Source organism: Meriones unguiculatus, chromosome 17, assembly GCF_030254825.1.
Source record: "Meriones unguiculatus strain TT.TT164.6M chromosome 17, Bangor_MerUng_6.1, whole genome shotgun sequence".
In the NCBI taxonomy this organism is placed as follows: Eukaryota; Metazoa; Chordata; class Mammalia; order Rodentia; family Muridae; genus Meriones; species Meriones unguiculatus.
Window position 1 is genome coordinate 14852591 of NC_083364.1, and position 141299 is coordinate 14993889.

The window sequence follows — 141299 nt, forward strand, 5'->3', positions numbered from 1 at the left end:
TGAATGAGTTAAAAATAAAATAAAATAAACTCACCGGCTTTAGGTTGGGCAGTGTGAGAATATACGCCTGCGTATATATACGTCTCAGAACATGGTGACTGAGCCAGAGTTGTGAGTGTGGGTCAGGCTGGGCTACGGAACTATCCCTGGTCCCAGATAACGATCTTGGGCATTGCTCAGTGCTACAGCGCTCACTTAGCCTGCACAAGTTCTTGAGCTCTACACCCAACACTAGAAAAATAAAAGAATAAGAAAAAATAAACAGCTGAAGAGGATGTACAATTGCTGCTACAATGTAAACTTGTACAGCCACTCTGGAAATCAATCTGGCACTTTCTCAGGCAATTGGGAATAGTGCTACCTCAAGATCCAGCCATACCACTCCTAGGCCTATATCCAAAAGATGCTCAACCATACGACAAGGACATTTGCTCAACCATGTTTGTAGCAGCTTTATTCGTAATAGCCAGAATCTGGAAACAACCCAGAAGTCCCTCAGTTGAGGAATGGATACAGAAATTGTGGTGCATATACAAAATGGAATACTTCTCAGCTATTAAAAATAAGGAAATCATGAAATTTGCAGGCAAATGGTGGGAACTAGAAAAGATCATCGTAAGTGAGGTAACCCAGATGCAGAAAGACACTCATGGTATATATAAGTGATTATTAGACATATAACATAGAATAAACATACTAAAATCTATCGTCCTAAAGAAGCTAAAAAAGAAGGAAGACCCTAGGGAAGATGCTCAGTCTTCATTCAGAAGGGCAAATGTGATAGACATCAGAAGCAGAAGACAGGGAACAGGACAGGAGCCTACCACAGACGGCCTCTGAAAGACTGTATTGAAGCAGAGGCTGAGACTCATAGCCAAACTTTGCACAGAGTGCAGGGAATCTTATGAAAGAAGGGGGAGATAGAAAGACCTGGAGGGAAAAGGAACTCCAAAAGGAGACCCAACAGACCTCTCCCTCCCCCCCACCCCAAAAAATGGGCCCTGAGGTCCAACCAAGGACCATGCATGGAGAGGACCTAAAACCCCTGCTCAGATGTAGCTTATAGACTCAGTCTCCAAGTGAGTTCCCTAGTAAGGCGATTAATGGCAAGCTCTCTGATCACCTCCCCCTGGGGGGGGGGGGTGCAGCCTTGCCAGGCCATAGAGGAAAACTAGGCAGCCAGTCCTGATGAGACCTAATAGGCTAGGGTCAGATGGAAGGGAGGAGATCCTCCCCTATCAGTGGACTAAGGGAGGAGCATAGGAGGGAAAAAAAAAAAAAAGGAAGGGATGGAGGGTAGGATTGGGAAGAGACGAGGGAGGGGGCCACAGCCAGGATACAAACTGCATAAATTGTCATAAACAATAAATAATTTTTTAAAAAAGAAAAATAAATCAAATAGAAAAACTAGTTTACACCCTTGCTGGGCCAGCTGGACCCTTTATTGTCCCTTTCCTTCCTTGATGGGAGTCTGGGTTTTGTAGTAAGAATTATAGTGCTCTGAGAAGGAAGAGGCAGAACATTTAGTATCTCTCCAAGCTTAGCTTCAGAATTAGCATACCATAATTTTTACAAGACTCCTCAGGCCAGAGCAAGTAGGTTCCCAGTTCCATTCAGGTCCACAACATGGAGAAACAGCTCCATCTCCAAATGAAAAAGAGGTGCAAAGACTCATTGCAAAGGCTAACAGTGGAGGTGGTGTGAAAAACTGATGTTTTTATATAGTCACCTACCACTATATTAATGAAGACGGTAGTAAACACTTATTGAGCACCTACTGTATAACAGAAACAATATAACAATTGTCCGATATAATTTTTACCCTATTCTGAGGTAGGGCCACCTTATAACTATTACCTTATGAATAGTGTATCTTAGGGTCAGAGGGGTCTCAGGGAACTTCTCCAAATTCACCAGCAATATGAGAATATGAGTAGTAGAGCAGGTATTCAAGAAGTGTTTGATGGACACAAATCAGGCCAACTTAATGCTGAGAGCTTGATGAGTGGGACTTAGGTCCCAGTTGCTGTGTGATAGAATGTTGTCTTGAACTCAAGGCTCCTGTCCTGACTCCTCCACTTGTATATTTGTCTCCTATTGTCATACCTTCTGCTACCTCAGTCAGGTGCCTGTGGCAGAAGGTCAGAAGTATGGTTCTGGGGCAGGGATCTGTCCTAATATCTAGGATTGGTGAGGGATTCGAAGAGCTAAGGAACAACCTTGTTTACTTCTCTGGCCAGAACAAGTGGTAGCACCTGGCCTCCGAGGGATGAGACCATCTGGACATGTTTGAACACATCAGCCTTGAACAGTCTGCAGAAACGTGTCTTCAGCTTCTATAACAACTGTCAGATGCTGGAGGATGGTTTCATACACGTGTATTCAAGTGCTGCTTTCTGTACCCAGAGAGCTGGTTGCAGTCCAAACGTTGGTGTTGTCGTTAGTATGAGGAATCTCCTTCCAGGCAGGTGGAACTGTCTGGATAAAGGCAGGAGTTGTGGATGAGCAGTGCATATACCAAGCAGTTGAAAACAAGACATCTTGGAATGAGGTTGGAGGGTGTATTAAAATTTTTGCCACAGTGAAAAAATACCTGGGCAAAATAATTTATGCAAAGAAAGATTTGTTTTGGCTCCTGGTTTCAGTTTTTCCTTGTAGTGAAGGGTGTGACATAGCAGCTTCCATCATGATAGCTAAGGAGCAAAGAGAGCCCTTGCTTGCAACCTTTCTCTTTATTCCTGTTATCCACATGGCCCCAGCTAATGGGCTGAGACAATCCTCATGCAGAACAGGCTTTTATTCACTGTTTATCCCCTCTGGAAACACACAGCTACACACAGAAATGTCCTCTGCTAATCTCCGCATGTCTGCCTCTAATAAAGACTGTTGAGGTTAACCACCTGAGAGCTAAACTAGGGCTTGGGGCCATCCTGGACTAAAGAGATTCTTATACAAAAATAATGAAACCTTTAATTTTGAGACAAGTCACACTATGTAGTCCAGGTTAATCTGTGACTTTCTGGGTGGTTTGGCCTTGTCTTGAACTTATGATCCTTCTGATTCTTTCTCATGAGTGTGGAGATTGTAGACTTGAGCCACTGTGTCCGGAATGGTCAGATTTAAGGAGCTTTCATACTCCACCCAGGGTTGCTCAGGGAGCCGCAGAAGGTGTTTGGACTGATAGATTGCAGCTGCAGCTGATTGTGGACAATCAAGTTTTTAGAGGATGGATACTCAGGAGGTAGAGAATGCAAGGGGACCTTGGAGAAGAAAGCAGCCAAGCTTAGTGGTAAAAAATGGGACATGTTTCAGAAAGCTAAAAAAAGAACAGTTGGAGCAGATGTTGAGTGAAAGAGCTAAAAATAGTTTCAATGTCTGCCTTGGAATCCTGAATTTTACCTGTGGAGAATGCTCTATCACAATCATGCGTTTGGTTTTGTATAAGTGAGTTTACCTAATGTTCGGTAAGCAAAGGTAAAAGAGTAAAGTAACAAGAAGCAGATTAAATAGCATTAGATTCAATCCATCTCTCTGCAAGAATGACTGGACAAGCCCCATAAAAACAAGCAGCCGGAGACCTTGGTCAATAAAGAGGGTTCTGAGTGGAACAACTTCCTCTTGGATGAGACTTCTAGTTGGCAGTTTTCATCACAGGCATTTTCAGATTATAGGAGGAAAGGAAAGAGAGTGGCTGGCAAGAAAGTTCAGTCTCTTGCCATCCAGCCTGCATACCTCCTTGGGTCCCCCATGGTAGTCTAACGTCCACACACTCACTATGGCATGAACACACACACACACACACACACACACACACACACACACCTCCACACACTCACTATGGCATGAACACACACACACACACACACACACACACACACACACTAAAAGTCAAGCACTACCTTTGTAAAACTTAAGTGAATCTTAAGATTTGGGAAGGTGCCCAGCCTGTCTGGAGAATGGAGAATAGAGAACGATTTGCCTTCCAGCTTTTCTCAAGGACACAGTATCAGATGTGAGGGTGATCTGGTTCTGAAATGTGTGCTGAATTGGCTGACCTGGCTGGTCCCCTTCCTCCCTCCGTCCTACATGTGGATCCTTCCCAAAGATGCATACATAATTAAGTAGAACAACTTTCTCTGATAGATGGGAGTCCTTTCTTCAGTCAAGGGTATGTAAGTAGTCCCCTGCTAGTGAGAGACCAAAAAGTTTTTTTTTAAAGTACCAATTTCTTTTTTATTATTATTTTTTTTATCAGTTACATTTTATTAACTCTGTATCCCAGCCGTGTCCCGATCCCTCATTCCCTCCCAGTCCCTCCCTCCCTCCCTCATCTCCACCGTGCCCCTTTCCAAATCCACTGATGGGGGGGACCTCCTCCCCATTCATCTGATCCTGTTTTATCAGGTATCTTCAGGACTGGCTGCAAAGCCCTCCTCTGTGGCCTAACAGGACTGCTCCTCCCTTGGGGGTGGGGAGACCAAAGAGCCAGTCATTGAGTTCCTGTTAGGAATAGTCCTTGTTCCCCTCACTTTGGGAAACCAATTGGTTACTGAGCTACCACAGGCTACATCTGAGTGGAGGTTCTAGGTTATATCCATACATGGTCCTTGGTTGAATGTCAGTCTCAGAAAAGACCCTGTGCCCAGATATATTTGGTCCTTGTGGAGCTCCTATCCTTTCCCCAACAGACTAACTCCCCTTCTTTCTTATGATTCCCTGTACTCTGCCAAAGGTTTGAGACCAAAAAGTTTAAAGCCCCAGCCACCTGGGAAAAGAAACTAGCTTAATGTAATCTTTCCCTGCCCACTAGTTATACAGTTGCTAGGAAACCAGCCCACCCCCCTAGGGAGGGCCACCAGGTCATTAATGGTTCGGGGACCTTCCTATAGCCAATCAATTCAAAATGCAACATCCCTTTTGTGTTTTGACCAAGAGATGCTTGCCAGGCAGGAATCCCCCTGCTTTGGGCATGCTGGGAGGGACCGGAATTTTTAAATCACCCAACTAACCTGAGCAGGAGGCTCTCACTGCTTTGGCAGTTGGGGTGCGAGCCCAAGCTAGAGCTTGTAATAAAAAGATTCTCATGTGTTTTGCAATGGACTCGACTCCTGGAGATGGTCTTTTGGGGCCTTGTGATTCAGGCATAACACTAGACCTCCAAACAAGTTCCCAAGGGCATGATCGTTTTCCTTTAGTCTATGGCCCTTCTCACCTTTCTCTTTGTCACACTGAGAGACAAACACGTCTGAAATGGGGAAGCCACACTACTTCCAGAGTCCATCCTTCAGAAACTCTAACCAGCACATGACAGCTTACTACGATACCATATTATAGCAGGACATGAATGACCATAAAAAGTGAGAGGCATCATGAAGTACACTTGGAGGGCAGCTCCGGGGAGGCAGGTGTACCAGTCCTGGGTCTCTTGCTTGCGGGTGTTTTGGGTTTTGTGGTTCTGGGTTTTGCTTTCTCTCTGGCCTGCTCTGCAATGATTCCTGCAGTCCTGGATGTCAGCTCCCTCACAGTGAAACGGCACTGCTAACACTTCTACACGTGGACTTCCTGTATCACCTCACTGCTGATGGGCGGCACTTCCGCAAGGCCTGTGACCTGCACAGCTTCACAGATGCTGTCATCAGGGAGAGACGCCGTACCCTCTCCAGCCAAAGCGTTGATGAGTTCCTGAAGCCTAAGCTAAGAGTAAATATTTAGACTTCACTGATGTTCTCTTGCTGACCAAGGTGGGCTTCATTGGTATCTGAATTAAAGAGGTAACCAGGGACTTTGATATTCAGTGTTACAGAAGGAGGAGTATACTTGGTGAGTGGGGTACTGAGGAGCCATGGATGGTACTCGTAAAAGAGAGAGGGATGTTAGAGATAAGTTTTAGAGGTGATTTTATTGAATGCTGTGCGGGAAAAGCAAATAACAAGGTGGGAGGGAGTTCTGTGTTCACTATGGGTAGCAGAGCTGTGTCAGGTCAGGCTCAGGAGCCCTCTGAGTGGCATGAATTGAGGGTCTCGTGTTGTCTCCAGGATGAACACAGAAAGGAGCTGTCAGATGGGGACAACCAAGCAGAGGACACAGGTCCCATGAAGCCACAGGGAGGGTTGGGATCAGTTAGTCCTGAGGACATGGGTATTTGGGGGAAAGGTCCTGGATCCATCTATTCCTTCCATCTTTTTGGTTCATTATTTTTCCTGGGTGCTCTCTTTATGGCACTGAAGCAACCCAGAGGCACAGCCTTCCTCTCTGGCCTGCAGGCCAGGACACCACAGCCAGTGGGCTCTCCTGGATCCTGTACAGCCTGGCGAGGCACCCGGAATACCAGGAGCGCTGCTGGCAGGAGGTGCGGGAGCTCCTGAGGGACCGAGAGCCTGAGGAGATTGAATGGTGAGTGCAGGTCCTTATGGTCTTTAGCCCTTCTCTTTGTCTCATATATATACATATCTATCTATCTATCTATCTATCTATCTATCTATCTATCTATCTATCTATCTATCTATCTATCTATCTATCTTTTTTTTCTGTAAGAATATCTTTATGTAGCCTAAGCCGGTCTCAAACTTCTTTTCTCATGCCTACCCGTCCTGAGTGCTGGGATTATAGGAGAATGTCACCATACCCATATTTAGCTCATTTTTCAGTTGATTAGTTTGTGGTCTTAACCTTTGAGCCATCTCTCCAGCCCCCATGATACTTTTTAAGTTTAGGCATATGGGCATTCTGCCTGTACATACGTGTGTGCCACGTGGCACCCACAATGGCCAGAAGAAAGCATCATCTCTCCTGGAAATGGCTATATAGACTGCTGTAAGCCGCTCTATGGGTGCTGGGAATTACCCCGAGGTCCTGTGAAGGAGCAGCACTGAGGCATCTCTCCAGCCCCTCATGCATGATCTTCCATCCAGAGCCAGCCCAGAAGTTCAAGTCTGTAATCTCAACACTTGGGAAGTGGGGGCAGGAGGGGCAGGAGTTGAAGGCAGCCTTGATTGCATGAGACCAAATCTCAAAAGCAATATTTTATTCAGTTAGTTAGTTAGTTTGTTGAGGAGGGGGGAGGACTGCTGCTGATTGATTCACTATGTATCCCTGGCTGTCTGTGTAGACCAGGCTGGCTTCAGAATCACAGAGTTCTTTCTTCTATCTCCCCTATGCTGGGTGGGATTAAAGGTACGGACCACTCTGCCTGACCCATTTGGAATTCATCTTACATGACCAAGGATCAGAGAGAGGTGCTAAGTCTTACCCAATAGCGAGGTTGGGTAGGGCTTTGTTTTTGCTCCTGGATAATCGTGTGGTGTGCTCCTTAGGGACGACCTGGCTGGGCTGCCCTTCCTGACCATGTGCAGTCTGCGGCTGCACCCCCCAGTCACCATCATCTCCCGCGGTGGCTGCTCCCAGGATATTCTCGGTCCGGAAGGTGAGTCATCCCCAAAGGTGCCCTTCAGAGTGTGTGGGAGAAGGGTATGGGTAGAACGATGGTCACTAGTGGCAGAAATGACCTTGGACTGACTGTGACGCCTGCCAACAGGGAATGGCTGCTATCAGAAGCTTCAGGAGACATAACCCTTCAGGCTGGCCAGACCCTGAGGTGTGGTCCCTCACCGCTGGGATTTGTGACAAGGCCAGGACTAGAGTGGAGGCGTGGCCCTGAAACTTGACTCCAGTCCCTCCGCCTGTTGGGGACTTGCTTGGTGTACTGAGGAACCCCCCCCCCCCCATCCATCCATCTAGTCTTGACTCTCTTCCTTTCTCTTTGACCCAGAAAACCTGGAGAAGGGGCTACCTCTGGCTTTTAATCCCTTCTCATCAGGGCAAGGGTGAAGCCTGGGATGTTAGGATGTTGTCCGGGGCTGCCATGAGGACAGGAGGTGGTTGGAATGGTCAGCATTCCGGACTTCCTTCCTGCTCTCCACTTCGGTTCCGCGTAAAAGTTTAGAGACTGGAAGGCCAAGGGTGGACGGATCAGAGTTCTGCCCTCCTTCTGCTAAGCATTGTGGGCTGCAGTCTGGGCTAGGTATAGCAAATGCCAAAATGGGGTTTCAGGTAGCCTGCGGGGAGGATCGATCAGGTAGGAGCCCACCGCACCTGGCTGGGTCCGGGCTTAGTCAGAGTCCCCATCTATTCCTCCCGCAGGAACTGCATAGGACAGACTTTCGCCATGAACGAGATGAAGGTGGCGCTGGCGCTGACGCTGCTGTGCTTCCGCGTCCTGCCGGGTGACAAGGAGCCGCGCCGGAAGCCGGAGCTGATCCTGCGCGCAGAGGGCAGGCTGTGGCTGCGGGTGGAGCCGCTGAGCGCGCAGTGACCCCACGCCTGCCCTGGGACGACCCCAACCACCCACCTACCTCTACGGGATCCCAGAATCAACAAAGCTGTTGCCCATACTCACCAAGTACCAGCGGGGGTCGCTTCACAACAAAAGCAGTCTTTTATTGCTGGATGAGAAGAGGCGGGGCTGGTGTCCAGTCCAAGAGCTTCCCTGCCACCTAGGTGACCGCATGACTTCCTCCCTGAGCTCAAACATAGACTGCTCTCTACGAGCCACAGTAGATGTCTAAGCAAAAAAGGGAACAAATTTGAGATTCTGTCACCGAAGCAAACACTGCATTTTTTTTTTCTTTCATTTTTGAAACAAGGTCTTGCTTATGTAGGTCTTAGTGGCCTAGAACCGACTGTGTGGACGACGCTGGCCTCAAACTTGCAGCAAACCTGCTGAGAACTCTGGCCTCACTACCCAAGTGCTGCAATTAGAGTAGTGGGCCACTGTACCTGGCCTCTCATATCTGAAGGAATATTTGCAGAAGTGAAAGGCAGTTTCTCAGGAGAGAAGTCTGGGAGCCGTTGACAATGATGTTAAGTGACGCTGAAGGCTTGTGACGTCCAAGGCCACTCAAACAGCTTACATTTAAAACGGCGTCACGCTTGCAGGCTCCCTGGGAGGTGGAGTTCTCTCAGGCTCCCACCTGTTTCTCCTGGGGCTGGAGAGGTGGCTCAGTTGAGGAGACAGGAGGATCCCAGGGCCCCCCTGGCCAGTCGGTCTAGCTGAATCAGAAAGCTCCGGGTTCAGCTGGGCTCTGGTGGTGTACCTTTAATCCAGGCACTTATTGAGACCAGCCTGGTCTACAGAGCAAATTCTAGGATAGTCAGGCCCACACAGAGAAATCCTGTCTCAAAAACCCAGAAGAAAGAAAGAAAAAAAAAAAGTTCCAAGTTCAGTGAGAGATTCTTTCCGAGGAAATCAGTAGACAGTGATAGATGAGGCTACCTCATGTCAGTCTCTGCCCTCCTCATGAGCAAGCCTGTGCACACATGTGCATGCAAAATTTTCCTCATTGAATCACTTCTGGGATTTGATTTTCTCCCTCCCATTAGGAAGTAAAAGAGTTTCAGCTGGGCACACATGGTGGCACACGTCTCTAAGCCCAGTATTTGGAGGATGGAGACTGGGAAACATGAGTTAAAAACCAGCCTGGGCTACATGGGAAGTTTAAGGAGTATCTGGGGCACATAGTGAGATCCTAGCTCTGAAACCTAAAAGTAAATAAAATCCAGCTTTACATTTTCCTAACTGCAGAACAGTACTGCGCTCCGTGTTCTTTGTAGCTCTGGTGTTCTGTCCTTATTCTATAATGTCTTTATAAGCCTTTTTGGCAGTGCTGTCGTTTGAACCCAGGTCTTGTACACCCTAGGCAAATCCTCTATCACTCCAATGTACTCCTCCCTCCCCAGCTGACTGTAATTGTTTTTTTTTTTTTTGAGTGGGTTGTATGGTATTTGCATAGGCGCGCGCGCGCGCGCGCGCGTGTGTGTGTGTGTGTGTGTGTGTGTGTGTGTATGCTGGCAGAGGACAGTTTTGGGCACTGATGCTCAGGAATGCTGTCCACAAGATCGCTCACTAGCCTAGCGCTAACCAGAGAGCTCCAAGGATCTGCCTGTGTCCACCTCCCCAATGCTGGAATTACACATACCCCCCATCCTGCCCAGTTCTGGGGTGCCATGAATGTAAGGAAAGCACACACTTCATTAACTCCATTCTCCCCGGCCCCTTAGGTGTGATTTTTAAGTGAGAATTATTTACTTGTGGATATGTTGAGGTGGTATCTACCTTTGATTTTATTGTTTTGAGACCACGGTCACTCACATCAAAACACGAGGGGAGCATTACACATCACCCAGAGGGGCAGGTGAACTTTGAATGCTGTAAATGCAGCTCTTGTATGGGAGGTGAGGGTATACAGTTGGCATTTTGGTAGACTTTCAGTGAATTCCATTTCAGCACACTGTCATAATTTCCATAGTTCTAGGTAACAGAAATCCTTTAACCATATTTTAATTTTTGAATAGTTTGGCTTTCTTTACCTTTTTATGTTCATATGAATTTCATAATCAATGTCTCTATTCAGACAGTGAGATCCTGGTAGGATTTTTGATTGAATTCTTTTCAAGTCAAAAGATCAATTTTTGAGGCCTAGAAAGATGGATCTGTGGTTACGTCCTCTTTCAAAATCTGGGCATGATAGTGCATGCCTTTAACCCCAGGACTTGAAAAGCTAACACAGGTGGGTCTGAAGGAGTTCAAGGCCAGCCTGGTCTACAGAGCAAGTTCCAAGCCAACCAGAGATACACAGTGAAACCCCATCTCAAAAACAAAACAAAAGAGTGCAACAAAAACAAACAAAACCCTCCTTCAGAGAACCAAGATTGATTCCCAGGATCCATACTGGGTGGTTCACAACCTGATCTTGAGATCTAGTGCTCTCTTTCAGTCTTCATTGGCACCTGCACACATGTGCACTTACCCTCACACATATATAGATAAGTATATTTTTTAAAGGTCAATTGAAGAATCATCTTAACCATTATTGAGCCATCCTATCCATGAACATTGTCTTGTCTCTCTATTTGGATCTTCCTAGACTTTTTCATCAGTGTCTTGAAGTTTTCATCACAGATATACTGCACATATTTTGTTACACTTAAGCCTGAGAACATTTTATGGTGTATATTACTTCAAGAATGATTTTTAGGAGAGCAACAGAACCAGAAAATTTGAACACAGGGAACTTCCCAGAGACTGATACTCCAACCAAGGACTATTCATGGAGATAACCTAGGACCCCTGCACAAATGTAGCCCATGGCAGTTCAGTGTCCAAGTGGGTTACATAGTAATGGGAACAGGGACGGTCTCTGACATGAACTGATTGGCCTGCTCTTTGATCACCAACCCCTGAGGGGGGAGCAGCCTTACCAGGCCACAGAAGATGACAATGCAGCCAATCCTGATGAGATCTGATAGACTAAGATCAGAAGGAAGGAGAGGAGGACCTCCCCTATCAGTGGACTTGGGGAGGGACATGCATGAAGAAGGGAGAGGGAGGGTGGGGTTGGGAGGGAAGGAGGGGCTTATGGGGGATACAAAGTGAATAAAGTGTAATTAATAAAAATAAAAAAGAATGATTTTTAGAAACATTTGCTACTTGTCTATTGTTAGACATAGTTGAAATGTTTTTATCTTTAAAAGCATATAATAAATATATTAGAACTAAATGTGTCAATCTTCTGATTCATACCCTTTCTCTTACTCTTTTTATTTTAAAATTACTTTAATTATTTTATTTTTCTTGCATGTATGTGAGTGACCATGTGTGTATAGTGCCCGTGGATCAGAAGAGGATGTCAGATCCCAGAGGACTGGAGTTGCAGGAGGCTGTGGGCTACCATGTAGGTTCTGGGAATTTAATCCAGGTCCTCTGCAAGAGCAGCCAGTGCTCTCAACCCTGAGCAGCCACTCCAACCCCATCTTATCTTCAGATCTCATTACACACTACATTTATGTATCTCACTGTACGTTTACCTACGCAGGCGTGCCCTGTGGCATGTATGTGCAAGTCACAAGACAGCATTTGGGAATCAGGTCTCTCCTACCATGTGAGGCCCAAAGCTCAAACTCAGGCCATCGGGCTCCAGTTCCATCCATTTTTCTGCAAATAGCATGATGTCATTCTTCTTTATGACCCAATAATACAGCATTGCACACATATGCTACATCTGTATCCATTTATTTATCCACTGACACACTCCTAGGTTGATTTTGTCCCGTGGCTGTTGTGAACATTACTGAAATAAACATAGTGTGCAAATATCTCTATTGTACACTGAATTTTTTTCCTTAAGGGAATATGCACAGGAGGTTATAGCTGAATTATATACTGATTTGATTTTTAACTTCTTCTTCTTCTTTTTTTTTTAGAGATGGTCTCATGTATTCCTGGCTGACCTCAAACTCACTATGTAGCTAAAGATGACCTTGAACTAATTTTCTCTCTGTCTTGAACATTATGGTTTTATTACAATTTGTGTGTGTGTGTGTGTGTGCGCGCCTATCTTCCTGTACAAGGACATTCCAGGGCACACGACTGATGGTCTGAAGACAATCGGTAGGCATTCTCTCCTTCAGTAATATGGGTCCTGGAGATCAAACGCTAGTTGTCAGGTTTGGTGATGTGTACTCTCGCCATCTAGCTGGCCCTTAACCTTGGAGTTCTCATCCTCCTATGTCCATCTCCTGAATGTTGTCATTGCAGTCGGGCGTGTCTTAGGATTTTTATTACTGTCAAAACACACCATGACCGATAACAACACGAGGAGGAAAGGCTTTCCTTGAGTTTATAGCGCTCAGTTTACACGCCATCACTGAGGGAAGTCGGGACAGGAACTGAGGAGTCCATGGAAGAGTGCTGCTTACTGTGGGGCCTGAAGACCTTGCCTCCAGGGGAGCTGGCGTGGAACTGCCAAGATGGAGCATGTTCCAACCCTGGCAGTCTCAAACCTGAGAATAGAGGGTGTGGGACAAAGCTCTCTCTATTTCTGTGCCTGCCTCGGGAGCACGTGACACAACCCCAGGTGGCCACATAAGCTTGTCACCTGTTCTTTCCCCGTGTAAACAGAGCATTGCCAGTGTCCTAAGTCCCAGCCAATGAGGCACATTCATCCTCAAAAACTCCCCTCTCTGCCCAAGGTTTATAAGGCCCTGTTTCACATGAAATAAAGCAGTGAGCACCGTCCATTTCGCCAAGAAAAAAACCAATAACAACTCATCGGCCATGTGTCATTAGATGGCTGCCGGCCTCTCAAATCTGCGGGCAGGCTTGTGGTTGGTGGGCAGTACCAATCCCCTTGAAAATTAAAGTTGCCCCAGGAAAGTTGACAATCACAAGCATCATTTCCTGTTTTTATCTATCATGGGGAACAATTCAGCACCCAGAAAAAACCCTCAGGTAAGGGAGACACGTATCTTCTTAATGACTCCTGGCATAAAACTCGCGAAAACCCAAATCTCCTCGTTTTGGGAGTCCGTGCTTCAGATAGCAACACGCACAGCCACGGGTAATAAATACAGCCCTGACTCGTGGGCCCAAGGTGCTTCTCTCACCTGGAATAAAAACAGCCAGGAAGGAAAAGCAGGCTCTCCTCGTTCTCTCCCCATCGTAGCTGCGGCCCACCAACGTTAGGACTGATTAAAACAGGCCCCACCAAAAATGCTGCTTCCTTTCAGCCGGGAAGACACGGTCTGCTTCAGCGAAGAGACCCCTGGGCCTGGCTGTTCCGCTGAGCTGTAGCACTGGGGAGAGAAGGGGCTCTCTTCCTCCTGCAGAATTCATCACTGGCTTGACTGCTGGCCAGGCAGTTGCCACAGAGCCACCCAAGTCACCGCTGGAGCTCTGTGAGCTTGCGTGCTGCCGCGCCCACCGCGGTGCCCGTCTGTGGGAGGAAGCTGTCAGCTGTTCTTGAAGCCGTTCACTCGGGTCAGGTCAGGACGCCGTTGCTACCGGACTTGGTTTGGGAACCCTGAGCTCCCCGATGCCACCTGGCCTGGTGCCAGCAGCCCAGCTAGAACACAGCACCACTTTAGGATAGAAAATCCCCACCCCCGCCCGGCACCCGTAGCTGGACTGGGGGTCTGTGGCACAGACCTCGTTCAGCCGTCACTCAAGTCACCACGGTGCATCCTCTCCTTCCCAGAGACCAACAGTGCCCAGACCTTCTTGGGAGGCGTGGAACCTCCCAGGATGCAGCAGTGTGGGGTGAGGTGACAGGATCTCCGGTTCCAGCAGAAAAAGGGTGAGCGGTCCCTGGCCCAGAGGCCCAAGCTTCCACACTCTGCAGGAGGCAGTCCTACTTCTCTACTTTGTTTCTGATTTGCACCTTTTCATCAGGGACCAGGTACAGTCTGCAGAGCAACTGAAGCCTCTGGGTTGGGGCACTCTCTGATCAACAGCCCAACCTGGGTGTAGGAAATGACCTTTTAACCTCTTAGAAAAAAACAAAACGAAACTGGTAATGCAGGGACCATGTAAGTGTCAAGGTGGCAGCCAGCTCCTTAAATCTTGTGGCCGTCTGTGGTTGGTGGGGCATGCCAATCCCCCAAGACAATTGCAGTTGTCACCACACACTAGCTTGATCCTCATTGCTTGTTCAGTCTGCTTTCTTGAACCTCCAGGACCCACCTGCCCAGTAGGCTGGGCACTGCCACAACAGTCATTGACCAAAACAATGGCCTACAGACCTGCCTAAAGGCAATCTGATGGGAGCATGTTCTCAGTTCAGACCTCTCCTCCAAGCCTAGCTTGTGTCAGGTAGATGTCTGGCTTCGTGTGCTGCTGGAGCTTGACCCTCAAGACCTTGTGCAGGCTTGCACAAGTAACCTACCAACTGAACTGGATTATGAGCCCTGTGTTTTAGTTTTTGATTTGGCTCTTAAGTGTGTGCTGTTCTACTTACTTTGATAAAACACTGTCCAGAACCAAACCGTGGTGAGGAAAGGATTTATTTGAATTATATATCCCAATCACAGTCCATCATTTGCTAAAGTCAGGACAGAAACTCAAACAGGAACAGAGCCGGGAACCAGGAGCAAAAGCTGCTGCTGGATTGGTCTCCAGGTTTGCAGTCAGCTCCCTTTTTTGTATGTCCCAGACAACCACCTCACAATGGGCTGGGCCTGCCTAGGTCAATCAACAGTCAAGAAAGTGTCACACAGACACTGCCTAACTCGATGAGGCATTTCCTCAGCGCAGGTTCCCTCCTACCAGGTGATGCTGGTTTGTGTCAGGTTGACAAGCGCTAGTCAGCACGTTCCCCAAAGGTCCCTGTGTCGCAGGCAGGCGTGGTCCTGAGCTGGGGGCATCATGTGGAGGTAGGAGCTGTAAGAGATGAGGCTGAGGTGCAGGTGGTGGAAATTGGATTTCAGTGGCATGCCCCTGAGGAGATGACAGAGTCCCCAGCTCCTCTTCTCCTTGCTCTCAGCCACCATGAGATGTTTCCTACATCGTGGGTTCCCTACTCTTATGGTCTGCTTCACCAGATACCTAGATCGATCAAAGCAGCTCACTATGGCATAAGCTTCTGAAAGCATGAGCAGAAATAAATATTCCTTTAAGTTTGTTTTGGTACACAGAAATTGACCTGCTTTTGTACAACAATTTTAAAAGCTTCCAGGAAGCTGTCAGGTCTGGTCCCACACAGGCTGCTCTCCCTGCCACTAGGAAGTACTGCAATTGCTCTCTTTCTTCAATCAACCCAATGAAATCCACCAACACCAGTGCAAACTACAAAACCCTCCCACAGCCATGCCCAGATGTCCTTTTTATTAAATAGCTGGGTGATATCATCCAACCAAGCGGACACAGAAAACGCTCAGTGGGGAAGGAAGCATGGTTTGCTGCCAGGTGGGAAGGGTCTGATTTTCACAAGGCCTCGTTTCCCAAGGGACCCTTCCTTTTAAATGATCATTTTATTATGTATCCGGGGGTTAATGTCCGCACGTACACCTGCACACCAGAAGGGGGCGTCAGACCCCACAGGCCATCAGATCCTGTAGTGTTTGTGAGCCGCCACATGAATTCTGGGAATCGAACCCCTGGAAGAGTAGCCAGTGCTCTGAGCCACTGAGCCATCTATCTCTCAGATCACCAAAGGACTCTTCTTTAAGTCTTTTTTGTTTTCCTTTAGTTCATGATGATTAATGCTTGTCAAGTTTTTTTGTTTTTTCCTAAGTTATCATCAACCAACCTAGAAGAAAGAAGGGATGGAGGGAGCTTCGAAAGAAGGACAGGAAGAGGAGAGTAGAAGACTCAAGAAGAGAGAAACTGGGTGATGAATTTCCCAATTTAAATTGCCCTCGATGTGCCCTCAGGGCTCTGTGTGAAGTTCCCTGTCCCCAACCTCCTCCCTACCCCCCTGATGCTCCCACCTACAAACTGTGTGTGTGTGTGTGTGTGTGTGTGTGAAATAAGTTCTCTCACAAACCCCAGGCTGGTCTTGAAACTGTGATCTTCCTCATGGCTACAAAAGTTGTCTGACCCCTGAGTGAGGTAACCCAGAGCCAGAAAGGCAACCGTAGTATGTACTCACTTATAAGTTGATATTAGCTGCAAAGGATAATTATGCTACAGTCTTCAGACCCAGAGATGCTAAAGAAGGCTCAAGAGGGACACACATGGATCTTCCTTGGAAGGGGAAATAGGATAGATTCCAAGGGTAGACTGGGGGCAGGCAGAGAGAGGAACAGGTGGGAGGGGGAGGGAGAAATTACTGGAACGGGGGCATTGGAGGGGGCAAGAGGATACCTAGTGTTGGGGAGACTCCCAGTAATCTACAAGGCTGGCCCTAGAGAAAACTCCTAGTAATGGAACATAGAGAGCCTGACTTGCCATCTTCTACAACCAGGCGAGGCTTCCACTATCGTGACTGGGACACCAAGCCAGCCAAGAAACCTTCAACCCACAGGTTGTCTTGCTTGTAAGATGTGTTGGTACAAAGGTGGCAAAAAACCTGAGGGAGTGGTCCAATGTGGGACCAATGCCATAAGACAGAGCCCATGCCTAACACGGCCTGGAGGACCAGGAACCAGAGCCTGGATAGCCCAGACACATGGCCAGAACCAAACATGACCAACAAAATAAAATAAACATAAAATAGAAGTTGTCTGACCCTCGATATTTAATGAGCATCTATGACATCAGGCTATGCCCAGCTAGCCCTCCACTGCCTGCACCTCCTCTGCCCACAGCCGCTCTTAGCCTGACCTCTCTCCCCATTCTTCTCCTCTGACCTCTGATGCCTCAGCCTCTGGGTGAGCTTGATCTTTAGACTCTGACCCAGAAGGTTCCACAGGCCTGCATGATTTGTTCCTGCTCAGGAAGTCGTCTGTTCACCCAGGAGCTGGGACGAGAAGGAAGAAATTGATCTCTGCCAGGCTGTGCAGCTGGTGGGCGGGGGCATTTCAGAGTCATCCCCCACACCTCTGTGCCGAGGAGCTAGGGGTCTTTATCTGCCACCCCTTAGCCTTCGAGGACAGGTACGTTCAGAAGGAAGTTGTTAAATCCTGAGGCTCCCATACCTGACTGAGCCTGTGACTCTCAGTCTGATCCTGCAGTTTAAGGTTGGACCTTCGCCCACACTCTTGGCTGCCTGCCCAGACACTGAGGGAAATTGCAGCAGGGCCCGGATGGACTGGCAGCTTCAGCCCAGCCCTGCTTCCGGCAGGTCAGAAGCCAGGGACAAAAACAGTTCAGGGAAGACAGGGGGTCCTGGAGACTCGCAGCTCCTAAGAAAAGGTGCCAGGATGGGAGGCAGCAAGGAGAATTCTGGCTAGGGACAGGGAGGTGGGCCGGGTTGGATAAAGGGAGTCAGCAGGCCTTGGAGACTTTCGGTCTCCTGGTAATTGCTCCCAGGCCCTTTGCTTCAGGCTGAGGCATTCTAGAATGCAAACAGTTCCTGTCTGCTGTCCCTTCCTCTCCAGTTCTTCCTCTTCTCTCTGTGTCTATTCCTTGCACTTCCTGCTCTGCTGCCATGTCCTCCCAGTCTCTCTATATATATCTAGGAATATATTGCTATCCAGTTCCTATCCAGTACACCTGCCAGGCTCCAGCCCTCTCCTGAGCCTCAGAGCCTCACCTACTGTCTGTCTGTCCTGCAGGATGCTACAGCTGAGCCTGCCCTGGCTTGGCCTGGGGCCCGTGGCTGCCTCCCTATGGCATCTCCTGCTGCTGGGTGGGGCCTCCTGGATTCTAGCCCGAATTCTGGCCCGAATCTATGCCTTCCACGACTACTGCTGCCGCCTTCGCTGCTTCCCGCAGCCCCCTAAACCAAACTGGTTTTGGGGTCATTTGGCCATGGTGAGTGTGGCAGTAGGTGGGTCTCAGGGTGTCAGGGTAGATGTGTTTCCACTGACGGATTTGAGGCCTCAGGGTGCATGTCCAAGGTCTGGCCCCTGCCTGGCCATTCTTGCTGTCCTTGGGCTAGTATCTGTACCTCCCTAGACTGCCATTTTTTGCCCTTTAGCAATGAGTTATGATCCTCCTATGTCCAGTTTCAGGGACACTGAAGGTCAGGAGAGGTGTGAGTAATATCTCCTCCTTTAAACTCAAGCCCTATTCCTTTTTATCTTGCTCTTTACCCTCAAGACACATCCATGGATTCCATTGTCTATTGAGCAATAGCTGGGCCATTTGTTCTTATTTGCGGTAATGGGATGAAGTAAACTCTCGGCCGCTGAGCTGCATCCCAGCCTGACACTTTTCACTGGGAACAAATCTGACCTCTCCTATAATGGCTACATTTCCTAAGAGGTGCTCCTTTCTTGCCATTCTCACCTCATTCCCAGCACCCCTTGCTCCATGCCGAACTGGTTCCTTGTCAGAGTGACACTTTACATTTCCAAGCCACCTATACGGGTACCACCTCCAGTGCCGCTGATTCAAGCCCTTTCCTTGCAAAATCTTTATCCACTTTTGTCATTCCAAGTCCTCGCAGGGCCCCCTTCCTGCCTACATCGAAGTCCAGCTGCTTCCTTCCAATCCTCCTGGTCAGGTAGACTTCTACAGATCAAAGCCAATAATATGTGCGCGCACACACACAATTTGTTGGAGTAGTTTACAATCAACAGGGCCTGGAAAGTTCAACAGTGGCCGTCTGCGCACTGGAGAGAACACAAGTAACTTCACCGTCTATGAAACTGTACGCCTCAGCAGTCCCAGAACTTTCTCAGGACAGACCAATTTAAACACAATTGCCTGGCATGCACTAGAAATTATATGTGAGAAAGCATAAACGCAAGGCAGATGCCATATTCAGATTCAGGGCACAGTGAGGACAACATTCCATCCTTTCATCAGACTGGCTTCTCAGTTCCGACATCCAACAAGAACAAACACATCATCCAGGCATGGTGGCTCACACTTTTAACCCCAGCACTTGGGAGGCAGAGGCAGGTGGATCTCCGTGAGCTCGAGGCCAGCATGGTCCGGGAACTCTGAATTCCAGGACAGTCCAGGAAACAGAATGCACCTGAAGTGAGAGGCCTCTGTCTTTTTCCTGGAGCCCTTCTCATAGTTCTTCAAGGCACTGTTCACCACGCATCATTCTTCTGACCATATGCCGACAACCTTCTGTGTAAGACTTCTCTCTGCCATCTCCCTGTGGACAGAAACACCTTCGTCGATGGCCTCCCATTTCCTCCCTGCTTCTCATCACAATCACCGTGCGATTTCCAGGCAGCTGAGTGGCATCCCCGTGTTACCTGTCTTCCCCACAGACCTCCGCGGCATTGACTTCTCCACCCTTCCAGGAGTCTCCTTCCTTGGTGCCAAGATGTCACCCACAGTGCTCTTCCCTGAGCTCTCTGTGCACCGGTGCCTCCTTCCCATAACCTCTTCCTACAGAGTTCACCGAAGCCCCAATCTCTCCTCCCTCTTCTCGCTTTCCCAAGATGGCCTCCTTGCCCAGGGGTTCAGCTGCTAAGCTAGCCACCAATTGCCTTTTGAGGTCTAAGTTCACATCTCTCCTGAGTTAGGGATCAGGACTGGAGCTGCCTCTTTACCTCAGTACAGGGAGGCACCTGGTGGCAGAAGGGTGTGCCGGGGTTGAAGTCAAATCAGCTCTGATAGCGCTCTGAGTGGGAGTGAGTGGTAAGCTGTTGGATGGGGGTGGAGAGAATGAATACTGGAGTTGGGAAGAAGTCTGTGAGAAGAATCCAACAGAAACAAAAAGAGAGGGAAGGAGAGAAGGATAAGTAGGAGGGCAATACATGACTCCTCTGGGTGTATCCCCAGGAGTGATACAGCTTTGCAATGTAGGGTACTTCTATTTTTAGTTTCTTTGAGAGGCCTCCACCCTGATTTACACAGTAGACACATTAGATTGTACTTTTTACCAGGAGTGGATAAGAGTTCATTTCCCCCACATTCTCATCAGCATTTGTTGTCACACTTCTTTTTAATGTGCATTGTGTCTTGTCTGTGCACTACCTCCAGAGGTCAGAACAGGGCATTGGGTCCTTCTGGAAGGACAGTGACACACAGCTGTGAGCCGCCATTAGATCCCAGATCCTCTGGGAGATCATCCAGTGCTCTAAATTACTGAGCCATCTATCTCTCCAGCCCTGGTCATTTGTTTTCTTGATGGTGGCCATCCTGACAAGGTTGAGGCAGAATCTCAAAGTAGATTTAATTAGGTTTTCTTTGATGGATAAAAATATTTGAGAATACTTTAACATATCTACTGGCAATTTTCATTTGCATCTTATTTTGAGAACTATCCAGTTTGTTGGTACATTTATTTATTGGCAGGTATGTGTTTAATTTTTTTCAGTTTATATATTTTAGATATTAATCCCTTGTCTTATATATAGCTGGCAAATATTTTCTCAAGTTCTGTGCAGCATCTGTCCACTATGTAGGTTTTTTTTTTTTTTTTTTTTTTTTTTTTTTTTTTTTTTGGTCTATGGAGCTTTTGAACTCAAATTGGCAAGAGCGCTTGCCAATTTTTCAGTTCTTGGGGATGTTTATTAACTTCTGTGGTTCCAGTCAGAAATTTCCCACACGTACATTATCTAAAGTTCAGTTCTAGCTAATATATATATAGATATATATATATTAGCTAGAATAGATAGAATATAGAGTATATATATATATTAGCTTTTTATAATTTACTGTTATTGTAAAATAATGAAAGGTGTTTGGCTATATAATGTTTATTATTATCACTAAGATTATCACGGTGGTATAACTTAACCTGCTATCAGAAATAACAAGACACGGACAACTGTGAGATTTATAACTGCCTTATATACCTTGGGCCTGGAAGCTATTTCCCTTCACTGTCTCAGTATCCTCACCATCCGTTTCCCAGCCCCCATCCAGTGCCATCCACCTTAATCCTCCTCAACTGGACTACCTTTGATCCGTAACCCCATGGTACTTGATTATATTCTCCACCTGGGCCTTTTCACGCCATGATTGGAGTCCTTCCTCGGTTGACACGGCATTTTTTTCCGGGCTAACCCATCCCGGTGTCCTCTTCTTTCCTCTTTTGCCATCCCTCTGTCCTCCTGGTGACTCCTCTTGGGATTCTCCAAGGCTGCGAAATCTTAGCCACGCCCACCCCACTCTGCCCTGCCCAGGTATAGGCTGTTCAGTTAACCAATCAGGTATAACGACTCAGGCAGGTTTACACAGAGGGCCAGTAATTAGCGTCAGCGAAGCTCCAAGAATTTACCTATCCTGTGTCCTTGTATAATCAGTCTATATTATCCATCTATATTATCCGTGGTTGCCTTATAAACCACGTGTGTATATTTTCCTATTTATTCTTCAAACCACTATTAAAGGTAAGAAACATAAAAATAAAGAGAGTCAGACTTGGAAGAGAGGCATGCGGATAGAAATATGAATGTAAGAGTCACATACGCATGAACCTGCGGTGGCCCAGCAGGAACCATAGATTAATGACCAAAGAGAAGGGTGAGAGAGGTGGGGAGGGAACGGGAGAGAGTGGTAGGACACGCTTCCAGCCTCAGATCTCTCCCTTTCTAGATGACGAACAGTGAGGAAAGCATGCAGTTCATTGCACGCTTGGGCCACTACTTCCGGGATACCCACCTCTTTTGGATTGGACCTGTCTACCCTGTCCTGCGGCTCATCCACCCTAAGTTCATTGCTCCCCTGCTTCAAGCCTCAGGTATCTCGCACTTGTCTCTTTCCTGCTTCTTCTCCCAGTCCTTCTCACCTCCTCAGACCAAGCCGCACAGGGGATAAAGCCATATGGGACAGATGTCATGACTCTGTCACCAATCTTCTGGATGACACTGGACAAGGGCCTGAGCCTCCCGTGCTGTTGATTTCTGTTTGGGTTGTGAGTTACAGAGTTATCAAAAAAAGGGAATTTGTTGTCTGGGGGTGTAGCTCAGAGCTAGAGCACAAGGCCTCAGGTTGCATGTGATGCACATGAAAAAGTACGTAAAGACTATTGTTATTGAGGTCAGGGAAAGAGGTCTTCAAACACAAGTGGATAAATGTTGTAAATAATGGCAGGAACCATTTCTTAGTTCTGGTTTTCGCTATGGTGGCTTCACTTTCTTGCAATAAAAGATTACTCTTAGAAGCTCAGAATCCTCAGGGAAAAAAAATCCATGTAGCCTTGGGAAATACTCTAGGATTTCTTTCAATTTGATTTTGGTAAGAGGACTGGGTTCTTCCTCTGATCACTGTGACTTGATCTCACTGAGGTTACAAATACTGGGACTGAGATTGGGGGAAGGTGTGAGGTGCTTGGCCCAGGAGAATAGAAATGCAGAAGCAGACACCACGGTCATTCATGTTACCAGGATACTGACGCTAATTCTGTCAGGCGGAGGTTGCATTGTTAAGCTGCACTTTATTCAAGCACTTGTGACCTGAGAAGGTACTAGTTGAACCCGCTTGACCAGTTGCTGTGATAAAACCAAGACAACTTACAGAAAACAAAACAAACAAACAAACAAAAAAAGGTTTCTGTGGGGCTTACTTTCCTGGGGAACGGGTTTGTCGCTGCTGTAGTGCCTAAGTACAGCGGTAGGCAGCAGGGCGACTAAAGCTGAAAGCGAGCTCGCATCGCACACCAGTAAGAGAAAGCAGAGAGAGAAACGGGGTCGGGGGAGGGGGGCTGCGGGAGGCTTTTAACCCTCAGCACCTACCTCCAGTGACTCACTATGAGGGAAATCTCAGTTAAACTACTGCAAACCTGAAGCGCTGCCTTAACTAAGGAGCTGAGAGTTGCGCAGTACGCACTTGAAGTCCGGGACTGGGGAGGTGGGGACAGGCGGATCTGGGAGCTCTCTTGCGAGCTAGCCTTGCCAAATTGCTGAGCCCTGAGTTCCAGCGAGAGACCTTGCTGAAAACAGAAATAAAAACAAGGTAGATGCCTGCCAAAGAACAACTCCTGAGCTTGACCTTTGGCCTACACATGCGCATGCATAGCTCTGGCAAGCATGTTATACAGGGAAGGAGAGAAATAAAAGTCAGTCAGTATTTCCAGAGCTCATTTGCTCATTTGGTCAGGTGGTTAGGCTGGGATGACAGCATTAAACTCTGTGGAGCCTGGAGTTTTGTTAGTGCCTGTGGTCTGTCTCGCGTTCTTCTTAATTGCCTAGGCATCAGTTACCTCAGAATAAACAAACCACTAATTGTGTGTATATATATAGATCTATTTACAATGTATAGCTTTCTTTCCTCAACATGGAGTGAAAATATTTCCTTAGACTATAGACTATAAAGTCCCCCTAACCATCTCTCTCATCCCTATTTTCTACTGTTGTTAAAAAGTGTTATATCTTGCCAGGCCCACGCCTTTAATCCCAGGACTTGGGAGGCAGAGGCAGGTGAATTCAAGGCCATCTTGGTCTATGGAGCTAGTTCCAGGACATCCAGGGCTACACAGAGAAACCCTGTCTTGAAAAACAAAACTTTTTTGTAAAAGTTTTTTTTTTAAAGTGTTAAGTTTATATGTTATAAGACCCATTTGACATACAAGCTGGGGTTCTGTTTCTGAATATCCAGTTGGTTGCCAGAATGGTTCTTTACCAGGAAGTGAATTGTTCACCTGTGTACTCCCAAGCACATTATATAATATAGTAAGCCATTGTCCCCAAAAGAAGAAAGAGTAGAAAGTTTGGAAAGGCTTTTCCATGACCTATAAGATTCAGGAGCCAGGAGGTAAGAAAAGACAGATCAGCAAAAAGATGGACAGATCTCCATCTTTTGTACAGCAGCAAAGACAACTTTATGAACTGTTTTAACTTTTTTATTACATTTAAATAATTTTAGCACAGCCTTTGGAAACAACATATTTTTGGCTGTCGAAATATTTGTTATATTTTGCTTCAATACTAATGATATTTTTCCGTTTTCAGTTTTTGACATTAAGGAATTTGGGGTGAAATGCTGGACTGGGTATGAAAAGTCTTAAAATATATCTTGTTTGAAAGAAATATAACCAAAATAGAACAAGGACTCAAGAATAGAAGATGTTTAGTTGGTGTGTACCCCTGCGTAATAACCACTCTGTTTATTTTATTTTTTAGTTTAGAGCTTTTTTCTTGTTTTTTTTCCCCTTTTCATTTGTTATTTGAGAACTTTGTACAATATATTTGAATCATATCCACCTTCTTCCCCCAACTACCCCCAGATCTAACCCCTTTCCCTACCCACCTAATATTGTGTCCTCTCTCTCCAAAAAAAAAAAAGAAAAAAGAAAAAAAAAAAAACCATCAAGCAGTTTGTGCTCTCCATCTCTCCATATACATATATTCTTTTATTATTTTTTTATCTTTGTTTTTTTTTTTTTTTTTTGAGACAGGGTTTCTTTGTGTAGCCTTGGCTGTCCTGGACTTCCTCTGTAGAGTAGGCTGGCCTCGAACTCACAATGACCTGCCTGCCTCTGCCTCCCTAAGTGCTGGGATTGCAGGCACATGCCTTAAATAACCTCCCAACCAATTAATTTTGAAAGAACTGGCACAAGGGACCCCATTTTTCCTGTTGAGTTTGAAACATGGTCTTACTGTGAAGCCTTGAATTCATGATCCTCCTTTTTATCCTCTTGAGTGTCTGGATTACAAACAAGAACCATCATGCCCGGCACAAATTTATTTTGATTCTGGCAACCTTTTGCCTTTGGCCACAGTTTTTTGTTTGTTTTTGTTTCCGGAACCCGCTTTCTGATTAACCATCTGGTGGTTTGGTCTCAGCTATCTCTCATCACTGGGAAGGGATCTGTCCCATTGGCTTGATCTGATCTCATCATTTTTGAGGAGAGTAAGTGACAGGTATCAAGGAGTTAGTGTTAACGAATTACAGATGGCCACATGTAATCAACTAAAGATATACAACAGTCGTTCTCAGCCTGTGGGGATGCTACCCTTTTGGGGGCCGAATGACCCCTTTCACAGAGGTCATCTAAGGCCATCCGCATATCAGATATTTACAATGCAATTGTTAACAGCAGAAAAATTACAGCTGTGAAGTAACTTTACAGCTGGGGGTCACCACAACATGAGCAACTGTATTAAAGGGCTGAAGCATTAGGAAGGTTGAGCACTCCACCTGGAGCCTATTTTTAAATTTATTCTTTTTACTTTTAAATACTTTATTTTATTTTATGTGCATCAGTGTGAAGGTGGCAGATCCCTTGGAACAGGAGTTACAAACAGTTGTGAGCTGCCATGTGGGTGCTGGGAATTGAACCCAGATCCTTTGGGAAGAACAGACAGTGCCCTTAACCACTGAGCTATCTCTCCAGCCCTTAACTTTACTGTTGGTTACTGCAGGTGATATCATGTCCTTTCCTCTTCTAAAGAAATGCGCAGTTTCTTTTGTTAGGAATTTTACTTATGCAAAATGTCAACAGACAGCAGTGTTTAATGAGAATTAAGAACACAACCCAATAGCAACAAATATTTTAAGAAGACTGGTTTAGTAAATAAGTACGTGTTATAACCATTTGCTGAAAGTGGTTGTAAATCTTTATTTAGACAGCTTCTCACACATCCTAGCTGGCTTCAAATTTGTGAGGTAGCAGAAATAACTTTGGATTCCTGATGCTCCTCGCTTCACCTCCTGAAGGCTGGGGTTACAGGCATACCCAACCACACTTGCTTGACGTAACTGTAGGGGTGGACCTTGGGCTCCAGGATTGCTAGGCAAACTGTCTCTCACCTGAATTATACCCCAGCCCCTGATTATAAATTTTATAGAGACAGGCTAGAACGGTGGGAAGCAAAAGAATTAGAATAGTTCTGCAATAAGCTTAGCAAAAAAAAAAAAAAAAAATCAGCAACTAAAGCCATCTTAAAATAAACTTGCGTATAAATTTGAAAACAGGGGTTTGGAGATATATATTATATATACATTATATAATAGATAATATATCATCTCAGTGGGAGAACTGACTCAGTGATGAAGAACACTTACTGCTCTTGCAGAGGACCTAAGTTCAATTCCCAGCACCCATGCCAGGCAGCTCACAGCCACGTGTAACTCCAGACCCAGCTCATGCCTTCTTCTGGCCTCTGTGAGCACTAGCACACACATGACACACAAACTCACACAAGCAAAAATAACAGCAAATGATCTCTTTTAAAAAGTTGTAATTAGATATTTAAATAAACCTTGAGTTTGTTAAAACTCAGTTTTCTTTAAAAAAAAATTTTTTTTTTGGAGACAGAATTTCTCTGTGTGTAGTCCTGACTGTTCTGGAATTCACTCTGTAGACCAGGCTGGCTTCAGAGATAGCTGCCTGCCTCTGCCTATCACGTGCTAGGGTTAAATGTGTGTGCCACCACACCTGGCTAAGACCCAGTGTTCTAAGTAGTTAAAATCCTGACAAATTTAACAGAAAAAATACCTTGATTAAACATAAATTTTTATTTTTTTAGTTGGTTTTGTAAATATTACCAAGAACAAATCAATATCTTAAGAGAACCTCATTGATTTAACCAGAGAACTAGGTTATAGTTGTATATTACTATACTGAATTTTGACCTCAGAGATTTTAATAAGATTCAAGCACCATAATTATTATCATTAAAGAAGATTCTTTTCAGCCTGGCAGTGGTGACACATGCCTTTACTAAGGAAGCAGAGGCAGGCGGATCTCTGAGTGTTAGGCCAGCCTGGGCAACAGAGTGAGTTCCAGGACAGCCAAGGCTACACAGAGAAACCATGTTTTGAAAAAGAACAAGGCAGCTGGGCATGGTGGCACATACCTGTAACCCTAGCACTTAGGGAGGCAGAGGCAGGAGGATCACTGTGACCCTCGTGTCCTTGTGACACTGTGTGTGCCAGCTGGTCTACAAAGCAAGTCCAGGACAGCCAAGGCTATACAGAGAAACCCTGTCTCAAAAGAGAGACAGAGAGACAGAAAGGAAGAAAAAAGGAAAAAGAAAAAGAAAAGCAAAATAATAAGAAAAGATTTTTTTCTACAACCCTATGTGACTTGTGTGGATTGTATATTTCTTTCTCTGCCACTAAACTGTTTTTCTTTTTGAGTTTGTTGTTTTTGGTGTGTGTGTGTGTGTTTTGCTTTATTATTTTAAATTTATCAGCTTCTCTATTAAAAGAGTATTGCATCAAAATTACATTTCTGACGGAGTGTAGCAGATAAAGATTACTCACCCACATTTTACTGGGCTATAAAATTCCTGCCTGTGCAAGACCTAAGCAGACCTCATTGCTGCTTGGATTTTTTTTTAAATTGTTTTACACATTTTTTTCTTTGTCTCACTTATGTCTGAGGGTTACAGAATCACACATTACAGCAAAGATTGGCAAGATAACAAAGCCTTCACTGTATAAATGAAAAGGCATGAGGGAAGGGGCCAAAATCCTATATGCCAACCCTGTAGTTACAGTACGAGTTTTGTTCCCCTGAAAACTGTGCAAGAGAGCCAATGCCTAGCAAATACCAAATAAAAGGCAGAGACTGTAACTCTGCCAACTGGTTCACAGTCAGGATCTCTAAGGCCAGATTAAACTTGGTTGCAAACTGCTATAGATACAAAATGATACATTACAACAGTTAGGATTGCTGAGACGACCAGTGACTGAAAGCACTTGTTGGACAAGCCCAATGACCTAGCTCAATCTCTGGAACCCACTAAGAGTAAAATGATAGAACTGATGCCAAAAATTTGACCTCTGACTTCCACATGTCTGCCACACACCCACACATCACACATGCTCATAATAAAGAAAAGAAAATTAAAACAATTCCATTAACTCACAGTACGCTCTTAAATGGAAACAAGATAGGATACTTAAGGTAGTATCTTCCCCTAGTTTTCAGATCATTAGCCAAAAACCGTAATTGTAAAATAATATGATAATTAGAGAAACATCTAATGGCATCCACCCCACCCCAGAATATAATACATACAGTGGCCAAAGTTTTTACAATAATATGCCATTTTTTTTTTCTTATCAGATAGTAAATGTAATGAGGCCAATTGACTGGGTGCTTCTTCCTAAGTGCTTGTCATCAGGAGTGGAGTCTATGACATCCATTATAGTGAAATTGTGAAGTAAACCAAACAGAACAGAGCAGACCATATGCTTCATGTGCCATAACCCAGGAGAAGTAAAAATTGCACTAAAACACACCAGAAGCCAAGCTGGGTGCTAGTGGCCCAGGCCTTTAATCCCAGCACTCAAGAGTCAGAGGCAGGCAAATCTCTGAGTTCAAGGCCAGCCTGGTTTACAGAGTGAGTGCCAGAATGACCAAGGTTACACAGAGAAACCTTATCTCGAAAAACCAAAAAAGAAACAAACAAAAAAACCAAAACAACAACAACAAAACAGAAGCCAGACAAGCTGCAACCCAATGACAAGGAGTGTCAGGAGCTGGGACAGGAAAAGTCTTCAAGTGATTGTAGGATCCCCAGAATAGACAGTCTTTGAGACTCTTTAGTAGGTCAGGGACTAACTGGACAGCCCTAAAGCCATTTAGGAAGAGGTACCAGAGAGGTAACCAGAATACTAAGATCATACTGCCTTCTTAATGTGAATGCCAATGATTGGAAATTATAATTTAATCTTTAAACTGTGAGTTATTCAGGGCATGTATAATCCAAGAAGGCAGAGAGTTTTAACATTCTAAAACAACAACAAAGCAACAAAAAACTGCCTTATATCTCGTCTCCAACCTGCACGTTTGTAGTGGATGTGGGTAGGGGAAGCTGGGGCAGGGGAGACAGGGGAGGAACAAAAGAAATCGTCATTTCAGAGTTCAGGCTTTCGCCTCTGGCCACGTAGTCAGCCTTGTCCCTGAGGTTTATGTTGTACAGCTGGGCTCAGACATTTCCTAGGATGTATCAAGTGCTTAGGGCCAAGGAATCCCCTATCCTCTTAGATAACACAGGGTGTGGCCCCCATGTGCTCACCAGGGTCAGAGACACACAGGCTATAGTGAAGCTTCTCCTGTGATACTCCGCGTACCACCTATCTCCAAAATCACCCTCTTGCTTGGGGTACCAACATTTCAACTCTTTGGGACAAGGAGGAGTCACTGGATAGTGGGGAGCCCTTCACGTGCCATGTGCTTGTCTCGGCCCGCAGCTACTCACTCAAGAACGGTCCATCTTGCCAGAACGCTGGTGAATGTGATGGCAGATAGGGAATGCCTGGATACATCTGCGTCACATTTGGGACATTTGTATCTTTTCTGAGATGTATCGGAAGCACACAACCTGATCGTGCCAGATTGCTGAATGTGCATGTCAGACTATTTTGTGCCATGTCAAGGAACGCCATGTGTGTTGTGTCCATGACAGATCACGATAACACATGCCATATGTCCCGGGATATGTCAGGTGAGATCAGAGAGTTGCAACAGACACCGTTCTGTAGGCGCCTCTGGGAAGGCCTGTAGAGTGCTGTGCGGTGCTCAGGTGTGGAAGACAGACAAAGTAGAGCCACAAGAGTGCATGATGGGGGCATTTGTGTCACGTTAATCTGACCTTTGCTGCTGCAGCCTGGTCTGGTCTTCTCTCGTCTCCCCACCCCTATCCCTGCTTTCTTTGTCCTTGTCCTCTTCTTGTCATGCTGAGCTTGGGGAGGAAGTGCACAGCCCTGCCCGGGGGTCCCCACCCCTCCTAAAGGCCTTCTCCACGGCCCCTGACTGTCCTTCTTTGTGTCAGCTGCTGTCGCACCCAAGGAAATGACTTTCTATGGCTTCCTGAAGCCCTGGCTAGGTGAGTGTCTGAAAGTGAGGGTCGGGGGAGCCCCTTGAGGATTAGGGGATGGCACTGCCCTTGCCTACTGTCGCGGCCGCCACACCAGGGGACGGGCTCCTGCTGAGCGCTGGTAAGAAGTGGAGCCACCACCGGCGCCTGCTGACACCCGCCTTTCACTTCGACATCCTGAAGCCCTACGTGAAGATTTTCAACAAGAGTGTGAACACCATGCACGTGAGTTTCTGGAGCCTTGGGAAAAGGGGTATGACTTCAGGTGTGATCTGTAGGCACATCTGCTAGATGCCTTTGGGACGAGTTTCTCTCAAAGTCTCTTTCTGTTCGTTAACTTTTTTGTTTTGTTTTGTTTTGTTTTTAGGCAGGGTTTCTCTGTGTAACCCTGGCTATCCTGGAACTTGCTTTGTAGCCCAGGCAGGCCTGGAATACAGAGATCTGCCTGCCTCAGCCTCCGCAGAGCTGGGGTTAAATGATTGCACCACCACCGTTCAGCAATTTTCTGTCTATAAAGCAGGAATAATAATCTATACCTAAAGAGTAGTCAAAGTGATACCATGGAGTCATGCTCCTAGCATACAAAGGGGTTTGAAAAGGACCTGTCTCTTGGTCACAGAAGCTTTGGAAAGTCGAACATTAATGTTGACTGTTGCACAGTAGCTCTTTCTATATACCATGCCACTTTAAACTCACTGGCCTTAAGCTCTGCATGGTAAGACATACCTTTGATCCCAGCACGTGGGGGTCTGAGGCAGAAGTGTAGTTCATGTCTACATAGCCAGAAGCTGTCTCAAGAAAAACAAAGTCTTGGGTGTTGCTCTGTGCCAGAGAGCTTGCTTAGCATGCACGAAACTCTGGTTTCTATCCTAGCATTAAAAACAAAAGAGAGGAGGGCTGGTTCTGTTTGTTTGTGTGCTTTGGTTTTTGTATTTTTGCTTTTTGTCCTGAAACTCAGTATCATACACTGTGTGGACCAGGCTGGCCTCCAACTCACCGAGCTCTGACTGCCCTCTCTGGGATCAAAGGTGTGCACCACCACGGCTGGCTAAGAAAAGTTTTAAAAAAGAGAGAGAGGGAGAAAAAAAAGAATAACAACTTCGCTGGCCTTGGTGGGCCAACTAGATTCATCCTTGCTTTTTATCTTCCTTGAGTGAGTGTGGGTTTCCTAGTTTGGAGAGACTGGAGAAAGACAGAGAGAGAGACAGAGACAGAGAGAGAGAAACAGAAAGAGAGATAAATTTAGTATCTTTCCAAGCTTGGCTTCAGAAACAGCACACCAACATTTTTACAACAGTCCTTAGGTCAGAACAAATAAGTCTTTACTTCAGCTCAGATTCAAAACATGGAGAAGCAGGCCTACCTCACAATGGCAAGAGCTGCAAGGCCTCAGTGAAAAGGCTGAAGATGGAGGAATTATTAAAAAAAAAAAAAAGGGGGGAGCCATTTCCGAAGCTGCTATCAAGGATGGCAAAAATAACAGACATTTTTTGATCCCTTACTATATGCAGAAATATTATGACAGTTCCAAGATATAAGTTGTCTGATATAATTTTCCTGTTGGACTAAGAGAGAGATGACTAGAAGATTGTGGATTGTGAAACTGAGGGCCAGAGAGATCAGGGAAAGTGTCAAACTTCACCAGTAGTAAGAGAGCATAAATAGTGAAACAAATATTTAAGTCTGATTTATGGGGCAAAAAAATCAGGTCGACTTGATCATTACTAGAGGTTTAAGAGGTGGGACTGAGGAAGGGGACAATGAGCTGAAAAAATGTGTGCAGAAGGTGGACTTGAACCCAGGGCTTTTGGCTCCCAGCCTTGCATGTCAGACTCCTACATTAACACCTCTGTACTCACCCAAATCTGCCCGACCCTGGTGGAGTGCTTGGGGCAGAGCACCTATAAGGATGGCTCCGAGCAGGGTGGGGGACTCTATCCCAGTGTTTGGAGTTGTGCGGTGGTGCAAGAAGGCAAGATTCTGCCTTATCCAAACCACTTCTGTGGCCAGGCTAAGTGGCAGCGCCTGGCCTCCGAGGGCAGCGCCCGTCTGGACATGTTTGAACACATCAGCCTCATGACTTTGGACAGTCTGCAGAAATGCATCTTCAGCTTCGACAGCAACTGTCAGGAGTGAGTCTCTCTGTCTTTGCCTGGGAACTTGAGCCATGGACCAAGGGAGGAGGTTGGGGAGAGAGGGACTGGACAGAGGGAGAAAAAGGTGGGCTATAACTAACATTTAAGGACAGTGAAAGAAGAAACTGTGGTTCTTCCTGGGAGGGGGAATTGTGGTAATTGTAGATGAGCAGTGTCATTAACAGGCAGTTTGAAGAAGACATCTTGGAAATGAGGTTGAGGTGGGTATTAGAATTTTTTTTTCTGTTGTGAGAAAATACCTAAGCAAAACAACTTTAGGAAGAAGAGATTTGTTTGAGCTACTTGGGTTGGAAGTTTCCATTCTTCCTCGTAGGAAAAGGTGTGACAGGGCATCTCCCATCATAATGTCAAAGAAATAAAGAGTAAAGATTGCAAGTGCTTGCAACCAACCTTTCTCCTCCTTCCTGTTGTCTGTATGAGTCCTCAGCCAATAGACTATGGCTGTCCACATGCTCAGTAGGCCTTTATCCAGTCTGAAATACTGCTACAGACACACAGATGTAAGCTTCAGTAAACTCCTAGGTATATATTAAACCGATCAAGATGATAATCAAGAGTAACTGTTACTAATCCCAGTAAGAAGAAGGGGGCATGGTCACAAAGTCCCACCCATAGCCAAGAAGCTATTTCAATTGCTACCTTCTGGGAAAGGGAAAAATCAAGTTTCTTCAATGGAGTGACACTTTAAGGCAGGCCTCATGCTCAGGAGAAGTTGGTCAGCACATATCAAACTCTGTTTGTGCATGTGCATGTACTTTTGTTTCTTTTTGATTTTTTTGTAAGAAAGAAAAAACAAAGTTGGGTGGGTGATGGGTTCAAGAAAAACTAAAAAAAGGGAAAGAATATGATCAAAGAGAAAATAATTAGCTGGGCTCAGTGGCACACGCCAGTTACCCCAGCACTCAGGGAGGCAGAGGCAGTCATTTTGCTGTTAGTTTGAGGTCAGCCTGGTCGGCAAAGTGAGCTCAGGACAGTCAAGACAACACAGAGAAGCCCTGCCAAAACAAAAATAAAAATAACAATAATAAAACAAAAATAAAAATAACAAAAATAAAAAACTAAACAAACTGTCACTGAAGATGAGACATGTTAATTTTTTTCTTTCATTTTTTTTTCTTCTAATTTTTATGAGTTTGAGATCAAGCTGGGCAACATAGAGAAACTCTTAAAAAAAAAATCAGCCAGCTGTGGTGGCTCATGCCTTTAATCACAGCACTTGCTAGGCAGAAGCAGGAAGATCTTTGAGTTTGAGGTCAGCCTGGTCTCCAAAGCAAATTCCAGGACAGCTGGGGCTATACAGAGAAACCCTGCCTCAAGAAATGGAAGGAAAAAAAAAATGGAACTTTTCATTTTTAGAATGGATCTTAGTCTGTAGCCCAGGTTTCCCTGGAGCTCAGAGTCCTCCTGCCCCTTTCCTAAGTGTTGAGTTTGCGGCTCGAATACCATGTTAGCTAGCTCCTAGATGTTAAGGATATTGAACAATCAGCTAGAAGGATGTCAACTTTCTTTTGAGTTTCCTAGGCAGCCATAGGTATTTAAGAAGATGAGAGTTCAATCACAGTTGAATTTGGATACCAACTCTTTAGAGGACTGACATTCAGGTAGATACACAATGTAGGATCTGAAGAGAGAAAAATCTGAGCGTGGTGCCAAAAATAGGGAGGATCTACACCAAGTCAAGGAACAGCAGAAGCAGACACTGAAGGGAAGAAAAGATGAGGACAATAGCCATGTCTGCCTGAAATTCGGGGACACGGGCTTATAATGAGAGGCAGAGACAAGTACGCCCTCCAAAGAGCACTCTGGGGGCGGGGGTTGTCTTAGTGCTGGGTCTCTGCGTGGGTGTGTTCTGGGGTTTCGTGTGTCCTAGACTTTGCTTTCTCTCCGGCCTGCTCTGCAGGTCCCCCAGTGAATACATTGCAGCTATCTTGGAGCTCAGCGCCCTCGTAGTAAAAAGGTCCCAGCGGCTCCTCCTGTATGCGGACTTCCTGTACTACCTCACTGCTGATGGGCGGCGCTTCCGCAAGGCCTGTGACCTGGTGCACAACTTCACAGATGCTGTCATCAGGGAGAGACGCCGCACCCTCAATACCCAGGGTGTTGATGCATTCCTCAAGGCCAAGGCTAAGACTAAAACTTTAGACTTCATTGATGTGCTCTTGTTAGCCAAGGTGGGTTTTTTCTGGGGTCAAAGATGCAGGGTTCTCGATGTTCGACGTCATTGAGTACTAGTGAGGCGTAGAGAGCGATTGGAAAAGAAGAGGGCCAGGTTAGAGATAAGATTTAGAGGTGGCTCTGCTGAATGCCGTGCAGAAACAAAGAGCAGCAAGCAGCGAAGGAGAGAATTGTGAGGCGGGAGCTGAGGCTAACACAGGAGGAGTCTGTGTGCGCAGTGAATGTCAGAGCTTGTCTGAGTCTCAAGTTGGACTCAGGAGTGCTCAGACACTGTATGAGTTGTGGTCTTGCTTTGTCTCCAGGATGAACATGGAAAGGAGCTGTCAGATGAGGACATCCGAGCAGAGGCTGACACCTTCATGTTTGGAGGTGGGGGTCCCCGTGTAGGGCAGAAAGGGAAGGGATCTGTTAGTCCCAGGCTCACCTGTGGGGGACCCCCCCCCCCCCGGGATCTGTCCATTCCTTCCATCCATCCCTTCCCCATCCTTCCTGGGGAATCTCACTGTCTAGACACTGTCTAGCCTGCAATGCTGAAACAGCCCTGAAACACAGCTTTCCTGCTTATCCCTCAGGCCATGACACCACAGCCAGTGGGCTCTCCTGGATCCTGTACAACCTGGCGAGGCACCCAGAATACCAGGAGCGCTGCCGGCAGGAGGTGCGGGAGCTCCTGAGGGACCGAGAGCCTGAGGAGATTGAATGGTGAGTGCAGGTCCTTATGGTCTGTTCTTTAGCCCTTCTCTTTGTCTCTTCTCCCCGGGTCGGGAAGAAGAACTCTTCCTGTTGATTCTTTCATTATTTCCTGGTGCACACAGGAGCTGAGCTCAGAGATAGCCAGCCTGGCCAGCAAGAGAAAGGTGTATGCTCAGGGACAGAGAGATCTCAAAGGCCACCTTTATCACCTCACTAGCTGGCTAGTCAGCATTAGCAAACTTTTATAAACCATCTATATTGACCGGGGAAAGCTGCCTTACAGGGCTGCTTGAAAAATTAGTGGCAATATAGAGAGAGCAGATGCCACCAACACAAATTCAAAACTGCCCTCCCTCCTTTGCTTTTCTGCTTAAACTTGTGTTTTCTCCCTGAGACTGTAACTCCCCTTTATTTTTGTCCTTCTGTTTAAAAGTTATCTATCTCTTCATTGACATAGCAAGTCCCAGTGCCTGTCCTGTCCCAACTCTAAGTTCAAGGCCAGCCTGAGCAACATGGTGAAACACCTGTCTTAAAATGAAAAGTGTTACCATTTTCTGTTTGTTTTGGTTTTGCCAGACATGGTTTCTCTGTGTAGCCTTGGCTGTTCTGGACTGGCTTTGTAGATCAGGCTGGGCTGGAATTCACAGCGATCCACCTGCCTCTGCCTCCCTGAGTGCTGGGATTACAGGCACGTGCCACAGTATCCGGATACGTTACCATTTTTTGAAATAAGAATATTTTTATGTAGCGTAGGCTGGTCTCAAAGCAATCCTTGTTGAGCGCCAGCATTATAAAACCATGTCGCCATGCCAGTTCCTAGATCCATTTTTAAGTTGGTTAGTTTGTGATGAAATATTTGCTATACTGCCTGGGCTGGTACCAAACTGATAGACTCAAGTGATCATCCTGCTTCAGTCTACAGAACAGTTGACCTTAGCTGATGAAAATAGAGAAAAAGAAAAAGAAAAAAAAAGCCAAGCTGCTTAATGGCACAGTGAATGAACAAGGCAGTGAGAAGGAGACATCTCTTCTCTACCAGCAGGAACCCATGCATGAGGCAGTTTGACATGCTTAGAGGTGAGGGGGAGTAATGTGCCTGGGTGTTTAGGAAATACACGCATGAGGACCAGGGAAGCCCTTCGTGAGACTAGGGCTGCAAATACAATCTTTTGAATCTGTTAAGAATCTGAGCTTTCACCAAAGGCAGGTCCACTAAAGACCTTTGGAAGCCAGTGTAGGAGCAAAGGTAAACAGGAGGGGGAAAGCCAGGTGTGATGATTCAGGCTGTAATCTCAGCATCAGGGAGCCTGCTACAGGTTAGATTGGCTGGGCAGCCTGGGCTAGAAGGTGATACCTGTCTCAAAAGGAACAAAGGGAAGATGTGTGCTGTCAGGCCAGTCAGATGCCGGGCAGCGTGCTTCCCTGTGGCCAGGGCTCCCTGGGGAGCATGGCTGAGGCTTACATGCTGCATAGAGCCTGGAGACACCCTAGCTGGAGGCTAGCGGAATACTGCTTGCCTCCCAGCTGCACAGCTTCGCCGTGTTTGAGTTCCTCTCCGTCTGCTGGAAGGTCTCTAGGGCCCTCAGTCAGATGCTCAGTCAAATACTCCTCCGCAGTATCTCCCATACACTCATGTATGTAGTGATTCATTCTTTTCACTCAGCATCATGCCTGGCTGCTCCTTCTTTTGTGTTCTGTGTGACATTCCACAGTTGCTCAGCTCAGAATTCCACTGAGGACATGTATGGAAATATTTTCAATGAGAACAGATATTTCTGAATTGCTGTTTAGCATCTCTGTGCTGATTTACTGTCCAAGGTACAATGGAACTAGTGATTCGTTTTCTACCTTTTGACTAACTGTATAGTAGTTTGTTAAATGGATGTATCATGATGTGTGTAGGGGGTGGGCATGTGTGTGTGTGTGTGTGTGTATGTGTATGTATGCAGACAAACGTGCACATGTGTGTGGAAGCCAGTTGTGTCTTCGTTGACTTCTCCTCTTCCTTTACTGAGTCAGGGTCTGACACTGTCAGGAGCTTGTCCGATCTGCTTCTGGGTCTGCTCTGATCACGTGGTTGGAGATCTGAACTCCGCTCTTCATGCTTGTATGGCAAGCATTTTATCTGTGGAGCCATTTTCCCAGCCCCAAGAACTCATTCCATACTAAAACTCTCACCCTGCTTCTTCTTTTTCTGGAATATAAAAATTATTCCGGGTTTAGTAAGGATCTCTGATTTTAAGAGCATTTAACTTACCGCTTTTTCTTTCAGTGCTAGGGATGGAACCTCAGGCCCCTGTCACAGTAGGAACTACTGTTTGAGCTCCATTCCTTTTCAAGTAGAGTGTTGGGTCCCTGGGCTGTCATCTCTCCACTGCAGGTAGCCTCTGTGCAAGTCTACATCCTAGGGAGCAGTGCACCCACCTCAGTTGCTCTCCAACAGTCCTTACCTTCTTAATTCTTGCCTGGAACACAAGTGATGTAACGTCCCTCTCATTACCCAGGAACTGTTCATGTTTATCATAACTCAGGATCTGGTGTGTTTCCCCTACTCCTCCTCCTCTCCTCTCCTCCTCCTCCTCCTCTCTCTCTCTCTCTCTCCTTTCTACTCTCCTTCCTTCTTCTTCTCTCTGTTTGTTTTGGTTTTTTAAGGTAGGGTTTCTCTTGTGTAGCCCTGGCTGTCCTAGAACTTGCTCTGTAGACCAGGCTGGCTTCAAACACCCAAGTGCTGGGATTAAAGGTGTGTGCCTCCACTGTGGGCATGTGCCCTCTTTATTTTACCAGATACTAGCTTCTCATGTATTCATTAGCATATTTGGAGTCTACTAATATCCCTTTCATCCCAGCACTTAGAAAGCAGAAGCAAGATGATCAAGGTTAAAGGTCATCCTTGATTACATAGCTAGCTCAGGGCCAACATGAGAGCTCAAAAAAAACAAGGTGCTAGCAAGATGGCCCAACAGTTAAGGGAACTTACTGTTTTTCCAGACAGCTGTTTAGACCCCAGCACCAACACGGGGCAGCTCACAACCACCTCCACCTCTGGGAAATCTGACGCCCTCCTCTGGCCTCCACAGACACATAGCACACACAGAGAGAGACGCTTGCCCACTTATAACTTTAAAAAAGTAATATTTTTTAAACAAACAGTATTTTTGGCGCAGAGCTATAGATCAGTCTCACTGAGGGGCAGAGAGATGAGTAGGGCTTTGTTTTTGCTCCTGGATAATCGTGTGGTGTGCTCCTTAGGGACGACCTGGCCCGGCTGCCCTTCCTGACCATGTGCATCAAGGAGAGTCTGCGGCTGCACCCCCCAGTCTCAATAATCTCCCGCCGCTGCACCCACGACGTTGAGCTGCCAGATGGCAGGGTCATCCCCAAAGGTGCCCTCAGTGGCCTGGGTAGGGTGATGGCTCCCAGAAACAACATGGACCTGTCCTGACTTTCTCCTTACTTAACAGGGACCGTCTGTGTCGTCAGCATTTTTGGGGCTCACCACAACCCTTCAGTCTGGCCAGACCCTGAGGTGGGACACTTTTCTTTCCCCAACTCTAGGACCTGGGGAGGAGGCACAGTACTACCTGGGAAATCAAAGCTATCATCCTCCTGTCGCTGTCTTTTCTTGGGGCAGCTGGACGTGGGGAGAGAGCAGACCTATTACCCTAGTTTTTCCTCTCTTGCAGGTCTATGACCCCTTTAGATTTGACCCAGAAAACTCACAGAAGAGGTCACCTCTGGCATTCATTCCCTTCTCAGCGGGCTCCAGGTAAGGAATGGTCTTGGGGGAAAGAGTCTGGGTGTGACCCGTGGGGACAGGGTACAATTGAGTGGGTGAGGAATCTGGGCCTTCTCCCCTACTTTTGCTTGAGTTATGTGCAAAGGTCTGCAAAGCATGGGGTTAAAGGTCAAAGGTTGCTGCTAAGTACTCAGTGCCCCCTGGTCTGAGTTGGGCGCTGAAGCTAGGACAGTCCCCAGGACTGGGGACACCCATGCAGTGTCCCAGGCACATCAGCGCCCTCCTGTCCCTCACGCTGACCAGGCCCGGTGGGGACCCTCTCAGGTTGGGTCCGAGGACGCCTGTCTGGGTCCGGGCACAGTCAGAGTCCCCACCCCGTCCTCCCGCAGGAACTGCATAGGACAGACTTTCGCCATGAGCGAGATGAAGGTGGGGCTGGCGCTGACGCTGCTGCGCTTCCGCGTCCTGCCGGGTGACAAGGAGCCGCGCCGGAAGCCGGAGCTGATCCTGCGCGCAGAGGGCGGGCTGTGGCTGCGGGTGGAGCCGCTGAGCGCACAGTGACCCCACGCCTGCCCTGGGACCTCCTCGCCTACCCTCACAGCTCCTTGGATCTTTACATAAACGGAGCTGCCTCCTGTGCCAGAAATGGCAAGGAGCGCCAGCCCAGAATAGGGGCTCCATGAGGATGGGCATACCCCTGGAGCTCACGCCTAGATTTTTATCTTGTGAGAGCCACTGCAGGTGTTTGAACGGGAGAAGGTTTTCCTGCGGATTCATGGCTCTGTGGTCATTGAGGCAAATCCTTAAATTCACCTTTATTTTATTTTCGTCATACTTAGAGCTATCCTCCTTGCTTTTGTCCTTCAGGTGCTGCACTAAAGGAGTGGAACACTATGAAGGGGTAATGGTAGAATCTGAAGAGTGTTCCTTAAGCAGGGGGAACCTTGGAACGCCTGAGGATGCTTTTATATAACTTTCAGGGCTTGTGATGGACAGAGCAGCTAAAATTTACGTGAAATCACAGTAACACTCCCCAACTTCCTTTCGCCTTTTCTGCAACAGTGTTCTTATCCCTTGCGCTTTCCTCTTCCTGCCGGAGGCTGTCACATAATTTCCTTATTGAATAAGTTCTGGGCTTTGATTTTCCCTCTCCCATCATGAGACCATTAAAACTGAGTTTCAGACTAAGAAGCCAGCCTGGTTTACAAAGCGAGTTCCAGGATGACCAAGGCTATACAGAAAAACCCTGTTGTTGTAGAATATTAATATTTACTATTGATATATCTTTTAGTTAAGCAGCAGTTATTCCTAAACAGCTGTATAACCAAATCACGGCACAGAGACTAGGATTTATTTAATTAATCTAGAGCACAATGCGGGGCAATAGTTACTCCATCCTAAACTTCCAAGCCCGCATAGTTTCCTACCATTCAGATTCACCCATTATACTTGATTTAGTGATATCTTATGTCCGGTTCATTTCTCCACATGGTTCTAAGACCTCTCCTACTGATTTTCCTTTCCTCTTCTCTCCTGCTTCCTTCCTTCTCTTCCCACTCAGGACCAGGATGTCCCACCCTATTCTCAGCATTGCTCAGCATTGTGGCTGGCTGTTTTAATAGACAATATAGAGAACAAATGGTGACATGTTTACAAAAACTTGAGACAGGTGATGCTTAGAATAGGCATTACAATGCAATGTCCAGATTGAAACCAGACAGTGGGGAAGAGAAATCAGCATTTGAATGAACAAGGGTAAATTGTAAACATTCCAAAAGAACATTATACCAACACCCTATCTCAAACAAACAAACAAAAAAACTTATTTTTAACTGGGCATGGTTCCACATCTCTACTCCCAGTATTGGGAGGCTGAAGCAGACAGATGTTGGAGACCGAAGGCTGAAGTCAGTCTATGCTACACAGTGAAACAGTGTCTCAAAGTGTGGTGCAGGGATGTTGGCAGAATGCTTGCCTATCCTGCAGGAAGGGTAGGCATCCCCGTGATCTGGGCATGGTGGTACAAGCCTAAAATCTATCACTTGGGAGTTGGAAGGAGGAGGGTCAGAAATCCAAGGTCATCCTTATCTACACAACAAGTTACAAGCCCTCCTGGTATGCATGAGGCACTGCCTCAAAAACATTACTTATTATTATCTCATGTGGGGGTGGTATACATGCCTCAGTGTGTGTGTGAAGGTCAGAGGACAACTTGTGGGAATGGGTTCTCTTTTATTGTACTGCAGAGACTCCTGGATTGAATGCAGGCCCGCAGGTTTGGCCTTCACTATTCAGCTGTCTCACAGCCCCTCAAGGAAGATTTTACACGCCCCTAGTATACTGGTGTCTCCATTCTTTGATGTGTTGGGATAATAATTACCTTTGATTTTATGGTTTTCAGACCACAGTTACCCATATCACTACCCATATCAGATATTACATAGCATAAAAGATCATAGACTTTGAGCAAATAAAGGGGACAGGTGTACTTTGGGACAGATTCCCTTGGTAATGTTGTTTGTCCTTTGTTTGGGAGAAGAATAAAGAATGGGTATCTTGGTAGTCACTGGGTGGGCTGTTTCAGGGACTGCAACTGTTAGTTTCTGGCCACCATACTCATTATTGCCTTTATTTATTTACTTGTTTGTTTGAATTTATAATGTAGTTATAACATTTATCTTTTTCCTTTCCTCTTTTCAAACCCTGCCATATCCTTTCCTACTCTCCTTTATATTCATGGCCTCTTATTTCATTGTTACTGTATGATTTCCTAAATAGGAATATGAATTCCTAAGTAGGAATATAGGTATATTCCTAAATATACTTGTGTGTTTTCAAGGCTGACCATTTATTTATGCCAGATTTAGTGATGTAAACCTTTAATCTTAGCACTCAGGAAACTGAGGCAAGTGGATCTTTGTGAATTCAAGGCTAGCCTTGTCTAGCCTGGTCTACACAGCAAGTTCCAGGACAGCCAGGACCATGCAGTGGGACCCTGTCTCAAAAAATAATGTTTTAAAATCTTATGTGTTGAGTGTTTCCTTGTATGAGTGCGCTCCGTACATAAGTATAGGCATGCACAGAGTCCAGAAGAGGGTATTAGTCCTGAGAACAGAATGCTGATCCTCTGCCATAGCAGCAAGTGCTCTTAACTGCTAAGCTGTCTCTCCAGCCCCATGATTCCCATAACTTCGAAGTCTGTTTTGAAGGGGGAAATAGGGATTCTTCAATTATATTTTTATTTTCAAATGATTTTTGGCTATTCTATGCCTTCGGGGTCTTCACATACATTTCACAATCGGGTGAACATGGCAATGGACATCTTTCATCCTAGCACCCAGGAAGCAGAGCCAGGTGGATCTGCCAAGTTCCATGCCACTTTGACCAAATGGTGAGACCCCGTCTCAAAATTAATTACTTTCATAATCAGTGTGTCTATTTCTACAAAGAATGCTGCTCCAATTTTGTTAAAACTCCTTTAAATCAAGCCAGGCGTGGTGGTGCACTCCTGTAATCCCACACCAGGGAGGCAGACACAGGTGGATCGCTGTGAGTTTGAGGCCAGTCTGGTCTACAAAGTGAGTTTAGAATAGCCAAGGATACACAGAGAGACCCTGTCTCAAAGGAAAAAAATATTTAAATCAATAGGCCAATTTGAAGAGAATGCATTTTAATATTGTTGAGTCATCCTTTCCATGAACATTGTATGTCTCTCCATGTATTTGGATCTCATTGAATTCTCTCATCAGTGCCTTAAGGTTTTCATTGTAGATATCTTGCACATATTTAGTAAAACATTTTGTAAACACATTTTATGGTGTCCATCATTTTTTAAAATATAATTCTTTTTTTCACCAGGAAATACTCCATTCTTTGCTTTTGATAGAGGAAACTGTTTCTTGGAGTAACCTATACCTTGTTTGTTACGCTGTTTCATTTCCTGCTCTGAACAGACTTTGAAGATTCTGCTGAGCACTGCAGTGCGCATGGAAAGTTGGGGGATGGGTGCCTGTGGGTCCCTGAAACACTGTTACAAATGCCAGGATAGTTCTTCCAATACTCTTGTGCCGGCTTCTGTTTGTCTCCTGACTGTGGAGAATGATCCCTGTTTAGGACAGTTTGATAACAGCTGGCTGGAAAAAGTCTTCATGGACTCAATGCGTGTGTACATGAGGGGCTGCAGTGAGGATTCTGGAGAGGGCACCTATCACCCTTCGGAGGGCTCTAGAGATAGACTCCTGACCGTCTTGCTGACTGAACTGAAGTGGCAATGAGGCAGGTAGAGGCAAGTGTTCCTAACATCCTACCAGTGTCAGGAGCCCTGATGCCCCCCCTCCCCACTCCCTTTCTGTCATACCAGCTCAGCTAGGAGTTTGAGCCCTGGCTCTCTGGGACCAAGCACAGAGTAAGTCTGGGCAGGTTCCAGGCTGTTTTAGAGGGTTCATATGATCTGGGCTGGGGGCTTGCCCTCCTTGAATGGCAGTTAGTTCTTCTGTTAAATGGGCATCTTCTCTCCTCTGGATGCCATCACTGTGTCTCCCATGTGGCACCCAGGACTCTGGCCCAAACTGCTGAGGATAGCAGCACGCTGATGGGAGACGCTGAGATCACCTATATTCAGGAAGTTGACATGCTCTGTGTAGACCACAGTGGTTGTCATGGTCCTCCAAAGGGGCAGAAACAATACAATGAAAATACATCACTCGGGATTTGTTAGCATGTCTCACACTATCCCGGCTGAGTCGTTACGGTGAAGAAGTTGAGAACCTTATAGTTTCTCAGTTCGTGAAGGCGGATATCTCAGCAGTTCAAAACCTGGAGGGTACCTGAAGAAGCACTGGTCCTCAGCCCTCGTTGGAAGAACGACAAATCTGGATTCTGCAAAGAGTGGCAGAGTCAGATAGAGCCACTCAAATGCAAGGAGCAAAGGTGGGCAGAAAAAAGCAACCCTGTTTTTCCTTCTGACCTCTTTCTATCTAGGCAGCACTTAGAAGGTGGCCTCCTAATGGAGGGCCTTCCTCTCCAGTTCGTTTTCCAGGAAATATCCTCATAAGCCCACACAGAGGAGTGTCTCTTAGCTGATTCCAGATCCAGTCAAGCTGACAACCAAGATTAAGCACCACAGCCCCAAAGTATACAGTAAGCATATTTTATGGAGAGGACTGCACAGCATAGTACTTTCCATACACGCCCTACACTCTCCGCATACGGTACTTGCTCACAGCAGCTCTGGTAGTAATGGCCAGGCCCTTCCTTTACTCCCTCTTTTTGACCCTCCTTTCTCCTCCTCAGAGACTCAATGGACAGCTCATTTCCTAGCTGTGACCACTGCAAGAGAGCTGGCCACCCCCACAGTCAGAAAGATGGGCTGGAAAGAGGACTCGCTCTGTGTCTCCTGGTTCTGCCCTCCCCTGCCTGGACACCCCAGCTCCTCAGTACCCCTTTCATGTGCCCTCATCCCTCTACTCCTCGCCCAGCAGCTCAGCACAGCCTCAGCTGTGTTCTGGCAGCTGACCCGGGCAGTCTCCCTCGGGCTGGAGTCTTCATTCCTGCTTGTTGTCACCTGTGCCCTGGTCCGCTTAGACTCTAAGCCTTGCAGAAGAGCGTGAATTCTCCCAGGCTGTGAGGAGCATCACAGACCCTTGGTTCCATACCAAGAAGAGTTGCGCAGCATCCTCCCACCTTGCAAGCTGCTCTGGGGCCAGGCTTACCCCGGTCTTCTGGCCTCTGAAATCCAAGTTCTTTTACCAGATTTATCCAAGCTCTTAGAAGGGCATGCGTGCTGGACATGTGGGGACTCAGAATAAACATTGCCCACATCCCCACTCTTGCCCCCTCATCCCAGAAAGAACTGCCCAAGTTCTAAGGATCAAGTGCTTTACAACCCTGAGTTGACTTATCATTAAATAAGGCCATCCCCACCCCCCACGTGTTGGCCACCTTCCCAGGCCAGGAGAAGGCAGCTAGGTCAGGAAGTGATTGGCTGGTCCACTCCAACCCAGCTCTGCATAACCCTTTCCAGGTCAGGAGTCAGGAGCAGATATCCCTAAAGGGGAGAGACAGGGCTGTGGGGAACACACGAAGGGTAATGCAGCTGTGGGGAGCGGGTGGTCCAGGAGATGGGGATTTCTAGACAACTGAGTCACTGGTCATGCCCAATATGATTTAGACAGCTTTGAACTTTAAGTCAGTCTCCATGTCTTCCCAGATCAGCCTCCCTCTGCAAAAGGAACTTCTGTTCTCCTGGTTCAGTTGTCTGAGAGGCTTACCGCCTCCTTCCGGTAATCTAGGCCTTGTCCTAGAAACATCTAGCTTCCATACAATCTAACCTAGCCCTAGAATGCTTTCAGCCTCAGAGACTTACTGTTTAATAAGCTCACTTTCTTGTTCTTTCTGAGCTCCGGGCTGGCTGGTTCAACTCAGCTGTTCTGGCTCAAACTCCTCTCCTAGCTAACTTATTCAATCTGGGTTTTCTCTCAGCCTTTGAATTGTTCTGCTTGGCCTCAAACTAACTCAAGCAATCTGCTCTAATCTCCTGGCTCCTTCTCATTCAGTCTTCACCTGAGTTCTCTATCTATTACTGTCCCGGTAAAACTGCCTCCTCTCCCTCTCTGCATTGCCCTCTAAGGGCTTCCCTTTCCTCTCTCTTCTCCTGAGAGTTGGGCATATCCTATTCTGTCAAATCTTCTCTGATTTGTCACTTTCTCTGCCATGCAATTAAACATCCCTTTCAAACATGGGCTCTTCCTTTTATAGACTAACTTTCCTTTCATTGCTTGGAATTAAAGGCATGTACCACAATGTCTAGACCTAAGCTTTTCTTAACCTGAAACTTGCTCTATAGCAGGCTGGCCTTTAACTCAGATCTGCTTGCCTCCGTCTCCTGAATTAAAGATGTGTTTGTATTCTAGCCAGATCAAACAGACCTAGAACATCTTTGGATGTGATCTCTTGCCAGCGGGATCACACAGACCTAGAGGGCCTTTGGATGTGATCTCTTGCCAGAACAGCCATGTTCCTAATTAAAATTCCTCTACATCCCTCTTTTCCTCTTCATTTTTCTCCTCCTCACTATCTTCTGTTCCCCTCCCTTCATCCCTTCCTATGCATTTCCTTGAGTCTCTCTTCCCCTTGTTGCTCTGTCCAAGCCCAAGCAGCCCCTGTTCCTGTCCACTATCCCTGGAGGGCCTTGTTCCTCTTTTGAGCTTTTGTAAAATATAAATTAGAAGGCTGAGGTTGTAGCCCAGTTTGTACAGTGCTTGCCGAGCATATCGACACAGCATTAGACACTGTCTCCAAACAACAAAATACATAAATTATGATTATACAGAAGAGTAAATATTAAGTAAGTCGCTATTTGGGAAAGTGCTCTTTCCTATTTAAGAAAGGAAAGGGGGTGGGCTGGGTGTGGGGGTGCACTTCTTTAATCTCAGAATTCAGAAAGCAGCGGCATGCAGATCTCTGTGAGCTCAGGGCCATTCTGCTCTATGGAAAAAGTTCCAGGACAGCCAAAGCCACACAGCAAAACTCTTGTCTAAAATAAATAAATAAACAATCAATCAAACAAACAAATAAATAAATAAAGATCAGAAAGAAAGAAAGGGGATGAAGGAAGGAAAGAAAGAAAAAAGAAAAAGAAGAAAAGAAGGAGAGGAGAGGAGAAGAAGGAGGGAAGGAAAGAAGGGAACTAGAGAGATAGCCAAGCAGTTACGCTGCCCTTCTAGAGGACCAGTTCAAGCACTGATATCATAGGACTCTGCTATAGGGGAGCAGATGTCTTCTTCTGGCTTCAACTGGCATATATAGAGAGAGGGAGGAGGGGAGAAACAGCTTTATCTTTCTCCTGGATCTCATCTGTTCAGGATCTCTTTCACTCCTCTCCCCCATAACTCCCCTTTTTGTACACTTTCCAGGTCCAACCATCCCTATCTCAGCTGTATTTTGTTGTTGTTTCAAGGCAGTGTTTCTCTGTGTAGCCTTGGCTGTCTTGAACTCACAGAGATCCACCTGCCTCTGCCTCTCTGAGTGCTGGGATTATAAGCATGCATCACCACACCCAGCTTTTTTTTTTAATTTATTTAATTTTATTTTAGATGCGTTAACATGAAAGTGTCAGATCTCTTGGAACTGGTGTTGCAGACAGTTGTGATCTGCCATGTGGGTGCTGGGAATCTTTGGAAGAGCAGACAGTGCTCTTAACCACTGAGCCATCTCTCCAGACAGGGTTGCTTTTGTTGTTGCCTGCTTAAACCCTATAAACCCTGACGCCTACTTTAGTTCTTAGCATAGCTGTGGCTCCTCTGTGAACAACTGCTGTCGCCTTTAGCACATCAGAAGCCATTTTGCCTCTACATCTCCATTTTAATCATAAGATGAAATTAAGTTCAAGTTCTCAGGCCTACGTGCCTGAGACCAGGGTACAATTCAATAGTTCAATACTTGCTGCTTAGAATAAACAATAGATGATAAATGCATGCTTGAGTTAAAGATCGCAACATCCTGTTATGTTCCCTGCTCCCAGAAATCTTTAGTGCCCCCAACAGCTCCCCTACCCTAAATCCCAGCCAGTCACCTTGAAGTGCTTTGTCTGGCTACCTAGATACAATACAATATTCTTAGACAAAATCAATTATGTTTAGCTAGTCAAAATGATGTAATGCTGCCTCCCTGCTTCACTTCCTACATATACCTGGTTACCCAGTTACCCTGGTTACTGTTTATATATATATATATAAAAAAAAACCTTCCTCAGAAACAGAACAGCATCATAGTCTGGTTCCCAAGTTCAGATTATGTCCCTGATGAGTCAGTTTTTGTTCAACATTCAATAAACTTCCATCAATCTCAGTCTGGTGTCTGAGTGGTCAGTGTGCAGCTATCCCATAACACTCTGTGTGGCTTTTGCTGCCCTTTACTCAATTTGTGGACAGGCTGGCCTCAAACTCACAACAATCCATCTGCCTCTACCTCGCCGAGTGCTGGGATTAAAGGCATGAGCCACCACACCTAGCTTCAGCTATATTCTAGATTTCTAACGTTGGACCTGGAAACCCCAATTGGGGGTCACTTTTCGTTTCTGCTCCTGACAGTATTGTCTCTGCTGAGAAGACAGCACTTAATCTCCAGCAGGCTGAGCAGCTGGTGGGCAGGCTCTCCAATCCCATAGCCTTCTAATATTGCACTGAAAAAACAGTGCCGGCTGTCCTCCCAGCCCAAGAGTTCAAGACACAGTCAGGGACTGGGGTGGCCGGATTCTGCTCTGCTAGCTTGTAGAGTCCCAAGTTCACCCTTCGACCACGTCCCTGGTATGAGCAGGAATTCTGGAAATGCATAACTCAGGGTCAGCCTTGCCCCACGATGGTCCTGAGATCCAGGTGTTCATGTTCTGCAAGCCTATGATCACCCTCCTGCACCACGCTCATTCTACTCTATCTTGGTCACTTGCCCAGGCAAGGCAGAGGCATGCAGGCTTGGCAGGGACTGGCTGGCTTAGAATAGCCCACTCCCAGCATCCAGAAGCCGGGGACGGAAGAGTCCCAGGAGAGGGAAGGTGTGGTAGATTGCTGTTTCTGAGAGGAGGTGCCAGGCTGGGATAGATACTGTAGGGACATAGTCTGGAATAGGGAGGGGACAACCAAGGCCAGGCCAGGGCAGACAGCCAGCTGGCAAAGCAAGAATGCCACAAGGAGCCAGCTGGCCTTGTGGATGGTGGTTTCTGAATAACTGAACCGCTGGTTAGTTTTGCATAATTTAGGGAGGTCTTAATGCCAGTCAATTCCTCTCCTCCTTCATGTTTTGCTAGTCCTGGTCCTCCTCATTACCATGCTTCTCCTCCCCTTTCTCACCTCTGCACTCTTGTAGCCTCTTCCTCTGCGTTTCCCTGACTCTCACCCCTCCTTCTTGCTCTGCCCTCTTTCCAGGGTCTCTGGAGATTCCTGTTCCTTTCCTGGACCTCAATTACTCACGGTACATCTATCCACCAGCAGGATGTCACAGCTGAGCCTGTCCTGGCTGGGGCCTGAGGTGGCCTCTCCATGGCAACTCCTGCTCCTGGTTGGAGCCTCCTGGATCCTGGCCCGAATTCTGACCCAGATCTATGCTGCCTATGGGAACTATCGTCGCCTCCGTGGCTTCCCTCAGCCCCCCAAACGGAACTGGCTTATGGGTCACGTGGGCATGGTAAGTGTGGCATCAGGGTGGGTGTGGGTGTCAAAGTGAAAAGATTGAGACACCTGGAATGGGGCTTAGAGTGATGGAGTGGGTTAGCTGATGATGACCTTTGGTGGATCTTTCTGTCACCTCCCTGTACTCCCACCCAGCTCTGCTCTGGTATTCCCAACTGTGTTCCTCATGCTGAATGAATGACACTGATGGATTCTCAGGGTGGGATGTCAGAGTGAGAACTCCTGACATTTCCTCGTGCCTGCTATGGGAATTGCGGGTCCGGAAGGGCTGTGACTGTTTCTTTGTGAGCCCAGCTCTGTCCTCCAGTTTCCTAGCTTTGACCTTTGATCTTTCTCCCTAACTGCACACAGTGGGGCACAGCTGGGGTTCAGCAGAGCTGCCGGCTCACTCCCCACTGCCCCTCCCTGGGCCACTTCCTCCTTACCATGCTCTTCTCCCCTAAGATAGAGCACAGTGAGCCCTGTTGTGCTACCTGGATAAATGCTGTCCACCTCCCTCCCGTGAACCTTCCTGAACCCCAACCTTTACCCTGACACTTTGGCCTTTGACTTACACCTGCTCTCTCATTTAGGTGGCTTAGCCCCAGTTGTTTCACTTGCAAATGGCTCAGTGTGGGCTGTGTACAGAGGTTGGGGAATACTCTGAGGCTGGTGGGCAGCCAGTGCTGATGGGTGGGAGCTGCCACCCTAATGGAGGCTTAAATGTCACTTCTGTTTCCCTGGAACCTGCCAAGGCTAAAATGTCCCTGGTGTGTGGCCTTTGTCCAGGGGAGGCTCTGGAGACTTTATGGACCAGACAGGACATGAAAGGTCAAAGGTAGATGATATAACTTGTCCACTGGGTATGGAATGGACACTTGGGACTTGGGCATGTCTTGAAAGGAACAAAACAGGAAGAAGCACCCCTGCAAAACTGGGACACAGGTTCACTCATGACAGAGGATGCGTCACTTCCAAAGGCTGCAGGTGGGACTTTCTGATGATCCTGGGAAAGTGACTGGAGAAGTAGAACCAAAAGTACACACACACACACACACACACACACACACACACACACACACAGTGAGCTAGACATCAAGGAGTGATGAGGACATTCTGAGAAGTGCATCCAGAAGTGGCTTTGTCATTGTGCTGACATCAGAGTCTCCTGACACAACCCCACTAGCTGTAGTCTCCTGTGCACCTAGGCTATAGGGTACCAACTCTTCTGATACACACGTCTGTGCATCATGGTGCTACCCTGGACATGGTAGGCAATTTGTGATATGGTATTTATGCATCTGAATGTGTCTAAACATAGAAATGTATAGAAAAACAACAGGCAGCCGAAATTCTTCACATGATCTTAGCCAAAAGGCCAAGAAGCAATAGCCACAGAAATTCTGTAGTTCACTGCAGTCTTAAGAGATCAAAGTCATCTGTGCAGTCTGTCTTGAACAAAAAAACACTGTTATGCAGTACATTGTCACGTATGCACAGTCACTTACACATAAATGCATATAAGTAAAGTAAGGTAGAGGAGAGAGGGGTTCCTTGAGTCATGGTAATTGGCTTATGTCTTTATGGTGACTGAGGGGTACCTCAGTATTTTATCTGCAAACTAGAATACCAGGAGCGTGGGCTGTTATTTACTCAGTCTTGGAACAACAGTATGAGAACCCAGGGGTGAGGATGGGGACTTGGGTGTAAATATGGAGTTCAGTGTTTCAAGGACCTGAATTTTCCTACGTGATAGCAGGAGAAGATGGGTGCCCCAGCTCTGGAAAAGAGACTAAATTTCCCCTTCCCTGCCTATTCTCTCTAGAGTTTCAGTGGATTAGACGGTGCTGTCCACATTGTTGCCAGATGTGAATGATAACTCTTTTTGAAACATCGTCACAGAATATACCCAGGGGTTGTGGGCACCCCTCCCTGGGCTTGACCCGGAAAACTTGGTCCCATCTAGGAACTACCTCAGGAAGTACTGATCCCTGTGTTGTTTGCAGGTGCCTCCTACAGAGCAGGGCATGAAGGAATTGACTGAGTTGGTGGGAACCTACCCCCAAGGCTTTATGCTGTGGATGGGCCCCGTTACCCCCATTATCAGCCTGTGTCACTGTGACAATGTCCGATCTATCCTCAACGCTTCAGGTACTCATGGAAGCTGAACCTGGGGATCTGAGGGTTTCCAGTCCCTTCTGTTTGCCTCCTGCAGTGGTCCAGTCCATCCTTTTCCCCCTGTCAGGCTCTCTCCATGTTTTCACCAGCTCCCACACGACACCCTCCTCCTTCTCCTCCTCCTCCTCCTCTTCCTCCTCCTCCTCCTCCTCCTCCTCCTCCTCTTCTTCCTCCTCCTCCTCCTCCTTCCTATACTATTACTATATCTTGGTGTTCTGGACTTTTCTGGAGCCCAGATATCTTAAACCCAAGGTCCTCTCCTAGAGGAAGTCAGTTCTTGAGCTAGAACTTGACAGGAACTTCTCTAGCCTTGTGAGATCAGGAATGGCTCAGAGGGAGAGGGCCCCTGACAGCTGAGTGGAGGATGAGTTGCTCAAGCAATGTCTGCGGGCATGAGTAGGAATGGTGAAGGCAGGGCTAGGTATGCCACGGCATACCTGTGAAGGTCAGAGGGCATCTTGGGCATTAACCCTTGCCTTCCACCTTGTTTGAAGCAGAGTCCCTTGTTGTTTGCTTTTGTATGTGGATACTAGCTGAACCTCAAGCTTCAGAAGCAGGCCGAGAACTCTCGGTGTCTGGTTCCTATCTTACATGTGTGGCTACATCCGGTGTTGGGGATTTATGCTTTGATCCTCAGCCTCATATGCAGCAAGTGCTTTTGTCCAGAGTCATCTCCCCGGTCCAGACCATGCCACTTTCCTGAAGCCCATGCTCTTACCCCAGGTGGATGCTCCTACATCTTTCTCATGTGGACATCCCCTGCTTCATATCTGATCATGTTGCTTGTGTTGTAAGCATAATTATGTGATGTTATCTGTAGGGTCACAGCTGTTGCAACTTCACCTTTACATTTTTATCTGTGTGTGTGTGTGGGGGGGGGGTTGTGTTTGTTTTACCTGGGATTGCCTGAAGATGGGCATGCCCTTACTTAGCATGGCAGGTTCTATCTGAGAAGCTATTGGAGATGGCCTTGCTTTTTATATCTGGGATCTCTTTGGGACTATATGAGGCCTGGGACCTAGGGTTCTTCTGAGAAATGACAGATATGTGGGTTGTATCCAAGACAAGACTTAAGAACATCCAGGTGAGATCAGTGGGTCACAATCTGGACCATATCTGGTATATTACTAGAGCTTTTGCTTTTTTGGAGACACTGTTTGGCTACTCAGTCTAGGCTAGCCCCAAAGTCTGGATTCTCTTGCTTTAATCCATTGAGTGTTGGAAATCACAAGAATCACCATGCCTTAGTTATATATATGTTGCTGTGATAAAATACCGTGATCAAGGGATCTCATAAGGAAGAGTTTATGTTGGGGTATGGTTTCCACATGGTGAGGGAGGCATGGTGACAAGAGTAGAAAGCTGAGAGATCACATACTTTACCATAAACACGCAACAGAAAGAGCAGTCTACCAGTAGGGAGAGTCTATGACCTCTCAAAACCTGCTCCAAGGGAGGTACTTCCTTTAGCAAAGCAGTGCCTACTAACCCTTGCCAAACAGTGCCACCAGCTGGGCAACAAGGGTTCAGAGACATCAGCCTATAGGAGACACTCTCATTCAGACCACCACACAGGACCCTTCTCAAATCTTGTCAGAGGCTAGTCTGAGGCATCCACAGAGGCCTGTCAGAAAATCTCTGGCCCGTGTTACAGCATGAGGTGTCATGTCACGTGTGCTAAGGCCATGCCATGTCATGTTAACCCTTATGTGTTCATATGATGTCCCACACCTGTTCAGGAGATGCCAGATACCTAGGATGCCTAGACAATGGACATAGGTTCCAACAAATGTCACAGAGTATTGTAATGGGCTCAGATACAGCAGAGACTGCACGCTAGACTATGTAGAAGCCACGTGAAGTGGTGCTGCAGCAGAATGTAGCAGGTTAAGCCACGCCTTTACCTGCTGCTGCTGCCGCTGCTGAGTCTGACCTTCTCTCACTTTCTACTTCATTTTGCTTCATCTGTCCTTGGGTCTTTTCTTGGCATGTGGACTTTGGAGGGAGAAATGCAGACTCCTGGGAGGGATTCCCGCCCACCTTCCATGGTCTGTCCTCACTCATACCATGACCCCTGGCTGTCCTTGTTCATGCCAGCTGCCATTGCACTCAAGGATGTGATATTCTACAGCATCCTGAAACCTTGGCTAGGTGAGTACTTACAGGTGATGGGCAAGCGGACACCCTTAGGGGTCAGGGAATGGTTCTATTCTTACCTGGCACTATGGCTGCTCTATCAGGGGACGGGCTCCTGGTGAGTGCTGGTGACAAGTGGAGCCGTCACCGTCGCATGCTGACACCTGCCTTCCACTTCAACATCCTGAAGCCCTACGTGAAGATTTTCAATGACAGCACCAACATCATGCACGTGAGTCCCTGAAACCCTGGGTCACAACTCCTCATTCCCAAACCCTGACTCTTCCTGAGGTTGGGTGGAGAATAAGATGAGGAAACTGCTTCTGGATCAGGAACTGAGATTAGGTAGGGTCTCAAGGAGCCACAGTCCAATACCAGCCTCTCTCCTTCTGCCAGGCCAAGTGGCAGCGCTTGATCTCAGGAGGCAGCACCCGTCTGGACATGTTTGAACATGTCAGCCTCATGACTCTGGACAGTCTGCAGAAATGTGTCTTCAGCTTTGACAGCAACTGTCAGGAGTGAGTCCCTTACTCTGGGCCTCAGAGCCTGGGCTACGAACCAAAAGGAGGGAGCAGAGCAGCCTCCCTAGAGGAGATGGTTCAGAACCAACACTGAAAGTCCTGGGAAAGAAAGTGATCCATCCTTCTGGGGGGTAGAATTCTTTCAATAAAGCCACAAAGATGGTGACAAGAGGAACTTGTGGGACAGGCAGTGGGAAGGCACGTTGGAAATAAAACTCAAGAGATCAGCAGTGGCTAGCTCATAAGGCCAGCATAAGGCCAGAATAAGGCCAGGTAAAGGTACACTTCCAGGGAAACTATCAAGGTGCTTGTGCTTGTGTTAGTTATATTTTCAACAATGTGACAAAGAACTTGAGAGAGCTTGAAATGAGGGAAGGCAGCTGCACATCTGTAATCCCAGCACTCTGGGAGGCAGAGGGAGGTGGATTTCTGTGAGTTCTGTGAGCCCGATCTACAGAGTAAGTCTAGGACAGCCAAGGGTATAGGGAGAAACCCTATCTCAAAAAAGACAAAAAGAAAGGAAGAAAGAAAAAAGGAAGGGAGGAAGAAAGGAAGAAAAAAAGGAAGGAAGGAAGAAAGGAAGAAAAGCAAGGAAGGAAAGGAAAGAAGGAAGAAAGAAACATGGAAAATGTTCTGGCTCAAGGCTTCGGAAACTTTAGTCGATGGTCAGTTGGCTTCATTTTCTTGAGCCTGTTATAAAAGCACAGCACAGCTAGAAACACCTGTTAAAAGAGTCAAATGTGTCACCCAAGCACAGTGGTGCACGCCTGTAATCCCAGAACTTAGGCAGAGGAAGGAGGATCACTGTGAGTTCAAGGCCAGCCTGGTCTACAAAGTGAGTCCAGGATAGCCAAGGCTACCCAGAGAAACCTTGTCTTGAAACACCAGAAAGAAAAAAAAAAAGAGTCTGATGCCTTATGGCATCCAGAGACAGAGAGACAAAGAGGCAGACAGATACTATTGCTATCAAGAGCATATCCTAAATTTCTCCCTAGACCAAACATCTTGAAATTCTACAGCCTTCTACATCCTATAGGGAACTAAAGAGATGGCACTTGTCAAAGACCAGGGCTTGATTGCTAGCACCCTCATGGAAATTTACAACTATCTGTAACTAGTCACAGGAGACCCGCCATACCCTTTTGCCCTGCGGGGGTACTGGGCACACATGTACTATACATACACCAGCAGGCAAAATGCATACAATACAAATTAATTTTTAAAAATTGAGAAAGGTTTCACTATGTAGCCTTGGCTGCCCTAAAACTCACAGAGATCTACCTGCCTCTGCCTCCAGGGTCCTGGGATCAAAAGTATGTACCACCATGCCCATCAAAACAAACAAACAAACAAATAAAGCTTAAGAATACATACAGACATAGTCACACAAACGCTGGGCAGTCATGGTGCACACCTTTGATCCCAGCACTTGGGAGGCAGAGGCCGGCAGATCTCTATGAGTTTGAAGCCATTCTCATTTACAAAGCAAGTTCCAGGCCGGCCAAGGATGCACAAAGAGACGCCCTGCCCCCTCTTTTGGGAGATAGTTCTACATTATAGCAGAGCTGGTGGTAGACACGGGACATGATCAAAGCTGAGCTCCTGTGAGGGTCCAGACTGCCTTACCTCCTTGTTAAACTGCCCCTCCAGCCTGAACCTCATTCTTTTCCAAAGGTTCCAGGGTTCAGCTCACCTACCAGTGTCACCGTTTCCACTGTCAAACTTACCTGGTGTCTTCATGGCAAGTCAGTATTGAGAGGTGTCCACACTGTGGGTTGGGGACATAGGATGTGGTCACAGAGATGTGATGAGTTTGGTGAGATCAAGTTGACTCTCAGGGCTCACTCCGCTCTGCCTCTGTGGCCAACCGTTTCCATTGCCAATGGCCCCCGGCTGGTGATAAGAGGCCCAAGACGTACACCTGTTAAATTGCTGCCTCCTTTACCTAAATCCTGCAGGAAGCTCAGTGAATATATTTCTGCCATCTTGGAGCTCAGTGCCCTAGTGGCCAAAAGGCACCAGCAGCCTCTGCTGCATGCAGACCTGCTGTACAATCTCACCCCCGATGGAGTGCGCTTCCGTAAGGCCTGCAAGCTGGTACATGAATTCACTGACGCCATCATACAGGAGCGGCGCTGCACCCTCCCAGATCAGGGTTTGGACGCCTTCCTTACGTCCAAGGCCAAGTCCAAGACGCTGGATTTCATTGATGTGCTGCTGCTGACCAAGGTGGGCTTCTCAAGAAGCGGGATGGACATTGATGCCAAATACCAAGTCGAATAACGTGAGTTTGGTGCAGACGGCACATGTAGAGTGCGTAGGATTGGGAGAGACATGGCAGAATTTAGAGATGATTCTGAAATGCAGACTTCAATAGACTGCCAACCCTGAAACCTTGACGAGCCTGAGCATTTTACAGGTTAAAACATCATCGCATGGCATTTATATCTGTCCTCTCTAAAGTGTGTGCGTGTACAGGCGTGCACAAGCACACACAAGCAGACACACACATTCTAGCAACTGCCCCCAAGTCAATGATCATAGCAGCCCCTTTATCAGTCATGGCAGCAGACACAAGCAGAAAAGGATGTAGCAATGGCTCCCGTTCCCAGTGCCCTCTCTTCCAGGAGATGAAGTGTTTACCTGTTTGTGCAGTGAGGTATACACCACGGAGAAAGCACAATGCATCAGAGGCTTGTGGTTTGTATAGAACAACAAGTATGCTTGAGTCTAATTCCCCCCATGCTGGTAAATATTGAAAAAGAGAGGAGGTGGGAGAAAGGAGAAAAAAAAGGAAGAAGGGAAAAGAGGAGAGATAGGAAACTTCGTTCTGGAGTTAAACAGGGTCTTTTGAGGTTTGCAAATAAATGTTTCCACATGACATAAGATAAGATTCCCTGGATCTAGCACTTTCGGATGTGGGTAAAAGTCTTTGGAGTAAAACTTTGCTTCTAATTTCCAAGGCAAGTTGCCATATCTTCCATATCAAGCCATTGTCAGTTTCTCAGACTCGCTCATTGGGCAGAAGCATGGTGACATTTTTGTGTGGGTTGCTGACTCCTCCAATTGTGGACAACACAGGAGACAAGGATAGCCAGAAGAAAGCCAGGGAAATTCAGACTGTACCAATAGCCAAGAGATGGGGATGGCCTTTGATCTCTGAACAGATAAGCTTCTGAGAATGTCACAGTTTAAGCACAAGAATTTTCACAACTGCTGTGATTTGAGGGTCTTGCTTTGTCTGCAGGATGAAGATGGAAACAAGCTGTCAGATGAGGACATCAGAGCGGAGGCTGACACCTTCATGTTTGAGGGTGAGGGTCTCACTGAGGGACCAGAAAGGGGGCAGGAGTTTCTCTATCTTTAAACTCACTGGGAGGACCTGGAATCTTTCTGTTCTATCCTTTGTTCCCTTTCCTGGATTTCACTACCTGGGCGCTCTCTGCTGTGCTGAAGCAGTGCAGAGACCCATGCCTGTCTGCCCCTCCCTCAGGCCATGACACCACAGCCAGTGGGCTCTCCTGGATCCTGTACAACTTGGCGAGGCACCCGGAATACCAGGAGCGCTGCCGGCAGGAGGTGCGGGAGCTCCTGGGGGACCGCAAGCCTGAGGAGGTTGAATGGTGAGTGTAGGTCTTCCTGGACCATCCCTCTGTTTGGATTTTCTCAAGTAGGGAAGAGTCTTTTTTTTTTTTTTTTTTTTAACTATTCTCCTATATATGCTCATGGATACAGAGTCTGAGCCCTAGAGGAGAGATTTGATACCAAGCCTGGCTAGCAAAGCAAGGGTTGTTGGCTTTGGAACAGACCAGTTTGTATTGCTGAGAGAACAGAGGTAATTATAAGGGAAAGATAGCAACATTTTACATGTGCTCAGTGTAAGCGCTTCCCTCCAATAGATGTTTTCTTCCATGATGGTTTGTTGTTCTCCCGTACCCTAGATCTTACTGTGGTGAGATGTTCAGGGGCTCACTGGTGCTATTTGGGCGTTACAGTGTGCTGGAGCTAGAGAGATGGCTCAGCTGTTAGGGGCACCTCCTGCTCTTGCACAGTTTTGTTCTCAGCATCCATACCTGTTAGCTCACAACTGTCAGTAACTCAGATCTGGTGGATCTGACGCCCCTGACCTCATATCCACATATCCACACACATGCGCATAAACCTAATTAAAAATAAAATAAAATGTCTGGGTGTAGGGGCACATTTCTTTAACCCCAGCCCTTGGGAGGCAGAGGCAGGAGGACCTCTGAGTTTGAGACTGGCCTGGTCTACATAGCAAGCTCCAAGACAGCCAGGGCTTCATGAAGAGTCTCTGTCTCATAAAATGAAATGAAATAAATAAAATAAAATATAAAGTAAATAGCAGTTTACGTGGTGCCCAGAGCCCCGGGTCTTTCATCCATCGAGCTTTCCCTCAGAAAACCCTCCTACAATGGCCTTCGTACCCCAGTTTTGTGTCCAGCTCCACTGTGATTGCAGAGACCTGGGAGGGGCCAGGCCAAGGACTAATCAGAAGTCCCATCTTGACAGGAGATCAGTCCTAACTTAGAATACTTTCTAATTTTCTACTGTTCCAGGTCCCACACATTTCATCTACCTAGGGCTTATTTTATCACTGTTAGAAAGCATTTCACTCATCCACATAGACTGCCAGCCTCTTTTTTGCTTCCTGGGTAATAGTTCAAGGGGTTTCCTTAGGGACGACCTGGCCCAGCTACCCTTCCTTACCATGTGCATCAAGGAGAGTCTGCGGCTGCACCCCCCAGTCACCGTCATCGCCCGTGTCTGCACCGAAGACATTCTGCTCCCACATGACCGTGTCATCCCCAAAGGTGCTATAGGACCAGGGGAAGAGGGTCTGGGGTAGGCAGCAGAGTCTTGTGGTGAAAACCCCCTTTTCTCCCACAGGTGTCATCTGCCTCATCAGCATCTTTGGAATTCATCACAACCCATCTGTGTGGCCGGATCCTGAGGTGCTGACTGCCTTACCCCCTAGAGTGGCATAGGGGTCCAAAGGGAGGAGGTGGGGCTTTGAGCTAGGAAACCAGACCCCACCTTCCCCACAACACGCAGGACTCTGTCCCCTGTTGTCCTGGGAAGTCACTCCTCGGCCTTGGTTCAATGTCTCCTGCAGGTCTATGACCCCTTTCGCTTTGACCCTGAAAACATCAAAGACAGGTCACCTCTGGCATTTATTCCCTTCTCAGCGGGGCCCAGGTGAGGCCAGCGGGTTTGGGTGAATAGCGTGGGCTTTGGGGCTGACCGTGGGAATAGCGGGGAGTTAGGATGGTTGGGTTCTGGGTTTCCTTCAGGTTCTTTGCAAAGGTCTGTAGGATAGCGGTTAAAAGGAGAAGGGCTGCTGGTCTGTGCTCAGAGTCCCGCCCTGGTCTACAAGACCTGCGGTGATGCAGATAGATGTCCAAGCGGGGTCCCAGGAGCGTTAAGGTTCCTCCTGCTCCTCATGCTGACCAGACACGGCAGGGACCTTATCAGGTTGGGTCCCTACCTGGCTGGGTTCTTGCGCAGTCAGAATCCTTATCTTGTCCTCCCGCAGGAACTGCATAGGACAGACTTTCGCCATGAGCGAGATGAAGGTGGCGCTGGCGCTGACGCTGCTGCGCTTTCGCATCCTCCCGGATGACAAGGAGCCTCGGAGACAGCCGGAGCTGATCCTGCGCGCAGAGGGCGGGCTGTGGCTGCGGGTGGAGCCGCTGAGCGTGCAGTGACCCCACGCCTGGCCTGGGACCTCCTCACCCACCTACCTCTGTGGATCCCAGAATAAACAGAGCTGTCACCAACACCCGAACGTTTCCGAGAGCCAAGTAGGGGGGCGCTGTGGATTTGTAGCGTGGGTGAGGGAGGCCGGGTAGTGTCTGGCCAAATACACTTGACTTCCTTTAACTGACCGTGGTCACGGTGCGTTCTCCTCCAGCCAAGCTGTACTGCTCTCTGGACAATAGGAAGCAAAAGTGAGCAAAAGAAAGACCAGGATGAAGGGCAAGTCTGCGCTCCGGTTCTCACAGCAAACCTCTTATTTCAGCCCTACTTCCACTACTTTGATCATTCTAATAACCCAGTAGACTCTCTTCTCTCACCTCGGAATTATTTTTCTGTGGGTGCTAACTTACTGTGCTTATTACACCTTAAGCCTGGCATTTTATCGTTTTTTTTTTTTTTTTGAAGTTAGGGTCTCATTATATCACCAAAAGTAGTCTCAAGCTCCTGGCCTTAAAGTAAGCTCTGCCTCGGGGGGGGGGGGGGGGGGGGGGGAGGGGCACTGTGCTGGGCTCATCCAGGGTGTTATGATTTTTTTTTTTTTTTTTTTTTTTTTTTTTTTTTTTTTTAGTGATAACTTATAGGTTTCCCTAGTAAGAAAGAGAGGAAGGGACTGAGGGAGGTGGGGACTGGGTTGTTGGAAGGCACTCCTTTGCGCTGTGGAGGGGCTTAGTGCCAGGGCTAGAGATGTAGCTGAAAGCCCTTCCTGAGCACCTGGGAACCCTGTGTTCCACGCTGTCACCCCAATGCCCCTGAATTTAAAAATAAAACGATGCCAACAGAGGAATGAAGGTGAGATGCCATGCCTGGGAAGACGGTGCTACAGAGCACTTGACGCACTTTAACTCCAGCTCCAGGGGATCTGAGACCCTCTTCTGGCTTCGGTGAGCAACTGTGCTCTCATGCACACGCCCGCGCGCGCGCACACGCGCCCCTCCCCCACAGATACACACATGCTCATAATTTAAAATATAAGTACATCTTAAATGAGATGCATACGGTCTCCTTGAGTGCAAAGGAGTCTGCGCTTGGTGTTGGTGCCAAGTGGTGAACAATCAACACTCACCAGGCTAATCTGTAAACAAAGGAGTCCCAAGAGTAAGTTGTCTGGATCCTGCTTAGCTGTTTTAAAAGAATGTGGGAAAGGGAGGCTGACTTTAGGGGATGTGGCCAGGAGTTTCCTATCAGCACCCATTGTTCGCTTAGCGAAAGGGAGGAGGGACTCTGGGAAAGAGCCCTGAACTACCAACAGCAACTGATCGCCTCTGCGGGTTTCTAAGAATCAGCTGGTGGGCAGGGGGTTGTTAATGAAAGAAGCCTCCAGGGCTGGGAGCCCACCCTGATGGCTTGATAGGGTCTAACTACTGGACTCAAAAGGAGAAGTGCCCAGTGGTGGCTCTCACCTTTAATCCCAGCACTCAGGAGGCAGAGGCAGGTGGATCTCTGAGTTTGAGGCCAGCCTGGTTCTACAGAGAGAGTTCCAGGAGAGCCAGGGCTACACAGAGAAATCCTGGAAAAACCAAACAGAGAGGAGGAGGAGGGAGGCTGTTTTTCTTTTCTGAAAGTCACATTTGTTGTTTTGCCTCTGGTCTTATCGAATACTTTCTTATACAAATACACTCCATAAAAGAAGGAAGACACGAAACAGAAATGCAGCACATACGGATCCAATATGGGAAAGTAATCAGTGTTAATATTCTCTCAGATACAGCTCGATTGTTTTTTATTATAACAATATTTTAAAATGTTCTGTTACTGTTTTGTATGGGAGTTTTCCTGCATGTATGTCTGTACACATGTGTGCAGTGTCCGCAGAGGCCAGGTGTCAGGAGTACTGGAACTTGGGTGCTGGGAATTGAACCTGGGTCCTTGGAAGAACAGTTAGTGTTCTTATCTGTTCAGCCATCTGTCCAGCCCCTATAATAATAGTTTTGTGTGTAGTTTTATTCACCTCTAATAATGTGACATGCATATAATATACCATCTAAAGAAGTTATTTTGGGGTTGAGAAATGGCTCAATGGTTAAGAGCCCTGGATGCTCTTCCTTAGGACCCAGGTTCAATTCTCCCTTCACAACTGTCACTCCAGCTCCAGAGAATATGACATGCTCATATAGACATACATAGAGGTAAAACACTGTTGCACAATAAATATACATCTTAAAAAAACAAAGACATTATTTCATTGGTTACAGAGCACCTGGAAAGATGTTCAGTAGTATTAAGAATTGGGAGAATACAGAGTAAACCATGATGGAAGGCCAGTTTATACCCAGCAGGAAGTTCAGCATCCAGAAAGAAAGCAACCAGTGTTGATTGGGTAAATGTTGAATAAACAGGACCCTCTTACCTTTTAGAGAGATTGCAGATTTTTGCAGCTGATGTAGAAATCAGCTTGTCAGTTCTTGGAGAGTGAAACAAATTTCTCACTTTATTCTGAAGATCTACTGGGTATAAACACAACACAATGAAAACGGGTACTTGACCACAAATATGGGTAGGAATGTTCAAGGCCACCCCATGGCTAGATATGTGACTGAAACCATCTAAGGCAGGGAGGTTTCTTTTTTAGCTCGTAATCTCAGATTTCAGTCTATCACTGACACTGGGCTCCCCTCTCAGGGTTCTTAGTCTCACGAAGAAAAGAATATAAAGAATGGATGCAAACTGGAACTGAAGAATAATTTGATTAAAGTTTAACAGAAGAACCCCAGGGTAGGCAAGCTCTGAATTTCAGCAGATAGTTGAATGGGGATAATGAAGAAGAAGAGAAGCAGGGTGTGGTAGTTTGAATCCCCTTGGGCCTGGCTGTGATGGAACCTGAATTCCCAGGGGCAGGTAGATCTCTGTGAGTTTAAGGCCATCCTGATCTACACAGTGAGTTCCAGGAAAGATAGGACTGTGTACAAACCATTTCAACCACCATCTTACTCCCTGGCCCCCAGCACCAGGCTTAAAAAGAGAGGGAGAGAGAGAGAGGACCTAAAAGTCTCAGATAGACTGAGAAATTTTAAAGTTGGCTTGACTGATAACTCCTACAGAGCCCTCTGCCACCCTTGCTGGTATCTACCACTTTGAGGCATGAAGGTAAGTGACCTGAAGATGGAATCTTCCATCTCACCCCTTTCTACTCCATGAAACTTCAAGACGAGAAGCAAGGTGTGGTGGTTTGAATAAGAATTACTCTTGGCCCAGGCTGTGGTGACTCCTGAATTCCCAGGGGCATGTGGATGTTGGGGTGCACCATATTGCTGGAGCCTGCCGGCAGAGTGGAACAGTACCTGAGTGGGGAGTGAGGACAAATCACACTTCACACGGGATCGGCTTGAGAGGGCTGTCAGTCTGACTGAAGCCGTGCAGGTTAATTCCAGGGTTCATTATTTATAGGCAAAGTGAAAACAAGTCACACCAATACAGAAAGAAAAAGGTGTGGAAACACCTAACTTCTTTTCAAAAGCTACTTCCCCAGGTGAAAACATAACAAAGCAGCTTAACAAGCAGCTCTCCACACAACAGTGTGAGTCCTAGTGACCCAACTCAGCTCGTCACACTTGGCCACAGGTGTGTTGCTTTAGCAAGACCATTTGTGTCCAGTGCGAGAGGCTTCCGGGTTACCTAGAGCATCTGGGTCTGTCTCTCAGGCTGGCTGCGTCTGTAGCTTCGTGCCACGGCTCGCTCTCCACACCGTATGCACAGTCTCCACACCCAAGGGGAGAAGGGTGTCTTTCAGTTGTCTGATTAATGAACAGTCTGGAGGTGCCTGCCTGCCTTCTTATATGTCCCATCAATCCTGGTCTAACTTCATACACACGTCACATACAAACATCATAAATAGAAGATAGAGTTCAAGCAGTAAAGATCAGACTGACTTCTTGTTATGCAGTTTCTGTCCCCTGGGAAACCAATTATAATTAAAGGATTTATTGATTAGATGCTAGTGAAGAGCTTAAGATAGCCCGAATATAACTCCATTTTGAAATAAAGATCTTGACTGGGAGCTGAATTCAGGTACCAGGAAATATCACAGAGTGTACACCTGGCAGAAAACAAAGTTAACTCTCCTAGCAACAGCCTCCAGGAAATATAACAGAATAAATGCTTCATAGAAAATAGAGACAAACTCCCTGGCAATAATCAATGGGAATCGGTTGAGAATCGGGTGGGAAAATTCTCCCCAATGTTTCAGATGTGGTTTAGAAAAATAGCCATTGTGATTATATGCCTTAGCCACTGTGATTATGTGCCTCAGAAAAGGTCACCCCGCCCTGCTAAACTTCACGTAATTCTGTAACGCCAAGGCTTGTGCCCCCCTGCTTGCTGCCATGGAAACCCCCTGCTCACAGACTTTCCATTTAAAAATCCTGTTCACTCAGAGCTCGGGGTCCCACTTCTCTACTGCTGTGCCAGTGAGACTTGGGTCCCAAGTTCGATCGCTCTCATAATAAAGCTCTCTTGCAATTGCATCGAGTCATCTCCTGGTGGTCTCTGAGGGTCCTGTGAACCTGGCATAACATTTGGGGGCTCGACCATCCGGGATGCCTCGGGACCTCCAGGACTCCTGACCCAGAGAGCTTAGTCCCGCGGGTAAGTGTAACGTCTTCTATGTTGTCTGTCTGCTTTAAATGTTTGTTTGCCTTTATTCTTTGTTTCTTTTCCTGAAAAGCCTCGAGGTGCTTACGGGAGCAGCCAGATTAGATATGTCGGGGCCTAGGCTGTGGGGGCTTCAAAAGACGTTTTGATGTCCTGGAATTTCTGCCTCCTCGGGACCCCTGGGATAGGGAGACTGGAGTGAGGATCTGTTTCTGCCTCCGGAGTGAGGATCGGTTTCCTGGAATTTCTGTGGCAGAGAAGTCCAGGTTTTGTCTGTTTCTGCCTCCTCAGAACCCCTGGGATAGGGGGACTGGAGTGAGGATCTCTCTTTACCTCCTCAGAACCCCTGGGATAGGGGAACCAGAGTGAGGATCGGTTTTCTGGAACTTCTGTGGCAGAGAAGTCCAGGTTTTCAGTGTTACTTAGTTTCTATGTGTGATTAATTGTTTTTTTTTCCCCTTGGTGTTGTGCCTGGAGTTACTGTTTAATTTTTGTGATTAATTGTTTGTGGTTTTGCGTCTACTTGAGAGTGCTTGATTTTACTTTTGTTTAAAACTGTAGCTGTTTTCATTTCTGATTTCAGTTTTGTCCTGTGATGTTAGCCTGGGTATAGGCTGTAAGTTGTTGCCTTTGGTTTTGTTTTTGTCTGAGACAACCAGTTCTTTTTTTGTGTATGAGTGATTTACTATTTGTTGAAATTGTTTTCCTTATTTCTTTTGAGTTCTCCTGAATTCTTTTGACGAATAGACTGACTGACGATATGGGACGGAATACCTCCAAACCTCTTGACTTGGTTCTGACTCATTTTGGAGAAGTTAAAACTAGAGCTCACGGTCTTTCAGTTGATGTGAGAAAAAAAAAAACAAAACTTTTTTTGCAGCTCAGAATGGCCCACCTTCAATGTGGGCTGGCCACCAGAAGGAACCTTCCACCTTCCCACTGTCTTAGCAGTGGAAGATAAAGTTTTTCAAAAAGCATGTGGGCACCCAGATCAGGTGCCATATATTGTAGTTTGGAAGAACCTGGTGACTCATCCACCTCCATGGATTAAGCCCTTTCTGATTCCCACTAACAATTCTCCTTCCATAGAATCTCCGGAACCAGAGGCCACTGCCCTGGCTCCATAGACCCCCCTTCATCTGTTTTGCAGGATGGGACTCCCATGAAAATAATTTTTTCCACCTCCTCCTCCTCCCACTCCTCAACCAACTCCTGCTCCTTTATCCAGGCTGGAACCACCATCTGGCCAAGTGCCAAGGACCCAGAGCCTCCATGCAGCTTCTCCCTCTGGGGAACCAGAGGCAGATTCTACAGTCCTTCCCTTATGGGCCACGGGGCCCTCCATCTGCTAATGGCAATCAGTCTCATCATTACTGGCCTTTTGCCACATCACAGGTTTAACTGGAGAACTCAGAATGCCAAGTTCTCTGCTTTTTACCCACCAGCCCACCCGGGACGATTGCCAGCAGCTTACGCTTTTACAGGTCTTGTTTACCAAGAGGAGTGGGGATGTATTATTTCAGAGGCACGCAAAACTGTCCCAGACACTACAGGAGTTCCAACTACAGATCCCATATTGATAATTACTTTCCGTATAAGAGGTCCAATTGGGATTACAACACGGCTGCAGGTGGGGAGCGTCTCTTAGTCTACTACCAGGCTCTGTTGGCAGGTCTCAAGGCGGTCACAAGACAACCCATTAATTTGGCCAAGATGTACAGAAATAGGAAAAAATAGGCCAGCATTTGTGTCCAAGGTAAGTCAGAATGTAGCTGAGTTTATTGGGGCAGATTGGAGATTGCATTGTGCATATAGGCCCCAAAGTTCAGGACAGGTAGAGAGGATGAACAAAACATTAAAAGAGACCTTAACAAAATTGACCTTGGAGACTGGCACTGACTGGGTGATGCTCCTCTCCATTTCCCTTTATAGGGTTAGGAATTCCCCTTACCAGCTAGGTTTAATTCCCTTTGAGATTATATATGGGATGCCAGCCCCTATAGTACCCAACCTTAAGATTGATGCTACTGCTGAAATGGATTAAAACAGGTTTTGAGAAATGTTTAAGGCTTCTGTGCAAGCAGGCAGCTCTTAAAGGGGCAACAGCAGCTTCTCAGAAAAAAAAAAAAAAAAAGGCTGCAAGCCTCTATGTTCATAAAAATTGGATTTAACAGGTAACAAGATGTTCCTCCCTTGAAATGACAGCTAAAGGGAATAAAAATAAGTTTTGTAATTTTGTTTGTTTGTTTTGAATATAAGTTAACTATGTTCTATATATCTTGATATATGTTATTATTAAGTATATTAATAATCAATACTGCACATAATTTCTGTCCTAAAAACCAGGATTATAAAAATAATGTTTAAAACTATGTTTATATAAAATATTAAAAGTGCACCTTCATGTGTTTATATATAGGAACTTCTTTTGCTGGCAGCCAACATCAAAATAATACATTTAATATTGATTTTAAAAGGACTGAATTGTTTGCATTGATAAAATTTGGTTTTGCCTTTTAAAATTATGGTTATACTTTGTGACTTCATTCCTAAAAAGGGTACCTTATTTTGATATTTCAAAAACAGGTTTAAAAAAAAAAAACTATGTTTAAGACAATAAAGCATTTTAAAGTTTATCAGGTATTTTAGACAATGACCTTAGGCATTCTAACAGAGAACTTGGAACAGTTTCTCAATCCTTTGGGGGAGAACAAAAGACTTTGATATTTGTTTTGTTAATTTTACCAAATAAAACCAAGTTATACTATTTGAGCCAATTATGAAAATTGTAGTTTTGATAAAATAATAAAAATGATTCTGATAAAAACTTTTATATGGTTTAAGAATTTAAAAAAATGTCTGGTTAAATCAAAAGAATAGAGCTGGGAAAAGCCTAACCTGAAGATACACAGACTGTTATAAAAGATATAAATTGTATTTGCTTTGGTTTTTACACCTGCAAGCATGATTTGAGAAAAAAACTGTAAGATATATTGCTCTTCATTTGAGAGGCTAATGTTTTTTTCAATGCAAAATGTTTTCTTATGCTTTTTAACCCAGGTTTATATAGGGTTATATTCAACTCATTTTTAATTATTATAAAAATATATGCATAGTTGCCAGTTCCTATATAAATTATTTAATGCTGTCTCTAAATGAAATTTTTGTCCTTTATGCTTTTTTTTTGTTGTTCAGTTTTAACGCAATATGACAGGATGACGAGATTTTCTGGCCTTTCTATGTATTGTATTTGATTAAAAGTTTTCCTTTGATTTTAGTTCAGAAAGATATTTAAAGTTATGCTAATAAACATAAATAACTATATAACTATATATTTATATTTATATAAATATAAATAAATAACTGCTAATAAATGCAGTTAGTTATAAGAATGGGTCTTATCTGGTATTTTGTTTGTTTTTAAAGTTAACCTTAAGATAAATAATTATAAAGTTGGCCTATATAGATCTACTAAAAATTAATATGGGTTTAAAAATATTTATTTAAAAAATATGCCAGAATTAAAAATTATGGCATTCTATTACATAGAATACAATTTAAAATAAATAATTAAAAAAAGAGATAAAGAATAATTCAGATATGCCAGCCCTCAAGCTTGTCAGAGATCTGGTGAATATGGCATTTTAACATGGGTAAGCTTATTAAGACAGAGAGTCCCAAAATCCTGGCAGTAGCTCCCCCAAGGTCTCCAAGAAGATTTGGGCACAATGTGACCCTGGATTATGGTATGCTAGCCACTGGGCAAGACTGCCCCAACTGGCCCACTGCCTGGGCCCAGCCTAAACTGTGGACAAAACTGTGGACACCTGGAGAGTCAATGTTTCATGTTGCTAAGGGCGAGGTGAGGCCATTCTCTCGTTTCTTTCTCCACAGAAACAGTCTCTCATCTTCTGTGCCTGATTGCTGGACTGCCCTGCTCAAGATGCCATGAGACCACAGGAGCCAAGGACAGCTGCCTAGAGTGATGGACTGACTAGTTGTCACTGTCATTTTGATTGGTACATGGATTGCTACATACTTATCCTTCTCAGGTCTCTGATTACATTGATGGCTAAGCTAAGCTAATGGTAGCCTTGCAGCTAAAGAGCAGATAGTTAGATCCATTGTTAGTGTATTGGTTAATTTATTAGTTAGTTAAAATTACCAGGTACAAGGTTTTCTATTTAAAGAAGGCAAGCAGGTTTGCCTAGCCTACAGGCTTCATGTTAATTATCTATGTCTTATGATGGATGGCTAGATAGAAAGATAATGGAGTTTATGTAGGGTTTGAGGATATAAGAGTTTACATTTTGAGAATCTAGAAAATGTTGTTTGATTTGGGAAAATGTTTCAGGGTTTATAAATACAAGAAAGATTGGAGAATATAAATAGATGTTTTAAAATATATAAACATTAATTGTAATGATACAGAAAAATAATTTGAGGCATATTAAAAATGGGAGATATGTTATATTTTAGACTTCTCTCCTCTCTCTCTGACAATGACTAATAGAGTTCTGATAAGCTGATTGCTTTATATCCAGTCACAAGTTTAAGATTTTAATTGCCTTTTGATGGTTTTCTGGAGATAAATATAAAAATGCATTTCATCATGCTAAACACGTATATACAATGTGTATATTTGACCCAAAAGCTAGAGCTTTTATTATGATATCTTTAATATTTGCCATTTTTGAGGTAGACTTTGATACAGAAGTTAAAAAATATTTTAAATCTATTTTTTCTAGTTGCTTTGTTAAGGGAAGTCCAAACATCCACAGTTCAGCACTAAAGCCACTAATGTATTTCTGCCTAACTTCCCAGTGTAACATGGAGATGGAAACTAAAAATAAATTCTAAGAAGATCTGACAAAAAGTGGCCCAGCTCTCTTGGTGGCTGATTACCAACAGCTGTATCCACAGTTAAAGTGTTAGTTTCAGATCATGGATACACTTAAATTGTTGCTCATTCCATTGGATGCAGTTTTACCTGTTATTCACAAAATGTTTTAGAAAATCAAAAAGTCATGAGATTAGACAAATTTTAATTTCTGTTTTAGTTTAAACTTGTCTCAGCAGATTTTCATCTGGTTGAAATTGCAAGCTGAGATCTGAACTTCCTGGAAGCTGTCATGATTACTCACTGCCTCCTTGGATGGACCACCTAACCAGACGTTTCTGAGGACTGCCCCATTGCCCAGCCTTTGACTGGCATTTCAGCCTTCCTAGCCCCTGATGGCAATGGTCCTACTGTCAGAGCTGAAGTAGTTTCAGAAGACGAGACCACCTGTCTAAAATCCCACCTACAGGCTGAAATGCTAAGTCAAAGGTGGCTCCCTGATATTAGCTATTATCTTGGGGATTGCTTAGCTGGAGCAGAAACTAGTATTGCAATACAATACTGGATGTACAAAGCCAGAGTTATAGCAGCTCAAGGGCAGAATCTTTTGCTTTTGCCCATTTTTGGATCAGGCTTACTTAACAAGTTGTTAAAATATTTAAAAAGACTAAAAACTATACAGTTAATGGTAATAAAAACACAATTCAGTCAGCTTAGAGATGACCTTAAACTGTAAGAGCCCAAGATTGGCCTCTTCAGTTACATGGAAAGGGGGAAATGAAGAGCTTAAGATAGCCTGAATATAACTCCATTTTGAAATAAAGATCTTGACTGGGAACTGAATTCAGGTACCAGGAAATATCACAGAATGTACACCTGGCAGAAAACAAAGTTAACTCTCCTAGCAACAGCCTCCAGGAAATATAACAGAATAAATGCTTCATAGAAAATAGAGACAAACTCCCTGGCAATAATCAATGGGAATCGGTTGAGAATAGGGTGGGAAAATTCTCCCCAGTGTTTCAGATGTGGTTTAGAAAAATAGCCATTGTGATTATATGCCTTAGCCATTGTGATTATGTGCCTCAGAAAAGGTCACCCCGCCCTGCTAAACTTCACGTAATTCTGTAACGCCAAGGCTTGTGCCCCCCTGCTTGCTGCCATGGAAACCCCCTGCTCACAGACTTTCCATTTAAAAATCCTGTTCATTCAGAGCTTGGGGTCCCACTTCTCTACTGCTGTGCCAGTGAGACTTGGGTCCCGAGTTCGATCGCTCTCGTAATAAAGCTCTCTTGCAATTGCATCGAGTCATCTCCTGGTGGTCTCTGAGGGTCCTGTGAACCTGGCATAACACTAGCAATGAGAGAGCCTGGCTAAATAAGCCTGACCAACTCCATGACAGGCTTCATTTTCTTGCTAGACAGAATAGGCCAAGTTACACGAAAACACACACACACACACAGAAAAAGCAACGAACGAATCAGAAACAGCCAAGACATCTGGCCTGGGGAAGATAAGGTTGCTTAACTACCAGTTGAAAAGCGCTGAAGTCCTGACCAGAGTCACATAGCCTCCATGGGCACCAGCCAATGCCAATCCAGGTCACAGCCACAGTAGGAATTCCCCTTTCTGGCTTCAAAGGAGACCTTTGAGCTCCCTTCAGGGTCACCACCATGTTGTGACCCCAGCATGCTGGACTTCTGTGGAATGAACACTGTTTGTTGCTTGCGTGCTACTTGAGTCTGAGGTCGCTCTTTCAGCGTATCCCGGACCCTAACAGCAGGACAACAGTCTTAAAACCAAATCTCAGGCTTGTCATGACGGAGAGTTATAGGAAAGGGATTTTAAAGAGTCAAACCACAAGATCTTCAATATCTATAGAAACAAGCAGAAATTGGTTTGTTCTACCACGTTTAAGTGGTTAAGGCAACCCAAAACAGTCTTTGGGTGTCTGCATAACTAAGTTACCGAAGCCAAAGAAACAAACAAAACAAAACAAACAAACAAACAAACAAAAAACAACACCAACACTTAATTATCTTATAACAAGTACAGAGTCACAGCTGTACATATTTGGGTGATGATAACTGATTCAGTGTTTCTGGGAACTTATCTTCCTGGGACTAGAGTCAGAGACAAACTGCTAGTGAGTAGCAAGATGGATAGTAGCATAAAATGGATTTTCTTTAGCCATCACACTCTGATCAACAGACAGATAGAAGGGCCATGACTAGAAAAACAAAGATGGTGAAATTTCAAGATGGCCACATTTTCTTCACCCTCCTAGCCAAAGACTGGCAGCTTTAAATTAAAAAAAAAAAAAAAAAAAAAAAAAAAAAAGGCCTGGACTGGCAGTGGTGACGCAAGCCTTTAATCCCAGTACACTTGGGAGGCAAAGGAAGGTCTGTCTCCATGTTCAAAGTTCACAGAGCAAGTTCTAGGACAACCAGGTTGCACAGAGAAACCCTGTCTCAAAAACAAAACAAAACAAAACAAACCCCAAAAAGGCCTGGCAGGTTTTTGCTCCTGCCATGCCCTACCCCACAGCCTACTAGATGAGTCTGATAACTCAAGGCCTAGTCAGTATATGTTCACCACACACTTATAGACCTATTAGCCTCCATGTCTTTGTTCAAACTGACCAACCCTAAATTGGAGGAGGGGTACCTCCTCACAGACCCTTAAACTACAACCTCCAAGGAGAGCCTGGGCTTCTGCTTCCCTGCCTCCTCTGCTCTGCATACCCTTCTTTCCCTTCGTGTGATGGATGTGTGTGTGTTCCCACCTCCAGTAAAAGCCTTTCTTTACTCACTGAGTCCATTCCTGGTTGCTGTCTTCAGGAATTTCCCCACTGATACCTATCCCACTCAAGATATTCCTGCCTTCTATAAATTTTTTAAAACTGGGATTGAAAAGGAACCCAATCAAGATCTCTAGACAGTAAATCACTAAGTGAAAACATTGCAGCCAAATCCTGAGAGAAAGAGGAAGAAAAAATTCTGCCCATGAGAAGAGATGGCTCCTTTACAGGAGGTAGGAGAAATTATCCAGCTTTGCCTCAAGGACCAGGTAAATGGAGAGCAAAGGAAAGGGGCTTACCTCTCCTGATCAGTGACCCTTACAGCGGTGCCTGTCAGCCCTCGGTACTCAAGTCAAGAGACTTAGAAGTTAGGCGCTAATTCTGTAAGACGCCATAAACCGCTAGAGCAGCCTCCAGAACCTTAGGGATTGTCTGCTATTAAGAGAGAAATCTTGCTTCTTGTTTTGGGACTTTTAAATTTTTGAACTTTTTGTCTCTGTAAAAGTGTCTAGGTAGCTGGGCGTGGTGGTACACAGCTTTAATCCCTGTCACAGGATATTTGATTCCACTGTGAACCCAGAGACTGTAAGCTGTAAAAACCTGTTTCTAGCTGTGGAGTAGCTCAGCCCTCGTGCACACTTTTTGTGAGGGTCCGATAATTGCTGAAGGAAGACCCCGGACTCTAATAGTATGTATGTAAAAGCAAAGAGTGTTTATTCTGCAGAAACAGCCAGCATACGGGGGTTGACCATTCATACAAATGGTAACCACAAAGAGAACTTGCAGGCTCTTTGTTTGCTTATTTGTTTTGTTTTGTTTTGAGACAGGGTTTCTCTGTGTAGCCTTGGCTTTCCTGGACTAACTTTGTAGACCAGGCTGGCTTTAAACTCAGCAATCTGCCTGCTTCTGCCTTCTCAGTGCTGGCATTCCAACGTGTGCCACTGTGCCCAGCGTCTTGCAGCCTCTTTTAAAGGCCTTTAGGGTAATTTCAGCTGTGGCTCTGTGACTTCGGTGAGGACTGGCCAGTGCCCATGGAGGTATGTATTTGTACCTCCATTTTGACTGGTCATCACTTGGAAGGAGAGAGAGGATTACCTTGTAGGGCCTTTTCTTTGTTTGACTTAGTTTCTGGCTAGATATTGGGCAGTCGCTGATTGGCTGTCCATCTCCTGTGGTCTCCAGGAACTGGTCAAGCAGGAAAGGGGGAAGGGTGGCTAGAACTTAGGCCTGGCTTTGGACCCAGTCTCAAAGAGGAGTTAGTCAGGTCCTTTCATTTTAATCCAAGAAGGTTCCGTTTATTGTAGACAGGTGGTCATGGTGTGGCTCGGCCCTAGCACACACAGCTTTCTGCAACAGGATTAAGAAGCATAAATAAAAGAGCTTAAAAAAAAAGCATGCCAATAGTCACTAGCACTGCCATTTTAGGGGGATGCTTTGGACCTAACAAAGATAAAAGTAAAATATTAAACAATGTATTAAACACTGCTGTGCAGCCCCAGCTAACTGCCAGAGAACGGAATTCACTGCATCACTGAGAGGATATGGAGGGCTCTTATAGTAGCTGAGTAAGAGGCCATTTAATCTTACTGCTGGACAGTCTGTGTGGAGTCTGTATTTGAGGGGGAGAGGCTGCGTTTTCTAGCACCCATTACTTCGTTTACACTGGCCATTTAGGGTCAGGTTCCATGGGTCATTCTTTGGAAGGTGAGTTGTCAATATCTGTGGGAGACACTGTTGTGTGGTAATCTCCAGAGAAGACTGCTCAAACATGGGTTTTATCTAATGGAAAATCTTTATGAGCTGGCCAGCAACTACACAAAGTGTTTGGGATCCCAGTGTACTTCCTGGACTCTATCAAGGTAAGTTTTTTGGACAATTACCATGTCCTGGGTTGATATACTTCAATTAACAAGAACAGTTAGCAAGAACAATTAGCCAGAAGCAGAACTAAAAAAGGTAGAGACGTTCTCAGAACTTTGGACTTTGATGGATCACATCTTTGTTTTTGATAGATGGTGCACCTGCTAAGTTTTACAGCCTGAATGCTACTTCCCTCATCAAGTCAGCTGTGCTAAGATCTGGGGGTCAAATAAAGTTGGGAGCCCTATTACAACATAATAAATTAGGGGTCAAGCCGAGCAATTAGGTTCTAGTTCTTTTACTGTTATTTTTTGAGACAAGATGTCACTATGTAGCTCTGGCTATCCTGGAAATCATTATGTAGACCAGGTTGGCCTTGAACTCACAGAGCTCAGTCTGAATTGTTCTCCCAAGTGCTTGGGACAAAGGCCCGCACCACCACCTCTAAGTCTCTAAATTTTTTTTTTTTTTCAAAACAGGCTTCTGTTATGGGTTCAGGAATAGCCCTGCACTAACCACTTGGACACCATGCTCAGATTAATGGAAGTTTATTGAATGTTGAACAAAAACTGACCGACCAGAGCCATAATCTGGACTCAGGAGCCAGACTATGATGCTGGTCTGTTTCTAAGGCAGATTTTTTATATGAAAAAGTGCAACCAGGCAACAACCAGGCAACCAGCTTTAGGAAATGAGGTGTGGAACAGCATTACATCATTTTGACTAGCTAAACATAATCAATTTTGTTCCAAGTGTGTTGTATTGTATGTAGGTACCTAGACAAAGCACTTTAAACTGATTTGGCTGGGATTTGGATTCTTTTTTTTTCCTTTTCTTTTCTTTTTTTTTTTTTTGATTTTTATGGATTTAGGATTCTTGGAGTAAGGAACATAGCAGGACATTGTGGTCTTAACTCAAGAAGAACATGCATTTTTCATCTATTGTTTTGTTCTAAGCAGCACATATTGAACTATTGAATTGTATCCTGGTCTCAGGCTCGTAGGACTGAGAACTTGAACTTAATTTCAAGTTCATTATCAAAACAAAAACTTGGAGGCAAAATGGCTTCTGATATGCTACCTTTAGCAGGTGTTAACAGAGGAGCCACAGTTACACTAAGAACTAAAGTAGGTCTCAGCAGAGGGGCTATAGAATTTAACAGGTTACAACAGTTTCTCTGTGTAGCCTTGGCTGTCCTAGACTCCCTTTGTAAGCCAGGCTGGCCTCGAACTCATGGAGATATACTTGCTTTCTCCTCCCCAAGTGCTGGGGTGACAGGCATGTGCCACTGCACCTGGCTAAGGCTCTATTTTAAATGTGTTTTTTGATATTTTTTGATTCAGTTTTTCCTCTGTAAATTCTTCTCTCTGTATGACTTGGTAACTTGCTTGTATATTGTTACTAGTTGAATATGGGAGTGTTAAAGCCTTGTGCACCTTCCTCACTCCAAATTCTGAGGTGTAATAAGTCTGTAAATGAAAATGAAAGCAGAGACTCAGTTTGTCTCTGGAAACAGGGTGTGATGGGTGTTCTTGATTGTCAACGTGACACATCTAATTCGGATCTTTCAGGTAGAAGAGCACACCTATAATCTAGATTTTTTTTTTTTTTTTTGAGCTGAAAAAGACATGCCTGTAATTCAGTTCCTGAGACAGGAATCCATCCCGATCTTTATCCAGATCTAATGTGGACCACGGCTTCTGTTGGAAGCTTATATAAGCTATGGGAGAAGGATGCTTTTGTTCCTTGCCTACTTGCTCTCACCTTGCTAGCAAGTCTATTCCTACACTGGCATAGAGCCTACCTCTTCCGGATTCCAGCATCAACCGAACACCAGCCTTGTGTACTGAGCAACTACTGGGTTCTTGGACTTTCTTTTCATAGCCAGCCATTGTTGGACCAGATCATAGCCTGTATGTTATTATAATACATCCTGTATATGCATGCGTGCACACGTGTGTGTGTGTGTGTTCTGTTACGCTAAAGAACCAAGAACCCTGACTAATTCAGCAAAAACAGACGAATATTGTTCTGAGAAACTGAGGCCTCTAACCCTGAACACAGCACAGAGCCTGAAAACCATTTCTGTAGCCGAGAGTAGGGAGGGGAGGTCCTGGCTTCCACAGGTACAGGAACTGGTTTTCTGAATAAACTGCTCTCCCTTTTGGAAACTGCAGGATGAAAGACAAAAGAAAGATTGCCTGTTTCTGTGAATTCCATTAATGGATTGTTTCCCAAAGTCTTGAGCAGATCGGAGGTGGTGTGTGTGTGTGTGTGTGTGTGTGTGTGTGTGTGTGTGTGTTGAAGGGGCAGGGGTCTCCTTTAAGGAGGCCCTTCCTCCTAATCCTGTCCAAGGTAGCCCTTTGAGTTGTCTCCATGGCCACTGAGTCTGAACTCCCTCAACTCTTGTTCTGACCCCACTCTGAGGAGGAAGAAGTGGGAACTGACCACTGTGCAGTTACTAGCAAGTAGAGAGCAGGACAAATTATGCTTAAATGCACTGTCCCCCACAGACAGAGAGAAAGCTAGAGCCTAAAGGGTGTAAATTGTTCACTACTTGCCTAGTAAAACTCCTATCTCCTGTAGCTAGCGCTCTAGCCTATCAGGATAAAGGTTATTACTTTAGTGCCTGAAGTGTCCAATAAGGAGTAAGCTTCTTTGATGGGCTTGACCCAGATCTGTTTCTTTAACCTCCAGAATTAGGCATGTTTGTGTTCTTAGGAAGTAGATCTTAGCTGCCAGTCCTGGATATCAACGTCGCCTTCACTCTCAGCAGGAACGGCAGGGGGATACCAGGACACTCCGTGGCTGGAAATGGTACGTTTGGCCTGCTTCGTGGATGTGGGGAGGAAGATGCTGCCTGCGGAGACCGCAGTGGAAACGGGCCTTCCAGGCAGCTGTGACAGGCTGCAGACTGTCAGATGCCTCAGCTGGGTCGCGCTGCTCGGCCCGCTGTGTTGAGCGCGGCCAGCAGGCAGAGTCGCGGTCCTGCCCCCGCTGAGCGCCCAGTGCCGCGGCTGCGTGTCAGTCAGCTGGGCTTCTCACCCTGCGTCTCCGCGCTCTGAGCGGTGTGGGTGGACGGTCGGGGGGAAACAGCCCTGAGAGCCGGTCTGTGGCTCCTGTGCGTGGATGGTGAAGGTTAGAACTCTGGCCCTGTAGCAGCTGCGTCCTCCCGCTAAAGAGTCGACACACCTTGCGGTGGCTTGGCGCAGCTACCCAGAGCACCTGGGACTCTCGATGTAAAAAAAAAAAAAAAAAAAAAAAAAAGCAGGGAAGCAGCCAGATTGGACCTCAGTGGATGGAGGCTGATTTATAGGAGCAGCGAGTGTCCCCATCCTCTCTGGAATAAAAGGCGAGTACCCTGAAAGCAGGAGTTCCCCACCTTCCTAATACTGCAACCCTTTACAGTTTGTGTTCTGCCGACTCCCTCCTTAAAATATTTCCGTTGCTATTTCCTCACAGCCATTTTGCTACTTTTAGGAATAGCAATGTAAATCTGTGATATGCAGGAGAAGTAATATGCGAGCCTTGTGTGGTTCCACCCAAAAGGGGTCGAGACCCATAGGTTAAGAAATGCTTATAGATACATACACACAGACATATGTTATGCATCCACCATGAAGTTACAGCTGTTTTTTGTGGTTTGACTGGGAGATGGCCGGGTTGTTTTCTATATCCAGATATATTGTATCTGCAGTAGAAGAATGGTCAGACTGGGGCTGGGCAGTTCTTTGTGTGTGGGGCCCAGTCACCCTGCGCAGCCCCGCTCACTTGCTCATGACCGGAGGGTTTACCCACACAAAGAGCAGCTGCAGTCAAGGTGGGGAAAGCAGGCCTGTGTGAACTCTTCTTTCTGCCTTCCCTACCGTAACCACTGCGTCCAGGGTGGCTTAGAGCCGTGGCTCTAGTCCTTTGAGACAGGGTTTCTCTGTGTAGCTGTCCTGACTGCCCCGGAACATGCATGCTAGACCAGGCTGGCCTCAGGCTCAGAGATCTACCTGCCCCTGCCTCTCCAGAGCTGACACTAGAGGCGTGCACCACCACACCCTGCTTCAGGTTCTAGTCTTCCTCAGTTCCTTCTCCGCTGCTCCTTCACACTGCCAGTGCTTAGGTTAGGCCTCATTCCTGTGCCCACTCTAAACCTTACTGAGCAAGCAACTCCCCTCATTCCTCCAGACCTGAAGGCTGTTTCTATCTTCTGGGCTTCAATGTGGCTGCCTGTGGCTGGCTTGGTGCTTGCTACACCTCACCAATGAATCTCTTCTGAGCTCCCTTTCTACCAAACCTGTAGCATCGTTTATCTTACAGTGACCCCAAGAGCCTTGGGCCTGTTATGTCAGCACCAGCCAGACAGTGGCATCCCCAGCCCATGCCCATCAGGCCTGTTGTCAATAAGCCAATAAAAAGAGCCAAGTATTTAGTGGAAAGCAGAAAAGACCCATTCAGTCTCTTAACATTGGAAAGAGGGACAAAGAGATTTAGAAAGGCCCCTAAATGTGTCTTCATTGTCCTGAAGTGAGATTAAAAATTTAAAGAGGACCAAGGATTTGCATCATTGTTGGGCTTCATTCTCATCCTGTTAGGTGATCTGACAGGTTGTTGGAAGGGTGTTGTTAAATCCCTTTCTGAGAGAAGCCCACCACTGTGATTGGCACCTTCTCATTTCTTCTCATTCCATTGTTTCAGAGGCTCTTTAGAATATCTTCGGTTGTGCCAGGCAGATTACAGTGTCAGGATTTATTAACTACTCAGATTCAGCAGCCTTGTATTAAGCCTGACTTTGCCTCCTACCTCTACAGTGGCCTTCCTAGTGCTTTTACTCCAATCTCTTAACTTGTTTGTGTTTTGAGGCTGGTCTCACTAGGTAGTCCTGTCTGGTTTGGAACTCACTCTATAGATCACTACATAGACTTAGAGATTCACCTGCCTGGCCCCCACAGTCCTGGAGCTAAAAGGTGTGTGCCACTATGCTTGGTCTTTTATCACATATTTTGTTGTTTTCCCAGATGGGGTTTCTCTGTGTAGCCTTGGCTGTGCTGGACTCTCTTAGGAGACCAGGCTGGCCTCCAGCTCACAGAGGTCTGCCTGCCTCTGCCTCCTGAGTGCTGGGCATGGCCACCCAACCTGGCTTTGTTTGTTTTAAGATAGCTTCTTGCTGTTTAGCACTGGCTGACTGCCACTCCCTATTTAGGCACAGCAGGCTGGCGCTGAGCTCAGATCTGCCTGGCTCTGCCTTCCGAGGACTGGGATGAAAGCTATACCCTGCCACACCTAGCCCTTTTATTCCAGTGTGAATCGCTAACAGCAGATCACACATGACATTTCACAAAATGAGAGGCAGCACAGGTTACAGAATGGCTAAGAAATGGTTAAAGAGGCTGCAGAATCCATCTGTCCTGAGGTCACAGGCGGAGAGTTGGGGTAGGCCTGAGGTCTGGAGGGGACCAGGTGAGTCTCAGCAGGACAGGTGCAGAGGTGCCTGAGGCCTCCTGGGAGGGCAGGCTGCTGGATGGTGGCTTTGGAGTGGGCTAAGTGTTTTGCCATGAAGAAGCTGCTGGTATAAGGGTAGGGTGGTGGACACGGCGAGCCTGGAGTTGACTGGGAGTTTGCTGGCTGTGAGAGCTGATCCTATCATGACCCAGGTGCCTGCCACACTTTGGTCTGTTACAGTCTCAGGTAAGGGGGTTCCATCTGTTGTGGACCAAAAGCTCCTGTGTCAGCCCAGCCTGTTTAACCATTTCCTAGCCATTCTGTAACCTGTGCTGGACTCACACTCTCTCTCCAGCTTCTCTTTGTCCTCTTTTAGGGCGGTAAACCATAATGAAAAAAAAAAAAAATCTTTAAAATAGTTGTTTTGTTTATGGGTGTCTTACCTGCATGAATGTCGGTACTGTGAGAGTGCAGGGCCCTGGAAGAGGCCGTTGGAGCCCCTGGAACTGGAGTTAGGTGAAATACAAGTACCGGGAAAGATCCAGATCCTCAGAGCAGACATGCTGGTCTGCTGAGCCTCCTCACCAGCAGCTCTTCTGAATTGGAAAGAACTTTATAATCTTTTGAAGATTATGTGTTACGTTTTTAAGCAGCACATTTACTGATAGAGAGTGTCTATTAATCCTGACCCTGGGAAATTAGAAAATAACATATAATTATTATAAACTTAATCCTGTTTTTTTTTTTTTTTTTTTTTTTTTTGCAAGACATGGTTTCTCTCTGTAGCTCTGGCTATCCTAGAACTCACCTTGTAGATCAGGCTGTCCTGAACTCAGACTTCCCCTTGCCACCAGGCTTGACAATCCTGCCTTTCTTTAAAGTTGTATCTATTATTAGCCTTTAAACAAGACTTCCTTAGACCATGTGTGGCGTGGTGAAGCTTCCTGATTTTTGCCATGAATTTGTATTCCCATTTTGGAATTCCTTTAGTGGATGACTAAGCTGCCATCAAAAACTACATTCTCTCATCTGAAACCTTTTTTATCTCACTCTTTTTCTGCCAAAAATAAAATGCATAACTTTTAACATATCATTTTTTTTCTTTTTGCTTGATAATCCATTCTTTGTTTTACCTTTACAGAATTTAGAAAATTTTCCCCAGATTTATTTGTGTGTGTGTGTGTGTGTAGAGCTAAAGTAGAAGTAGAGCTAAAGACAGTTGTAACCACCCAAGTCTTTTGCGCTGAGCCATTGCTGCAGCTGCTGCGTTGTTTTTTTCCTTTAATAGGACAAGTTTATGTTTTAATGAAAAGACAGAAAGTTGTCTCTGAAATACACCTGAGACCCACAGACTTGATAAGTCTTACATACTTATTCTTAAGGGACTTAGCTGATGCATTAGAGAGTTAAGTCCTTTGTTTAATGAAGAAACTCTGTTAAAAGACTCTCCTTTACGACAGCGCATGTACCCCAGACACGGAGCATTTAAGACTGCCCGCTTTTTAGAATGGTGCCCAGGACTGTTTTCCTTTGCTTCTGACTCTGCTAAGCAAGCTTACTGTAATGCTTTGGCTTTCCTCCAATATTTCAGCTCCCTTATATTTTCTGTAAAACATTCCTCTCTGCCATCTGGCTCATTGTCCACCGTGTGGAGACCCCCCCTGCCAGTCTAGAATGGCATGGCCTTCCTCCCTGCTCTCTTCCACTGTCGGTTCCGTGCAACTGCTGACATTTTCCATGTAAATGTAAACTTGCTTGCTCTATGGTTTTTCATATAAACTCTAATAAAGCCCTTGAGCTTTGTAAAACCCGAAAACCAAAAACCTCCATCTTTTTCTTTTGGCCTGTAAGGCAACAAGAGCCACATGACATTTAATGTCTCTGTCTAGGTAGTGTGGACATGCTAGGAGCACATTTATATCTTCCTTCTGGGAAGGTGAGAGCACAGACCTGTGTTGACTCTCTCGCTGGCTTGGAGTGTAGGAGGAGTGGGGCCTATGAGATCCACCACAGACTGGGCCTAGAGCTGCTGTGTGACAGACTTTTCCTGAGGACACTCTACCCACCGCACAGCTCCTCTTCCTAGGAGCCCAGAATAGTCCCGAGTATGATGGTCCCAGGGTTAGCTGGTGACCCAGCGAGTATGTGATACATGTGACCTCTCATTTACCTGCTTGGGGCAACATGTCAGTTCAGAGGAAGGTGACGTGTAAGAGCTAGTTAAATAGGAAGGGTTTGTTTGACCATCTCGTAGCATCCACACTAAGGCAGAACCAATGTGATGATGATCAAAAAGATGCCACCTCATCCAGGTGTGTGTACTTCTTGACTTCCGTCTGAGTTTTATAGCGTGAAGACCACATCCGTCCCTATCGTGAACCTAAGGACATCAGACCCCTTTTCTGTTTTTTCTCATGATGACCACATTCATTAAAATTTTTTGATTTCTGGGCTGGAGAGATAACTGAGCATTTCGGAGGTCAAGCTGCTCTTTCAGAGGTACCAGGTTTGTTAACTCGCTTCCAAGTGACACAACTCAGAGCTGCCTGTAGCTCCAGGTTACTCTTCTGGACTCTGAGTATAGTACACTCCTGTGCACAAGCGCTAAAACACACACACACACACAAACACGCACACACACACGTGCACACACACATGAAATAAAGCTGAAGTCTTTTTTAAAGATTTACTTACTTATTTTATGTAGATGAGTGCTCCTCTGCATGTACAGCTGCACAACAGAAGAGGGCACCAGATCCCATTCTAGATGGTTGTGAGCTACCATGTGGGTGCTGAGAATTGAACTCAGGACCTCTGGAAGAGCAGACAGTGCTCTTAACAACTAAGCCATCTCTCCAGCCCATAACTGAAGTCTTTAAAAGAGAAAAGAGCACCTGTTCATCTTCCCAATGTTGTTTCACCAATTAGCCTATCATAAGGTGATACCTAAGATACCTAAGCTGAACCTAGCAGGACAGCCAGGATCAGGACTTTTTGTTTAAAACTGTAATTACGTTAGCAATTAGGACTTTGGACCTATGTCAGGGTTCTAATTTATGTGAGGACCTGCTACTCTTTGTCTAATTTTAATTTTGAATTACAATGATCAGTTTTTACTATGTATGTAAGGCCAGAGGTGTGAGTCACAGGCTAGAGTTAGCCAGGCAATGTAGGTGCTGAGATTCGAACTTAGGGCCTCTGTAAGAGCAGCAAACTCGGGAGAGCCTTCTCTCCAGTGGGACTCACTCGTCTTACCAGCAAATTCGGTGTGTTTATAATACAAGGGTGTTAGCATGTGTACACAGTGCTTGTGTCACAACGGAATCTGCAAGCTTTCACAACTTTTCCTCAGATCTACGGTCTGTCCGTTTTTGTGCTAGACTGTTTGGTTTTTCAGAGACGGGGTTTCTCTGTGTAGCCTTAGCTGTCCTGGACTCACTTTGTAGACCAGGCTGGCCTCGAACTCACAGCAACCCACCTGCCTCCGCCTCTCCCACCTGTTGTTTATGGTCTTAATGAGTCCTAATCTGAAATCTGCACTGTTGAGGACTTGAGTCTTAAGAAGAACAATGTGGAAAACTTAGAGGCAAACCCTGGTTTAATTTAGTTTTAAACATACTATTTTTTAGTTATGGTTTCAGAATTTCATGTATGGAGACAATGTGTGAGCATAGTCATACCATCATAAACTGTTTCCTGACTTCTCCACCCCCCTAACTTTTTTAGCTAACCAGATCTCGCTGCTCTTACGTGCACGGTTGTTCGCCCGTACACTGGAGCGTGGTCGGCTAACCGAGGGACCTGCCTTTAAAGTGCACCGTCTCTCCCCTCCCAGCAGATGTGAACTGACAGTAGCTCCTCAAGTAGGGGTGGGTGCTTATCTGCCCTTGCCCATCCATGCTGCAGCCTCGACCGCTCGGTCTTGTCCAGACAAACACCATCGCTTCATTTTTATAAATGTGCTCCTAGCATGTCCCGAAGGCAGTGTTTTACCCCAAGCTCTGGCTTTTGGAGTTGTTCTGCGCCCTCTTGCTTGGTGTTCCCCGAGGCAGTGGGGTGGGGGATGGAGGTGTGGTGAAATGTCCCTTTATTCCTGAGCACTTTGTAGACTCCTTCCCGTCACATTGACAAGTGGTGAGTCCCTGCATCCGTCGCTGTCCACTGAACACAGAACGCCTCTCATGCGTGTACACGCTGCACTTCCTGTGAGCACAGAGGCAGGTACCGACACTGTTACCGTTTGGAAGAATATGGGCGATTTACTGCTGAGGCCTGTGCCCTCCCCAGCTCTGGGTTAGATTTACAGGACCAGGCATAGCCTTCCTCTTGTGGGGCAGGACTTAAATCCAATCAGAATCTCATCTGTTACGCTCACAGCCTTCATGATACCATTGCACCCATGGACTTAGGTTTCGGGCTGCTTGCTACGGAGCTCTCGGGATTCCCAGGTAGTGAAGGGTGTTGCTGGCTCATCTCTCTCAGCAGTGACGTACAGAGGACAACCAGAGCTGTGATGAGAGCCTGTGTCAAGTTTTTATGGGATGGGTGCTGCCTCTGGGACACTCCCTAGCGACAACTCACAGAGGGTAACTCACACCTGTCACTTTCTATTTGACAGCCTGTGGCAGGAGGCGTAGGAGGGGACTGTTACAGGCATTTGTTACAGACATTCATTTGCAGCTAATAAAATTGATCAAGTAATTTACCTTTTTTCTGTATTTTTTTTTCTTTTTTTCTAAGACAAGGTTTTTCTGTCTCTGGAACTTGCTCTGTAGGCCAGACTGGCCTTGCATGCACAGAGATCCACCTGCCTCTGCCTCCTAGGCATGGGGTTAAAGCACATCCATCACCCAGGCAAGTCTTTTACCTTAATGTGTGTTTTCAAAAATTATTCAGATGACATGTTGGTGACTTAGAGCTCTGTCTAAGGACATAAGTCATCTTTCCTTTTGTTTAATGATCCAGCGGCATTCTCAGATGACAAAGGTGTGATAGACCAGTGAGATGGCCTCCTTGTTTATCATCCTGAGAAGAGGGAATCACGGTCGAGGAATTGGCTCCACCAGTTTGGCTTCTGCGTATGTCTTCAGGGCCTTTCCTTGATTGTTAGTTGATGTAGGAGGGCCTTGTCCAATGTGGGTGGTGACATCCCAGGTCACGGGGTGCCCAGACTTGTGCAAGGAAAATAGCCCAGCAAGCCAGGGAGCAGTGTTTATGCATGCTGTCTGCTTCAGTTCTTACCTGCACATTCTTCCCTCGCTCTTCCTGCCTTAGCTCCCCTCCACGGTTGGACTGTGACCCATAATTCATATAAATACCTTCCTGCTGCCTAGGTTGAATTTGGTCACGGTGATATGTCATAGCAAGAGAAGGCAACACATAACATCAGTGAAGCAAACTACTCATCAGGAGTCCTGTTTGCTGCTTGATTAAGGATGGACCGAAGAACCCAGCTATATACTTTCTAATATTGGATTTTAGTGCAATCACAGAACATGCATTCAGGTTTCTAACAAGTTGTAGGAAGTATTAATTTCAGGCCTGCTAAGTTGGCTGAGTGGCAGTTGCTATGCAACTCTGTTGGTCTAAATTCCATCGCTAGGACCACTATTAAACCAGAAGAAGAGAACCACCTCCCACAAGGTGAATTCCACGGGATCTCTGTGGCATGCTCACGCTTTCCACTCTCAGTACACACCAAATCAAGGTTTTAAAAATATGGGCTAGTGTCTACCAAACCAGCTAAAGGAGACTCATCTAGAGACTATGTTGGGTTCTCGCAAATAGCATCCCCCTGAGGACTGTGAGGTCACCGGAAGGATTCCTACGGAGAAAAGGATGTTGTTTTTAGCCTGGGGTGTAACTGTCATCGACGGTCTGAGAAATCTACCTCATTCTTTACAGCTGTGGTGGGAAGGAGTTGCTCCAGATCTCGCTTCCCCGATACCGGGAGAACTGTTTTGTCCAGCATTTCGAAGCACACACATTCTAAGGGCAGCTCTTACCAGAATGTGGTGAAAGTTGTTAGATGCAGTGCAGAGAGAGAAACTGCACAGTTATCTCACATGCTATTTTGATGTTTCTTTCCCAGAAAGCTCCCCTTTACTTTTAGCATTGCTGTGTGAGGGAATCTTGGTCTACATGAGCAGTTGAGGGTGATGACCAAGATAACTTGAACACTGTGGACACGGCGTCATGTCACCTTCTTATTAGTTCTGTGTACATCTGTGGTACCATGAGGCTTACTTCCCTGGACATCTGTGTGTGTGCTTTTAGGAGTCCGTGAGCTTTAAGGATGTGGCTGTGAAGTTCACGCAGGAGGAGTGGGCTATGCTGAAGCCATCTCAGAAGAAGCTTTACAAAGATGTGATGCAGGAAACCTTGAGGAACCTGGCTTCTATAGGTACACATGGGCATTGCCATTTCTAGTCCATCCAAGGACAAGTGTTTCTAGCTTATCAGTATTAATGGGTGAATTGGAATATGGAAAAGGGAAGTAGAATGACTATGTCAAAGGGGAGTGTTGTACACCATGAATTGAGCTGGCATCCAGTACTTTTTGTCTAATTAATAATTGGTAACTATTTTTTGTGTCTGCGTTTTAGGAAAGAAGTTGGACAAACAGAAGGTTACAAATGAGTATGAAACTCTCTGGAGAAGATTAAGGTAATTACTTTCCCAAGAGATAGCCTTATTTAAGAGTGTTATTGCAAAGAAGAAAAAACAATTTTTACAAAAAATAATAAGATGCATTTGATACCAAGCATCAAGCCAATTTCATCTCAAGAAAATTTCTCCTAAAATTTGTGTCTTAAACATCAGCACTAGGAGATGCCAAATATTGCAATATCAAAAACTAGACTATGAAGATACCACATGTGATGCAAACTTTATGCCATACAGAATGTCTTGGTTTGGGTTTGTATTGCGGTGTTCAGGGCCTTGAGCCAAAGCATCATGGCGGTGGAAAGGGTCAATTTCACCTCGTAGGCAGCAGCAGTCCGTGCTCAAGAAAAGTGAGGGCATGAACTCAAGCAGCAACTTGTAGCCGTGAACTGAAAGGAGAGACCACCAGAAATGATGCTTTCTGCCTTGCCATCCGTGGTTTGGTCAGTTTATTTTCTTATGTACCTCGTGTACAGGAGTGACATTGGGCACAGTGGGCTGGACATTTCCACATTTGCATCAATCAGGAAAAAGCTTGCACACAGGCCAGTTCAGTGAGAACAGTTTTTTTTTTTCAACTAAAGTTCTGTAGGTTTTGTCCAAAATAGTAATCAGCAAAATTGAGGCTTCATTGTGACACACAAACACCTCAGTATCACACCATAATCTGTCTTTTTTGTTTGGCCATAAGATGTCATGCTAATATTAATATCTCAATTTAAAACATAAACAATTTAAATAAATTTCCACAGTTTAAAAGTCCAAGCTCTTTTTAAAAACCGAGTGGCTTTTTCAAAGGTCTCTGAAATGCAATATTAAAAAAATTAAAAAAAAGGTACATACTTTATTACTCCAAAAGGGAACGAACAACCAGAGCATAGTGATGATCAGAACAAATTGAAAGCGCCTTTCAGCAGGGTAAACATCAGTGTCCCACACCGGGAGCTGAAATGCCATCTGCTGGGTTCCCAAGGTCTTGGACAGCTCGGCTTCACCAGATCTGCCACCAGCAACACACACACACACACACACACACACACACACACACACACACACACGTTACCTCCCAGCCTCGTGCCAGGGCCACATCGTTTGCTTTCTCCCGGCTTGCCATGTCCAGTATGCTGTGTTGTCTGCTGTAACTGAGGCTCATCTTCTCCTCTGCAGCATGGGGGAGGCTTTATTTGGCTCCTATGTCCCGATCACAGTCCATCATTAAGAGAAACCAAAGGAAGGAGCTCAGGGCAGGGCAGGGGCCTAGAGAGGGGGCCTGAGACTGAGCCTGGAAGTTGCTTACTGACTGGCCCTCCGGGACTTGCTCAGCCTGGCTTCTGTAATCAGGACCACCTGATGCTCGGGGGTGACACCACCCACAGCCCGCTGGTCACACTCCCAAAAATGCCCCCACAGGTTGCCTAAAAAACCATCTACTGGAGACACTTTCTCCGCTGAGACTCCTCTTCCTAGATGATTCTACGTTGTGTCAAGTGGACAGAAAATTAACCAGGACTCATCATTTCAAAACAGTATACAGGGAAACCAAAATATTGTCTAAGTAATGATATGGCTGGCCATGCAATCATAATGGCCTGAGTTCAGCTCCCAGAACGCACATAAGATGGCACAGATGTGTAATCCCAGCACTTCTCAGTAAGACCTGCTTCAAGTCCATGGAAGGAAATAGTGCTTCTGAAAGGTGTCCATGCACCGTAGCATACATGAACACCAACAAACATAGTAAATGACCACATTTTTAAACTTAATATATTGATTGATCCACCAGCCATGAGGACATGTTGGCAATGACTGATTGTCAGTTTATTTCATGGTCATGCAAGAATTTAAAAAACAGAATGTGATTGTGATGGCCACCTTTGCACATCTAAAATGTGCATAAGGTTGTGGATTGACATTTGTGTTGAAACGCTGTGTGAATATTTAATGTTCTCAAGGAGACATACCTCACCATTCATGAATCCTGCTGTTTCGTTGTAGCTGTCCTCAAGCAGCCTTGGGAAACAGGCAGTCCAGACATGTTCTAAACTGTTTCCCGGCAGGACACCAACATTTCTTTGTTCAGTCATTAGGAAACAAAGTCTTAGTCATGTTCTCTTCATTTGTTTTGCAGCAGCCAAGTGGTGGAGAAATATAAAGAAAGGCGTCAGTGTGAGGAAAACTTCAGCCGCATTCCAGAGCATCCTGTAAATTCAGAGTCTTGTCTAGGAGTTGCCGCGTATGAAAAGCAGATGTGTAAAGGAGGACGCATTGGCCATTCATCTCTCGGTGTGCTCCTGAACCATCAGGTAGGACACAAACCTTATGAAGACCAGGAATATGGACGGACGGTTTATAAACATAAGGAGTTTGGGAGCAGATCCGGTTCTCCTCTGTCCCTTCCGACTTGTAAAAGCGCTCACACTGGAGAGAAACCTTCTAAAAGTAAGAACTGTGAAGGAGGCCTTCCTCGTTTCAGATCTGGTCAGAGGTTTGAAGAACATGGCTGTCCTGAGGAGGTGTATGTGTGCAGTCAAGGTGGGAAAGGTGTTCTCCATTCCAGTCCTTCACCGAGGCTTGAAAAGATTCAGAGCGTTAAGAAGCCCCATGTGTGCGAACTGTGTGGGAAGGGCTTTGCTCGGTTCGGTAACCTTCTAAGACATCAGAGGACTGACACGGGAGAGGATCCCTCTCTGCCCGATCGTTTGGGGAAAACTCTTCTTCCTTCTGCTTGCCGTCGAAAACGTGTGAGAGGTCGCAATGGTGAGAAGCCCTATGCGTGCGAGCAGTGTGGGAAGACTTTCCTCGACTCCACTTACTTCCGCATACACAGAAGAAGTCACACTGGTGTGAAGCCCTACGTCTGCAGGGAATGTGGCAAAGCCTTTACCGCCTCCCGCTACCTTAAGTCACACGAGCTGACACACACCCGGGAGAAGTCTTACGTCTGTGAGCAGTGTGGGAACGCCTTCACATTTTGGTATCAGTTCCAAAAGCATAAAGTGAGTCACAGCGGCGTGAACCCGTACGTTTGTAAGCAGTGTGGGAAAGGCTTCAGCTACTCCAGTTCCCTGAAAACGCACGAGCGCGTCCACACCGGTCACAGGCCCTACGTGTGTAAGCACTGTGGGAAAACCTTCGGCAGTTCGGGCAACCTTAAAAGGCACGGGAGTACGCACACCGGGGAGAGGCTGTACGTGTGCACGCAGTGTGGGAAGTCGTTCAACAATCACGGCTCCTTCCGCTTCCACGGCAGAATGCATGCCGGAGAGAACCCCTACAGGTGCAAGCAGTGCGGGAAGGACCTCGCCTCCTCCTCCTCGCTGCAGTGCCACGAACGGAACCACTCCGGGGACAAGCCTTTCGTGTGTTTGCAGTGCGGGAAAGCCTTCAGCTCCGACGGTTCCCTTCGAAAGCATAAAATAATGCACAGTGAAGAGAAGCCCTACATGTGCCAGCAGTGCGGGAAAGCCTTCCGTCGCTTCTTCGAGGTTCGGGTGCACGAGCGGATCCACAGCAGCGAGAGACCCTACGAATGCAAGACCTGTGGGCGGGGCTTTCTGAGTTCAACTCACCTGCGAAGACACGTACCAATTCATAGTAGAACAGCTAAGGATGTTTGTAAATAACATGAGGAATTAATCCCTGTTAGCGCTCACAGAAATCAAACGCCGTGTGATGGATTATGTGCGTAAATGGGCATACAAATCGGAGAGAAAGTACTCTTTTGAATCAGTGTGGCGACCAGTACTAGAAATTCCCTTCTGACACACAGAAGCAGACACTGAAGAAAAGCTGCAAGCAGCGTGAAAGCCGTTTGCATTCTTTTCATCGTGGAGAAGATGTGACCGCTCCCACGGGAGAGAAACAGAGTGCACTTCGGAGGTTTGAATAAGGCTGCTCCAAATAGGCTTACGCATTTGAATGAATTACAGGAATTAGAAGGTGTGGCTCTGTTGGAGGAGGTGTGACACTGTGCCAGATCCAGTTGTTCTGTCTGTGTTTGTGGATCAGGATCAACTCCTGCGTAAGCTCCGTGTTCCCAGCCATGATGATATGGACAAAGTCTCTGACACTGTAAGCAAGCCCCCAATTAAATGGTTGGTCTTAAATGTGCTCCGTTGTCCTGGTGTCTCTTTATAGCACTAGAAGAAGGACCGAGACATATAGAGAATCTTAGAACTCTTTCAGTCATCACAGATTCTTTTTATAGACATGAACTAACTTCCTAAGGGTATCCTAAAGTACAGGATGTGAAATCTCCGTTGTCACTTTGGTAGCCCTTAAAAGAATGATTGAGAGAACAGCTACCTGTTCTTAATAAGCCAATAAAAATATAGTGGCATTTACTGTTGGCTCTCTTCCTGTCTTGTATATGTTAGGTTATACTTAAAAATGCCGTGCATGCAACAGATCTGATATGAGTTTTATTTCGGGGGAGGGAGTTAGGACCTGAGTGAGCCATGAGGACACTGAGACAGGTGCCTAAGAAAGGGGGAGAAACCAAGGCAGAGAGTGCAAAAGAAGAGACCAGAGAGAGAGAGCAAGTAGGAGCGGCAGACCAGTTACATCTGAAGCACCTGGCCCGGGTGATGACATAGAACATTGTCAGGACCCGAAAGGCCCCTAAGGGCAGGCCAGTTGAATTGCCTGCACAACATAACATTCCTCCCTTTTTGTTTAATTAGAAAAAAAAAAAAGCTAGAAAAGGGTGGCAAGGCAGGAGTGAGGATGGTGGACTGCTCATGCAGAGCAAGTAAAATATCTAAATGTAGGAATGTAGGTTCAGAGAGAGAGAGAAGACACCACAATGTCCAGATTACATGGTGAGGAAGAGGGGAAGCTCCTGCCCTGGAAAATTCAGGGCAGAGGGTAGAGTTTCCAGCCATGCCCAGCAGCAGATAGGGACTGAGGGATGCTGGGAGAACCTGGAGCTGTTGGTCCTGGGCCTGAAGCACACCATTCTATCCTTAGGTTGATAATAAACGGACAATGGGAAAAGAATCTTTTCTGGCTACTTCCTACTGACACTGGGGCGGCAATAAGGAGGTCAAAAGGCTGAAATGCTGGCCAAGCCCAGGAAGAGTAGGCTGTTTTGATGCTGTCCAGGATCTGTGAGAACATCCATGGCTGGGAGGGAAAGTGCAGGTCCGGCTTGATGCAGTCTTCAAGGTTAGACTGCAACACCTGTGGGTAGGTGCTGTGGCTCTGTTGTGGCTGTAGGAAACACTTGGGTCTGGCAGGATATTGGAACATATATATTGGCAGAAGACAAAGGTTAGTAGGTCAGGGAGAAAATTCCTTTTAGGTTTGAAACTTTTGGGAAAGTGAGCTGAGATGGAAGAAGAGACTTGAACATAGGAACCTCCATTTACTTGATCGCTGGCAGTAATTAAAAAGGTTTTGCTTTGGATCTGTCATGTAAGGGATACTGAGGCCAAGTTTGGTTGCAGAGGCATGAAAGCGTAGAGGCCCTTAAAGTGGGCACTAGGTATAGAAATCTGAAATTCTAGGGCTGGAGAGTTGGCTCAGAAGTTAAGAGCACTGACTGTTTTTCCAAATGGTCCTGAGTTGAATTCCCAGCAGCCACATGGAGGCTCACAACCATCTATATAATGAGCTCTGGTGCCTTCTTCTGGCTTGCTCGCAGAATACTGTACAAATAATAAATAAAAACAAACAAGCAAGCAAACAAACAAACGAAAGCTGAAACCCTCCAGAAGGCATCCGAGAGAAGAATCTGGACGAATGGGCGAATGGACTATTTCCACTGGGCAGGTAGGAGACAGGGACCGGTCAAGGTCTCCCAAGAGCAAGGTTTGACTCAGCCGATTGGTACAATCTATTCCAGCAGCTTGCCAGCGCTGGTCAGAGACCCAGGGCACAGTTGCCCTTACCAGACACGGTTACCTAGTCCCCGCCTTCTGCAGCAGCTCCACGTGGAAAGAGTAGCGTCTGGAATCGGATTTAAGAAACAAACCTCAGGGCGGCAGAAGCAGGCTGCGTGGTTTGTTGGTTCTGACCGGCAAGCGGAGGTGGTGAAGCTGCACCTCAGCCTTTTCCCACCGGTTCCAGAGCCGCGTGCTAGGCAAAGCACCTGCGGTGGGGGGTAACTCAGCATCCCCGCATCCAGCCTTGCCCCCAAGCATAGATAGGCTGGCAGGAGCGATCGATCGATAGTTGTGAAATCGGCTCCAAGCTGCTTAGGGAGCAGACATTGTTCCTGTGGGCAGCGGCAGGCAGGCATGGCCAGAGCAGATGAGGGTGTTAAGGAGGAAAAGGTCTGTTGCGGGCTTCGCGCATGTGCATCTGAGCAGCCGCAGGAAGCCAGACAGACGGGCCGGGCAGCATCTGCAGGTAGGAATGGTGCAAGTGTTGGTGAAAGGCAGGGCAGATGAATGAAAGTGCAGCTCTGTTGGGGCAGCATGGTTTGTTATAAAGGATTCTGGCGTAACCAGACCAGACGCTACCAGGAGAGCCCTTTGAAGCCAATGCACCAATGTTAGGATTTGTATAAAAATGATGCCATGCACACAACCTATCTTATATGAAAGATATTTATTTGGGGGAAGGGAAGCAGAAGAGAGTTAGAGCCTGAGTGAGCCACGAGGGCAGAAACAGAGAGAAACAGACAGACAGACAGAACCAGAGAGGGAGGAGGGACACCATGACAGAGAAAGGGGAGAGAGACTGGAAACAGCAAGGGCAAGAGAGCAAGAAAGTACAGAGAGCAGGGAGCAAGTGGGAGTGGACCTGGCCCAAGTGATATCAATTGCCTGCAAAACATAACACTGTCCCGAGGAGGGGGAGGGGAAGGGGGAGGGAGAGGAGGAGGAGCTCAATGTTAGCTCCATCCTGTTGACTGTCATATAATGCCTGCTTGCTTTTTCTCCGTTTGTCTCTGCCCCCAACCCTCAGACAATAGTCTTAGCAGTGTGACCACCAATAAAGCTTTCTTTGTCCCCACAGACGGTCTAGTTTGGTGGTTTCACTGCACCCTGACTTCCATTTTTTTTTTTTCCAAATTCATTACAAGTCAGCATATTACTGGCCTGTCAGCACTGTCCACCACTGGCCAAATACAAGGTGCCAACATTTAAAAATGAGTGAGCCAAAAAGCTGGGTGTGGTGACACATGCCTTTAGTCCCAGCACTCAAGGAGGCAGAGGCAGCCAGATCACTATGAGTTCAAGGATGTCCTTAGATCCAGGATAGCCAAGGCTACACAGAGAAACCTTGTCAAGAAAAAACCTGAACCAAGAGAAAAAAGAAGAAAATACCTGATGTCACCCAGATAAATAGGCTAAGAAAAAAAGGAGCCCCACACTCACAAGGCCACCATGCCAAACATAAGGGCCAGATTCTCACTGAAAGAAGCCCTATAGAGGATCACTGTGAATGGCTAAGGACGCATAAGAACGGGACTCTGAAGGCCTGCGACCAACTCCTATCCCCACTAGTTGAGATGAATCTTTGTCTTTCCAAACCTACATATTTACCAAAGAGACCTTGTCACTGTAAGAAAAAGTCAGCGAGCTGGATGTGGTGGGGCACACCTTTGATCCCAGCACTCGGGAGGCAGAAGCAGGTGGATCTCTAAGTTCAAGGGTAGCCTGGTCTACAGAGAGATAGTTCAAGGGCAGCCAAGGCTACACAGAAAAAGCCTGTCTCAACAAAACAAAACAAGCACATAAAAACAAAAATGAAAGAAGGAAAGAGTCAACAGAGAAAAGAGAAACTCAGTTCGACCTCAAAACAAACAGAGAAGCCTTTTCTGAGTCTGAGAGGGTGGTGCATTCGGGTAGCCACCAGGGAAAACTGCTAGGACATGGGTTTAAGCCGATGGAAAGTCTCTGTTATCTGGCCAGAAACTCCACTAGCTGTTCCGGATCCCTGATAGCTCCAAGTCTTTCTCAAGGAGTTCTTTTAAGCATGATAACCATGTTCTAGGTTGAGGCACTTCAGTTAACAAGAACAGCTAGCCAGAAGCAGAACTCAGAAAGCCAAAAAGCAAGGTTTAGTACATTTTAGAGACTTTCCCAGAACTGTGGATTTTAAGGCAGCAAAATCCTCTCTCCCCCAGAATAAGTGATGAATGGTGAAAAGCTGATGTGTTCAGCAGAGCCTGGACACACCAAGGGAAGGCTCCAGCTCCAAACTGACAACACCTTTTTCCATTAGACCCACACTGTTGTGGGCTTTCACTAAGCCTAACCTTCACAGCAACTGTGCATCTTAAAACCAAAACACGATCCAAAAAATACTACTGTCTCAATAGCTAGCACTTCAGCCATGTCTGTACTCCACTTCACTGTGCTCTTTCTTCCCCCGTCATGTTCTACAGCTTCACGCGGGACTTGAGACAAAAAGTTCAAAAAGGCCAAAAGCAAGAAGCAAATTTGCCTCTTCTTAATAGCAGAGAGGCCCTATCTTAGTCAGTGTTCTATTGCTGTGAAGAGACACCAAGTATTGTTACAAAGAGTGAAAATCCCAAATGTTCAGTTTTCACCAGTGTAGACTCAGGAGCCAGATACTGGGGTGAAAGCCTGCTAGCTCAAGAGAGGGCAGAGAAAGCACCCAGCTGACCTTCCTTCTCAGCCAATGCCCCATGAAGAAAAAAATCCCTTCCCACTCAGTTCACATCCCAGAAGGGAAAAGCCCCTCCCTTCTTCTCGGTTGAGTTAAATACCCTTCAACTCAATGTCTCTCCTTTCTACTTCCTGTGGGGCTCTCTAATCCATCCCCTGGACTTCCTCTCATTTTCTATGTTCTTGTCAGTCTGGTTGCTTGCTTCGACTCTTGACCTATGGTTGACTTTATTTAATCCTGTTTACAGGAAGCTCTTGGAACAAAGGTGTGCACTAGGGATTGGCCATACTACACATGCTTGCTTACTGTGAACAGACAGGTCTTGGGTTAAAGGTGTACATTGGGGCTGAACCATACCAAACAAGAAACAAGTTTTTCCAGTTCACAACCTCTGGGTTCACAATGGGATCAAATATCCTGCAACAACCATGACCACAGCAACTCTTACAAAGACCCATCTCCTCTCATGGGCAGAATTTTCTCTTCCTCTTTCTCTCGGGATTTGGCTGCAATGTTTTTATTCACTGATTTACTGTCTAGAGGTTTTGATTGGGTTCTTTTTCTCCCGGTTAAAAAAAAAAAAATAGAAGCCAGGAAAAAGTTTGAAATGAAGTAGATGCCCAAGATTTCTTAGGATAATTTCTCAATCTGTGTTCAACCAATAAAATAAAAATACACAAACAAGGAAATGCAATTATTCATGCTACACAGATAAAATATAAAATAACAGCAAAAAAAACAAAACAAAATAACAGCAAAACAAAATCCTTACATGTTAACAATTAAACATTGACTGTTCAGCCCAACCAATGACCTTTACGACTTTATTTACAATAATTCTTGGTGCCAGACCCCAAATGACCAATCTCAAGAGAGACAAAGGGTATAAAATTCAACCTGTTACCAATGATTGGAATCTAGTCTGATATTTCTGGGTTTCTTGGACTCTAAGCCAAAGATTTTAAAATAATGACTCACACAGAGGAGCAATGGAAGCATACCACTTTATTTGGAAAAGTGATATTATAGCACGTAGAAGGATACACTGTTAACACTGACTCAAGGCTACATAAGTGACAGTGTGGAAGAGCCATGATTACTGTTTGTTACTTCCTTTCATGGGATTCTAGATTGTTATGCCTAGATTGTGAGACCGCAAGAGACCACCAGGAGTCGAGTCTGTTACAAAACACACGAGGGTTTATTAGATACAAGCTCGAGCCTGGGTAGCAAGCTCCCCATGTAAACAGAGGTATGCGGCCTCAAGGTTTAAGGAAACAAGGTTTTTAAAGGGCAAAACCACAAGTGAGGGCTCTACGCTTTGGGTAGGGGATCCACTTTAGGCACCAAAACCATAAAACAGTTCCAGCCTGGCCGTCCGGAGAGTATTTGATCATGAGCAATGCCTGGAACATGCTGATTAGCTGTTGCTAGAGAAGAGCAATTAGTGCACTCTGTGGTCACAAGCAAGGGGCCATCTGGGTGGGTTGCCAAATCTCTTAAGTGCAGGAAGGAATGTGGTTGAGCCTGATTACTCCCTGCAGTGGGCCGGACATATCTTAATTAACCCAGTCCTTTCTCTAAACTTTTATCCAGGAGTTCAGTCATGCTGCCCAAAGACTCTAATTTTAAACTTTGGACCTCTCATTACCCTCCTTTTTAAGAGGATACTGCCTCAAATCCTCAAGATGTCTCCAAATCATTTAGCTGGGGTGGAGGTGGTGTCCTATCAATATATCATTTCAACCTGCCAGGTAGGATTGGGGCCAAAGGTCTTGTCTTCTGTGTCTGGTTCAGTGCTGACCATGGGACTATTGACATCAGGGGCTAAGAGGGCTGAAATCGTTAGTTGATCCAGCTGGTAGGGCAGGGAACAGTCTAGGTGGATTCCAGCAAATCCACCAGCTTACATAGGCAGTCTCTCCTAGTGCGTTCCATGAAGCGAAAACCTATTGAACAAACACAGACTGGAAATAGAATTATTATTGGTGGGAAGGAGAATTCATAGGTTGGTGTTATTTTCATCAATGGCCAGTTGGCACTGTGAACAGAGTGCTATCAGCTGAATGGTCCCTAGCCTCTGCTTAATGTAGGCCGTTAACTTGTTTAGCTGACATGGTCCAAAAGACCAGCAGCAATAGTATAATAAGAGGGCCTAAGAGAGTGGATATCAGAGTTGTTAACCAAGGGGACATATTAAACCAAGATTTAAACCATTAGGATCTGGCTTCTCTTTCCCTGCATCTCTTTTCCAGGTCTTCTCTAACTTTGGCCAATGACTCTCTTATAATACCAGACCTATTGGCATAGAAACAACATTCTATGTTGGCATAGAAACAACAATCTATGTTGGCATAGAAACAATATTCGGTGTTGGCATAGCAGCAACATTCTTCCTTGAGTGCTGCACATAGTCCTCCTTGTTGTAAGAACAATAAATCGAGCCCCCTTCTATTTCGGAGGACACTCTGTTCTATATCTGAAATAGAACCCTCCAATCTTTGGATGTCTAAGTCTATAGATTCTCTTAGTTGTGCATAATGCTTGTCTTGGAGGAGCAATGAGGTGATACCTGTTCCTGCTCCTATGGCTCCCAGCCCCAGTAGTACTGCTAGAGTGACAGTAGTTATGGGTTCCCTTTTATTTCTTATATAATTTTGGTTTGGTGGGTCAAAGGCTAGGAGGAACTTTTCATTGTTGTGGTAAATCAGCTGGGGAACCAACTGTAACTAGCACACAGTAAGAATCTGAGAACAGCTTACCGTATGTACAGGGGGTCAAGCCAAAAGAACAGGCCCACCATGTATTAATGGGGGGGGTACTAAATATTGGTCTGTTCCTACCCAAAAAGTTAAGGTCTGGCATCAAAGGCTCCTATGAGTACCTGGAATTGTTCCCATGTAAGTCCTGCTTCCAAGAGACCAGCTGGAGAGTGAGTCTGGCTTGTGGGGGTGGATGCCATCTGCAACTGGTCATATCTGCAGCAAGAGTACAGTCACTAATGACTGCCATTGCCTCATAGAAGGGGGCTGTGACATAGCCAACAGGATTCAGTGAAGCCCAGACGAGTCCCATTCAGAGCAACATTTGTGTCAAGCATCAATTCCCAGAGGGGTTCGGACTGGGGTTCCTGGAAAGGCACCTTATCTTGGTTAGGTTTTGGAGAAGTGGCAGGTGGGAGTTTGGGGCTCCCTGCCACTTGGGGTGCCTTCATAGTGATTGAGCCAGGGGGAGAGAGATGTTAGATGATGTTAGGGCCAATAGCTCTGGGGGGCCCTTCAGAAAGAAGCAATTTAAGGTGCACTACTCCCCATGCTTTCCTGCTTTCCAAAGGCATAGCCAATGGGTATAGTTCTTACCCTTGTGGGTAAAGGAAAGTTTAAGATGATTACAGGGTTGGGTTGTACCATGGAAGAGTAAGAGTTATTTGGTATTGAACGTCCATCCACACTTACCATATTTGTTGTCTCTAGTCAACTGGATAAGTCCAATTGAGACAGGCTTGCAGTCAGTGGAAAATTTCCTGGCACCCCCATTCTGCACAGTAAAGGTCAGTCATGGTCCCACATTTTTCCTGTCACCATGGAATATCAAAATGGGAGGGACACATATGAAAGTGTACTTTGCTCTCCACGGCGTAGATTCTCATGCTGGACCCTCATGGCATGGCAAGTGCCAGATTGAAGCTCAGCTCAGGAAACCATTTCTTCAGGGTGACTGTCCGAGATGGTGTGGCTAAGACATTGCCATATTCATCCCATAGGACCCAAGTATTATTTACAGGGACACATGGGCAACAGTACATATGGTTAGTAGTTGTAAGATAATAAGGAGGTTCTGGATAACCTGACACACAGAGGGTTGTCTGGATTGCAGTGACCTTTCCATTCCAGGGCAGCAGGAGTCAGGCAGGCTTCTTGGGTTGAGAACAGGTTGGCAGGCCTGACATGCAAATAATGAATCCAAGCCGAGATTCCGTCAACCTTAATGACGGGTGGGGTGATCAGCAGGACGATGTATGGTCATTTCCATCTGGGTTCTAATGTGCCTTGACAGAACCACTTCACGTAGACCCAGTCTCCGGGCCGGAACTTGTGGGGTTCTGGAACCAGGCCTGCCTCATAGAGAGTATGCAGTTTAGGGCAAACATGTTTATGAGCCCATTGGGTAGCCCTGACATGGAAGATCAAGTCTTCCTCATCTATTTCAGCAATGGCATCAGATTTAAGATTAGGTATAATAGGGGCTGGCGTTCCGTACATGATTCCAAAAGGAGTCAGTCCTAACTGATAGGGAGAATTTCTGACTCTACACAGGGCAAAGGAGATGAACATCATCCAGTCACTGCCAGTCTCCAAGATCAATTTAGTTAAGGTTCCTTAATGTTCTATTCATTCTCTCTACCTGTCCTGAACTTTGGGGTCTGTAAGCACAATGTAACTTCCAATCTTCCCCAATATATTTGGTTGCACTCTGACTTACCTTTGACACAAATGTTGATCCATTATCTGACCCTATCATATGAGGAAAGCCATACCTCAGTAAAATGTCTTCCAATAATTTCTTGGCTACCACCTGGGTAGTCTTGTCCGTGGTGGAGAATGCCTCTGTCCATTCTGAAAAGGTGTTCATGAACACTAGTAAATATTTGTATCCATACCTTCCAAGCTTAATTTCTGTGAAGCCATCTTCCCAGTGAGCTCCGGGTCTCTAACCTCGAAGGCATGATCCTGGGTGTTATGGATTGTTGGTGGTGTTGGTCAGCTGCCAAGCCTAGTAATTGATCACAATGTCCTTAAAAATCACTCTAGGTCGTTTCACAGCACCTGCCATTCTTTTTGCCCCATGAGTGACTCTAAGAATTTTTCTGAGGATAACTCTGGCTAAGGAATTGGGCAAGATTAGCTTACCATCTGTTGGATGCCACCAACTGTACAAATACTGGCTCATGGGCTGATTTCTGGCCCATTTTATTTCCCCTTCAGTATAATGGGGCTCCTCTGGCAAGTTTGGGTTGGATGGCTCTGGCAAAATGGCTGCCAAGATGGCAGCTGTTGTCTCTTGAAGTGCAAAGTCCTTGGCCACCTCATGAGCTAGGTTGTTGCTCCTGGCTACCTTGGTGGTTCCTTTTTGTTGTGCAGGCCAGTGGATAATGGCCAGCCTCTTGGGAAGCAATTAGTCTTTAAGGAGCTATAAATTATCCTCTTTATTTGTAATGGTTCTTCCTTCAGCTGTCAGGAGCCCTCTTTCTTGGTATATGGCTCCATGAACATGGACAGTGGCAAAGGCGTACCGACTGTCCATATAGATATTGACGGCTAGTTCTTTGCCTGTGGTAAGGGCTTGAGTTAAGGCGATTAATTCAGCCTTTGAGAGGAAGTTCCTGGAGGGGTGGGATTGAGCCCAAATTACTCAGTCTCAGTGGTCACTGCCACACCTGCTCTTCTCTGACCCTTATGGATGAAGCTACTCCCATCAGTGAACCAGGTCTAGCACTAGGACAAGGGGTATCCTTTTAAGTCAGGTTGGGTGTTGTGCACCTGGGCCAAAATCTCTTCGCAAAGGTGTAATGGCTGTTCCAGTTCTGGATCAGGCACGAGAGTTTCTGGGTTCAAGGAGGTGGGGGGCTGGAAAACAACTCAGCCAGGATTAATCAACAGAGTCTGATAATGGGTCATGTGAGCTTTGCCTAACCATTGGTTGGGTGGTTGAGCACTCCCTCAATGGCATGGGGGGTGGTCACAATTAAATTTTGGCCCAGTGTGAATTTATCAGCATCTTCGACCAGCAGTGCTGTGGCTGCAATAATGCGCAGGCAAGGGGGCCATCTGGCCGCTACTAGGTCCAACTTTTTGGATAGTTATGCTACTGGACATTTCCAGGGCTCCAATGTTTGAGTCAGAACTCCCTTGGCAATCCCTTTATATTCATCTATGAACAGGTGAAAGGGCTTAGTAATATCTGGCAACCACAAGGCTGGTGCTGACAGTAGGGCCTGTTTCAACTGGTCAAAAGCCTGCTGCTGTTCTGAGGTCCTATTAAAGTTCTCAGTCTCTTTTGTGACTTCATAAAGGAGCTTAGCCATCTCTGGGAAGCCTGGGTCTCAGAGTGTGCAGAATCCCCCTGACCCTAGGACTGTCTCACCTGGCGGCGACTGTTTGGGACTGGAATGCTGAGAACAGTCTCTTTTCTGGCTTTGGAGAGCCAGCGTTGTCCTCCTTTCAGGATGTAGCCAAGGTAGGTCACTTCAGTTCTGCAGAGCGGTGTTTTTGGTTGAGGTCAGTACCCTAGGTCCCCCAGGGCTTGTAGGAGCCTCCGGGTCCCTTCCAGGCAGCTAGAATATCTAGAGCAGCATCCTTGGCTGCCACCAAGAGGTCATCTACATACTGGAGAAGGGTAACATCTGGGTTGTTAGCCCGGGACTCACCCAGGTCCTCATGCAGGGACTCGAAGATGGTGGGTGAGTTCTTAAATCCTTGAGGTAGGTGTGTCTAAGTCAGCTGTCCTTTGATGCTTGCCTCTGGGTCATGCCATTCGAAAGCAAAGGATTCTGGGCTTTTGGGTGCCAAGGGGAGGCTGAAGAAGGTGTCCTTCAGGTCTAGGATGGTGTGCCAGTCTCTTTCAGGTGGTAGAGAACTCAGCAATGTGTAAGGGTTAGGTACAGTGGGGTGAATATCTATCACCTGCCGGTTGATTTCCCGTAAGTCTTGGACTGGCCAATAGTCATTTGAGTTAGGCTTTTTAACAGGCAGCAGTGGAGTATTCCAGGCAGATTGACAAGGCCTCAGAATCCCAAGGTTGAGTAGTTTATGGATGTGAGGAGTTATTCCCCTCTTTGCCTCCAGAGACATTGGGTATTGACATACCCAGGTGGGATCTGCCTCTGACTTGAGTTCCACAAATACAGGTGGCTGGTATTTGCCAGTCCCATTCCCCCTGTTTCCGCCCAAGCCTGAGAAAATTCTTCCAACCAAAGAATCAGATTTTTCTCATGAGCAAGGATTTGTTGATACAATTTGTATTCAGATTCTGAGGCCAGGTTGATTGTTAGGACTTGGATAGGCTTCCCTTTATCATCTAGTAGTTGGGCTCCTTCTGGCCCAAAATGTATCTGGGTCCTCATTTTGGTTAGCATATCCCTCTCCAAAAGTGGTAAGGGCATTCTGGAATGACCATGAATGAATGGGTTACCCATCCCATTCCCAAGTTCACAGATCTTCAGGTAGTCCATGAATATTGATTAATGCCAGTGGCCCCTTGAACTCATGATTTCTTTGAAGATAGTAGCCTTCAGCCTTTAAGAGCACCACTGAATGTTGGGCTTCAGTATCTACTAGAAAATCCAAGGGTTTCCCCTCTAAGGGTTACCCTGGGTTTGGGGAGGGGTCCAAACTCTGTCGCCTTCAATCACTGTCTCCTTCAGCAAACATGACTTTGGGCTTTGGTCTCTTCTCTGGGCATCCCATTGTCCAGTGGCCCTCCTCCTTACAATATGCACATTGGTTCTTATCTAATGGCATTGGGAGTCTTCTCTCTGGGTTCTTTCCATTAGCAAGTTGTTGGAACTGCTGCTTTCTCCAGGTTTAGTAGTTGTGGCCAGGAGCACTTTAGCCAAGTTCTTATTTGGCCTCTTTTCTGCCTTAATTTTTTTTTCTTGTGGACTATCCCAACTATTGTAAACCTTTCCTACCATCTCAACTAAAATCCCTCAGTGACTTTTCTCCTAATCTTTCTAGCTTTTGTAACCTCTCTTTAATATCTAGAGCTGACTGTTTAATGAAAGCCAGGGCCACTGATGATTTCTGGTCAGAGTGCTCAGGATCATAAGGAATATAGCATTTGTAAGCCTCCATGGCCCTCTCTAAGAATGCCGCTGGGCTTTCATTAGGGTCCTGTCTGATATCATACACCTTCACCAAATTAGTGAGCCATCAGAGCCTAGTCATAAACAAGGAGGTGCCCTTTACCTTCAGCCATACTGTAATCCCAGGTGGGTAGGGTGAGAGCAAATCCAGGATCAATATTGGCTGGATTCTGGGTTGGAATGCCAGTATTTCCCAGAACATTTTCCAGGCCTCCAGCAGGATACATTCCCTTTCTTCTGTTGTGAAAAGAACCTGTAAGAGCTGTTGGCAATCATCCCAAGTGGGCTGATGAGTAAAGAGCACAGTTTCAAAAAGATCGCTTTTCATTTAGTATTTTGGGTTCTCCAGTTATAATGGCCAGCTGTCACGAAAGGCCAATAATGGCCAATAATGGTTGGTTTCCGTGGTCATCCCTGAGTCCCATGGCCCGAAGAGGCAGAACTGTGGAATCTGCCTCTGGTTCTCCATGTAGGGAAGCTGCCCAATGGCTCTGGGTGCCTTGCACTGGACTGTCTGACTGCCCCAAAGCAGGCAGCAGAGGAGGTATTGACACTAGCACTGGTGGACCCTGAGGGGGGATGGAGGCCTCTAAGGCAGGGGTGGAAAAATATCATGCTTAGGTGTGCTATCCTGTAAGACATGGTAGAGGGGGGCCAGAAGGCTTAGGATGTGCCATTGTGTCTGCCATCAATGCGGTTTGGGGACCCACATCTGCATCTGTAGTCTGAGGAGTTCCTATGGGAGAAGGATTATTAGCAACAGGAGAATTATTAGATTAGCAGAGGGAAGAAAAGTCTTAGTCCAGTGAATCTGGAGATTCACTGCCAGATTTTTCCAAACTATTACATAAATAACTTGGTCAGGATGTTCATGTGCTTTCTGAAACACCTTATCTTCCACTGCCAAAACAATTGGGCAGGTGGAGAGTTCCCTCTGGTGGCCATCTGACATCAAAAGTTGGCCATTCTGAGCTGCAGTAATCATTTTTCCTTCCTTCACATCAACTGAAAGATTGTGAGCTCTTGCCTTTACCTCTTTGAAGTCTGTAAGAACCAAGTCAAGGGGGCAGGAAGTCATCTGTCTCATAGTGTCCATCGCAGTCCAGTACACACAAAGACTCACAAATACAAGAAACAAAACAGAGAGACAAGCACAGACAAAGTAGCTGCTCCGTGTCTGAAAACAAAAATGAAACCAGGTGTTTGGCCACCGTTTGTGGCAGGGAAGGCGAAAATGGCACAAAAACAGCACAGGGAAGTGAGGAGCCGATGGAGTCTTGTTTCCTCCATCAAAAATTCCTCCAGAAAAGAATCAGGATCACTCTCTGGGGCAGGCACAGCATCTGCCCCAAAAAGGTTTCTCATGAATGCAAGGAACAAAACAGAAAGACAAGCACCAACAACATGGCCATGTAGCCATTTCCAATTTAAGCCTAGACTCACACACCTTCAGGTTTCTGCTCTGGTTTCTCTGCCACAGAAGCTAAAAGCACAGAGAGGAGAGTAGATGGTGGGATTCCACGTCCACCAAACCTCTCCAATTGGCCGGTGGGCTCTCTGTCAACCACTCCAACCTTGTCCACCAAAAACAGGCAGGTGAGCTCTCTGTCAACCACCCCAGGACCAGGGAGGTCTCCCAGATCCCAATAGCTGTGACCCCCGAGTGAGTCCACTCCTAGCCATGTCTTGCCATTTAAATCAACACCTCCAGGCTTTTCAGAACAAACTCTTAGAACAGAAAGTAGACAACAAACATGGACACTTCAAAGAGACACTGAGACAAAGAACACTCACTGGCCAGTACTGGACCCTCTGGACCAAGGTCCTGGGGTCCTGGGAAATCTTGGGATCATGGTGGGACCTCCAAAAATGTTGTGCCTAGATTTTGAGTCCCCCAAGAGACCACTAGGAGTCGAGTCCGTTGCAAAATACACGAGAGTTTATTCAATACAAGCTCGAGCCAGGGTCGCAAGATCCCTGTGGAAAAAGAGAGGTATGCGGCCTCGAGGTCTAGGAAAACAAGGTTTTTAAAAGGCAAAACTGCAATCGGGGGCTCCAAGCTTTGGGTAGGGAGTCTACTTTAGGCGCCAACACCATAAAACAGTTTCAGCCCGGCTCTCTGGAGAGTATTTGATCACGAGCAATGCCTGGAACGTGCTGATTAACTCTTGCTAGGGAAGAGCAGTTAGTGCACTCTGTGGTCACAAGCTAGGGGCCACCTGGGTGGGTTGCCAAATCTCTTAAGTGCAGGAAGGAATGTGATCAAGCCTGATTACTCCCTGCAGTGGGCTGGAAATGTCTTAACTCTGTCCTTTGTTTAAACTTTTATCCAGGAGTTCAGTCATGCTGCTTAAAGACACTAATTTTAAACCTTGGACCTCTCAAGAAAAGGAAGAGTATTGAAGGTACCCTCCTGGCTGAGTTCTTGCTGGACCAGATAGCCATTATGAGCTGGGTGCAAAGGGCAGAACTCCCTCACCTCAGCGGGCACAGTGCCTTCAGATATAGATTCCCCTGGCCACACTTGATATATAACCTCTAACACAGCTCCCTGCTAGCTCTCTCCTCCCTGCACCTATATGCAAATCCTTGAAGTGCCTACTTTCAACCAATTATGACATCTGCTCTTTGAGTCCTGCAGCCACTCCTGTAGGGGCATATATATTCTTTGTTCTCTGTAATTAAAGCTTAACTAGCCATCAGCGGTTCCCAGCATGTGTGATCCCTGTCTGGTTTTCACCCGCCATTACAGGCATGTTTCTCTTCTCCTGCCCCTCCTGACTTCATGGGCTGCTGGGAGGCAGCCCCCAGGCAGGAGGAGAACCACAGAGGATCAGGCTATTTAAGAAAGTAAATTTGGATAGCTCCCTATTTTGATTGATAAATTAAGTCATGTGTTCATTTTTTTTTCAATGCACATATTTCTTCACATATGCATCTTATTTTAATGCACAGCCAACTGGGCATAGGCAGAACAATGGTAAATATGGGATTCTCTCTAACAGGTTGCTAATGGACACAGCTTGCTTTACTGGGCATACACTGAAAACCCTTTTGGGCCAGATCAGCTCTTTTATTTGTCATACCTGGATATATTGGGAATACACTTGAATAGAAACTGTCTATGTTTGACTGTCATCAGGAGTGAGGAAATTAATACTTTGGTTCAGAAACAAGAGAACATGTACTTTACGTAGGTGGAGATCGGAATGGGTTCTGAAGTTGCTAAGCACATTGTTGAGAGGGGTGCATGTGTGAACAGCAAGTGTTAAACTGTCTCCTAATCTTTGCCTTCCTCATGTTCCCTCAGATCTTTTAGAAGGCAAACAGTCCTTGTACACACAGGTAAGCACTGGAGAAGCCAGAAAAAACGTTAAACATGCAACTTATCTCTTCAAAGAAATGTGGTGCTTAACTGTTTTTCCCAGAATAATGGGGAAAATGTAGTCTACCACCTGGTGATCCTTTGCCATCTATGGGCCAAGCTCCACCCACATCCCCCAGAACTTAGTTTTCCCCCTAAATCCTGAGCATTACTTTTAGCCATAAACCATCCTTATGAAAGATGTCACTTGTACTTGACAAAAGCCTTAGTAACTTCTATATTATTTTAGGGCCAGGCCCATTTTGACTCCCACAGGCATTATGTTTACTGTCTGGATGTCTTTTGCCCCTCTCAAAGATTAAATGTTAAGTATTGTATTTTTATGTGTGTTATCAGGCCTTCTGCCCTGTATTCCTCAGAGGCCCCAGCACACTGTTGTTTGCCTGCCATTGGCCTCAGTTGATCTCCTAATAAACTTTCTAGCCTTCTGAGTCTATCCATCTCAATATTTCCCTTGACCTGTGCATCTGAGATCTTTCAGTTAGGTTCCTCAGGCCCACTACAGACAAAAACTCTGTATACCAAACTAGACATTCTGAAGTCTTAAAAAAAAAAAAAGTATTGTTTACTTATGTGTGTGTGTGTGTGTGTGTGTGTGCATGCACACAGCAGGTCAGAGGTCAGAGATCACAGTACAGCTTATAAAAGTCTTTTCTCTTTCCAGCATATGAGTCCCAGGTCATCAGGCTTTGTGGCAAGCTCCTTTATCATGTAAGCTATCTCACCAACCCCTAAACTAGAAATTCTAAAATCTCACTTGACCCAAACACCAGCTGCTACTCTCTAACCTTCTGCTTAGGGATTTGTTCTTCAGGTCCTACTCTTGTAGTCTCGACCTACCTCTATAACGCCTTAGTTTCCTTGCTTTGCCTTTCTGAGGGGGAAAAAAGGGCATCTTTCTTTTTTCCTCCCCTCCCAGGCTCTCTTCATAAGATAGAAAGATTAGACTTGTCTTGACCTCTGTAATGCCTTTGTTTTCTCGATTAGCCTCCTTGGGGGTGGGAGTGGGGAGAGCAACTTTATCTTCTCCCCTCCCAGGCTTTCTCCCTGAGAATATAAAGTTTAGACATGGATTGTCTCCATGTGATCCTTTCTTTCTCCTGTTCTTGTTCAATATGCCTCTGTGGCAGATCTAGGCGTCAGATCTGTCAGTGTCAGGTGGGCAGATACAGAGGAGAGCACATAAAAGAAGCCAGGTGGCAGAAAACTGGAGAGAAGCCCCATCTGGACTACATGTAACAGATAACAGGTTTTTAAAGCGCCACACATGCGCTGGGTAAAATACCAGCAAGGAGCATGAGAGGGACAGCTCAATGAGTCATGAGAGGGACAGTTAAAGAGGGCATGCTGTTTTTCCAGAGGACTAGAATTCCCAGCACCTACATGAAGATGTTCATAACAGTCTGTGGTGACTGGGGACTCTGGAGACTCGAAAGCCCCTGGCATCTGTGGCTACCTGCATATACAGGCATATATTCAGAGACATATACTACTAGTCACATAATTTAAAACAAAGTGAAGCTACTGAAAGAGGCGTGAGATGGCAGGGTGTGTTCAGTAGCCCAGAAATTTTAGGAATTTCTTTCTGTTAATAAACTATTTCTACTTCTATTACTATATGCCCCTGGTGCAATTCTATTTTTTAATTTTTATTACCTTTATTTGTTAGTTTGTTTATTGGGTGACAGAGCATGTGCCACAGTGAGCCTATGAAGGTCAGAAAACAACCCACGGGTAGGTTCTCTTCATTTCACCGTGTGAATCCATGGTTCTAACTCAGGTTGCCAGGGTTGACAGCAATCATCTTCATTCCCCTGGCCATCTACCAGGCCCATGGTACAATTCTTTGTTCTGAGACACAAGAACCTCCAAATTTCAGAGGGTATTCTCCAAACTCAGCTACACCAGAACTCTTTCTTCACATCTCCATCCTTCCCAAGGGTAGGAAGCAGAGAGGATCCAAATTTAGATTAAAGGGGAAAGGTGCAGTCATAGCCTGTTTCCAAGGAACCGGGATAAAAACAGAAGGTGTCTGGAGCTTTATCCTACCCTCATACTAATGACTACCCAGGTACTCACCCAAGGACTAAAATGAAGTCATTGGAACATACGTGCCACCCACTTTCTGGGTCCCTACTCCAGGATGCAACAAAGCTGCTAATATAATGGGAGGGGCATGAGTGTGGCGTGATAACCATGTGGAGGTAAGAGGACAACTTGCTGGTCGATATAACAAGTTCCAAGCCAGCCAAGGCTACATAGTGAGGTGTTGTCTCCATTAAACAAAATAACACATCTTCTGAGCTCCAGGGGCCAACAGACCTAGACCACTCACAGCTTTGATCAGAGAAGCTTCCTTTTGCTGTGAACAGTCATTGGAGAGATGTATTATTGGTCAGAATACTATGACTGAGTGTTTATTTCTGGATGGGACATCTGCACACCTTCCTAACCCTAAGGCTCAGGGAATATTGAGGAAGAAAAGGGAAAAAGGATTTAAAAGCTGAAGCCATCTTTTTTTTTTTTTTCTTTTTCTTTTTTCCTGTGAAATGCTGTCTTCTGGACATGGCATGGGTACAGCTATCACCAACTCACAGCAGCATTGATTACCTGCATGAGACCAGAATAAGGCCACATCATCAATATCTTAATGTATATGAGGTTATGCTCTCCAGGCCCCATCCTTTTGTGTGGAGCTATTAGCAGCAGGTAGTTGCAAGAGCTAGAGAGATGGCTCATCACTTAAGAGAGCTTGCTGCATTATCTCGAGGACCAGAGTTTGACTTCCAGCACACACCAAGCAAGTCTCAAATGCCTACAAGGAACTCTAAGAGATATGTCGTCATCTTCTTTCCTCCATGGGTGCATGTGCAAACATAACTCGGTCTCTTTCTCTCACATTCAGAGAGAGAGAGACAGACAGACAGACAGACAGACTTAGTAAATAAACATTGTAAGAGATACTTTGCATACTAGTATATTATAAACAAATATCATTTTACCAAGGAATTCAAAAGAATTTACTATGAAAGAAGAAAGACCTGATTTGAAACAAATAGACATCACTCACTAAATTTATGCACCATTATTTTCAGAAACTTTACACAAATCTTCCGTGATGGTGCCCTTCCTATTACTGCCATTCTTTCCAGATATGCCTCGCTGGTCATTACGTCATAGTTTAAGGCTGTCATTCTACCTCACATACTCTATTTTGCAGAGTAGAATTTAGAAATAAAAATTTAGAGAAACACTCTTAAAAATGAGTGGTCAGTCAGTGGTGGCACACACTTTTCATCCTAGCACTCAGGAGGCAGAGGCAGGTGGATTTCTTTGAGGTCAAGGCCATCCTGGTCTACAGAGTGAGTTCCAGGACAGCCAGGGACATATAGAGAAACCCTGTCTAGGAAAACAAAATGAAACAAACAAACAAACAAACAAAAAGAGCTGCTGGCAGTGGGGGTGGAGGCAGACACCTTTCACTTCTTCCCCATTTCCTTCTTCCCCCTGAATGGAAATAGTCACATGTCAGAGGAACGCTTCATAAAGGCCATCTTGGAAAACCTTCAGTTGTCACTCATCTTCTCAAGAGCAAGAAGCAGGAAGATTGCCAGTTCCAGGTCAACCTGGGATACATAGCAAAATTTTCTGAGAAAAAAAGGGGCAAAAACAAATACTTGAGATTTGTTTCAAGGTTTATTTTTGTGTGTCTGTATGAATGTATGTGGGCAGGCCCTGGAGCCCCTGACAGTGGAATCAAGGAAGATGTAAGCTGCCTGATGTGTGTGCAGAAAAAGAACCTAGGTCCTCTGGAAGAGCAGCAAGTGCTCACCACCGAAACATCTTCACAGACCAAGAAAATTTTGAATAAACATAAACCATTGGTAACACTGCATTTGGAATGTGTATTTTCTGAAACTTCTACAAAAAAAAAAATAATCTCTGTCAAGACCTTCATATTACTGACATTCGTCAGATCAGACTTGAAAAATTTTCAAAGGACTTTTCCTACATTCAATCCTTCTCTCGACTTTTCGTGTTCTCAACAGCAAAGGTTTTCGTCTGGGTGCGTTTGTAAGCTTGAACATCCCTTTTAACCAAACCAGCACTTCCTACCGTTCATTCTTTATCTGCGAACCAATATGTGCTCATGTTTTCCACTCATCCTAAAATGATTTTTAAAGGTTTGTTTTATTCAGTTTTGCCTGCATGTATGTCTATGCATCACATGTGTGTCTGGTGCCTGCAAGAAGAGGCCATCAGACACCCTGGAAGTGAAGCTGTGAGCTACCGTATGGGGTCTGGAAAGCAAACCCAGGTTCTCGACCAGAGCAGTAAGCTCTCCTAACCACTGAGTCCTCTCTCCAGCGCCAGCCATGTACGTTCTTGTGTCATCAGAGTGATGAGGAAGAGTTCAAATATTCCGTATTTAAGGTTACACTATAGTGGGCTCTTTCAGGTCTGTGAAAAGAGGACTGACAACTGAAGGCTTTCCAAGATTGTCTTTATGAGGAGTTCCTCCAAAGTGTGACTATTTCCATTCAGAGAGAAGAAGGAAATGGAGAAGTGAAAGTTTTCTTTTTTAAAAAAATTTTTATTAATTACAATTTATTCACTTTGTATCCCAGCTGCAGCCCCCTCCCTCGTCCCTTCCCAATCCCACCCTCCCTCTCTCTTCTCCTCCCAAGCCCCTCTCCAAGTCCACTGATAGGGGAGGTCTTCCTCCCCTTCCATCTGACCCTAGCCTATCCGGTCTCATCAAGACTGGCTGCATTGTCTTCCTCTGTGGCCTGGCTAGGCTGCTCCCCCCTCAGGGGGAGGTGGTCAAAGAGCCAGCCACTAAGTTAGTGTGCCAGGCACTGTTCTCCTTACTAGGGAACCCACTTGGACACTGAGCTGCCATGGGCTACATCTGTGCAGGGGTTCTAGTTTATCTCAATGCATGATCCTTGACTGGAGCATCAGTCTCACAAAAGACCCCTGTGCACAGATTTTTTTATTACGTTGCTCTCCTTGTGAAGCTCCAGTCCTGTCCAGATCTTTCTATCTCTCCCTTCTTTCATAAGATTCCCTGCATTTTGACCAAAGTTTGGCTAATTCTCAGCATTTGCTTTGATACTCTGCTGGGTAGAGTCTTTCAGAGGCCCTCTATGGTAGGCTCCTGTCCTATTCCCTGTTTTCTCCCTCTCCCAATGTCCATCCCATTTGCCTTCCTGAATGAGGATTGATCATCTTACCCAGGGTCCTCCTTCTTGATTAGCTTCCTTAGGTGTACAGAGTTTAGTATGTTTATCCTATATTATATGTCTAATATCCACTTGTAAGTGAGTATATGTCATGTGTGTCTTTCTGCTTCTGGGATACCTCACTAAGGATGTTCTTTTCTAGTTCCCTCCATTTACCTGCAAATTTTATGATTTCCTTGTTTTAATTGCTGAGTAGTATTCCATTGTGAAAATGTACTACAATTTCTGTATCCATTCCTCAGTTGAGGGACATCTAGGTTGTTTTCAGCTTCTGGCTATTACAAATAAAGTTGCTACAAACATGGTTGAGCAAATGTCCTTGTTGTATACTTGAGCCTCTTTTGGATATGTGCCTAGGAGTGGTATAGCTGGATCTTGAGATAGCACTAATCCTAATTGTCTGAGAAAGTGCCAGATTGATTTCCAAAGTGGTTGTACAAGTTTACATTCCCACCAGCAATGGAGGAGGGTTCCCCTTTCTCCACATCCTCTCCAGCATGTATTGTCTCTTGAGTTTTTTATCTTAGCCATTCTGATGGGTGTAAGGTAAATCTCAGGGTCATTTTAATTTGCATTTCCCTGATGACTAAGGAGGATGAGCATTTCTTTAAGTGTTTCTCTGCCATTTGATATTCCTCTATTGAGAATTCTCTGTTTAGCTCTGTACCCCATTTTTTTAATTGGATTACTTGATTTGCTGCTTTTTAACTTCTTGAGTTCTTCGTATATTCTGGATATTAGCCCTCTGTCAGATATAGGGTTGGTGAAGATCCTTTCCCAGTCTGTAGGCTGTTGTTTTGTTCCGACAACAGTGTCCTTTGCTTTACAGAAGCTTTTCAGTTTCATGAGGTCCCATTTATTGGTTGTTGATCTTAGAGCCTGTGCTGTTAGTGTTCTGTTCAGGAAGTTGTCTCCTGTGCCAATGAGCTCAAGGCTCTTCCCCACTTTTTCTTCTAAAAGGTTTATTGTATCTGGTTTTATGTTAAGGTCTTTGATCCACTTGGACTTTAGTTTTTGTGCAGGGTGATAAATATGGATCTATTTGCATTTTTCTACATGTAGACATCCAGTTAGACTAGCAACATTTGTTGAAGATGATGTCTTTTTTCCATTATATGGTTTTGGCTTCTTTGTAAAAAATCAAGTGTCTGTAGGTGTGTGGGTTTATTTCTGGATCTTCTATTTGATTCCATTGATCCATCAGTTGGTTTCTAAGTCAGTACCATGCAGTTTTTATTACTGTTGCTCTGTAGTACAGCTTGAGATCAGGATGGAGATACCTCCAGATGATCTGCTGTTATACAGGATTGTTTTAGTAATTCTGGCTTTTTAATTTTTCCATATGAAATTGAGAATTGTCCTTTCAAGGTCTGTAAAGAATTGTGTTGGTATTTTGATGGAGATTGCATCGAATCTGTAGATTGCTTTTGACAGGATGGCCATTTTCACTATGTTAAGAAGTGAAAGCTTTTCTATATTATATACACATGTAAAGCTTCCCTCCATTTCATGCTTTCTCACGCCATCTCCATGATCTGGAATTACAGAAGGCTTTACATCATATACAGCCACGGTACCTTTTCTCTAGTGTAATTTCTTCCATGTGTTTAGGGAAATTTTTGCAGAAAAAGAATCACTTCTTTTTAATTTTTTCATTCTTTTATTTTTTATTTTTTGAGACAGGGCTTCTCTGTGTAGTCTTATCTGTCCTGGACTGGTTTTGTAGACCAGGCTGGCCTCGAACTCAAAGAGGTCTCTCTGCCTCTGCCTCGATGAGAGCTGGGATTACAGGCATATTCCATCTTACCCAGCCTCACCCAGTCTCTTCTGCATTTTTGAAAGAGGCTTCCCTCCATTGTCACTTCATGTTTTTTGAAGGACCCAAACCTACAGGCAGTTTGGCCACATTGCTAGTACAAAGCCATTTCTCTCCAATGTGATTTTACTTATTTCTGTGAAAGATACCAAGCCAACAAAGGGTTTCGCAACATGACTTACAAACCACAGCACTATGCACTAATTAGTGTCCTTATAAATGATTTGCAGTGAAGAAGCCTTTTCCACATCTGTAAGGTGTCTCTCCAGGGTGAGGGTGTTCGCCCACATTCCTCACACCCAAAGAATGTCTTTCACGCGTGAACTCTTAGGTGACTTTGAAGAGAACTGGAACAATGAAGTGTTATCACAGTGATTACACGCACGGAGCCCCTTAACCGAGCGAGTTCTTTTCTTGGGGGCTCGTGGACGGTGCTGCCAGCGGCACCAGCACAGGGACTGGCGGGGTGGAGGTGTTCAAACCCTGGAAATCTCAAACTTGAGATGTAAACTCTCATCCTGAAAACGAAAGGTGTGGGACAAAGCTCTCCGCTGTGGCTGCGCCTGCCTCAGGAGCACGTGACACTTGCAAGGTGGTTACAGGTGTCAGTCACATGAGCTTGTCACCCGTTATTTTCCTCCACGTAAATAGAGCATGGCCAGCATCCTAGTCCCAGCCAAGGAACTACATTCACCCTCAAACCCCCTCCCGACTCCCCAAGGTTTATACGGTCCCTGATTGACATGAAATAAAGTGCACCATCTATTTCATCAAAGATCTGTCTGAGACAGTTGTTTATTCTGAGCATTAACGCTGGAGAAAGAAGGACCCCCCCTCTCCCCGAAGAATTCATGGCCGGACCCCCGAACTTGCCTGCCAGCCAGGCTTGCAGGCGGTCGCTGCTGCACTATTTCGGCCACCGTAGAAGCTCGCCCAGTCGCCACAGGCATCTGCTGTTCACTGCTGCCATCTCTCGCTCGGTTCTGTTCACCAGTGTGCCCATCTGCGAGCTGGGCAGATGATAGCGAGGTGTCGCTGTTCTCAGGGAGCCCAGAAGCTTGGCTCGCCTCCAGGCCGGAGTTCCAGCACCGCCTGCTGCTAAAAGTGGCTGTTCAGCCAAAGAACCTTAACGCTGCTATCACCCGAATCAGGCAGCTAAAGTGCCATAACACTTCGCTGTGAAGAAATCTCTTCCTGATCCTAGTCTGTCAGGTCTCATCAGGAGTGGCTGCATTGTCTTTCTCTGTGGCCTGGCAAGGCTGCTCCGCCCTCAGGAGAAGGTCATCAAAGAGCAGGCCAATCAGTTCATTTCAGAAGCAGTCCCTGTTCCCATTACTGTGGAACCCACTTGGACACTGAATTACCATGGGCTACATCTGTGCAGGGGTTCTAGGTTATCTCCATGCCTGGTACTTGGTTGGATAATGAATCTCAGGATGGCCCCTGTGCTCAAATTCTTTGGTTCTGTTGCTCTCCTTGTGGACCTCCTGTCCTCTCCAGATCTAACTATTATTTCCCATGTCTTTCCATAATATTCCCTGGGAGGAGGGAGGGAACTAGAGGGGGGATACAAAGTAAATAAAGTATAATTAAAAAAAAAAAGTAAAACTACTAGACAGCTTAAAGCTAAAAAACAGCAACAAAAGAAATCTCTTTCTTCTGCATCTCTGGCCAGACCAGAAATCCTGTGGCATGGACCTTACTCCTAGCTTTCCAGAGGGAAGTGGGACTTGGAACATCCAGTTTCAATCTTCTCTGCTTAGAGACCAACAGCGCTTGGACCTTCCAGTGCAAAAGTGGCACCAGGGCATTCCGGGGAAGCTGGAACCACACTTTTCTGTGTTATTAAATGGAATAACCAACATTTTTCCTGCAGTGTTTCCACACATAGGGCTTCTCCGTAGTACTGGCTCATTCATATGCTTGTAGGTGAGAAAAGCAAACTATTTCCCATACTGCTTACATAAAGAGGCTTTCTTGACACAGTGACATCACTCATGTCTTTGAAAGTACCTGGAAAAACTGAAAGCTTTCCTGTGGGTCTTCTCTTTCCTGGGGGCTGTTGGCCACCAGACCGTGAGGGCAGGAGAGCAGAGGTGAGGAGCAGGGTTCAGAAGGTGAGCACAACAGAATAGCCTCTGAGAACCACTTCAGCAAGATAGCTCACCTTTTTGGACGTGAACAAGGACTTCATTGATAGTCATTGGGGAGCGGGTGGGGGCTCCTGGGATGGATAGGTGTAGGTAATTGGTTGAAACTAAATTCCAAGGATGCTTGACTCATGTTTGGCAGCATGCTCCTATCATATGAACAGGAACACAGTATTTAATTATACAGGCATACAGAAGGGAAAGCTAGCAGGGAGCTGTGCCACAGGCCGTATGTCATATATGGTTAGAGACATCTATGCCTGAGGATGAGGACAGGCATCTATGCCAGATGAGGTCAGGCAGAGAGTAGGAGGCCCTGCTGGGGAAAAGGAAAGGCTATCTGGACAGGGACAGCTGGAGCATCAAGGATCTCCTGACACTTTTTCCCACATTGCTGCTTCTTTTGCTCAGTGAAACCCTTTCATGATTTTGACCAAATCTGATATCCTTGTCACTGTTCTTATTTTATATGATCTCCGTACAGTTGAATATTTTTATGCTTATGAACAAATCAGGGGGAGCTGGAGGTGTCCCCAAATTCCTTGCTCATACACCATTCCTTTCCATATTCCTAATCTTTGTATGCCTTGTGTCCTGGTTCAGGTTTGAAGCACACATCCTTGAGATGAATAACCAATGACTAGGTCTGTACATGACTTCCATTTACATCTATGTACTTCCAGATAAGTTTTCTGGCTCACAATTCCCTCTGCAGTTAAGTAGAACACTTCTGCATACTGATGATTGTTGTAAATAAAATTAATATGTATATGGTTATCTTTTGGTAAGGCTTGCTGTTATGCCTAACAGCTGTATAACCAAATCACCACACAGACACTGGTTTTATTTAGTTAACCTAGATCACAGTGCTGGGCAATAGTTACTCCATCCTAAACCCCCAAGCCCTCATAGTTTCCTAACATTTAGATTTCCCACATTATACTTGCTTTTTGTGAAATCTTAGGTCCAGTCCATCTCCACGTAGTTCCAAGATCTCTCCTCCAGCTCTCTCAGCTCTCACTTTCGCTCTCCTCTCGCATTTTCTCCTCCCACTCATTTCCTGCCCTCTAACTCCTCCCCTCTTTCCTGTCCTCTGGCTCCTCCCAACTCAACATTGTGTCTAGTTGCTTTATTTTGGCCTGTTTGCACAAGAGTTGAGACAGGATGCTTAGAATGAGTATCACAATGCAATACCCTGATTGAAACCAGAGAGTGTGTTTGTGGGGAGAAATCAGCATTTGAATGAACAAGGGTAAGGTGTATACATTTTAAAAGAACATTATATCGACAGAAGACCTTTACACTCACAGAACCTCTCCATCAGAGAAAGCAAAATGCATTACCAAGATTTTGTTTATTAATGATTAATCAATACAAATATTGGTCCTATTCTCTGTAAGAATTTTGAAAACATTTGCATTGACTATACTGCAACTTGTTTTGAGCACAGCTACAATAAAAATGCTGGTATTGAAGATTGGCTATGCTACCTCCATATGTGGCAAACATGTCTACGTCACATTTAAATTTGGTTTTTGTGAGTCAGGGTCTAGCTACATAGTCCTGGCTGTCCTGGAACCCAGCCTGTCCTCAAACCCAGAGATCTGACTGCCTCTGCCTCCCATGGCTTCTCTGGGGATTTTCAATGTTTTGGGACTACAGTTTGTTTACTAAAATCAGACCCAGAGAAAACAGTCATGACTTATGGCATTACAGCAAAAATATGAATGTTTTAGCAAAATCTGTGGTATACAGTAATCCCATTTCACATATTCACCTAAATGTCTCTTTACTATAGTTAAACTTGTACAGAAACATTTTTTTTCTTGGTTGACTAATTAAAGGAATTATGACATGCTTGCACACAGCGGCCAGGTTCCTCAAGGTTTCCTGCACCACATCTTTGTCAGGGATCTTTTGGGGTGGATTCAGCACAGCCCTCTCCTCCTCTGTGAACTTCACGGCCACATCCTCAAAGGATCCTCATAAAAGAGCCCAGATGACTTGACTCTAACGTCAGATGGCAGCACGCGCAGATGGTGCAGGGTGAATATACCTTCTCTTCAAGCTACTGATCCACCACGCGTTTGCAGTGAGGAAGTGTAACAGGTCACTCGAGGATGAGCCACTGACAAATTTGAAACTTTACATTTCTTTCCAGTCTAGTTTCTGCAGGATTCTACAGAAATGACTCTGCTTTTCACATTATTTTCACTTATAGGATTCCACCAGTTGAAGCATTTCACAATCCATTCCAGCTGGAAACTTCTACTTTCAGCATTCTCAAAGTCTTCATCTGCTGTGTATTTTACACTACGTGTATGAATGAAAGACATTTGTACCTTCAAGTCAGGATTTCTGTCTACACCATATTCTTTTATATCAAAGAGGTGTTTCCGCAAACTCTTTACAACGATACAGGGTCTAATTTTTGCTAGAAAGGCCATTGGATAATGGTCTTTACTTTATATTTAGGATTATTCTTCAGTGTTGACTTCTTTCATGTTTGTAAAAAGAATTCAGTTGTCTAAGGACCTCCCATACTGCTCTGTACATAGAGTTTGTAGCCAGTATGAATCCTGTTAGGTTGTAGAAAGGAACTATTATAAGCAAACCCACATACAGACGGAAGAGAGACGCGACTCCTAAGAGTTCTCTCTGGCTCAAGGACTCCATCCCCACCCCTTGTACAGACACATCTTAAAGTACACATAATAAATTTTAAAATATTTTTAAATGGCATTTTCCCCAGTTTATAGCAACAATATAACTATTTGCTGAACTATTATATTAATTTGAGTCCTTGGAAGTTTCTCAAGTGCTATATACAGGGAGCTAACTTATTCAGGTCCCAAATTCCATTCTGGTGAATCCTTAATGAACTGCCCTTGTAAATAATAATTAACACTTAATGCCAGGTGTCTTTTGGAAACTGAACAGATCCTCTATAGCTTAGACCATATTTAGAAGCTGTTCTTGGATATTATAAACCACATTAATGATACGCTAAATAAGACAATTTGCTATGCTGATGAAAAATGTTACAGTATTCACTGGATGATGTGAAAAGACAATGAAATAAGTAGAAAATGTTCTTTTTGTTTTTATTTTTCATTTTTTTCTTGTTTTTTCAAGGCAGGGTTTCTCTGTATAGCCCTGGCTATCCTGGACTTGCTTAGTAGACAGGCTGGCCTCAGATTCACAGCGATCTGCCTGCCTCTGCCTCCTGAGTGCTGGATTAAAGGCGTGCACCACCAATGCCTGGCCTTTGTTGTTGCTGTTTTCTTTTCTTTCTTTTTTTTTTTTTTAACCTTTTATTGATTCTTTGTGAATTTTATGTCATGCATCGAAGACTCACTCATCTCCACGGAATCTGAAGCCCTCTTCTAACCTCTTCAGGCATAAACAAAGAAATATATGTCATTTCTTTTAAAAGTGTAATGACTTCCATTTTTTATTGTCGGATGAAAGCACACAGAAGGGCCTCATCCAGGAAAAGTTACCTTGGGCTTCCTAGTCTTCCGCTGTTGAGTGCTAAAACAAACTTCATTATAAATAGTGAACCGTTTTAGACTTACTAAGAGAAGAATTACCTACAAAACAATGTTTTGAGCGTATATGTAAAAGCTCAAGATGGCTTTTCCTTGAGTCTCTAGGAAAAACAGTCTCTCTCTGGTTTTTTTGAGACAGGATTTCTCTGTGTAGTCCCGGCTGTCCTAGAACTCACTCTGTGAACCTGGCTGGCCTCAAATTCAGAGAGCTACCTGCCTCTACCTGAGAACCTAGGAGCCACCACTCCTAGATTCAGTTTGGAATTTTTGTACATGTATACAATGTATTATAACCATTTATTTATTCTGTTTAGTGTTTCCCTCTTTGGAAATGATCAAAATACATCATATACAGAACATAAATTATATGTTTGTCTCCTTACTGTGAAAACTAGAAAAGGAAATTGATAAAAACAGAAATGTTTGCAGTCTTAAGTGACTTCCTGCTTAGACCACTGCTGGAGGGAGCTGACCCACCCAAGGCCCTCTGGTCCAGGTCAAACAGAACTGATGCCGGGAACCAAAATCAGGTCTCCACAAAAGCACCAGACTCTTCTAACCACCGAACCATCTCTCTAGACCTTGTTCTGTAGCATTTGTTGTTATGTAGAATGGTATCTTTTGTTTCTCTTCCCCTCTCTCTCTTCTCTCGGCTCTCTCATGTTAGTGGTGCTACATTTGAAGTTGCAGATCCACTTACCAAAAGACAAATTTTTGCATCTTAAATTTGAATTACACATCCTTGCTTTTCTGTGACTCCAAGACTTGTGGCCTTGAATTTCAATATTTAGTAATTGCTCTTTATTTGGGCATCTAATAATTGGCCATCATGTCTCCACTCCACTGGCTTAGCTACCTTGCTTTTGCAGGCCAGGAGGATGGACTGGCCCCTCCTTTAAAAATTAATAATCAAAACCACCCTCTACAGGCCACTTTGATCTGTACATTTCCTCAGTTGAGGCTTTCCTCTCAGATGACCCTGGGCTGTGATGAGCTGAAGAGGTTAAGTGGGGCATAATCTTCCTCTGCAAACTGGCCTGTCCATGCTCCTTTGTTTTTTGTGCTGCCTAGGTGGAGGAAGAGATTTCTCTTTTTTTCTCTGCCGAACTGGGTTCTTTTTTTGTGTTAATATTGGTGTTTCAGTCCCCAGTCTTTATTCTCTGGCCACAGTCACACTGAAGAAAAAAAAAATCCCCCTTTTTCTGCTTTCGCTATTATTTGTCTCTTTAATTAGCCTATCAAGGACTGGTGGTCCAGGCTTTGACCAGAGTGAAGGGGGAGGTGCCTTCTGCAAAGGAGGAGCTGGTCTCCCGCCCTGTTGAATGATACAGAGGCACGTGTTTGGCCAGGGCCAGGGGAGGGACCACATCCACCTGCAGATGGCAGATGCGAGTAAGCGCTGGTCACACAAGAAGGCAGCTTGTCGGGGAACCCCAGGCTCGCGCAGGAAGGCACGGCACCTTCCAAGCATCCTTGGCCCGAATCAAGCTGTAGGTTCGATTATCCAGTGCGTGCAGCTGCTTGGCATGCTGGAGAGAGGAATGGGAAATAGAAGTTTTCATAAACACGTAAGAGAGACGAAGAGAAATGTCTGTGTGGAGCTTAGGTTCCCGGCAGGGAGAAGCACCAGAGCCAGTGGCATGGTGGATTTTAAATCCATGTTTCCTCCTGTGTCTGAGGCAGTGGTGGCGAGGCGTGACCCCATCTCTACATCCCTGCTGTCAAGACAACGGAGACAGAGCCACTAAATCTTTCAGTCCTAACAACTCTGTGCATGTAAGTCCCGTAGATTTTATTTTACTTTATATCAGGAGGGCCAGGGAGGGAAATGGAAGGCTTCCACACCTTGGACAGTTTGATGAACTTTACTGATACTTTAGGAATCAAAGAAACAGGAGATACCCGCAGGTGCCTGAAGATGCTCTGCCTGGTTAGGGGAGAGTTTACTGTACACGTTTTTCTTGTTTTGTTTGTTTGTTTGTTTTTGTTTTTATCCCCTTCTTTCTGTAATGGGCTGGAAGAACCTAATATTTCTCTGTACAGTAATGTCTCTGTGTATTATATCATGACATTTTTTTTAATGGCAGATACCTGCTCATGATGTCAGTTTAATCGCTGAAAAGGAGAACAAAAACCAGAAGTTAAACAAACAAATAACAACAACAACAAAAAAACAAAACAAAACAAAACAAAAAAAAAACCCAAGTGGGTCCAGACACATGCTTTTAATTCCAGCACTTGGTAGGCAGAGGTAGGTGAATCTCTGAGTTCAAGGCCAGCCTGGTCTACAGAGGGAGGTCTAGGACAGCCAGGGCTACACAGAAAACCCCTATATGTGTGTGGGGGAGGGGATGACGCTACAGGAGATGACAAATAGGGTGAGAAGGGGGAGGGGTAAAGAGATAACTTGGCAGTTAAAAGCAATTGCTGCTCTTGCAAAGGTCCCAAGTTTAGCTTCCATCATCCACATTGCACAGCTCAGAATTGCCCATAATTCCAGCTCCAAGGAATCAGCTGCCTCCTGCACTTACATGCACAACCCTACATACACATGGACAGTGTTTAAAAAGGTAACAAAAATAAATCTAAAGAAGAGATAGCCAACGGGTCTGGCGTGAAGGCTTTGAGGGTAAAAGCAATCAGCATGAAACCCAATGACTTGAGTTTGACTCCTGGCACTCACATGAAGGTGCAAAGAGAGAGAGCCAGCATACATACATACATACATGCTGTAGCATGCGCAAGTACACACACACATAACATGCACATAAACATAAAAATAATAATAAAATAAAATTTTAAGGAGAAAAGCAAATTAAGGGATAGAAAATTTTCCTGAGTCATGGAATTATGGTCTCCTGTTCCGTGCTTGAGAACAGTTCCTTTAAGTAATACTCTGTAGCTAATAAGGGACCCTAAGCATGGGGGATTCTTCAGATGATATTGTAAAGGGGTAAAAGGAAAAGTAGAATAGGATTAAATGGAGCGAGGAAGGCAGGGAAATGGATGGAGTGTGGGAAGGGAAAACTAGCTCCGAAGGTTTTTTGAAAAGCTACATCAAAACCAAAGCTCCCTATAACAGATGCATATATAAGAGGCATCTAAATGGGGTCAGTGCACAAGAGACCACGCCCCAGCTCGACCTCACAGGCTACCAAACAAGACCCCAGTACCAAGCGTGGCTTCCATTGTAAGCCATCGGCCAAAGGGAACATGGAACGTGGTCCAGGAAAAAAGTCAGTTTTGAGTGCTTGTGAAAAACCTCCAAGAAAATGAGAATGTTCTGACCTATACAGAATCTATACAGAAGAGGCAGTGGAGTGATTGTTAGAGCCAGAGGTGGTGGATGACATCAAAGAAACAGTGCTCTCCAGACACAACAGGGCAGGTGTGCATACGAGCTCAGAAAGACCGTGACGCCACACACAGACCTACAGAAGTTCAGTCAAGCCAGACAAACTCCCAGCACAGACAAGGGGAAGTGGTCACAGAGGTTCACTCCTAACCTAAGAAGCCATTTGTAACTAGCAATTGCTGGGAAAGGGAAAACTACTCTTCTTTAATGGAGTGACACTGGGAATATCAACCACATTCCAAAGCAGGCCCCATATGTGGGAGCAGCTGACCAACACAAATTAGACTCCTATCTGTTTGTGTGTGTGTGTGTGTTGGAAAAGGCGTGCTTCTGTGAGGCAGGTTGATTATATTTTGCATTTTATCTTTTTGTGTGTAGGGGGGTGTATTTTGCCTGCATGTACGGTCTGTGTGCCAATTGCATGCTTGGTGTGCTCGGAAGCCAAAGAGGACATTAAGTATCCGATTGCCTGGAACTGGAGTTACAGACAAGTGTGAGCCACCATGAGGTTCTGGAAAGCAACTTCAGAGTACCTCAAAAGAGCTTCAGATGAGCCATCTCCCCAGCCCCAAATCCTTTAATCTGTAACTATCGGGTGCCATCAAAATATCTTGTATAAGTCGGGTGTGGCGACACACATCTTTAGTCCCAGCACTCAGCGAGGCAGGGGCAAGGCAGATGGCTGTGGGTTTGAGGCCAGCTGGTCTACAAAGTAGTCCAGGACAGCGAAGGTTACAAAAGGAAACCCTGTCTTGAAAAAACCAAATCAAATCAAATCAAACAAAAATCTTGTGTGGTGACATTGAACCATGAGCTGTAAGTTTACTAAATACACTGTTTAACAACCATAGCCAATTTGATGTCTACAGCTTAAATAAAATGACTGAGAGGAGTTGGGGATCTTTTCTAGCAATTAAAGAGATTATCTCATTTTATGGGTATTCTGTGACAGTCCATATCTGAGGTGCCAGAATGACTTCTTAATATTAAATAGTAAGGTTTTCATGCCCACCCGTCTCTGGTGAGACTGCCCATTTGGGGGGATTTGCCTCTACAAATCTCACTGTCTTTGTGTCTTGAAATCCTTTATTCGTATTTATTGTTTGAAAAGAAGTTAGGGAATTATTTGTGAGAAAGCCTTGAGCATCTGTGTCATTCCCTGTTTCTGAGATGTGCTAATGTCAGGCCCTCCCTCCTATCCCAGGGATTCCTAAACTGCCTCCAAAGTAGGAATGAGGTCGACTGGGACGTCTTACACGACTCTGTCAATGACTTTAACCTCAAAGATGCTTCTCCTGTCACTCAGGATCTAGAAGGCAGGCCCACGGATTGTTGGCCAATCGGGGAGAACGTTTGGTGGCTGTGCGAGGCGTCCAATGAGGAGTTGTGGTCTTCGGTGACGGAGGCTGCACAACATTTGGGGTGCCATTGTGTGTCCCCGCCATATTGTCGCCCTGGCTGAGGCTCCCAGGTCCCTTCCCTCGGTGTCTGCGTCCCCTCCACTGACGGCAGGAATCGCGGGAGGACAGCAGGACGCCGGGTGACGGGAGATGGTGCGTGCCGCGGGGCGCGGGGAGGAGGCTGCTGTAGGCGGGGACAGCAGCGGGCCGCGGCCTTCCCGGGCAGCTGACCGCAGCAGCCTCATCTGGCTCCGCTGGGTCGCGCTGCCCGGGTCCGGCCGGGTGGAGCTGGGCCAGCGGGCTGGGCACGCTCAGCGCCCAGTGCTGCGCCGTCTCGGTCCAGCCGGGCGCCCACCCCTGCGTCTCTGCAGCCTGAGCCGTGCAGGAGAGGCGTGGGGACCTGCGGTTTGGGCGGGTGTCCGCGGCTTGGGAGGAGAGCCACGAGGAGGGGCTGATCGCGGGCTCTGTGCGCGCTGTCAGAAAAGTAGGGTGTCTTTATGCCTCCACGGCGCCTCCACTCACTTGATAGCCAATCATTTCACAGCCTTTGTCGGTTTTATTGGCCACGATTTGACGAATACACCTGGTTATCCTTCCGAGCTGGCCACTGGGAACCACGATTCTTTTATCCCAATCTTAACCACTAATATCAACAGGCGAGTCACACAGGAGCATACCACACAGCGGTATGCAAAGTGAAGGAAATATAAATGGCTGGGAAATGGTTAAAGAGCCTCAAGAGAGGAGAGGTCCTCCTCAAGTTGGAGGCGGAGAACTGCTAAGACTCAGCGCTGGGCATGCAGAAATGTCCGGTGCACAAGGCCTGCCTAAAGCGAGCTTGAGGTCCATGGCAGGAGCGAGTGCGCTGCAGCTGGAGTCCCCGGGTGGGGGCGAGGGTCCTTTCCTGTGGTGCGTCTTCCAGCTCCTGACAGTTGAGCCTATTAGCACTCTTCCGGCTTGTTGCACTTTCTACAGTCGAAGGCCGGGGTTACATCTGGTTAGGCTGATTAGTTTTTTTAATAACACACAGTGGTATATTTTCAGGTGTCATTACTGAGATAAATTATTAATTTGTGCCTTAATGTGGTCTTTGTTGACATGGAACTCAGAATGAACCAGTTCAGAGTGGACACTTAACAAAATAAGTCGTGTAGGCTTGGCACAGCCGGCCAGTGCCCACAGCGCGAACTTCGCCACCCTCTTTTCTGCACCCTGTCATTTCAGGAGCATCTGCGAGTTTTGTTCAAGGGAAGCTGCCGCTGAATTCCATGACTCCTATCCTTAGCCTAAGGACCCTTTCCTGTTTGTTTGTTTGCTTGATTTTGGAGACAGGGTTTCTCTGTACATCAGGCTATCCTGGAACTCACAGACATCCGCCTGTCTCTGCCTTCCAAGTGTTGGGATTGAAGGCGTGGGCCCCTCCACCAGCATCCCTCCACCACCCCACCACCACCTGCAAGACTTCTTATAACTTTAAGCCTGACTTTCAAGGTTCTTCTGACATTGCCAGACTTACTGGAAAGGAAAACTCACAGATCCATGTGTATGGGTTGCTTGGGTTGTTTCTAAACATTGTTTTAATGTGAAAACTCTTCATGGTGGTAGGCCATGGCTGTATATAAATGGAGTGTTGCAATCAGGATAAAGCCCTACACAGCTTTATCATCAAAAGCTTTCCTACAGCTGGGTCAAAGAGGGTTGTTTCTTGTAGGGAAGTTAAAAACAGTGGCCAGAAAGTATGCCATGGAACATTTTATGGTTTAATCAATTCTCAGAACAAGGGAGGCTTTAGGCATCAGGTCCTCTAGGGCGGGAGTTGCCTTGTAGGTGTTGGGAATTAAATCTTGGCCACCGAGTCATCTCTCCAGCCCCAGTGTTTAGCTTTCTGATTGAAGGTTTGTGAAATGTGAAAGCAGGCTGCTTTGCCTGGATGCTCCTCTCTCTGTAGACTTTTGACTGGTTGACTTAAACGTTTTTAAACTTTCTTCTGTGTTTAGGAAGATCATGGTAATTTACACGGTTTGTATCTGAGCGGCTGGTAGGATGAACCAGAGAGAAGGGTTGCAAGAAACTGTTTCACACTCGGATTCATTGCGCATGTGTAGGTCAGACGGGTCGCATGCAGATGAGTGAGTCACATGCTGGGCTCTGTGGTGATGTGTCCTCCTCCTCTCCTTTGGATTTGCATCCAGAGGAACACAGAGTGGGAGTGTGTGTGTGTGTGTGTGTGTGTGTGTTAGCTTTCCCATGTGTTTCTCACTAAGCAGAGTATTACCTGTTTTGAATTTTGAGTGAAATAATATTGCCCTTTATACAATACTGGTATAAGGTTAAACCTTGTTTGTTTGTGAGTTGTGCGTAGGGTGGAAGATAAAGTGAACTGGGAAACAGGTGAAGAGAGCTAGGAATTGAATCTTAAAACCGAGTCTTACGAGAGAGCCGGCAGTCTAAGCACAGTGACATCGTGAAGGTCTGTCTTACCCAGCTGGTTATACAGGGCAGGACAGAAAGGCAGTGAATCACTTCAGAGTTTAGTCTTGCTCTCGTGGGCAGGAGGGCAGCATTGTCTCTGAGATTTATGGTGTTGGTATTTTTTTCCGTATCTCCTCCTCCCTCTGTGTGTCGGGTTGGTACGTACATCAAGGCCACCCAGTCTTGAGTTCCTCAAGAGTCACCCTTTGGATCACATCTAAATCAAAGGTTAACTCAGAATCCAGAATCTGTTAGCAGTCTGTGTGGTGTGTATGTTCTGGCCTAGTCAACACTGTGCCTGTGCCGTTGTCTTTTGGCAAAATGAAGTACAGGTGTGCACTTTTAACAAACAATATAAAGTGTGCCCCCCCCCATTAATAACACTTATGCTCTTAACAGCTGGTTCATATGGAAGCTAGTCTCCTGGTGCTGGGTATTGGGTGAGCGGTTCGTCAGCTCAGCTTCTTTGCAATAATGGGGTTCCTTGGCAGAAAGCACATCAGACAGAGCATGCCGTATACAGCAGCAGCCAAGAATGATAAGAAACAGGAAGGCTTGGAAGGCTTCTTTTAGGCAAGGAATACTCAGGAGATAGGAAGGGATAAGTCAGCAGTAAAAAACACCTCCCTTTTCTTTCTATTAGTGTCAAAAGACTGCTTTAACTTTTAATCAAGTATTGTCTCTCAAGTTAAAAGAGCCCTTGGGTTCTTCATGTGTGTGGTATATTTCAGTACAAATAATCTATCATAGTTTGCTTTTCAAGCATATGTTACTTATAAAAGTAGAATCTCTAATTCTACTTAATCTACTAGTGATTAAGCTCTAGATTAATTTAAAACCTGCCCAAACTGGGCACTTAATTCCAGCACTCAGGAATTAAATGAATTAAGCTGATTGTTTTGAGTGCCAGGCTAGCCTGGTCTACATAGTTAGTTTCAGGCCAGCCAGAGCTACAGAGTAAGCCTGTTATTCAAGTAAATAAAATCTGTCATATGAAGCAATCACTTTTTTATTTTTTCGAGACAGGGTTTCTCTGTGTAGCCTTGGGTGTCCTGGACCCACTTTGGAGGCCAGGCTGGCCTAGTACCCTGCCTTCCTCAGTGCTGGGATTCCAGGAAGGCTGCACTGCACCAGGCTGCAATCACAATTTTTAAAACACTTCATTATTCATCTATTGTGCACAGGAGGTGCTTCATGTGCCGTGGAATATGGATGTAAGTTAGAGAACCACCCTCTGAAGCTCCTTCTCACATCATGTAGGTTCCAAGGAACTAACTCATGTGCCCCAGGCTTGCTTACCCAGTGAGGCATCTCACTGGCCCATATCTAGAGTTTTAGCTTTTATGTCCTGCTCTATGATAGTACCATCAATTTAAGTGAAGTTGTGAGGACTCAAGTTAAGCACATTTTGGAGGAACTACAACTACCCCTAGCAGAAGAGTGTGCAGGACCAGTGAAGGTGTTCTCTTGGCACAATACAGCCTCTGTGTTTGATAAAAAGCGTTCATCCTTTCCACACTGTCTAAGACTTGAGCTGTCCAAGCCTTTCGGAAGCATGAACCTAGAGGCACAGACCTGAAGCAGAGGCCCTGGAGTGCTGCTTACTGGCGTGTTCACTGTGGCTTGCAAAGCCCGTTCTCCTATACTACCGAGGACCACCTTCCCCAGGGTAGCACTGCCCACAGTGAGCTGGACCCTACCATGGTATCATTAATGAAGAAAATGCCCTCAAACTCGCCTCCAGGCAAATTTTATTGAGGTATATTCTCAATTAAGATTCCCCCTACCAGGCAGGGTGTGGTTCCATGGGCCTTTAATCCCAGGACTTGGGAGGCAGAGGCAGGCAGAGCTCTGTGAGGTCAGCCTGGTCTACAAAGTGAGTTCCAGGACAACCAGGACTGTTACACAAAGAAACTCTGTCTTGGAAAAACAATTTCCCCTTTTCAGATATGTCAAACTTTGCTAACCAGCACCTGTGTTACCTCAGAACAGAAGTAACCCCATTATCTTTCTGTGTGCTATTAGGCATTAGGAGGGATAATCTCCTCTCAAGTGCTTTAATTACTTCTGTGTCTTTTTAGTCAGAATGGGAGAGACTTCAACCCCTCCTTGTGGGGTTCATCCTGATGCTCTACTTTGATGCTAATTACTGGCCCTCAAAAATCGAGTTACTTCTGGGATACACCTATCCTTATTGTTTAAACCTGCCTAAGACATTATACCTGATTGGTTGATTAAAGGCCTATAGCTGGGCAGGGCAGGATGGGGTAAGTGTGGCTAAGATTCTCAGGTTTTTTGAGGACAAGAGAATCACAGGAAGAGAGGAGGCAGGCTTCTTATCCCTTTCTCTTTTTCTCTCGCTTCCTGCTCTTTCTGCTTTCTTTCCTCTTTCTCTTCTTCCATCTCCCGGCTGTAGAAAACCTTTTCTGCTACCTGCACTAAATCTTTCAATGACTTGTCCTGTAAACCCTCTATTTTCTGGAGCTTCTACGAATATCTCTAGCTGACTGGTCTATAATGGTTATAGTCACCATTGCCTTATGCTCATCTGAGGTGGGGTCATAGGGCATAAACTGGCGGTATGCCTCCATCAGCTGTTCAAGAAAGGCTGCGGGAGATTCATCCGGCCCCTGAACCGTCTCTCTTACCTACATCCAATTGGTGGGCTTTCGAGGGGCCCCATGGAGACCCGCCATTAGAGTCTAGTGGTAGACCTTCAGGTGCTCCCTACCTCCAGGTGTGTTGTAATCCCAGTTGGGGCAGGTGAGGGGAAAGCCATCATCAATCTCATTAGGGAGGACAAAATGCCTCCCGTCTGTTCCCGGCACATTGTTTCTTGACTCAAGGAGGACCCGTCCCCGTTCCTCGGTAGTCAGGAGGGCCTGCAAGAGTTGCTGGCAATCATCTCAAGTGGGCTGGTGTGAGAATAGGACAGATTCAAACAAATCAGTTAGAGCTTGGGGATTTTCAGAAAAGGGGGGTTATGGGCCTTCCAGTTATAGAGATCGGCTGATGAAAAAGGCCAGTACTGAAGGGGTTGATTTCCCTCGTCATCATAGGCCCGCAAAGGAAGGGCCGTGGAGCCTGGCTGTGCTGCTCCGTGACTCCAAGTTCCTGCCCATGGACCACTTTCACTTTCAGAATCTGGTGGCGACTGCGGCGGTGCCAAGGGACTGCTGACAGCACTCTGGCTTTCAGAATCTGGCTGTGCCAAGGGACTGGTGGCTCCCTGGTGCAGACCTGCTGGGGGATTAGTGGGGGGAGAAGCTGGCGGATAAGGAGGCGGAAGGTCAAAAAGGAGATCCATATCTGGAATGGCAAGTATTTTCTTCTCCTTGACTGCACAGATGGCTGTCGGGGAAGTCCCTGTGGGAAGAATAAAGGGGCACAACCAAGGAGGTGGGTGACGAACTAGATCCTCCCAAGTCAGAATATAGGGAACCTGATCAGGGTGGCCTCCTGGGGTCTGGAGGGTCTTAATCTTGGCAGCAAGGATCTTGCCAAGGTGAAAGGTGCCCTCCGGTGGCCTACCTGAAAAGTAGGCCACTCTAAGGAGCAGAAAGTTTACCATTTTCCCTTTTTAACTTCAATTGAAAGGTTATGTGCCCTACATCTCACCTCTGAGAAATGATCAAGGGTGAGGGATAAGGGTGTAGTCACAGTCTGTCCCATAATAAAGTCGTCCGTCAAGAAAGTCAAAGAAGCAATAACGATAGAGACAAAGAGAACAAGACAGGCAATTAGACAAGACGCCCTTACAGGTGGTACCACAAAATTCTGATTGAGAGACTGCCTCACAGTAGCCGTCTCTGATGAGAAACAGATGGGAGGAGGACCGTCCCAGACCTAGCCTTCCCAATTGGAATCTGAAGCGTCCTCCAGTTTCCCAGTCAAGCAATATTCTGATAGGTCTATCTATCTGACGACCAAAAAGGTCCAGATAGGCGCCTAAACAGAAACAAAGTGGTAAAATAGAGACAAGCATAACAGAAATCAGACTAACTTGTTCTGAGCTCGACCTCCAAGCCCAGTCTAGTGAGGGTTGGGGAAGGGACACTCCTTTTCCCGGCCAATGCACCAAAATGTAAGACCTGGCATCTCACTGCTCAGGAGCTCAGGATCATGCCCTTCCCAGGAACACTCACAGACCACAACTCGCAAAAGCAAGAGGTTTTATTCCAATTGAGATGGGGTCACCCCTCCAAAGACAGGAGACGACCCCGAACATGCAAAGCACAGGGTTTTTATACCTGAAAATCAGGCCACGTTTGCTCTATACATTGATTGGTCAGCAAGAATAGCATGAAGGTAGTTTACAGCTGGTTGTAGATAGTTTATAGCTGGTTGGTTATGGTTTTTCTCAGAACAGTTCACCCTGCCCTTCAAGAGCTATCTGCACCTGACTTCAATTCAAATAATCACAGTTGTTTTTCTCATTTCCCAGGTGGTCCCTCAAAATCACCTCCTGGTGTTTTTGGCTTATTTTTGTTGAGAACCCTAAAAGCAACATTTTGTTTGGTTTGTATTGTTTTTGTTGTTGCTTTGTTTTGTTTTTTCAAGACAGGGTTTCTTTTTGTAGCCTTTGCTATTCTAGAACTAGCTCTGTAGGCCAGGCTGGCCTGGAACTCACAGAGATTCACCTGTGAGGCTAAAAGTAGAAGTTTAAAGTGAACTTGAAGTGTATAGGTACTCAGTGTATTCTTTCATAGTTTCCCTTAATATGTGGGTCTGACTGGCTAAGGCAAAAAGCATCAATCAATCTGACCGTATGGAATTAGGAAGGAAACTTTATATTAAACCTAATCAAATGAACGTTGGCTTTCTTTAAAGTTTTTCTCTTCTACATCTGGAAAAAAAGATACTTTTTATTTATATACTTATGTATATAAATACATACATATGTACGTCCTGTGCATATGCATACATGTGTGCAGGTACATGAGAAGACCAGAGGAAGGTTTTGAGTCCCTCAGAGCTGGAGTTAAGGACCAGTGATGGGAACCGACCTTAAGTCCTCTGAAAGAGCAGCAATGCTCTTAACCACTGAGCCATCTCTTCAGCCTGTCTTCCAAATCATTTTAGTGACTTAAACCTCCGGTGACATATTTAAGCTTTCCAGTTTGCTCTAACTTCTTTTGTTTCCATTTTGGCACAGTCCTTTACATTGGAGATGGGGCTGGGCAAGATACCTCCTTTCCAATTTTAAAGCCTTTCCCCTTTGTATCTTCTCAATCTCTCTGTCTCTCTCTCTCTCTCTCTCTCTCTCTCTGGGTAGAATTGCCAAATTTTATTTCCTGTCAGTGTCTCTGGTCAAATCCATATGTAAGGAGCCCACAGACATGATGGCTGAAGGCATTTAAAGTGGAAGGTCTGCATTAGAAATGTTTGAGTTGGTGATAATAGCTAGAGAAGAGATTTTCCTGTAGTGTTTGTTGTTGTTTGTAGCTTTATCAGTTGTTGAAGGTCCTCCTGGGGCCTGTCAGTCAGAGACTAGTGAGCTAAGTAGCCAGGCAGCTGCTGAAACAAGGTTTTCATAAACTAATGAAATCTTCCACCCTAAACTTCTTTCTGACCTCAAAATCATACAGTCATAGTCAGAAAGCAATAAAATGAGATCCAAAGAAGTCTGCATTTTTAAAATGAGGGAGGCATTTATTTTGAAAAGCATATATTCTTTTTTTTTAAGTTTTAACAAAATATGTACCATACCTGTAACTTAAAAAAAAATGTTTGTTTTACATGTATGGGTGTTTTGCCTGCGTGTATGTCTGTGTACTACATGTGTGCCTGGTGCCTGTGGAATCCAAAAGAAGTGGTTGGATCCTCTGAAGCTGAAGTTCAAGGTGGCTGTGAGCATCATGTGGGTTCTAGGAAGTGAATCCAGTCCTCTGGAAGAGTAGCAGGTGTTCTGAGCCACTGAGCTATCTTTCCAGCCCCCTATATTTATAACTTTTTTTAATATATTTATAACTTTTAATGAGACTAAAAAAAAAACAAAGAAAAACAAAACAAAAAACAACTTGATTGTTACTTTTTATCTTATCTTATTTTTATCTTTATCTTACAGAATTTAGAAGACTTCTCTTCCCCCCCCCCCTGCATAATAAAACAGCTTTAAGGCTAGGTGGATAGCTCAGTGAATAAAGTGCAATATGAGGATCTGAGTTTGGATCCCCAGAGACTCAGGTGAAAGCTGGTTGTACAGGAACATGACTCTGAACCCAGTGCTGGTGGGGATGGGGTGAAGGATGGTGGGAGGAGAAGTAAGATATGGGAGTGGTGGAGAGGTCCTGGGACATTTGCTGTCTTACCACTGTAGCTGACATTAGTGCTAGGTTTAGGGAGGAACCCTATCTTTAAAAATATGGTGGAAAATAATAGAAGAAAATACCCAAGACAGCTCTGTTCTCCAGACATGCATGCATGGGGCAAATGCTTTGACGTATACATATTTACATACATATACCACAGGTGCAAGCACACGCACACACACGCCATAAGGTAGTGGCGCAGACCTTTAATACCAGCACTCAGGATGCAGAGGCAGGTAGATCTCTAGGTTGGAGGCCAGCTTGGTCTGCAGAACAAGTTCCCTCTGGGCTTAATGGGCTCGCCAGTGGGTATAAGTAAACACACATTTTTTTTTTCCTCATGGAATTTATTAGTTGCCATAGATCTGCAGAAAGTGGCTGGGCCCCATGAGCCCTTTCCCTATCCGTAGTGGATTGTTAGGAGGGCCAGCTTTGTATGGGCCTAGAGCTGAGACTTCATTATTGCCACGGTCCGCCTCTTGCTAAATGTTATTTTTCATTTGTGTTTGCTTGTCTGTATGTGCATGAGGTGGGTGCCCATGTCCATGAGAGCCAGAGAGGCCTCAGAACCCCTGGAGCAGGAGTTACTGTCTGATCTGGGTGTTGGACCCTCAGCAAGAGCAGCAAATACTCTTGGCTACTGAGCTATTTCTCCTGACCCCCGCAACCCCTTTTGTTAACGTTCTAAACAAATGCAACATACTAAATGTTAACATACTAAACAGATGCAGTTTACAATAAGGTTGAAAGGTGAAAGAAATGTACTTTATAAATAAAGCTATAAGGTAGATTTATTCAAGGGGAATAAGAAGTGCTAAAAACTGAAAAGTTTCCATAATTTTTATAATTTTTGCGCTAAATAAGCACAGTATCTATTTTCTTTGACAACATTTAGAAAATTGTATTTTGCCTCTGTAAACAAGTATGGCTTTCTAAGTATTGCCTCTAGTTTCTTGGTTGTTTACTAGTATTGTGAATTATTTATAATGAGTCCATCAGTCTTTATTGTGTTTATTTATTCATTCATTTTTAGTTTATTTATTTTTGAGGCAGGGTATCATTGTCTAGCTCTGGCAGTACTGGAACTCACTATGTAGACCAGGCTGGCCTTGAACTCACTGAGCTCGGCCTTGGAGTTAAAGGTGGGCACCACCATGCCCAGCTTTCAGTTTCTAATTAAGAGTGATCTACTATCTTAGTGCTTTCACTGAGAATGTGCCAAAGCCCCAAACAAGTTGTGACAAGAGATTAAAGTATGTCCATTGTGTCTTTAAGATCCATCATGCAGGGCTGGGAGGTGGCTCAGAGGTTAAGAGCACTTGCTGCTCTTCCAGAGGACCTGTGTTTAGTTCTAGCACCCACATTGTGGCATCTGCTGTCTATAACGCCAGTTCCAAATGGTTCAGTGCTTTCTTTTGACCTTTACAGGTCAGGGCAAAGCAGAAGATAAATAAATCTTAAACACAAAACAGAAATAAATAAATGTTGAAAAAGAAAGACTCGTTGTGCAAAGAATGTGTTTTCTTATTAGATAAGCTCCGATGGTTGTACAGAAATATTGCAAAGACACTGAAATTATGAAAGTAGGAAATGGTTGGCATCAACTATTTGGAAAAGCCATACCATTCTATAGAATTAGGTTGAGGAGGAATCCATCCCAGTGCCAGGAGCTGGGCTGAAGAGGAATTCTTCCCAGCAACAGTTCCCATACCCAGGAGAAGTAGAATCTTTTCTCCGGCCTGTCTACATAGTCTCACAACCGTGAGTGTTGACTCTGTTATATGTAGTGACTAATCGAAAGTTACTATAAAAATTCAGAGAGACCTGTGTAACAGGAATGATCGATACAAGGGGTGGTCTTATTCTGAGTTTGCTTTACGGGTGTCTCCAATCTGCTTTTAGAACTACCGTACGGAACACCATCATGTATGGAATAAGTACATGACTTAAACACATGTGGCACATAGCAATGTGTCAACCTCTTATGAATTAATTCTAGATCTCCAGTACTGTAAGGCTCATCCTTTCTCCTGGAAATATATGTGGGCTCTTTTTAGGAGTCAGTGACCTTTGAGGATGTGGCTGTGAACTTCTCCCTGGAAGAGTGGGCTATGCTGGATTCATCCCAAAAGGACCTCTACAAAGACGTGATGCAGGAAACCTTGAGGAATCTGGCCTCTATAGGTGAAGATGACATTATTTTCTTAATTAGCCAATGAGAGAACGAGTGATTCTTGTGCATCAGTTCTGCTGCATGAGTTAGATTATGGAAAAGGAATGTTTTGGGTGAATGAATCAGGTAGAATCACTTTCTACTGTGGATTTAGCTAGAATCTTTTATTCCCTTATAGCAGTAATTCATTTTTCTTGGTCTGTATTTTAGGAAACAAACGGGAACACCAAAACATTGAAAATGACTGTGAAAATCTCTGGAGAAAACTAAGGTAATTTGTACCCTAGGAGACAGCGGTGTTTCTCCCAATTCTCGGTGTTCTAGCACATTTTACAAAGAAGTAATAGATACAAAGAAATCCAGCTTCAAACGGTTCTGACTTCAACAAATCTCCAAAACTGCAGACACATTAACCTTCGGCAGTCAGAGAATTCTAGTCTTAGTAACAACTACAGCATCAAGACACCGCAACTAACACTTTATCAGCGTTCATATACTAACTTACTCAGCTAGTAATATTATTAAAATGTTGTATTGACTCATCTCCAAGCTTTATGTATGCGTTGCATATTTTTAAAAAAAATTCTTTTTAGAAAAATAGGGCCAATTGTCAAGATAACTCATTGTGGATATACAAGTGTATCAGAATCCAATATTATTTTACTCACTAGTACCTCAAAAATGTACAGTATTAAATATTGAAAAATATATTTAAATGTAATGTAGATACTCAGCATTTGCCAATAATGAAAATAGTATAATTCAACTAATTTTTATCGTAAATTTCCTTAAACCAAATTGCAAAGCAATTAGTGAAAACATTTTAAAGAATTATGACGGAGATATGACTAACATTTTTTGGTAGTAAATCACCAGTAAACAACTTTTTAGTAATGCACTTTTTATTTTTTACAGTAGTCAGTTGTTGGAGAGATTCTGTGGTTATACAGAAGGTCGTCAGTGTGCAGAAATCTTTAACTGGACTCCGGAGTGTGTTGTGAGCCAGAAGTCATGTCCAAGGATTCCCACATATGAAAGACATACGAATGGAGAAGTGGTTATCGGCCAATTATCTCCAAATGGCCCCCCTCATCCTCACCCAGGACACAGACCCTACGGCACCCAGGAATATGGAAAAGAGTTGTACAGGGAACTTGGGAACACCTCCAGTTCTTCCACAGCCTTTCAGAAGCATAGAAGAATTCCCACCGAGGAGAAGCCTGAAGCTATTCGATGTAAAGAAGACTTTAGGTGTCTCATGCCTGGTCAGAGCAGCGAGAAAACTTCCGCTGGAGAAAAGCACTACGAATGTAAACAATGCGGGAAAGTGTTCACTTCCTCCAGTTCTTTTCGAAGGCACGAGGAGTATCACAGCCGAGAGAAGTCCTACGTGTGTAAGCAGTGCGGGAAGGCCTTCCCGTTCCCCAGCTCCCTGCAGATCCACGAGCGCATCCACACGGGCGAGAAGCCCTACGCGTGTAAGCAGTGCGGGAAGACGTTCGCGCGCTCCAGCTCCCTCCTGACCCACGAGCGCATCCACACGGGGGAGAAGCCCTACGCGTGTAAGCAGTGCGGGAAGGCCTTCACCGACCGCAGCTCGCTCCGCTTCCACGAGATGATGCACAGCGGGGAGAAGCCCTACAAGTGTGCCAAGTGCGGGAAGGCCTTCGCCTCCTCGGGCGCCTTTCGAAAGCACGAGCGCACCCACACGGGCGAGCAGCTCTTCGTGTGCCTGCAGTGCGAGAAGGTTTTCAGTTGCGAGAGCGCCTTTCGGACCCACAAGATAATCCACTCTGGGGAGTGCGTGTGTAAGCAGTGCGGCAAGGCCTTCACCAGCCACAGCTCCGTCAAGTACCACGAGCTGATGCACAGCGGGGAGAAGCCCTACGTGTGCAAGCAGTGCGGGAAGACCTTCCGGTCCCCCAAGCAGGTGCAGATCCACAAGCGGACGCACACCGGGGAGAAGCCGTACGTGTGTAAGGAGTGCGGCAAGGCCTTCACTTTCCTGGGCTCCCTGCAGTACCATGAGCTGATTCACACCGGGGAGAAGCCCTACCTCTGCAAGCAGTGCGGCAAGGCCTTCCGCTCCTCCCGGCAGGTGCAGATCCACGAGCGCACGCACACGGGGGAGAAGCCGTACGCGTGCGCGCAGTGCGGCAAGGCCTTCTTCTCCCTGTACCACCTGCGAAGGCACGAGGTCATCCACAGCGGCCTCAACCCCTACGTCTGCAAGCAGTGCGGGAAGGCCTTCAGCTGGTTCAGCACCTTCCACAGTCACAAGCAGACGCACACCGGGGAGAAGCCCTACCTCTGCAAGCAGTGCGGGAAGGCCTTCTGCAGCCGCATCTCATGGAGAAGACACGAGAAGGCGCACACGACCGTGAAGCCCTACGCCTGTGTGCAGTGTGGCAAAGCCTTCCGCTCTCCTAGTTACCTCAAAATCCATGAACGAATCCACACTGGAGAGAAGCCCTTCATCTGTTCTCAGTGTGGGAAGCCCTTCCGTTCTTTCCGTTACGTTAAGTCGCATGAGAGAAGTCACACTGGAGAGAAACCCTTTGTGTGCGCAGAGTGTGGGAAAGCCTTCAGCTACTACAGTTCTTTCCACAGACATAGAAGAACTCACCAGACGGTGACCCTGAACACAGAGCTTGAAAAGACTTCATAATCACCTCCGTAACACCCGGAAGACTTTGTGTGGAGAGACTGCGGAGGTTAAGCGTGTGAGGCGCCTTCTGGTTCTATTCATGGGTAAAGAGTGAACTTTAGGCTTGGGGTGGTAGGCTTTAACCTCAAATTTGACAGAGGTCGGAAATCTCAGCGTTCAAAGCCAACCTGATCTTCATACTGAGCTCTCACCTCCCAGGGCTACACAGTGAGACTGTTTCAAAGAAGAGAGAGAGAAAAAGAAAAGAAAAAAACATGTTTGTAATGAAGAGCAAGGGTGACTAGAAGAGATGTCTCAAATGCTTTCCCAGTAAAAGTCTTTGCTTGTCAAAGCAAAAGAAGCTCGAGAGTAGAAAGTACCAGCACAGTCCTTTGAAAATTTGTCGTATGCTCATTCCCATAAATGTCAGTAATGTGAAGGACGAGATACAGATTTTTGTTTAAGAATGCTCTACAAAATGCAAAATCTGAAGGAACTTTGTAAATATATTGCACTTATTGCAATTTATTAGGGATTTGGTTTGTTTGTTTTTTTCAGAAATATTGCCATGTAACCCAGGCTGACCTTGAAGCAATTATCTTCCTGTTTCAACCTCTAGAATGTTTTTTTGAGTGAAAGAAGTCTGCTTCCACATCCAGCATCAGTATTTTTTTTTTCCTTTTAGTTTCTTGAGGTAGAGTTTCTCTGTGTAGCCTTGGAACCTGCTCTGTAGACCAGGCTGGCCTCAAACTCAGATCCACCTGCCTGTGCCTCCCTAGTGCTGAGATTAGAGGTGTGTGCCACCACTGCCCCAAAAATAGTCCATTCTTTAAAACAGAAAAAAAAAAACAAAAAAGGTTTGGACTCCACTGGCTGGAGTTATAGGCAGTTGTGAGCTGCCCCACATGGGTGCTGGGAACCGAATCCAGGTCCTCTGCAAGATTATTATACACTCTAACCCCTGAGCCATTTCTCCAGCCCCAAGAAAAATATCTTTAAGCTGCATATATGAAATGGTAGATTGTGTAAGTGCAGGAAACCAAAATTACCTTTAAAAAAGAAAAAAGGAAAGAATTAAAAGCAAAAAGTGCACTATCTTTACATTTATTTCCTAAGTTCTTTTTTTAGAAACAGTGTATACAAGTTTAATGGGTGATATCTTTTTTCATCAAAAAGGTAGTTTAAAAAAAAAGTTTAGATTCTGTACATTCATTGGTGAGATGATAGTTATTTGTAATATGGCAGAAGACATAAAAAGTGTCTTGTTTTCAAGCCCTTGAGACTAATGAATGGGTCATGGAAAAGAGACTTTTTGTGAATATTGAGATGTTTTCCTCTTGATTTATATGACAAGTTCTTACCATTTTTTATAGTGTCATTCTGTTTTGTGAACAAAAACCACTTTTCTATTATACCTTTTCGTTTCTTAATTTTCTCTCTCTCTGATGTTATTTTCTAACATTTCTTGTCTCCGTGCTCTGTAAACTATTTCAAACCACTTGTAGATTAACAAATGTTAACTCTTGTCTGTTTATGTCACTCTGTAATCACAGATCATGTCACATCTACGAGTCACTCCATGTCACAAGCCATTTTTATTGTACATATATAATGTTTTTTTGTTTCTTGTGTAAATGTTGTTTTTCGAGCTTATTTTGTTGTATCCTTGATTTTTATTGTACTTTCTCCTTCAGTCATTATACTGAAAAATATGTTGGCATTAGCAGCCTCTTGCCAAAGACTCTAAGCACCACATAATAAACTGTACTAAATCTGTCCATATATAATAATCAAGTGTCTCATCAATAAGAACATTACATAGACCTTCTGCAGTATTGGTGTTTAACTTCTGGGGCTTCATGGGGTTTGGCTAGATATAGTTAGGTGCCCTTGTTGAACATACTGAGATATGAGTAGAACTCTGTTTGGTAATGATAGCTGTTACTTGGAGGCCCTCAACAGTGCAGTGAGGGAAATTTTAATTCAGGCGCGTTGCAAGTCATATTAGTGAGTAGCAGGTACTTTGCTCATTTTCATGATTCATGATGTTTTCTGCTTTGATCGTTTTACAGATAACCTTATAGGTGTCCTTTTCTTTGTCATAGTTTGGGACACATACTGTCAAAGCAGATTTGGTTTTGCTTTGAACCCCAGCGTTTGTACCAGTTTTTACCTTTCTGAGTTTCTATACTAACGCTACAATATTTTCTCCAGTATATTGGTTACTGCTTTTCACAAATACAGATGTTCCTAATTGCCCATTTGGTTGCATTCTAATAAACCCGTGGGAAAGGGTAAATATAGCAAGAAATTGTATTCAACCTAGTGGCCGTTAAACCTTCGACTAGTCATTTCCAGGATTCTTACATTAGGCCCATATTGGGGGAAGTAATTTCTTCTGCATGTTATTTCTTCCTTTAACTTAAAAAAATTTGACTAGTATTATTGATCAAAGTAATGGTTTTTGACATATTTTGACACATGTATTCTATATACTTTAACTTTTTTCACCACCTTTTTTTTTTTTTTTAATCTCCCAGCCCCTTCCCTCTGCCCAATAGTCCTTACCTCCTCCCACATAGACTCTTAGAGTTTCATGTTTCTCTCTTAGGGAAATCTAGAGTCTGTATAACCTAAAACACATAGGCTGTTGGCTGAGCCTGGCTTCTTCTCCATGCTAACCCATCATGACATTCTCCTTCTTCCTCTCTTCCTATCCATCTGTTTCCAGTGATTCTCTTTTTCTGAAAACCTGGGAACCTTAGCCATGCCTACCCCATTCTGCCCTGTTGAGGTATAGGCCGTTTAGCCAACCAATCAGGTATAATGTCTTAGGCAGGTTTACAAGACAAGGATGTGTCTAACCAGATTTTGAGGGTCAGTAACACGCATCAGACCAACCCCCAACAGTTTTGTTTTTCTCTTCTCCCTTCAGTCCTGCATCCCAGTTCTTAGAATGATGTCACCCTTATTCAAGGGTGGATCTCCCTGAAAACACACTCATAGAACTAGAGGTTTCCATGGTGATTCTGTGTGCTCTCAAACTAACAAAGACTCACCTTGCCAGAGGATGGGTGCTTGCCTTCTGTTTATTTCAAGCCCCAAACACCTCTTTTATCTTTTTGTTTGTTTGGTTTTGAGACAGGGAATCTCTGTGTAGCGATGGCTATCCCAGACTTGCTTTGTAGACCAGGCTGGCCTCAAACTCCCAGAGATGCCCCTGCCTCTGCCTGCGTGAGTGCTGGGATTACAGATGTGTGACACCACGCCTGACACTGAATTCCTCTTACACCATCAATAGTATAAAAGAGGCTTCGATCTAATGGCCTGGCACTTATCAGGTACCCCTCTGGCAGGCCCCCCTGTTCCTCGCCTGGCTCTGTTCAGAAGGCTCTTGCCTGTCCCCTGCTTCTGTCCTGGTCCTTCATTGTTCACATTGCCGTCACCTCCCAGACAACCTTTCAAATCTGATCTTCCTGTTGTTTCAGAATTCTGTTACAAAGATAGAACAGGTTCCTTACACCATTGGCTCTGATGCTTGGCAAGAAAGGTTGTCCTGGAACTGTTCCATAGACTTCTCCAGGCATGTCTTCAGGGCTGACAGGAGATCTCTCCTCCCTGGTGCTTCCTAAGGACCCTTTCTTTTTCTGGAGTGTTATGAGTGACTGTGGTGGCATACACCTTTAACCCCAGCACTCAGGGAGGCAGAGACAGGCATATTGCTGTGAATTGAGGCAAACCTGGTCTACTAAGCAGCTGACTCACTATGAGTTTGAGGTCAGTCTGATCTACAAAGTGAGCCCAGGACAGCCAAGGTTACACAGAGAAATCCTGTTATTCAAAACAAAACAAATGATTTCAGACATGACTGAGAAACTAGAAAGTAGAACCAAGGGGATTAAGAGAGTCAGGGGTTCAAGGTTAAGGTCAGTTACAAAGCAGGTTCTTTCTCAAAGAAGAAACCCAAATGGCTATGTGATTCAATAGTAGTGGAGTAGATTCAAGAGATGCTTCCTAAAAGGTAAGCAAAAGTTGTAAATCTCCAGACACAGAGACTTTTCTGACAACCACCATTTGCAGAAAAGGAAAACTAGAAACTGAGCAAAATAGGGAGAGTTCATACAGTTTTGTCGTTTTCCATGATCACATGTAAAAGCTTCTGCCCAATGTTTGGGCTGGTATGAAGCATCTTAGCGGTTTCTCTATTTCGTAAGTGAGCTCAGCAGTAGAATGGGCGAGCATCCTAGTGTTTCATAGAAGGATTCTGAGTCATCCATGTCTCATTACCCTGTCAGTGCTGGTGTGAAGCAGGTCAATAAGTGAAATGGCAGAGGACTGAGTACCCTGACTGCACACCAGGGCCCACTGTGATCCTTCAGCACGGGGACAATGGAGTGTCCTTTGGTTTTTTGTTTTGCTTTGTTTATTTTTTTTGCTCAGCTGCCTTCCCTTGCACGTGACTTCCAGCTGTTCAGAAAGTGGTTTGTGAGCAGCTGCAGAGCATAAGGAAAGTGACAAAGCTTTCCTTCTCTGTTTCTTCCCAGGAGCTTCTGACGGGTAATAGGCT

At 45.5% G+C, this 141299-nt stretch overlaps 4 protein-coding genes and 3 long non-coding RNA genes across 14 annotated transcripts; 5 read left to right on the forward strand and 2 right to left on the reverse strand.

Annotated features, from left to right (window-relative positions):
• Nucleotides 1–5880: 5880 nt before the first annotated feature.
• Nucleotides 5881–13852, reverse strand: LOC132648743 (uncharacterized). Its single transcript, XR_009587132.1, has 5 exons — nt 13441–13852; nt 8396–8560; nt 8092–8257; nt 7790–7945; nt 5881–7524 (listed from the first exon to the last, which is right to left on the reverse strand). It is a non-coding gene; the product is annotated as an uncharacterized LOC132648743 (long non-coding RNA).
• Nucleotides 13853–17188: 3336 nt separating this feature from the next.
• LOC110564919 (cytochrome P450 4F6) lies at nt 17189–42630 on the forward strand. Of its 4 annotated transcripts, none has more exons than XM_021662462.2 (13): nt 17189–17367; nt 17989–18187; nt 21884–22028; nt 30016–30069; nt 30158–30285; nt 32071–32192; nt 34117–34387; nt 34694–34760; nt 34964–35093; nt 38334–38467; nt 38546–38610; nt 38768–38850; nt 39210–42630. In XM_021662462.2, exons 2-13 carry the CDS (start codon nt 17990–17992, stop codon nt 39379–39381), a joined length of 1569 nt encoding a protein of 522 aa, XP_021518137.2. In that variant the 5' UTR covers nt 17189–17367; nt 17989; the 3' UTR covers nt 39382–42630. The 4 variants fall into 4 exon arrangements, with proteins under 4 accessions (XP_021518137.2, XP_021518138.2, XP_021518139.2 ...); XM_021662463.2 differs by lacking the exon at nt 17189–17367 and adding an exon at nt 17535–17626; XM_060371016.1 differs by lacking the exons at nt 17189–17367; nt 17989–18187 and adding an exon at nt 29435–29688 and having other exon boundaries at nt 21902–22028.
• LOC132648744 (uncharacterized) lies at nt 42624–58957 on the reverse strand. The gene is made up of 3 exons (XR_009587133.1): nt 58874–58957; nt 55546–57059; nt 42624–43698 (listed from the first exon to the last, which is right to left on the reverse strand). It is a non-coding gene; the product is annotated as an uncharacterized LOC132648744 (long non-coding RNA).
• On the forward strand, nt 48623–59618 carry LOC110564920 (leukotriene-B4 omega-hydroxylase 3). Its single transcript, XM_021662465.2, has 12 exons — nt 48623–48999; nt 50990–51134; nt 53259–53312; nt 53402–53529; nt 53694–53815; nt 55777–56047; nt 57066–57132; nt 57312–57441; nt 58517–58650; nt 58727–58791; nt 58953–59035; nt 59373–59618. Exons 1-12 carry the CDS (start codon nt 48808–48810, stop codon nt 59542–59544), a joined length of 1563 nt encoding a protein of 520 aa, XP_021518140.2. The 5' UTR covers nt 48623–48807; the 3' UTR covers nt 59545–59618.
• Nucleotides 59619–67632: 8014 nt separating this feature from the next.
• On the forward strand, nt 67633–70326 carry LOC132648745 (uncharacterized). The gene is made up of 2 exons (XR_009587134.1): nt 67633–68235; nt 69263–70326. It is a non-coding gene; the product is annotated as an uncharacterized LOC132648745 (long non-coding RNA).
• Nucleotides 70327–76344: 6018 nt separating this feature from the next.
• LOC110564921 (zinc finger protein OZF-like) lies at nt 76345–89889 on the forward strand. 3 transcript variants are annotated; one of them, XM_021662467.2, is made up of 4 exons: nt 76345–76500; nt 85390–85516; nt 85719–85779; nt 87908–89889. In XM_021662467.2, the coding sequence occupies exons 1-4, from the start codon at nt 76498–76500 to the stop codon at nt 89400–89402; spliced, it is 1686 nt and encodes a 561-aa protein (XP_021518142.2). In that variant the 5' UTR covers nt 76345–76497; the 3' UTR covers nt 89403–89889. The 3 variants fall into 3 exon arrangements, with proteins under 3 accessions (XP_021518142.2, XP_060227002.1, XP_060227001.1); XM_060371018.1 differs by lacking the exon at nt 76345–76500 and adding an exon at nt 76515–77035; XM_060371019.1 differs by lacking the exon at nt 85390–85516 and having other exon boundaries at nt 76346–76500.
• Nucleotides 89890–123129: 33240 nt separating this feature from the next.
• Nucleotides 123130–138522, forward strand: LOC110564918 (zinc finger protein 124-like). 3 transcript variants are annotated; one of them, XM_021662461.2, is made up of 4 exons: nt 123130–123282; nt 133970–134096; nt 134296–134356; nt 135001–138522. In XM_021662461.2, the coding sequence occupies exons 1-4, from the start codon at nt 123280–123282 to the stop codon at nt 136751–136753; spliced, it is 1944 nt and encodes a 647-aa protein (XP_021518136.1). In that variant the 5' UTR covers nt 123130–123279; the 3' UTR covers nt 136754–138522. The 3 variants fall into 3 exon arrangements, with proteins under 3 accessions (XP_021518136.1, XP_060227003.1, XP_060227004.1); XM_060371020.1 differs by having other exon boundaries at nt 135004–138522; XM_060371021.1 differs by lacking the exon at nt 135001–138522 and having other exon boundaries at nt 134296–134360.
• Nucleotides 138523–141299: the final 2777 nt, after the last annotated feature.

Bases quoted from the DNA above. Each gene is read 5' to 3' on its own strand.
- LOC110564919 (XM_021662462.2), top strand. From the start codon at position 17,990: ATGCTACAGCTGAGCCTGCCCTGGCTTGGCCTGGGGCCCGTGGCTGCC. The intron at 32,193-34,116 runs GTGAGTCTCTCT...CCTGCTCTGCAG, and splicing joins TTCGACAGCAACTGTCAGGA to GTCCCCCAGTGAATACATTG. The intron at 38,611-38,767 runs GTGGGACACTTT...CCTCTCTTGCAG, and splicing joins CAGTCTGGCCAGACCCTGAG to GTCTATGACCCCTTTAGATT.
- LOC110564920 (XM_021662465.2), top strand. From the start codon at position 48,808: ATGTCACAGCTGAGCCTGTCCTGGCTGGGGCCTGAGGTGGCCTCTCCA. The intron at 53,313-53,401 runs GTGAGTACTTAC...CTGCTCTATCAG, and splicing joins CATCCTGAAACCTTGGCTAG to GGGACGGGCTCCTGGTGAGT. The intron at 56,048-57,065 runs GTGGGCTTCTCA...CTTTGTCTGCAG, and splicing joins ATGTGCTGCTGCTGACCAAG to GATGAAGATGGAAACAAGCT.
- LOC110564921 (XM_021662467.2), top strand. The intron at 85,517-85,718 runs GTACACATGGGC...TCTGCGTTTTAG, and splicing joins GAGGAACCTGGCTTCTATAG to GAAAGAAGTTGGACAAACAG. The intron at 85,780-87,907 runs GTAATTACTTTC...TTTGTTTTGCAG, and splicing joins ACTCTCTGGAGAAGATTAAG to CAGCCAAGTGGTGGAGAAAT.
- LOC110564918 (XM_021662461.2), top strand. The intron at 134,097-134,295 runs GTGAAGATGACA...TCTGTATTTTAG, and splicing joins GAGGAATCTGGCCTCTATAG to GAAACAAACGGGAACACCAA. The intron at 134,357-135,000 runs GTAATTTGTACC...TATTTTTTACAG, and splicing joins AATCTCTGGAGAAAACTAAG to TAGTCAGTTGTTGGAGAGAT.